General features: G+C 37.4%; 7 protein-coding genes across 10 annotated transcripts in view; 5 read left to right on the top strand and 2 right to left on the bottom strand.

Annotated features, from left to right (window-relative positions):
- The first annotated feature begins 14,200 nt into the window (after nucleotides 1-14,200).
- On the top strand, nucleotides 14,201-16,808 carry hs3st1 (heparan sulfate (glucosamine) 3-O-sulfotransferase 1). Its single transcript, XM_059346340.1, has 2 exons — nucleotides 14,201-14,405; nucleotides 15,135-16,808. Exon 2 carries the CDS (start codon nucleotides 15,280-15,282, stop codon nucleotides 16,192-16,194), a length of 915 nt encoding a protein of 304 aa, XP_059202323.1. The 5' UTR covers nucleotides 14,201-14,405; nucleotides 15,135-15,279; the 3' UTR covers nucleotides 16,195-16,808.
- Nucleotides 16,809-46,722: 29,914 nt separating this feature from the next.
- On the top strand, nucleotides 46,723-69,596 carry LOC131981450 (cytokine-dependent hematopoietic cell linker). Its single transcript, XM_059345719.1, has 17 exons — nucleotides 46,723-46,783; nucleotides 47,404-47,552; nucleotides 61,296-61,449; nucleotides 63,626-63,678; nucleotides 63,763-63,802; nucleotides 65,483-65,533; nucleotides 65,631-65,665; nucleotides 65,775-65,785; nucleotides 65,874-65,957; nucleotides 66,912-66,933; nucleotides 67,139-67,163; nucleotides 67,259-67,348; nucleotides 67,433-67,447; nucleotides 67,526-67,620; nucleotides 68,816-68,893; nucleotides 68,970-69,125; nucleotides 69,210-69,596. Exons 1-17 carry the CDS (start codon nucleotides 46,723-46,725, stop codon nucleotides 69,351-69,353), a joined length of 1,263 nt encoding a protein of 420 aa, XP_059201702.1. The 3' UTR covers nucleotides 69,354-69,596.
- A 699-nt stretch (nucleotides 69,597-70,295) lies between these two features.
- Nucleotides 70,296-76,224, bottom strand: LOC131982062 (zinc finger protein 518B). 2 transcript variants are annotated; one of them, XM_059346624.1, is made up of 2 exons: nucleotides 76,098-76,224; nucleotides 70,296-75,746 (listed from the first exon to the last, which is right to left on the bottom strand). In XM_059346624.1, the coding sequence occupies exon 2, from the start codon at nucleotides 75,640-75,642 to the stop codon at nucleotides 73,291-73,293; it is 2,352 nt and encodes a 783-aa protein (XP_059202607.1). In that variant the 5' UTR covers nucleotides 75,643-75,746; nucleotides 76,098-76,224; the 3' UTR covers nucleotides 70,296-73,290. The 2 variants fall into 2 exon arrangements, with proteins under 2 accessions (XP_059202607.1, XP_059202608.1); XM_059346625.1 differs by lacking the exon at nucleotides 76,098-76,224 and adding an exon at nucleotides 75,873-76,071.
- A 1,943-nt stretch (nucleotides 76,225-78,167) lies between these two features.
- Nucleotides 78,168-92,735, top strand: gsr (glutathione reductase). 2 transcript variants are annotated; one of them, XM_059346864.1, is made up of 13 exons: nucleotides 78,168-78,421; nucleotides 78,820-79,012; nucleotides 80,909-80,935; nucleotides 81,041-81,129; nucleotides 84,984-85,053; nucleotides 85,748-85,895; nucleotides 86,011-86,065; nucleotides 86,146-86,245; nucleotides 86,351-86,605; nucleotides 89,269-89,380; nucleotides 90,704-90,835; nucleotides 90,970-91,103; nucleotides 92,053-92,735. In XM_059346864.1, exons 1-13 carry the CDS (start codon nucleotides 78,360-78,362, stop codon nucleotides 92,200-92,202), a joined length of 1,527 nt encoding a protein of 508 aa, XP_059202847.1. In that variant the 5' UTR covers nucleotides 78,168-78,359; the 3' UTR covers nucleotides 92,203-92,735. The 2 variants fall into 2 exon arrangements, with proteins under 2 accessions (XP_059202847.1, XP_059202848.1); XM_059346865.1 differs by lacking the exon at nucleotides 78,168-78,421 and having other exon boundaries at nucleotides 78,881-79,004.
- Nucleotides 92,736-95,126: 2,391 nt separating this feature from the next.
- On the top strand, nucleotides 95,127-112,273 carry slc30a9 (solute carrier family 30 member 9). The gene is made up of 19 exons (XM_059345864.1): nucleotides 95,127-95,251; nucleotides 95,669-95,815; nucleotides 97,277-97,474; nucleotides 97,604-97,621; nucleotides 97,708-97,755; nucleotides 98,427-98,526; nucleotides 98,777-98,869; nucleotides 99,016-99,098; nucleotides 100,311-100,369; nucleotides 100,733-100,800; nucleotides 102,327-102,485; nucleotides 103,428-103,563; nucleotides 103,647-103,686; nucleotides 103,780-103,851; nucleotides 105,512-105,619; nucleotides 105,869-106,034; nucleotides 108,937-109,066; nucleotides 109,298-109,411; nucleotides 111,524-112,273. The coding sequence occupies exons 2-19, from the start codon at nucleotides 95,710-95,712 to the stop codon at nucleotides 111,566-111,568; spliced, it is 1,743 nt and encodes a 580-aa protein (XP_059201847.1). The 5' UTR covers nucleotides 95,127-95,251; nucleotides 95,669-95,709; the 3' UTR covers nucleotides 111,569-112,273.
- Nucleotides 112,274-119,558: 7,285 nt separating this feature from the next.
- Nucleotides 119,559-130,822, bottom strand: grxcr1a (glutaredoxin and cysteine rich domain containing 1 a). The gene is made up of 4 exons (XM_059345868.1): nucleotides 130,418-130,822; nucleotides 123,336-123,575; nucleotides 123,184-123,249; nucleotides 119,559-119,816 (listed from the first exon to the last, which is right to left on the bottom strand). The coding sequence occupies exons 1-4, from the start codon at nucleotides 130,820-130,822 to the stop codon at nucleotides 119,637-119,639; spliced, it is 891 nt and encodes a 296-aa protein (XP_059201851.1). The 3' UTR covers nucleotides 119,559-119,636.
- Nucleotides 130,823-144,012: 13,190 nt separating this feature from the next.
- The window catches only part of atp8a1 (ATPase phospholipid transporting 8A1), a 223,204-nt gene continuing 223,037 nt past the window's right edge, over nucleotides 144,013-144,179 (top strand). Inside the window, exon 1 of one of the 2 annotated variants that reach the window (XM_059345862.1) lies at nucleotides 144,013-144,179. This exon is cut by the window's right edge and continues 230 nt beyond it. The gene's annotated coding sequence lies outside the window, so the exon portion shown is untranslated. The other variant, XM_059345863.1, reaches the window with a different exon arrangement.

Below are 144,179 nucleotides of genomic sequence, written 5' to 3'. Positions count from 1 at the left end.
TGAATGGTAACGTTTGTTACTTTATGTTGAGGAAGCTGGCAGACACTATTTTCTTCGCTTTTATAGTCATAAAGTTGGCCTGTTAACCCTATTTCAGTAAACTATTGAAAACCTGTCAGCCCAACATTAGTCAGCAAGTTAACTGGTTATTTTCCACTGGGTTTCTTTTAGAATTATATTCAGAAAACTGCCTTGATGCCAAAAAGATCAATGCAACTCTCTTTCACAGATAATCCTGCCAACAGTCAAGTTAGCACAAAATATGCACCTTTGTTTATAGTCAAGTGAGGGGCTAAAAAACATACAACATTTTCAGGATATCTTGTCATTTTAATCAATTTTCAGTTGTTTCCATGACTGGTAAACCAGTCTTTCAATTTCTATGCTTCCCAGAGTTTCCTAGACACAGAGTTTTTCCTCCATCGCTGCATATAGATGCATTTTTAGCACAGATTGCACAGCATCGAACTGAACCTCCCACTCTGGCAGTTCTCACCAAGTGAGCCACTGAGTGAGAACAGTCAGCAAGAAAATACATTGCAATTACCAGACTGAGACCCAAGCCATTAGTACAAAGCAGTGTGAAACAGCTTGATACCATTACTATAAAGTGGAGGAGTTTTAACAAAGCAAGCAAGTCCAAAATACTGGTTCTTTTATTGTGTGAATGCGTGACTTGTCCTGAAGATCAATGCTGGTCAGCACTGTGTTAATTCAACTTCTTTGTTTGTCAGAATAATTGTCAGCACATTACATGTCAACTTTGGCAGCTGCAGAAAGAAATGGATGTAATTCAACATTCAAAGAAAATGACTTATACAACAGAAATCCACTGGATGTGCAGCAGCAGGCAAAGGCATGTCAGCTATGCAGCAGCAGATCATTCAAAATCACAAGAATTCAACAATCATTTCCTGTGAAATGCTGCACAGCCTTGATGACCATCAGTACATACAAGGTACTTCAGCAATATAAAGCATAAACAGGAGCTCAGTAGTTTAGATGTTGAGATGATATTCTACAATGCTTACTGTGTGTGCCTGTTTGAGAGCCAAAAATCATGTTGAGTTTTGCACGGCTGACTTCCAATATTTTCAAAATGCTTTCCCATGCAATGGTGAATGTGGAGAAAATCTCATAAAATAATCACACTGATGTTCAACTCCCAAAGAAAACAAAAACTATCAACTGGAACCATTTTTAATTTGCTTGGAATCATTAATTCAGACAAAATAATTGTTTTTTTTAAAGAACATATGATTGAATTGTTTCACCAAATGCAGTTTTACCCAGTTTCAGAGGGTGTGGCATTATGTTAATACTCCGTAAGTATTGTACGCCTATGTGTTATTACATATTGTCATATTATGGAAAATCAATTGAGAAACTGCTTAGAAAAATACAACCATACAAGAATGTCTCAGAATGTTTTTGGTAAACCCAACTAATTAAATACCAAATGAGGGAATTCATCATATTGATGCAAAATGATGTCACGGTTGACAAACAATATAATGTTTCATGGTATTTATTGTCCTATTGCCCAACATGAAGCTGCCGTTACGGGGATATCATTAAAACAACAGTCATGTCATCTCCAGAGCCAACAGCCTACACAGGATATTATTCAGGCCTCAACACACCCAAACATTGTATTTTACCCATCGACCGTATCAATAATTTTGCCAAATTTGCAATCCAAATGTAACCAGCATGGAAGCATCATTATGCACCTGTCAGATCACAGGACATCAGCTCAGACACAACCACAAATTAAACCACAATAAAAACAAAACAAAAAAGCAAACTAGCAAACCAGCAGACAAAAACAGCCAGCAACCAGGAGCAGACCACCACCACCAGATCAATGAACAGCCAGCAACCAGGAGCAGACCACCACCAGATCAATGAGCAGCCAGCAACCAGGAGCAGGTCACCACCAGGTCAATGAACAGCCAGCAACCAGGAGCAGACCACCACCACCAGGTCAATGAGCAGCCAGCAACCAGGAGCAGGTCACCACCAGGTCAATGAACAGCCAGCAACCAGGAGCAGACCACCACCACCAGATCAATGAACAGCCAGCAACCAGGAGCAGACCACCACCAGATCAATGAACAGCCAGCAACCAGGAGCAGACCACCACCACCAGGTCAATGAACAGCCAGCAACCAGGAGCAGACCACCACCAGGTCAATAAACAGCCAGCAACCAGGAGCAGACCACCACCACCAGGTCAATGAACAGCCAGCAACCAGGAGCAGACCACCACCACCAGGTCAATGAACAGCCAGCAACCAGGAGCAGACCACCACCACCAGGTCAATGAACAGCCAGCAACCAGGAGCAGACCACCACCACCAGGTCAATGAACAGCCAGCAACCAGGAGCAGACCACCACCACCAGGTCAATGAACAGCCAGCAACCAGGAGCAGACCACCACCACCAGATCAATGAGCAGCCATTGGCATGGCAGACATAGTGACAAACAGCTATTAACCCTTTGATGCACAACATGGGTCCAAAATGACCCTTATTCATTCCCCATGTTATTTAATGCTTGCTGTGTTTCTGTGCTCTATCTTTTGATATCAACTTATTTTATGATTGAATATTTCAAGTATTCTTTAAATATCTTGTTTTTGATAACAACAGATCATTATTTACATTTTTCCTCTCATACTTTATGAAGAAAAAAAAGGTTCTGTATTATTACATGGCTAACTACTTGGCTAAGTAGCTTGCTAAGCTAACTACTTAGCCAACTAACTATTGGCTAACTACTTAGCCAATATCAAAATGACCAAAAAAACCCACAAAATTACAAAAAAAATACACAAAATTACCAAAAAGACACAAAATTACCAAAAAAGACACAAAATGATCAAAAAAAAGACACAAAATGACAAAAAGGACACAAAATGACAGAAAAAACTACATTAATTAAAAAAGAAACAAAATGACCAAAAAATACACAGAATTACCAAAAAATTACACAAAATTATTTAAAAAGAGACACAAAATGATCCAAAAAATACACAAAATGACTAAAAAGACACAAAATTACCAAAAACAGACACACAATTATTAAAAAAGACACAAAATTACCAAAAAAAAGTAATTAAAGGGACCTTCCACACACAACACGGTAAAGTGCCATTCATATAAAACTCACATTAAACTTTTATATCAAGGTGGGGGCCACAAAATATCGTCACAAGGGCCGCAATTGGCCCGCGGGCCGCGAGTTTGAGACCCCTGCTTTAGACCCATGTTGTGCATCAAAGGGTTAAACAAAGCTAGCAGAGTAAACATGCTAGGAGGACTGTATGACGTGGAGCTGTGGTGGTCTCAGGTGCGTCTTGCTGGACAGGTAAGAGTCGGTGCAGTACCAGGTAACACTTTCAATCATTGTTCCAGTTTGTGACCAACGGCTAACCTAGCTAATGTGGCTAATGTGGCTAACGCCGGCAGCAAACTTATCGGTAGTGATGAGTTCGGGAAACCGGGATTATTTCCTCCATAAAGCGACGTTAAAACGCTGCTGAAGAGTAATTATTGTTGTTGTAGTCGGTTAAAACGGGGGCGGAGGGTCGGTGGTTTAAATTCCCCGCCTGGCGGTAACGGCCAGTAACGGCGGCAGGTGACCGGCCTGCGGGTTGTCGCGCACCGGAAGCCCCGGTGTTGCATTAATATTCCGCCGACTCCAGCCGACTGTTGTCGGGGCCGGTTCACAGGCTGACCGGGGCTGTGTTATATGGTTACACTGTGAGATGGGAGCATCGGTGGAATAACTAACGAAGTAAAAGTACAAAGGCATTAAAAAATACTTAAAGTACCAAAAGTAATAGTAACTGCAACTATAAACAATAAAAAATAATTATTCCGTTACTTATAGGTAAAACAAAATCTATTTTTATTATGATTTTTTATGCATTAATGTGTAGCCAACATCTCTTTGATATTACAGCAGAAATAGGAATAGTTTAGTCTGCCTGGGTCTGCTCCAGGTGGTGTGCAGTGTGCAGAATTAGGGAGGAAGAATAAATATAGTCAAACAAGGTAGTAACCAAACCATGTCTTTTTTTTCAGACTGCTGCTAATTCAAGTTTAGAAAACATTTATTTGCAAAATGTGCTTTTGCAACACACAGCAATTAAGTAATCATTAACACAGGAAACAGAGTGGAATACACAATAGACGGGTCAATTTATAATGATTATTAGGGCTAGACTGTTTATGTTTGCTTTGAATAAAACTTCCTGCAGCTCAGTCTTTGTTTGCATGAACAGCATTGAACAGAAGGTGTTACCTTCAACAGAGGGAATTTTATCTATATTAAATGAATGAAATACAGTAAATAAAACACATGCCAGTCAGTATTCAGTGGGTTCATCATGGTGCCATATTAAATATGAAAGGGAGCAACCTTTTTATAGTTTTCAGATAGTATGTTGTGGCGTTGTGTGAGAGCCTTTTGTGAGAGAAATATAATGCATTAACATTTGATATAGTGGTGATGTGTTCCACATGTTTCCACATGGAGGGAGTTTACAGCCAGCTCAACATCTGACTCCTGACTCCAACATCTGCTCTGATCAGCAGACAGGTCAGCTCATGTTGTCAGGTATTTACAGTGTAAACTAAAACACCTGTAAACACATTTACACAGTGCCTCGTATCCAATATATACTTACCTTTTCACTAGAATATAATTAGTTTCAGTTTTGTTTTGCAGCGTTTTGTTACTCCAAAGCCATTGTCAAATTCAGTTAGATAATTAAAATTTATAGCAAAAATATTTCTGATGTTGTCTCTGCACAATAAACAAGGTATTATTCTATTTAAAGTGATTTTGTTGCAGCAGGTGGTGTCATCCTGACACCTTTAATTATGACAGCACATTCTCGCAGGTCAAAGATTTTCATTTTAATAAGCAGAGCTGGATATGAAATAGAAAATTATTTCACTGCTTTCAGTATCACCAAATGCCCAGATGCAAGACCTGCTATTTGAATTTTCTTTTGTGTGCGTGTGTGTGATTGGGGAGACTTTTTCAAACGCACCAAAGTGGATTTCCCCCCCCAAAAAAATCACCAAATAGCTGCTAATCCTTCCTTTCAAATGCTTGAAAACTTACTTTTAAATAGAAAAAGCCGGCTGATTCAGACCTCATAGTAAACCTTGGCCTGACTTTGAGAAGAGGGGAAGCATAAGTAGCGGCAAAAAATGAGATGAAAAACATTTTTTAAAAAGGCTCCACTCTCATTCACATACAAACACATCCAAAGCACCCAGCTCCTCTTTCTGAGGTGGAGATAGAGGGAAAGGCTGGTTGCAGGGTAGTAAAATATTTCAGCTGCAGCTGTGTCAGAAGTTTTTCCACTAATCTCCTGAGTTGGGGTTCTTTGAGTGGGAAACTAAATATCTGTGTCTGAGACCTGTCACACAGCGCCGCATCACAGGATGATCAAAACCCCCTTCGGCAAGCTTTCGTATTGTCTGAGAGAAGGGACTTTTGAGAAACGACAGGATGGGGAGGGAAGGGCTTGGCTGGTGGCGGCGGCAGAGGGAGGGCTCGGAGGAAGAGGAGTAAAGAGAGTTGGAAGCAGGGTTAATCCCACACTGTCATTATCCTCACTTCTTAGCCACAGTCGCTGAGCTTTCCCGTAATGAAGGCCATTTCCAAGGATTTGCACCTGGCACAGACGCCAAATTCTGCAGTAATTACCGATACAGACAGATTCCTCTTACCTTTTAGCCTTTCCTGCAGGTTATAAATAGTAATCCCTCGCCGTTCTGCAGGAACCTGCAGAAAATGCAGCATCTTCAGCACTTCAGCTCCTGACTGATAATGATGTTTACTGTTACAGAACAACCGCTTCCTCTCCGCCTTTGTGCATAAATGTCAGCAAACAAAGAGGCTTATTTGTTTCAACTCACTTCATGATCTATTTGTTTAATTGGTAATGATTTGCCCGAGGAGATGAAATAATAACGCAGACGCTCTGTTATCCAATAAATAAAGTAAACCTGGGCGAAGACGGGCTCATCTCCAATCTTTGCATGAAAGCTTTTTCACCTAATTTATTTAGAAACAAAGCGCAGTGACGGGTGGAGTGAAGTGAAAAGCTGTGATTGTGTTTGTTCTAAACGCTTGTCAAACCTAACAAACTATATCTATAGTTTATCAGACAATATTTATGTTGTTAATGTCAAAGAAGTCGTCAGGAAACACTTCTATTCTTTAAAAAAAATATAGTTTACTGCATGTTAGCAGCTCCCTGCATGGTCCATGAGGAAGCATGAGTCATTATGAAACACGTTTCCCATGCAGTCCCACTGCTGCTTTACGTGACTTAGCGTCACTGAGCATGCCCGGGCATGATGATCACCCCTCCTCTTCTCTTCCAGTTTCATCTTACAAAATCCGGGCCTTTACGCATTGTGATGCACGCTCTGATGCATAATGACAACACGGAAATGAAGACATTAAACGTCACACAGAACAGTGGGAACAAGTTCTTGTGCTCACTTTTTTGGCAGTTGGTTCATAAACATGTGCTTTTCTGTCTGCATGCAACTGGTTTGGCATCTTCCTCGAAAGAGCTCATGTGAACTTAATTAACTTTTCCTGGTAAGCCACTGATTTATTCAGTTGCTGTCAACTCCTCCCAATCAGCCAGAGATTCCTGGTTTCAGAGATAGATCTGCCTCTTTCTGTGTACCACAGTGACCACAGTCAGGATATATGAAACTACAAAAAAGCATTTTTGTGGGAAATCCAATGACGCATAATTTATACTAAACTAAAATGTATTTTGAAGATGTGTCCAAATTGAACTCAATCCAAAAAATGTTGCTGTTGAACTTTTCACTGCACGTTGTAAACATCATCAGACAGCGATGGTACTTGTCTTATTACTGCCACTTGGTTGTAACTTATAACTCATCGTATGCAGAGTTTGACGGTTAAAACAAAGTCCTGAGCAGCTGCAGGGTCACCTCGTTGTTGTTTCCTACAAAGAAACAAAGTTTACTGCTCATAGAAACCCAGACAACTTATTCAAAGATCTGTTATCGTTACAAGCTTCAAGTCTGGGAAGAGTCACTGGAGAGTTGCATCAATCTGCTCGGATACAAATGTATTGATGATAACAGGAATCACAAGCTTTTTAAAAATATTGAATCTCATTATAGACTTCAAAAACGTTTAACTCTTAAACATTCCTGGTATAAAATTAAACACAATGTGTTCAGAACAGCTGCCGTGTTCATCTTTCTGAATCAATGTACAATCTTTATATACGAGGGTTTCCATATGCTTCATCTTTGCAAGGTTAATTCAAAGTTTTTATATTCCTGCTACACAACAGCCCACTCCAATACAACAATTCCAATAAAGTTGGGATTTGGGTTAAAGGTAAGTAACAGCAGAATGCATCAGAATTCAGTTCACACAAACAGAAGTTTATCAGTTTGAACACTAAATATTCTGTCAACCTCTAGCAAAAAATGACTAATTTCACTGTCAGAATTTGATTAATTTGGTCCAAAAACATTTGGAGAGCCCTGTAATTAACTGTGTGGGCTAGCAGAAGTCTGGTGTGCTGCTACTAGAACTACTGGAGGTGAGCTAGTTTAGTTGGTGACATAGACTCTCGTGTTCACGTGGGATCAGAACTCTGCTCTCCTGTGTTTGTTTGACTCATGCAGGTATAAAAACTCTTTCCTGCCACATGCCATCACACTGTACAATAACAAATAATAGTCTGGTTCATTACATACCATCGTTATGCACTTTATGTGTTCTTTATGCACACTGTTCATTGCACCTTATTGTTTCACGGCACCAACATTTTTATACTGTATATTCATATTTATTCTGCACTGGAATTCTACTCCTTAATACATACTCCTTCTTTAGACACTTTATTTTTACATTACAATTTATTCTATTTTTATTGTATGTTTTATTGTATTTTATTGTCTATCTATCTATCTATCTATCTATCTATCTATCTATCTATCTATCTATCTATCTATCTATCTATCTATCTATCTATCTATCTATCTATCTATCCCCTGCTTTCTGCTTTGCTTTTACATTTGTAATTTCACTTCCCCCTTGGCGTCTCATAATTACTACAGCCACTAGAGGGCGCTGCAACTGAAAACGTACGGGCTCATATTTTAATTTAATGTATTTTATTTGATAGGGACAATGCAGTTAGCATAGATACAGGACATGCATCTGATGTGCTGCATATAGAGATATAATTATAGCTTCAGCTAATGTTCAACTCCCGTCCCTAGTTGGGCTTTTACAACTACATACAAAATCACAATACTATAAAAATCCAATATACAATTACACCATCTACAAAATAGAATAAAATTACAAACAATTACAATATACATTTACCCTGAGAAAAAAATAAATAATAAACCCTGTATAAATATAGCTTAGAGTTTAAAAGCATCATAAATCTATACAACAATAAGGAGAAAAGAAAGAAAAAAAAACATCTTACATACCAATCCAAGGTAACTACTCAAAGAAATATATACAATAATAATACAAAGGGTAAATAAATAAAAAAACATTACAACCCAATCCAAAATAACTACTTAGACTATAAGACTTTAAGAATGGGTACAGCTCTGGTTTGCTTTAAGCCAACACTTAGTGTTTTTTGTGAATGTTTCAGGATTAGTTATTAAATTTTAAATTTAATTTAATTAGTTATTAGTTATATTTAAACATTTAAACAAAAAAAATGTAAAACAAACTAAAAATATCTATATATAAAACTTGATTTCATCTTTCCCTTTTTAGAAACCCGTCAGTGAAAAGGGAATTAGATCTCAAGTGTTGCTGATGTTTTCTTTCACTAATTCTTCTGACAGTTTCCAGTGTTCAGCTTCCTCTATGTTTCCTCTGGGCACTAACACACGCTTCACCTGCCAACTCTTCCAGTAAAAAGAAAGTAAAAGAAAAAAACATTCTCTATTCAGCTTGTTTCTGTTACATTTGAAAACAAGTAAAATAAATCTTCTTCAGAATCTTCCCACAACAAAGAGACTCATTCAATGTTCAGATGTTTTCTCTCTGTTTTGACCTGAGCTAGCTTCATGTTGTGTTATTTTCATTACTAACGCTATTTGCTGTCTTCTTGTGCTACCACCATAAATAATTGCAATAATGATCCATATAGTGAAGCCACTTGAGCAGCAGTGTTAGATTAAACAGCTATAGAGGAGCTGGTTACCTGCAGTGTGAAATCGGTGGCCAGTGACTCACAGCACTTATAATTAAACTAGAAAAATAGGCAAGAAAATACTAAAGCAGTGAGTGGAGAAACAACGCTTGTTGTTCCTCAGGTGTTTAGAATGACAAAGAAGCTGTGAATATATTTTGACTTCATGAATAAAATAAATAATAACCAAATGAGCATTACAAGAAATTTCCGACTCAAGAATATTAATTTGGAGAATAAAAGCCAAACAGCATTACCATTTTTAGCCTGAGGGTGTAGCTGCCCATTTATGGAAAAACTAATAATAAGAAAATAGACAGAAAACAGTAATAAGAGGCGGAAAAACAGCCTAATGTTACAGCAGCTCCAGAGCCTGCAGGACTGTCAGAGCTCTAATCACAGATACTTTACTAAATAGAAATATTTGATGCACAAAGTCCTCTGTGTGTTTCTGTGTAACGATGTGTTAGACAGCGATAAATGTAACTTAAATTTGACCACAGTTCTGTTTTAATTGGAGAAAGTGAGTCATAAATAAGAGATAAACAGCTGTTCTGCAAAATATAGTAGCATTAAACATCTGATTAGGTAAAACACACCAAATCCTTTTGTTTTCTGGTACAGTTTTTCACAAGACAGATTGCTATCAGAGTCGTGGCACACACAGAGCAGGCATATCATTTATTTACCCATAACAATCTGTGTGCCCGTTTGGAATCTGTTAAGTCTGCCAGAGCCAGATAAAACCTGTTTTTTAATGCCGTACGCAGTTGGCACCAGCGCTAAAGAAAAATGTTTTTCTAGCATGCTGATCATGTAGCAACACTGCAAGATCCATCTGCCTTACATCAGACGGGAAAGCCACTTGTTTGGGTGAAACGCTTAATTTGTCTTGAAAGTATTTAATATGAAGGAGTTTTTTAGGACTTTAAAGATGAAACATGCAGTGGCTGTGAGCCCGTTAGAGCACAGGGACTTCTTGTTGTTATTTCATCCTGTTTAGAGCTGAGGGCTGAGGGAAGTCGCTGAGGTGGCGCTCAGGGTATTTATGCTCTGTGAATATGTTCTATTGTCATGTTAATGTGGTCAGACGCCTCTGATGATCCTCAAAGCGGGGTTATATTGTATACCAGCCGGGCCGCTGAATTCACATTTCTCCAGGAGACACGAGGGCAGAATGTGAGGATTACTAAACTGCATCTAAAAATCAATGTGAGGGGGAACTCTGGGCCGTATCAGCATTTATAGTTTGTGCCGTGAATAAATAAATAAATCACATGTGTCTGCTTTCTCTCTAAAGGAAACGATGTGATAGGAAGTGGAGTTGACCTCCTGCTTGTTCACGTAGAGCGCTGCTTTAATGTCCTTCACTGAAATGACCCATGCAGCAGAACATTTAGGCAAACATGAGTAAAATCAGATCCATCCATATTCAATTGCAAAGCCCTTAAGCCTTCCATGCTTTAGGCTTAATAGCAGCATGGGAATATACTTTACACGCAATTACAGCTTGCAAAAATTTACAATTTAAATAGTATTCAGTTGAACATATGATGTTAAGTTTGGCACACCCACAGATGTATCTGTGATGTCACACACAGGTTTCTAAAGGTCCAGTCTCAGCAATTAATGTTGGCAATTTACGTTTCTGCTAACTCCTTTAAGTCTCAACATGTTTTTTTACCACAAATATGTGGAATGAGCATGTATCATCTGTTAAAACCTCTTTCCCAGGATGGGCTAGCCAAAGATGATAACTGGAAGGCCAAATGCACACATCATTCATTTAAAAGGTGACATCTTTTAGTTTCTGAAAATGTGTCTGTTTGGCCGAGAGCTAAACTCAACCTAACCCACATCCGTTTAAAATAACAAAACATTTTTTTTGGTTCTAACCTGACCACAAACCTTACCCATGGCTAGTGTTTTTTAAGAAGTTAAACAAGCTGCTACATGTGACACATTGCTAACAAATGATGATTGCTGTTTTAAAGACTTGGTGAGGTTAGGTAAAGAGATCCAGCCAGCCATGGAGGTTTCTAAAGGTCCAGTCTCAACAATTAATGTTGGTAATATACGTTTGTTTCTGCAAACCACTGATACTTTAAGTCTCAACATTTATTTTTACCGCAATTATGTGGAATGAGCATGTTTCTGAAGCGCTGCGACCTGTTCTCATTGTGACATAACGACCACTGCTTCATCATCTTTTAAAACCTCTTTCCCAGGATGGGCTAGCCAAAGATCATAACTGTAAGGCCAAATGCACACATCATTCATTTAAAAGGTGACATCTTTTAGTTTCTGAAAATGTGTCTGTCTGTTTGGCCTAGAGCTAAAACTCAACCGTTTAAAATAAGAAAACATTTTTTTGGTTCTAACCTGACCACAAACCTTACCCGCCAGTGTTTTGATCATTTGATTTGAACCACGCATGAGACTCTGCTCTTGTTTTTAGTGTTTTATGGTTTGCTTTTATTTATTGTTTTTTAAATTGTCTTTTAAAAAGCAACGAATCTATTTATTTTAGTGTTTATTTCCTGTTTTATTTATGTTATTGTCTCTTGTTCTGTTTGTTTATGTACAGCACTTTGTTGCGGCTGTGGTTGTTTTAAAGTGCTTTACAAATAAAGTTGAGTTGAGTTGAGTTGATGATCTACATGGGTGTTAACATCACATTGCTGTGTCAGCGGAAGAGATCTATATAGGTGTTATATATAGCTGGTTTGCAGAAACATTACTTCTGCTTCTTAAGAGCATAAATTAAGTTTTGTATTTGCAGCTGTGGCCAACAACATCTTAGCATTGCCTGACTCAACCTAACGTCCAGCTAAGTCAAAAACGGGCAGAACGGTGGAGCGTTAGTGAGCTGAGAGCAGTGACATCACCTGTGACATCACCTGTCCGTCACTCAAATCAACTGCGCTCTTAATTATGCATAACTTTAAGCCTTAATATAAATAAAAACAATGCCTTATATCAAAATTCACCCCACGTACAGTTGTAATCAATTGGCTTTAGATAGATAGATAGATAGATAGATAGATAGATAGATAGATAGATAGATAGATGATAGATAGATAGATAGATAGATAGATAGATAGATGATAGATAGATAGATAGATAGATAGATAGATAGATAGATAGATAGATAGATGATAGATAGATAGATAGATAGATAGATAGATAGATAGATAGATGATAGATAGATAGATAGATATATGATAGATAGATAGATAGATATAGATAGATAGATAGATAGATGATAGATAGATGATAGATAGATAGATAGATAGATAGATAGATAGATAGTTAGATAGATATATATAGATAGATAGATAGATAGATAGATAGATAGATAGATAGATAGATAGATAGATAGATAGATAGATAGTTAGATAGATATATAGATAGATAGATAGATAGATAGATAGATGATAGATAGATGATAGATAGATAGATAGATAGATAGATAGATAGATAGATAGACAGACTTTATTTATCCCAAGCTGGGAAATTACAGTGTAGCAGCAGCATTACACACAGAGACAATGACAACACAATAAAATAAAAAGAACAACCTAGGCATACTTCAAGCAATAAAATATAAAAATACAATAAAAATACACCTAAATATAAAGTGTCTAAAGAAGGAGAATAATTCCAGTGCAGAATAAATATGAATATACAGTATAAAAATGTTGGTGCTATGAAACAAATAAGGTGCAATGAACAGTGTGCATAAAGAACACATAAAGTGCATAGACAGTATGTAATGAACCAGACTATTATTTGTTATTGTACAGTGTGATGGCATGTGGAAGGAAAGATTTTTTTTATATCTGTTATATATCTGCTATATCTTTAGAGGCCCAAACTGTTTTTGTACAAGACTGTAAACATGTTCACACGTTTCTACTGTAACGTTGAGCATTTAAACATGGGGGTCTTTGGAGACTGGCTCTCTTTTGGAGCCAGCCTCAAGTGGCCGTTTGAGGAACTGCAGTTATTTCCCTTCATGTTCCAGCCTGAAGGTTGGTGCTGTGTTACAGCATGAGAGTGGACCTACAGTATGTCTTCCTGTTGTGAGACACAAACTGATATTTCACATCAATGATGCACCTTTTACTCATGGACTCTGTGAAGTCACTGAACTTTCTCACACACTGACTGTACCTTCAGAATGTGACTCAGAGGAAATTGCGGAACGCTGCTCTGTATTTACCATCAGAAAATCTGTAGTTTGGATTGGAGCAATATTTTGGACCCTCTGTTGCTGGACGGTCACTGGAAGGAATCTGAATATCTCCAATCATAAGAAATGTTAGAAATGCAGCTCAACAGGTGGTGAGATTGTGCAACTTGGACTGTGTGACTACCCACAGATGCACTTGCACTGTGGACAAAGGCGGAGAAGAATGCCAGGGATGAATAACTCGTCTGTCTCTTTCATTGATTTCCCCTGAAAGCAAAGTGTGAAGGGAGGACTCCTGGAGGCTCCACTGAAAAGCCTTTTTCACTCCAGATCCTGAGAAGGCGCAGCTCTCTATGGGCTACAAATTTCTCTATAGAGCGAGTCAGACTGCTTCATTTGAATATTTTTGGGCTTCTTGGTCAATACTCAGTAATCTGAGCAGTTGCCAAAAGAACTCTGCAAGATTGGATCTGCATGTGAACTACACTATAACTATGACTAATGATGTCACAGTCAGGTTTTATTCTCACCTTTCTCTCTGTCTTTGACCCATTTTATACACATTCATCCATGGAGTGTCACACCTTGATCACCTGATTTACTTCCTCCTTTCATACCTGCAGCATTATCTCTGTCAGATACCACAACATTCATGACAACACCGTGAGTCACGGGGGGGGGGGGGGGGGGAGTGGTCCTGGAGGCGTGATGTAGGCGGAGGCTTCAACAGCTGACACTCTAGACCGGGTCTGGCTCTGGAAACAGAACAGAGGAGCGATCCGGTGAAGTTGTGGCTCCGCGTCAGAGCGAGTTTCTGTCCGCCGGAGGAGACCGAGAGACGGCTCGGAGCTGGACCTTTCCCCGCTGCTGCTGTGGAAGTATCGCTGCTGGAGCTCAGAGCTGCACGACATGAAATCTGTGTCGAGCCTGTAGGATTATAGTTAAAAAGGTAAGAGATCCGCGGGACTTCATGGGCTCTTTTTGGTTAATAATGCGCGCGAGGCAGCGGAGTAGACTCAGATAAATCATAGAGTCTTAATAAAAATACTCCACTAAAACATGAAGCAGGCATAAACATGCCTTTCTCATGTGTGCATATATTCAGTCTCTAGTTTAAATCTCTCTTCGCTTTTTAATTTCCACACCTGCCTCTGTAAATATCTCCGAGCTTCGATAAGGCTTCAGCGTGTATTTATTGGAGTAAATGTTTACAGTATTACATCGCATATTTTATTTTTTTTGTCTGTACATTAGAGAGCAGCAGTTGCAGAGATGCAAACCATAAAACACATTTTATTTTATAAACGTTGTACTTAAAACAAAATACACATTTTTTCCAAGGTAATATGTGTTTTTATGCCACAAATGCATTGAATATGTTGTGTTACAGGTCAATTAAAGACACAGAGGATGTGAAATAAGGAGCAATACTGCACCAATAACTCATTTTTCCTTGTTAAAACATTATTTATGGTTTCTTGACTTACAGGAATGACAGGGTGGAGTTTAAAGTTTAATCACTTCAATCGTCATTAATTATCTCATAAATTGTTCAGCCCTGGAGTCATAAAGCTGTGTGTCTGTGGTGACTGCAGGTATTTTCCAGAGGTGTTGTGTGTCTGTGCCAGATGTTCCCCAGGTATCTTTTTCTAATTGCAGCTGTTTTCTTCCCTTGCAGTTCCTGCTGGCGAAGAAGAGAAGGCAGTTGTTGTTTTTTGGTCTTTTCAATTGGAACATTGTGCTCAGGCAGCTGCTCTTTCAATGTTGGATACAGTTTTGGTGCTTCCGCCAGGCTGAAATCCTCCAGGGTCAGGACCTCCCTCATGGGGGCCGTGCTCTTCGGGCTGCTGCTCTTTGCAGTGCAATCCCCCCCCCTCCCCTGCCGGCCCGTGGCCCACGAGGGGCCTCAGCCTCCCACCTCGCCGCCCGCTGACAACGGGACCGCCAACCACCCCAACGGGACCTTCCAGCAGCTTCCTCAGATTATAATAATCGGCGTGAGGAAGGGGGGGACGCGGGCGCTGATCGAGATGCTCAGCCTGCACCGCGCCGTGGCGGCGGCTCAGAACGAGGTGCACTTCTTCGACTGGGAGAGTCACTTCCAGAAAGGCGTGCCGTGGTACCTGAGCCAGATGCCCTACGCCTCCCCAGACCAGCTGACGGTGGAGAAGACGCCGGCCTACTTCACCTCCAGTAAAGTCCCCAAACGGGTCCACCACATGAACCCTGACATCAAGCTGCTGCTGATCCTCAGAGACCCCACGGAGCGGGTCCTGTCGGACTACACGCAGGTCTTCTACAAGCGCCTCCAGAACCACAAGCGCTACCAGCCCATCGAGTCCATCCTGGTGAAGGACGGCGAGATCAACCTGGGATACAAGGCCATCAGCCGCAGCCTGTACCACGTCCACATGCAGAACTGGCTGCAGTACTTCCCCCTGGAGAGCGTCCACCTGGTGGACGGGGACGAGCTGATCAGGGACCCGTTCCCCGAGATGAAAAAGGTGGAAAAGTTCTTGAAGCTGGAGCCCCAGATAAACTCTTCCAATTTTTACTTCAATAAAACGAAAGGATTCTACTGTTTGAGGGACCACGGGCGAGAGCGCTGTTTACACGACTCAAAGGGCCGCGCTCACCCTCACGTGGCGCCCGCCATCCTGCAGAAACTCTACCAGTTCTTTCACGAACCCAACAAGAAGTTCTTTGAGCTGGTGGGCCGAACATTCAACTGGAAGTGAACGGAGAGTTGCTTGGAGATAATCTTGGGTTTCTCACTAACTATGTAGATGAAGCTAATGTAAAATGAAACTAAATCTATTTTTGTACCAGTACATTTGTTATGGGAATGTGATGGAGCCAAATATCAGGGCAGACTGCAGTTCATGACATGCTCTGTTGGTGCATGTCTTATTTCTTTTTGCTGTCAAACAAACATTTTACGTCTCTGTGTACTGTTAGAAACTACTGTTCAGCTCGTCTGATCATTGATAATGACGTTGATAACGACATCCAGACTTTAGACTGTGCCAGTTAATGTGTTACATCAAGATACTCACCAGGCAGATCAATGTTGCCATTCCTTCATGTTTCGCTTCATATAAAATGACATTATTAACTGCATTTAGAGCTCTGAAGGACCTTTACCTGCTGCTATGATTTCCTCAGTCACTTTCAGGCACAAGCCGTTTTTTTTTTCTTCTTTTTGTTCCTCTGATGTTCCTTAATGTGAGAGTCGGATATATAAATGCTCTGCGAACATCATATATTTGCCGATCATTGCGGTGTAACTGTAAATAGTTTTTTTTCAAAAGGTGAAGAATTAATACCATAATAAAGATGTATTTTATTTTTAGCATGTCTGATGTTTTGTTTTTCTCCCCTTTCTTCTTCTATTTTTATTCATCCATTATGTATCCGTCTGCTGTTGCAGAGTGTCTTCAGATCTTAACAAGCGAAGACGATGACTCAAGTCCTGATTTCACTTCGTTTACAGCCGTGTGTGTGTGTGTGTGTGTGTGTGTGTGTGTGTGTGTGTGTGTGTGTGTGTGTGTGTGTTTAGGCTGCACCCATCTCTCACAATGAATGCATTTGCATTTATGAACGTGATGTTCTGAAGAATTACGTGCAATCTGTCGCTACATAAATCAACAGCGCACCTTTCTGCAACTTCCTGTTTGGTCACACTGTCGGATGAGTACACCATCATGTTGTGGTACAAATGAAATGAAGAGTTATGTTGCTGAGAAGCAGTTTATTTTTTATCCTCCAACTATTCATGCTTGTTTTATTTATCAGGGGTTTTTTGCACATATTCAGAGTAACTTTCAGTATGATAAATGAGGATAAGGGAAGTGAGAGTGGGCACATAGGTAAACTCCGATTCGAGCACAATCCGAAGCATGAGAAATCAAAAGATGAAGTTGTTTATGCCCAAGGGTGCGATCTTCTTACTCTTTTTTTGAGAGAGGCAAGAGAGGGATTATTTATTCAAATCTTATTGCTACTTTGAAAACATCAGCAGCCCCGTCTCAAAGACATTAAGCTCCAAAAAACCTACAGTAGCTGTTTCATATTTGAATGTGGCCTAGATTTACTCAGGGGCTTACTGGGAATCTGCAGACAGGATGTTAACCTCATTGCCCCTTAAATGCACACCAAAGCAATATTTCTCTCTTTGTGTCGCTCTTATTTCTTTTTGCCCTCAGAGAGCAGGAACACCAGTCTGCATTTAACATGTGTTTATTATAGTGATAGTGTTGAGTAACACTGTCAACCACTATCAGCAGGTTTGACTGCAGGCGGAGACACAGTAAACAGAAAGTGAGGGTGTGTGTGTGTGTATTATCAGACAGCTGTTTGCATCATGTGCAGCGATAACACACGATGGCATGTTCTGCTTCTTGTGGCTCTTTGAAGGCGTCAGGTCTCCAGATGGTCCTTTAGAGCAGACACATCTGGAGGAGTTTGCAGGAATGCAGTTTTTCTTTACTTCAAATCAGGAGTAGAGCAGGTAGAGTAGATGTCGTGTTGCTGGTACGGAGCGAGGGCTGATGCAATTTCCAGATAAACCTGTTTTCACCTCAGCACCTCAGACCGCAAACTCACTTACTTACAAACAAGAAGGTGAAAACATGTTGTAAATCCTTTAGCACGAGTGCTGGGATGTGCATTTCCAACAGTATATTTCTGAGGTATTTCTACATTCTCTGCAGCTTTCTACACAGGACTGTAGGGGTCATAACTCTGTTGTCTATAAGTTGTTAGCAGATGCACCAAAGAGACAACTCTCCTTTTATCTTCTCACGTCGTTTCATTTGATGTTTCAGGTCCCAAATCGTCCAATATTTCCCTGGAAAAGTGCAGCTTGAGTAGCAGACTCCTCAGGTCAGCACCTGTTTTGTCTTTTGTCACATCAATTGCAAGGTTAGCAGCAGAAAAACACTCACGACCACTGAGCTGACGGACTTTATTCAAATGTCACAGCCTGTGACATTTGAATAAAGTCCTATGTAAATGTAAAATGTAAAATCAAATAAAAACAGCCCCTGTGACTCACAGGGGCTGTTTTTATTTTACATTTGGTTGATAATAGTTCTTTACTTCTACTCATGAGATAATATTGAATTTCTACTTGTAATAAAGTGTATTTATTTTTTGAAGTGAAGTTGTATGAGGCACTTATTCATAGTCAGAGTGTTATCTATAGTAGATGCCTCCAGTCTGGAGAAACAGGCAGGAGAACCACTGCTGAAGCTCAGCAAAGTGCTGCTGTGGATATATTTTAGCCGCCCCATCAGTTGAAGTGTACGCTATATTTTAAATATTTTCACCACTTTACCTTGCTGTCAGACAGCCTTTCACATGGTGAACTAACAACTTTATCTTTGCACTTCAGATCCTCCAGACTCCAGAGACAAAAACAGTAATTTACCTTCCAGAACATCTGGATGGTTAGAACCAGAACTAACTGTTTAAATCACCAAAGAAAATGAAACAAACAGTGTAGTGAAGGTAAAGAGGTGTATATTCTAAATATAGCATACACTTATACTGATGTTAATGATTGTTGGCCTATTTTTTAAAAATTTTTGTTGTTATTTATCTTGATTTATTCCTTGTTACTGTCTCCCCCAACCCCCAGGTTAACTTGTAAATGTTTCAATTTTTTAATATTTTGTTTCCATTCAAGTATTTATAATCCCTTGTTGTTTTAATATTTTATATTTCAACACTGCGGTCTGTGAGGAATGTCATTTGGATCATCTATATGTCCTGTACATAATAAATCTGACTCAGACTTCTATAAAGAACATGAATAGTTCTTCCAGCGCTGCAGGTTGATCCTCTGACAGACTTTGTCTGTGTCCAGTTTGGTGCTTGACAGGTCGTGTACAGTTTGTTTTCAAGCTTTTTTGTTTGTTTAAAAGATGCAGAAACCTGCAGTGGCTGGAAAGAACACTGGTAAAAATGAATAAAACAGAAAAGTTGCGGGACATAAAACCAAACTGAAAACTGATGATGCTAAAAAAAGCCCTGAGAGGAAGTGTAGAACTGTAGAGTGGGGCAGTAATTCTCTCAACCTCCTTCACTTCTTCATGGTCATTTGAGCCATTGTTGATATAAAAATATTGATTACAGTAGCTTTTAGAAGATGGAGGATAAAGACGTTCTTCAGCTACTATAAACCTTCAGCTGTTGTTGCTGCAGCTGCTTGTAAATGAAGCTTTCCGGATCCTTTCTGCTGCTCTTCCTTTCTGCAAGGACACACCATCTCTGCTCTCTGTTTCTGTTTCTGTCTCTCTGTCTGTCTCTCTCTGCTCTACTTCCACACTACTCCACATCACAGTAGCATCTATTAAGAGTTCATGAACGCCCCATTAGTCTAGTCAGCTGTGCAGCCCTCGAAAGTTTTACACTCACAGATTTCCCTTAACATCACCTAATTAATCTCAGCCACATAATTAATTTGCCTCCTCGCCCCACATGCAGTAAGAGCGGTAAACCGGCTACAGCCAGGATTAATGGCGTCGCCCCCCCCCCCCCCCCCCTCCTCCTCCTTCTCCTTCAGCTGGAACACGACGTGGTGAGGAACTTTGTGGACTGACTTGGTGTCGGCTTGCCCCCCCACCTCTCTGCCAGCCCACACTGGTTGTTCTTGAAGCTGTTTCCCTTCAAACCACAATCAGCCAATCTGGGTTTTTCAAAGGCTGATGTGATCCGATGGAGCAGTCACCAGGCTGCAGCTGCTTTAATTGGAATAGATTGTTGGTCCACTCAATGTGTGAAGCCCGGCAGAAATAACACATGCACCCACTCTGTGCATGTCTCCTTCTTTTGCATATAAACACAGAAATAGGATTGCATGCACACCAGCTACAGAGCTAAGTATAACAATTTCCTTCTGCAATATTTACCCGGTGATATTTTAATAAGTTCCTGCTGTTCTGTTTCCAAAATCCTCAACAACTCTTCTAACCATCTGAAGAGAAAAACAATCTGTCCACTGCAGGATAAAGATGATTTGTTAACTTGTTTCTCAAGTTGTATCTTTAATTCCAAACAAACCCAGCTGGAAATGATGGTCATGTCAGTAATATTTGTATATATTAAGTTTTTTTCCTGTATTTAGCAATTCTTAATGTTTTGTAAGAGTTAAACAGAAGCAGCAAGGATATATGTCATTCACAGCTATGCGGATTAAGAAATACCGTCTGTTTTATCATGCAGCAAACTGAGACATTTTATATCCAGATGGTTAGTTCAATCAGGAGAGAACAAATACTTTTAATGTGCAGAAAAGGATGAGAATGGGAATCATCTTTGGTGATTACATCACAGCGGGTGACAAGGCAATTTTTATTTATTTATTACTTATCAAAAATAACATTGAACAAATACTAATAAATTATTCATGAATAAAATGACCTGGGCAGGTGAAAGGTCATCATGTGATGTTTAGATGGTGAGTTTCATACGTGTGACTGATTTTCATCTTATTTTTATTTTATTAGTATTAAACAGCATCAAATTCAAATTGTGCATCAGTTGTTTTTAGTTGATGTTGACTCAGCAGACAGCTGATCTCTGCATGTTCTGGTCTGCTCGTCGCTCTGAGGACTGAAGGACGTTGAAGTTGTGTTGCATATTATATATTATATTATATAGTCATTAGCTGTGTTTGATACATTCATTGACATTTTCTTGATGTGGATGTGACTTTTAAATCTGCATATGCTTTTTGTTTTTTAGTATTCAATAGGCTTCTGATCTGTACCTTTACATATATAAGAGAATACATAAGAAACGTGTGTAAGTTGTGTCTTTGCAGTGGAGGATTATATCTATTATATATATATATTATATCTAAGTACATTTACTCAAGTTATGTACTTCAGTAGAATTTTGAGGAAATAATGCTAAAACTTTGCATTTTATGAAACTTTATGCTTCTACTTTCAGAGACAAATACTGTACTTTACACTCATTTACTACATTTAGTTTCCAGCTTTAGTTACTTTTCAAGTCAAGATTTAACATAAACAACATGTGATCAATACAAAATGAGTACGCATATTATCAATCAATATCAATATCAATGAAACCACAAAACCGTTAAAGTTAAATACTGATTACATAAATGCATCAAAAAATATGCCAATAATATGTATAGAATATATATATAACAATCTGAGTAAGGCCGTTCTGCATAAAGAGTACTTTTACTTTTGATACTTATAAGTATATTTATGATGCTGGTACTTTTACTTGTAGTGGAGTGATTTCACAGTGTCTCATTAGTACTTTTACTTCAGTAAAGGATCTGAATACTTTTTTTCCACCACTGTGTCTATGATATATGCATCATGTGATTCACCATCTTACATTTTACTGATTGACTGTTCGGTATTTTTTCCGAATATTCCACCAAAACAGAATAATTAAAATCTTGAGCTGATTGATGAGCTGTCTGATTGTCTGATTTGTGTCCTAAACCTTGTCACAGCTCTAAATAACAAAACAATGAAAAGAATAGTTGACAGCATTTTATTGCATTTGCAGGAAGCTCTTGTCCATGTTGACATGAGCTCCAACCCAAATAAAGCTTCTTTATGAAGCAGGTAACCTTTTAAACAAGGACGAACCAGGTAAAGATTCTGAGAAACCGGTTCATCTTATCTGTAACCTTGACGAGCACCTTTGACTAAACCAGACAAAAGTGAATCGAATAATCCATCATTTAATCGAGCGGTTTCCGTCCATTTAATTCAACGTTAAAAGGCAAAATGACCTTGTTGCAAGCAGCTTTGGTCCTGTCTGCTTTTTACCATTAAGAGGTATATTCATAAAAACATCTAAAAGCCTTTTGACTCCTCAGATTAAAGGTGTGTCTGTTAATGAATGGAAGGTAATGAAAGGTGTCCATTCATTACCATTTAAATACAAACTGGAATAAAGGAGTCATACAGGAAGGAACCATACCATTTACTGTGGGATAAACTTATTCTGAAAGGTAGATCGCACCTTTATCTCAACATTCAACAGAACAAATAGACTTCCATAGTGTTTGTGTTCGTTCTTGGTTCATGGAGCTGTGAACCAGCTGAATGTTGAGCTTTAGAGACGGAACGGCTGTCAAGTGTTGCACTTGAACTTGTTATATTTGATTGAATTAATGGATCTTTGACGACAGACTGAGGTTCTTATTTCTAGCTGGATGTTTATGGCTGAACCAGCATCTGAGCTGGACTTAGCTAATTAAGCTAACGTAGCATTGGTTGGCTGGTTGGTTGAAAACTCTTCCTGACTTGTCTCAAACTGTCTCAAGCTGACTTGTTTTATCATGAGAATTTCTTGTATTATGCTACTGTCTTACTTATCTTTTTTTTGTTCATTCTGCCTTTATTTAACCCACTGGGAGTGAAATCTCGACATGGCCAAGATATCAGCCATCCAAAATACTCATACAACACTATCCTGATATGATTTTACTGAAATATCACACAACTTTTCTGGCCGAGACACTTGACTGGCTGACTGACCACACCAAGTCACTGGAACATTGTCTTGCATTGCTCTTGTGTAGTTCTTTTTTTCTTTTCTTTTTTACTCCTGTAAAAAAATGCTAATTGTAAATACCATTTTATTTGATTTATGTATTACTCTGTGTATCTCATTTGTGTCTTCGTGCTGCTTCAACAGGCCTGAATTGACCCTCTGGTATCTTATCTTTGACTTGGAAAGAAAACAAAGAATCATGAGGCAAAGTTGAAAAACACAAGATAAGGAAAGATTATTTTATTGTCTTAAAGGGTTGTGGAAGAAAACTGTGGTGGACTGTTATGAAGACAAATGACAGTTTTCAAAGCCCTGCCTCTATAACTGTTGCTATGCCTCTTGTAGCTGTAACCTTTCATTTCAGAATTACACCTAAAATTCTAAGAAATTTTAACTTGCTAGCTAACTGCTAGCTCCATGAGTTGTTTAAACAATGAAATCTCACGCTGACATTTTAATGTTAACAGCTGACAGTTTCAAGAATCTTCAAAAAGAGGTTGTGAAACTCAAGTTATTAGCTACAAACATGTTTCTAAAGACTAAAGCTGGAGCTACGATCCGGTTCGCAAAAATCTGATTAGATGTGATTTGTGACTGTTCAGACTTCAAAGAGCCTCCAGTTCCAATCTGGATCATGGGATAAAAATCTGATTTTGGCTGCAATCTGAACTATATATGTATATATATATATATATAACAGCCATATACACCACCTTCACCTTCTCCTCAAAGCTTTTCACAAACTGCATCATGATCAATGAGGCTTATTGTTGATAAAGCTTTTAAACCATTTACTGGATATATCCAAAGTCTTTTTTTCATCCAGTTGCTCTTCAGAGATTCTGGAGTATAATTTGTTGAGATAACCTTGTGATCCGAGTCCTTCAGCTGTCAAAAAATGTGAAGGATTTTGGGACCCTTCCCATTTCCCCTCAGCATAAAAACACAAAGTGAGTCTGGCAGCAGATGATGATGTTTCAGTGAATAAATTGAATCACATAAATGAAATACCACAGCTTATGACTCAAAGTTATGATTCTCTCCGGGGCGATCACAAAAATCATCAATTTCCCTCCCTGCTCATGATATCTATGAGCCTTTTCATTTAGCTGCTCGACATCGCTACAAATAATGTTTAAGATATTAGATTAAAAAAAATATGGTTCTACCTCAGAGTGAGCCGCATCCTCGATCCTGGTTCCCCTTTCAGAGCTAATGGGACGTAAACACATGTCATTAGTAGAAGGCTAAAGGAGGAGAGCCTTGTGATGTATGGGTCTTATTCTCATCATTCCTTCATCTCGGCCCAGGTTACATGTGCTGCCACTGGGCCAGCCAGTCATAGCTCTGCTCTGTTATCACTCATTTCCTGGCATGGTCTCCCCTGGCAGAGGAATAAGCCTCCATGGCCAATGATAACTCCCACTGCTAAGAGACACCTCTGCATGGGTGAAGCATGACTGGGCCCACAGATAGCCTCGCTCCCTCTGTGACTGTGTGTGTTTGACAGCATGCTGGCTTCATGACTGGCTTTATGTTTTTCTGCGCTCATGTGCTTCTCAATACACGTGGAAATCTTCAAAGTCAAGCACATGATGACACAAAACAACTAAAAAATGAAGCAAAACGACAAACTGGTCACACAACAACCGGAAAGAGACACAAAAGGCTTCAAAGAAACAAAAAGGAATTAAAACAACCACAAAAATACACAATGTCCATGCAAGCACAGGCAGCAGTAAACCTTATGGATTTTCATAGAAAGCAGGATTTCAAACCATCAGGCTGCAGGAACTCCCTAAAGAGAGAAAAACAGAGAAAAGCTCTAAATGTGTTGTTACTACGGTCCTGTTGGACGTCACCCACTCGGCTCATTTGGACACATTTTATTATAGTTATATTGAACTGTTACTCTGCTGGTAAGAAAATATTCTGTAGCTGTAACTTTTCAATTTCAGAATTACACCTAAAATTCTAAGAAATGTTGATCAAGTAGCTCTATGATGTCAGACGCAGACATGGCAGCCTTTTTACTTCTAGACCATTGATTATGAAGCTGAAATGTTAACTTGCTAGCTAACTGCTAGCTCCATGAGTTGTTTAAACAATGTAATCTCACGCTGACATTTTAATGTTAACAGCTGACAGTTTCAAGAATCTTCAAAAAGAGGTTGTGAAACTCAAGTTATTAGCTACAAACATGTTTCTAAAGACTAAAGCTGAAGCTACGATCCGGTTCGCAAAAATCTGATTAGATGTGATTTGTGACTGTTCAGACTTCAAAGAGCCATCCAGTTCCAATCTGGATCATGGGATAAAAATCTGGTTTTGGCTGCAGTCTGAACGCGGCCATATACAACTTCACCATGCAAGCACAGGCAGCAGTAAACCATATGGATTTTCATAGAAAGCAGGATTTCAAAACATCAGGCTGCAGGAAGTCCCTAAAGAGAGAAAAACAGAGAAAAGCTCTAAATGTGTTGTTACTACGGTCCTGTTGGACGTCACCCACTCGGCTCATTTGGACACATTTTATTATATTTATATTGAACTGTTACTCTGCTGGTAGGAAAATATTCTCCCTCTCGCCCAAAACACGTAGTAACACTGGTTGGTTCTCTGTGTACATTCTTCATATGGTTCAAATCAAAGCTCAACGTCAAGCTAGATCACTGGAGTATCACGTTACAACATAACGGAGTTTTTGTGTGTATGTGTGGTTTCTGTTGATTAAAGGAGTAGAGCTGCTGCTTATTGAAACCATGTGTTGGCTCGTCCCCTGGTACTGGTGTCCTGCTCCAGGTCAACAGGAACAAAACACGTACTAATGATATTCTAATCAAACTGTGGCTTCTTTCTAAGGGTTGTTGACAGAGAAGGGACCAGAGAGGTGGTCCAGGTCCCCCCAGGTCCCCTTAACAGGGTCAGACATAATACTAGATAGAGATAATACTAGACAGTTGGCATGTTAGAGCCTCCATGTAAGGCTGTTAACATTTCTTGTTAGAAAGTCAAACGAACACAGACTAAAGACGAAAATCAAGCACATAATGACACAAAACAACTAAAAAATGAAGCAAAACGACAAACTAGTCACACAACAACCTCAAAGAGACACAAAACAACCACAATATGACACAAAAAGGCTTCAAAGAAACAAAAATACACAAAACGAACACAATAGGAGCAAAAGTGAACAGCAACAAAGTAACCACAAGACACAAACAATCATGAAATGGCAAAAAACAACCAAAGATACACATAACGACCAGAAACTGACACAGAGAGAAAAATGACTACAGACACCCAAAACTAACCAGAAGGAAAAAAAGACACAAAACAACCATAATAAATACAGAAAAAGATAATAAAGAAAATAAAAACGAGCACAAAGCAGAGGGCTTTCACATGTCCATGTCAGTTTTATAACTGTTGAGGCTCATTGAAGTAACAGATTATTTTTAGAAACAGAACCTATTTACTGATATTATTTCATATTGTAATATTTAAATATGTTTGTGTTTTGACATTCATCTCATGCACCAATAAAAACTGATAACAGCCATTTATTGGACTGAAACCATTTGAAACGGGTGATTTTTGCCGAGCCGGGACTTTAAGTGTGACTTTTATTGTGTGAATCCATTTTCCAAATGTTCCTTTCTAGTCTAAAGAGTTCAGCCAGGCCTCGGATGTGGAGCCTGAAGTTCAGAGGGAGATTACAGAAACAGTTGAATGCATCAAATAAAAGTTGATTTACAGATAATGCCTGATTTGATTTGACATTCAGTACACTCCAGTTATTCCTCCATATAATCTGCTCATAACAGGCCAGCAGCACTCATCACAGGAGCTGAATCACACCTCACTCTTTCTATACTCTTTGTTTTTTCACAAACGTATCTCATGTTCCCAAATGTCAACAGAAGGAAATAGAAAACAGGCGGTAAGTGTGCTTGCTGCGTAAAGACAAAATTACATTCAATCAGCGTGCCCAGGGAGGGAGATTTCCTTCTGCCTGGTGCCAAGTTCTGCAAATAAAGAGAGGAAAATCAATCGGCTGTTTCATGATTGACCAAATCTCTTCACCCGCCAGTCTTGAATCCAATGACCTGCATGGCTGATATATGGCTTCTCACCTGCAGAATGATAATGCAATCTCTCCACTAATTGAAACGTGGACATTTAAAGTCCTCTCTCATTCCACGGAGCTGTTTTTTAGTTTTTCTGACATTTTGTTGGTTTTATACTCTTATAAAGTGAAACAAGATTTTTACACTTGAGCTCTTCCGTTTCATTCAGGCTGGATTAAATATTCAAGGCAACATTCAAAGTCTGAAGCTTGTTTTTTAACAGACAAATCTTCTGGAAAAGCTTTTTTAGTTAAACTAACAAAGTGACTTTGGTCCAGACTGTAATATCTCTACAACCCAGAAGATGAATCCAATGATTCTGTTGATCCACTGACTCCACCATGAGATATTATGATATATTATCAGTTTGGTGATCAGCTGAAGTCACTATTTTAACATGCAGCTCTACTGGATTACGACCAAATACCTGCAAATATTAGCATGCAAACAAGATAAAACAATATTAAATGTAGTGATTATTAAACTGCAAAGAAAGGTCAACATTATAAATACATTATGGCTCAGATCAGATATAGTGTGTCTTATATCTTACACCTCTGTTTCTCCCTTTTCACACCTTTGCTCACACAGCAGTAGGTGATATAATAAAATCTCACATTATAGTTTTTTTTTTGGTTTCAGTACTGTATTACAACACCAATCCTTGACTAACTACACCTGATATCATAAGAAAACACACCACTAATCAAGGACATCCACACCTAACACAATGCTCTGCACTTTATATATTTATATAATTACAGTATTGTTTTAATGCATACAATGGCACTAAATTGATGTTACAGTGAATGAATGACATGAATGTACTAAGTGCTGAGAGAATGAGAATGTATCTTTTCTATTTACTATTTATTGAGATGAGATGATAAGAATGTATCTTGTTATTTACTATTTATTATGCTTTTTTTATGAGTCCAGTACCTGAGTGCATTGAATTCCGTTGTATTTCTGTGCAATGACAAATAAAAATCTAATCTAATCACTTTGTATCTCAACTTTTAATTGGTTAGTTTGCTATTAGCTTTTATAGTTTCCCAGATGTGGATAACACTGTAATTAGAAAAACAGCACATTTGTATTTAAATGAAATAAGAATATAGTCAATATGAGAATGCTATTGATGAAATGAGAGTGTGACTCATCAGCCTGCTCTGCTGCTTCAGCTGCAGGCCTGACACACACACACACACACACAGAGATCTCCCCACCAGCAGACATGAAACATCACATCGTCTTTGTTGTGCCTGTTGTAAGTCGGGAATTTTGACCCGGCACGCTTGTCCTCATAAATTCAGAATCGCAAATCAACCAGAGGGATTTAATCAGATATTTTCAACCGCTGACCTTGGTCACAGAACATAAAGGCGGCGCGTCAACAGCATGAATACAGAATGTCTCTCGGAGCGAGAAGCATACGCAGCATCTGTGCAGGATCTTCCACATCACAGAATCTCTCTATTTCTTACATTCCCTGTGAAGTCAGAGCAGGAATATACAACAGCAGTGAAACCTTGGCTCGCCGTCCTTCAATCTGCAGATCAAACGCACTTACCAACAATCCCGAGGAGCCTCACAGAACACTTTCTCACACATCTGTCAACGTTTTCAGGTGCTCCCCCGCCTCCTGGTTCCCCAACAAGAACAAGTTGGAGCATTAAAAGTCCCCCAGAGAGGCTGAATGGAGAAAAGAGGCAGAGAGGACATTGATCTGGTTGTGTAACACGCTGCAGTCTCACATAGGTCAATGAAATTCCATCAGCTTTTTCCCCTTTTGGTCAATATCCATCTGAGGAGGCTCTGCAGACATTGTCTTCCCTTTGCCCTCAGCCACTTGAGTTTATCTTCAGCTGGCTGCTCTCAGTGAGAGGACAGCAGCAGATTGCAACAGGAGAGGTTAAGGAAAGAAAAAACACTTGATGAGCATTACATGCTCCATAGAAAATAAGACTGCAGGCAGTGTCTTTTCTCTGGTGGTTATAACCAGTTTTATGGTAGAAATATCTCCTCTAATAACTGTTTCTACATTTAAGGACTCTGAGAAATCTGAAAAACAACGATGATCACTGTTCTAAAAGACTAATAAAGCCTTTAGCTGGTGTTGAGGTGAACAGAGGAAGCTGACACCTCCTCACTTCTTTACATGTGGTTATTGTTGCTCCCTCTAGTGGTTTCTGGAGTCCCTTTGGACTTAAAGATAAATATATGTCAATGATCATATACTTTATACTTTCTTGTATTTGCAGTGGAAGATCAGATAATATACTTGAGCAGAATGATCAGAATGAATATAACAGGAGTTAAAGCATGCAGAATGCTCTGTGTAGGCTGATTGGTCATCTGCTCGCACAGATTTTCTCGATGGGTTTATTTTGGGCCGACACAACAGTTTTTTTTCTTTTTGTTTTCTTTTGTCATTGAACAGGTAGCTGTTAAATCATTACATCACTCTGGGCTGGCCCAATCACATATCTAAACCCGTCCCCGAGGCTCAGTAGCTCCATTATGCAGCGTGTCTGCAAATAAAGACTTTTTGATGGTTTTTATTTTCCCTTTTAGTCTGATACAGTTCTTGGGGCTTCAAGGCTTCAGTGATAATTACCTGTGAATAGCTAAAGCTTTAGCTGGACTGGGGCGAGGCTGGGGAAAGGGATGGTTTCAGTAGCTGATCACAGTCCAGTTAGCTTACTTATTTACAAACCAACAAAGTCTGAAAGTCTCTCTGTTTGGTGTGAGAAAGAAATAAAACTGTGTCACAGCCGGAAAACCTGGGACCAGGTTTAGTCCTTTCTCTTCAAAAGTCCTCCAGTTTCCTTCTTGCTGTGATAGTCTGGCTCTTTAATTATGATCATTTAACGCCCACTTTGTTAAGGTAAACCTGTTCAACTCATAAATTGCAAAGTACTAGTGAGTCAATCACCTGGCAGCAACTCGATGCATGTAGACATGATGAAGACGATGCTGAAGATCAAAACGAGCATCAGAATGAGGAAGAACGCTGATCTAAGTGACTTTGAACGTGTCATGGTTGTTGGATACAGATTGGCTGGTTTGAGTATTTTAAAAACTGCTGATCTACTGAGATTTTCACACTCAGCCGTCTCCAGGGTTTACAGAGAACGGTCCAGAAATATCCGTCAGCAGCAGCAGCTCTCTGGGCCAGGAGGGCCTTGTTCATGACAGAGGTCAGGGGAGAATCACCAGACTGGTGAAATGAAAGAAAGGCAACAGGAATTCATGTAACCAGGCATTACAACTGAATTATGCAGAGAAGCATCTCTGAAAGAATAACACTAGAACCTTGAAGCAGACGGTTACAGCAGCAGAATACCAGGAGACACGCTGGCTCCAACACCGGACAATAGGAGGACAGGAAAACATTGTCTGGTCAGATTGAATCAATCATTCAATCAATAATTCAATCAATCATTCAATCAATGCCATCCACTCCTTCACCTTCAGTCCCCTGGCTGAACAGCAGCATCACACCATGTTAATGCTGAAGGTGGTGAAGGTGAAGTAATATTAACTACATGCATCATGTTTTATATTTAAAAGCTTTATGTTTTGTTTATAAAATCTTAATCTGAACAAACTTATGTGTGACATAAATGTAGTAAAAAACACAATATTTACCTCTTAAGTGTAGCGGAAAGGGAAAGACTTCAGTAGAAGAACCTCAAAATCAAACCTACACTGTACAGTGTTTGGTTACTTTCAATTAATGTTTTAGATTTCAGTGTTAGTTAGTTAGTTAGTTAGTTAGTTAGTTAGAAAAACAACTGGCCGGATATTCACTAAACTTGGTGACAGAATGTATCGTGAGCCAAAGAAGAACACATTCAGTTTTTAAAGAAACTGAATGAGGAGGCGGATACGTTAATTATTTTTTTCACTTTCATAAAGATTAGTGGAGAGCTCTCAGAATGCTCTTATAGTTTGAAAATGATTTGGAAGTGTCATGTCAAACTTAATGAGCTACATATTAAACCTGTTCATCTCTTTGTTTATTGGATAATTAATACCATCAAACAAAGAGACGTAGCATTTTATTTCCAGTCAGCAGGATTGGGTTCTAATCTCCAGCCTCCATTTTGAAGGCGGTTCTCATAGTTCAACTTGGAGTCAATGAGTCTGTTTTGCATATTACCGTGGCAACCGCCTTTTTTATCATTGGGTTCAGAATTTCCTTAATAGTAGTTTCATTCTAACCAGACATTTGGTATGGAAATGTGACTCCTCCCTGCTTTGACTAAATCAGGCTCTCAGCAGAAAGGATTTAGTTTCTAACTCAAAAAACAAGAGCAGCATTAACATATCAAGGAGATGGAGAAGGATATTCTAAACATCTTCCCAGTGGACGTCTGACAATAGATGCCTGCTTTTATTGGGAGTTTTAGTAAAGGATTTTAATTGTAATGTGATGTTTTAAGTTTCTGTAAGTCACTTTTTGGTGTGACATAAATTCAGTTTCTTATTTTTATGGCACAAACTCTAATTATCTGTCTTCACCATTTCCCTGTTCAAAGAAAAAAGACACAAGCAGATCGTCACCCTGCAGAAAGCAGATTGGAACGCTTCACCATGTGGCTGCATGCAAAAGATGTTTACACTCCATCTCTGAATGAAACCTGGCTGAATGATAACTGGCATGAACAGACGCTCAGAAAACTCAGTGTCATATTTACATTAATGCTGTCAAAGGAGGTCACTGTGGCTTCTCCAAGGATTTTTCTTTTTTTTTTTGAGGCGCAGATGACAAGAAGTGTGTGTGAGCTGCTGGTGTGTGATAGCAGTGTGTGTGTGAGCTGCTGGTGTGTGATAGCAGTGTGTGTGTGTGAGCTGCTGGTGTGTGATAGCAGTGTGTGTGTGAGCTGCTGGTGTGTGATAGCAGTGTGTGTGTGTGAGCTGCTGGTGTGTGATAGCAGTGTGTGTGTGAGCTGCTGGTGTGTGATAGCAGTGTGTGTGTGTGTGTGAGCTGCTGGTGTGTGATAGCAGTGTGTGTGTGTGTGAGCTGCTGGTGTGTGATAGCAGTGTGTGTGTGTGTGTGAGCTGCTGGTGTGTGATAGCAGTGTGTGGGGGCTCCAGGGGTGCATTAGCCGCTGTCTGGCGTCTGAGAGGGTGAAGGGGAAGTGGGAGAGAGGCTTAATGTCTGTCGACTTCTATTTCCCTCTTAATTTCACACACTGTTGAGTCAGCCTATTGACTGACTGCTTATGGTGATGCTGGCGGTCCACCAACACTGCAGAGGAGGCAGAGCAGAGAACTCCTCCTCACTGCTCCATTTCACCATGTAGGACCTCCACTTATTTAATAAGGCCTCTTCTCATTCACCCGTGTGTGTGTGTGTAACCTGCCTCCTACATGGGAGTGTGTGTGTGTGTGTGTGTGTGTGTGTGGTGCACTTATCAGCTTGTAGCTGTGGGCGTCCCCGTAAGACCGGGTCCTGCTCCGTCTCTCTGTGTGAGACCAGAAGAGAAGAGTGATCCTACATGCACTCTGAAGGCTCTTAGCACCTTTGTGTCCCATGTGTGCTCAGCCTTCAAATCAATATTCTTTTACTCTCTTTTTCCCTCAAGTTCCCCAAACTTTTTACATTTCACACAGAAAGTGACCACTGGAGAAAAAACAAGAACACAGAGCATGAAGGAAACTATCTTCTAAAAAGCTTCATAATCTAAAAGTAATAACCTTCCACGTCTCCCATCTCAGCCTGTCTATGGCTGCAGGATTACGGGTCCAGCATAGCTGCAGTGCATCATTAGTCAAAGGGAAATTCCAGTTCTTTTCAACCTGGGTCTTTTTCCCATAATTGTCCAATCTGATTCTTTCTACTCACCACCTTCATTGTGAAACACAACAGGTAAGTTACTTTGAAACTGAAAGTAAACAAAGAAATCGACCCCCAGGATTAGCTATTGCAGCCAAACGTGTTGGGAACAATGTAAAGAGAAACCTGTTAACTTTAGCTCCTTTAACTGTGGTTGGCTATCAGGTGGAACATTACTCACTATTGAGAATTTCCCCAAACCACGACTGTCTGTGTGCATAAGGTTAGTAAGAGTGATACTAACCAATAAAACAACGACAGGAGTACAAAGTACAAGGAATTTATCTGGTCTGGAAACATTAACTTGCCTGGTTAATTAGCTCACCAGGTACAGTTCTTCTCAGGAACACATCAATAACTAACTACATTATCTCGCTCACATCATCATCTTGGCAGTGAGTCCTCAGAACTCCTGACTGATCCAAAAGAGGAGCAACGAGGTGGATCGAGGGTCAGCTGAGGAGCCACCTGTCCCTCAGAGGAGACATGCCCTTAATTATGTATCATTTCAAGCCTTAATATAAATTAAATGGGTGAGTTATAAGAAGATTCAGCCCTGCGCAGTTGTCCTGAAGCGGGAAATTAGATACAAAAACCACACATGTTTTTTTTGTCCCAGACTGTAAACATGTTTATTGCTGCTGTAAAGTTGACCATATTAATATGGGAGTCAATGAGGTTTAACTCAGTTTTGCAGCCAGCCCCATGTGGCTAGTTCCGGCAGCTATTCTCAACCTTGGGGTCGGGACCCCAGTTGGGGTCGCGAGATGATTTCTGGGGGTCGCCAAATCATTTTGGAAGTCAGCTCTGTCTCCACTGTGTTAAAGTGTTCATGTGTTCATGTGTTTTAGTCTTTTTGGTCATTTAATGTCTTTTGTTTGTTTGTAATTTTGTGTATTTTTGGTAATTTTGTGTATTTTTTGGTTATTTTGTGTCCTATTTTGGTTATTTTGTGTCTTATTTTGATAATTTTGTGTCTTTTTTGGTCATTTTGTTTCTTTTTTGGTCATTTTGTGTCTTTTTTTTGGTCATTTTGTGTCTTATTTTGATAATTTTGTGTCTTTTTTGGTCATTTTGTGTCTTTTTTTTGGTCATTTTGTGTCTTTTTTGGTCAATTTCAAGTGAGCGGGGGTCGCGGACAACATGCATGTTAAATTGGGGGTCGCAACTCAAAAAGGTTGAGAACTACTGAGTTAAGGGGCTGCAGTTTTGGATTCACTTTTCAGCCCCAGAGCTTGCAGATTGAACTTGTCAACAAAGGTTGTAGAAAGAGACAGAGATACCAGACTGCTTGGAATAACAAACAAGTAAGCTAGGCAGCCAACAAATGATGTTTTTTTTGATGAAAAGTCCCAACCATTCAACTTGATGTCAGTTCAGGGTTGATTTAAAACAGTCAATAGCGTATTGAGCCATCTTCACACCATAAAATGCTTTTTTTTTCTCTTTACATTTTAGATATGTCAATATTAACAGCAACATTGACGTGTTTCATGACAGTGCAGTTATATAAACATGTTTGAGAATGCATTTCACTTGAATCAAATGACCAGGTGTGTTGGTTTTATTATTTTTCTTGTTTTGTTCGAAGATGATGACAAACAAACCATCTTTGATTTGCTTCTACATTTCAAACATGTAAACAAACAAACATCTGCAGATAAACAGAACAGAACTTGTTTGGTTGGTTGACAAGAAGTCTTGAAAATAGATTCCAAAGCAGCTAGCTACTAAATAAATAAATACTAAAAACTATTCCAAGGGGCTAATTTCTGTATTTACTTGTTGTCTGAGTCAAGAGGAAGTGGGAAGTATTTGACTATATTCATATATTCATGTGGAACTGAAGTTTATAATGGAAGCTTTAGGAGGCTTAAGATGCTTCCCCAGATAAATGTTGTTTTGCCAGACTTGAGTTCCCCAATCTCAATATGACAATAAGAGGTGGGTTGAAAAACACCACAATTTCCTATAAGTAAAGTAAAGTATTGTCTCTGTAGATGTCAACAAACAGAAATTAGATGCAATCCAGGTCACCACGGAGCCGTAATGTTTCAAAAATTGGATTCCTTGAAAGCTGTGAATCTTATCTCCTTCAATCTGCAAGCTAATCTTTTCTCAAATCACAGGAAAGTTGCTTGAACAATTCTTGGGGAGGAAGATTCAATAAAACAGCTCAGACAGTAAATCAGGTCTGTCTGCAGCGGAGCAGCAATGGATACCGAAATTGGTCTTCTTTTCTAGGTCACAGGAATGAATAAGGTAAATCACCAACTTGTAATCTGGCTGCTGTCACCTTGTTCCACCACTAAAGGCTTCTTATCGGCGGCGACAGTGCCGGAGCCATTTTGTTTGCAGGGTGTAAATAACGTTACACTGGTCATGAAGCGAGATAAGGCGTTTCATGAAATGTGAGCCACCTTAACAGATTTTGACAGGTAGCTGATATTCCATGGAGTTAATTTGGTCGGAGGGAGGAGGACAACGTAGGAAATGAGATAGAGGAAAATGTGCAGAAGCTGTGAGATATCAGGGAGAATGGAGCGTTTTCCCTGATGATGAGGAGGGTGTCATTGATATTGTGGCTGTGTGAACAGCAGTGCTTCATTACTTTTTCTCACATGGTAATATGTGTAATTTAACAAGACTATCATCGTCTGAATTGAAGCAAGAAGAAGAGAATGTTTCTCACATGTCTGGAGGTAGAGTTCCCTCGGCAGCACATTCCTGTTTGTCCACTGCCCCTCCTCATAATAAACCCCTGGTGTTACATTCTGTGAAGGAAGCTTCTAGCAATAGGCTTCTCTAACAGCAGAGAGAGCCACGTCTGCCCCCGTGATTTGTTATTCAGTGAACCGCATCTCTGGAGAAATGGATTTACTGTGTGCCCTCTGCAGAGGGATGAAGGTCGGCCTCTACCTTGGAGATGCCATTTGCAGCGCGATGCAATTGTTAATACGCAGCTTTGAGAAAAGCGGGCAGAAAAACATTCATACCCATTTGGAATTCCAGTGATGGAGAGAGATGAAAAGAGAAGGGTGGAGGGATTAGGAGGGCAGAGGCAGGCTGCTGGTTTCTTTCTCTCGGAGCAGAGCTCCTCTGTTCCTCACAACCTTCTGCTGCTAAAGAAATATTACAACTGGAGCTGCAGTCAACCTGCACACATTCCTGTTAGCACGCATAGCTCGCTGGAAAATATTCACCTTTGACTCCTGAGAATGTGTGAGGCCTCACAGGGAGAGTTTGATTTGACACCTGGCAGCGAGCCAGCTGTATCTGCATGCATCGTACACATGGCACGCCCTGTTGTTGAACGGTGAATATGAATGAGATGTTCCTGAGGAACCTGGTCTCACAGGAATCCGTGGAATAGCCACGGAATCACTCAAATTTCCGTGAAACTGACACGGATTTGGCTACAATGCAAGTTAATGCCAGTCATATCCCGTGGCTATTCCATGGATATTTGTTCCTATTGGTTTGTTCCAAGTCACGTGACTTTCAAGGTCCCGGCGGTCAGAACAAAAAACATGGCGGACAGTTCTCTCATTTTTAGTGAAAAAAATCAATATTTTGACTTAGTTTCTGCATAAAAATGGATTTTGATCACATTTCTAGTGAGAAATATATGTTTTATTTTCTAAATATTCACTCAGTAAATGTACATAATCACTTTTTATGTTGGAATAGCGACTTCATTAACTTGCATTATAGCGAAATCCGTGTCAGTTTCACGGAAATTTGAGTGATTCCGTGGCTATTCCACGGATTCCTGTGAGACCAGGTTGTCCTGAGGCATTACAGCAAGAGCTGGACATTTTGGAAAAGCCCAATCTCATTACTACTCATTACTATATCAGATCCTGACACTGTCAGGGCCATATTCTTTAACGTCACTATGAGACGTTTCCATTCATTCCAGTTTTAACCATCTACAACAATTGACGCTTTGAGTTATGGATTTAACAGAAAGAGCCAGAATGTCCATTTCAGGTGGGAGGAGAGGTTGATGGGGTTTTGACCCAGGAGACCCGAGGGTCAATGTTGTTATTTAGTTTTACCCTAACCTTAGTCTAGTGGTTTTATTGCCTTGAGTTAAAAGTTTTATGTGAACATGAAAGGTTATTTTGAAAAGCCACTATCCATATAACATATATATATATATATATATATATATATATATATATGCAAAAACCAAATGAAACCATATAACATATAACATATATATATATATATATATATATATATATATATATATATATATATATGCAAAAACCAAATGAAACCATATAACATATAACATATATATATATATATATATATATATATATATATATATATATATATATATGCCAAAACCAAATGAAACCAGCTCCCATACTCATCTGGCCAAATGTTATTTTTAAGAATCTACATTAATATAAAGCCTTTAGAAGCAGACTGAGCCTAGACAGCATTACTTAAGCTTATAGCTTACTTAAGCTATAAAAGAGAATACTCCCATGTCTATTAACATCAGTTGTAAACAGCAGGAGCACGTCACAGTTCAGGAGGATTAATAAACTGTCTTTAAATGCACCTGCAGCGACTGCATCAACACATTGTTTTCCAGCTGCAGCCACACTTCATTTTCAAACTGTATCGTCTGCTAAATAATCAATGACCAGGGCCAAGGTCAACCCATTTAGTCATGTGACATCTGAAAGCATCTTTTTCTTGTTGGTCCACCTGTAAATGCTGCCTTATCAACACAAACTAGGCAAAAATGCAACACTGTTAAAATGTAGTCCCTGATTTGCATCAGAACAAACAAACTACAGGTGTGAAAAAGCCTTTAATCTGTACAACTGCATCATATTTGTTCAACATCATATTATTGTGTCGTCATTTAGAAAATAATGAGTTACTAAGCAGGCAGAGAAGACTCAATATGTACTCCAGGATAAGTCACAACAAGTACAAATGCAAATGTACCATAATGTTCTGCTGGAAACGCAGGTTTAGATCAACTCCACTGTCACTAAAAGCAAAGTCCCTCTAGGGTAAACATGCATTTGCAACTTTTTAAGTATATATATATATGTAACTACTTTTGCAGGAAAAATATTTTAATGCAATAATTCATTTTATATATTAGAGACCTTTGTTGTGACACTATTGTGCTTTGTTGCAGCTCCAGGAGGGGGAAGCACTGCTTATAGAGGGAACTACTGAGTGTAAATTTAATTCTCTCGTAAAAAAGCAAATCAGCTTATTTACCAAAAAGTTGAACTTTTCCTTAAAGTAAAGTTTTTTTTGTCTACAATACAAGCAGAAATAAGAAGAGAACACTGATGTCTCAGTTTGATGTAATAATTTCATGGCCTTGCTCAGAGCTGTTTCCAATATGTAGGACAGAGTTTTGCATGGAAAACTTCACGACGCTGTCAGCTTCAAACCGTTTCTTCAGCTTGTCATGTGCAAGTGAAGCCATTGTAGCAATGCCAATGTTTTTTATATGATTGCTGCACAGTTGCTGTACTTTTTCTTTCAGTCCCAAGAGGGACTGTCTGGGAACTCATGATTATTATTAATCCAGTAGAGATGGAAGGTGCAGGGTTTCTCAAATTGTATGAATAAGCTATTTATTCGACAAAGAAACATCAGTTTAATTTGAGCCTTTCTGCATTTACCAAAACAAATATAAAAACATCCAGTTCTGTGTGAGACGTGACATGGATTACTCTCTGAGAGACGGTCTCTGTGGAGCACAGAGCTTCTCCTCACTCCTTTTCTGTTCTGGTCCATAAATTTTCCTCCTCCTCCTTTCTTTACTGAAGTATTTCCCTGGAGGAAAAGGTGGCTTAAAGGTATATTCTGATCGATCTCATTGTTTGCTGCCCTCCAGGCATTACCTCTCCTCAGTGACAGAAACTATTCTCTCCATACTGTATGTGACCAAAATAGCTTGAAGACATTCATAAATCAAACTGGATGCTTGGTAAACTTTTATATAACCTGTTACATTATCTACTGAGACTGAGTTTTGCTTGTCCAGTATGAATGCTATATCAATTTACTTCATTTCAATATAAAAGAATAGTTCATTAATTTGTGTTATATAATTAATATGCTATAAACATGGGTAGCAAAAAGACTGCATAGCTTGTCTAAAAGAAAAAATATCTGCTTACCAGCAAAGTGTAACCACAACTTGTCATTTTTACTCTTACAACAATAAATAATTATAACAAGCTTAATCAACGAGCAGAGGTGTTGGCAGATGGATTTTTTTTTTTAGGTCTTTACATTTAATCTTGCTGAGGTTTATATCATTTATTTTTTCTGCTATATGCTGCCCTATTCATTGATTATTTTGCACAGAAACAATTGTTATTTGAAAGTATCCAGAATATATAAGTATGCAGATACAACCCCAGTTCCAAAGAAGTTGGGACACTGTGTAAAATGTAAATGACTGTTAAACACTCAGGTTTATATTTACAAAACCCACCTACCTGAGTAGTTTAGGGGTAGAAGAAGAGTTATATTAGGAATTAACCAAAAAACATGAAGACTATAACATGTTTGAGGCTTAATTTGAAAGGTAACATCGTCTTGTTTCTGCAGCTTCTTTAGCTAAAACACAACTGAAGCTACATTAGTTCAAGATGTTGAGAAGTGAGATTTATTCTCTTTGTACAGTTTTCAACGAAATACATGAAATTATTAGGAAATGATCTCATCGTGTTATTGTGTTTTAGTCAAAGTCCCAACTCTTTGGGTATTGGGGTTAGTCTATAATGTCATAACTGATGTTTCTTTTTCTCTCAGTGTGTTATTTATCTGAAATATATTGGTTACATATTGGGTTTATATTTGTTTATATGTTGTGTCCTGTACTCATGTGTGGGCAAAATGTTTAGCATGACATTGAAATAAAAATGAACTCATGAGCCAAAAAATGACCTCTGAGAGGAACATCTCTTTAAGTCACTGAAAGGTGTTCGACCTCTCTGGGATGAAAGAAATACCTGCACAAACTTCTTTAGATAGTTAAATGCTGGCAGTGACTGTTGAATAAGGATTCATGGTCAGTGACCTCGTAACATAATGAGACGGTCAGTCGCAGCGTTTCTCGTCCTCAGCTGGTAAATTGGACCACAAGAGGCTTTGATGAACGGAGTCACTGTAACACTGCAACCTTTTCAATTTAGAAGCAGCAGACCTGAAATACCAAACCTGCCTCAAAATCTCTCTGAGGCCGGCGCGTGTGTGTGTGTGTGTGTGTGTGTGTGTGTGTGTGTGTGAAGCCTCATCTGGCCATAGCAGACAGGTTCAAAGATGTTCTCTATACTTAAAGGTGAAAGAATCTCACAGCTGCTCCGTTTCAAACACGATTCACAAAGTTTGCTGGCAAAACTCTCTAAATAAAACTACTTTTTATTTTTTGTACTGGATCACCTGGGACCATTATTGTTTTATTAACACATCAAGAAACAAATGAAATACAGAATTACTATTTAGATTGTTTTAACTACAGACATGATTCAATTTATTTTGTCTTTTTTTGCACAAATGTGCAGTTAAAATGTCTGTAGATTTTACAGAAATACGTCCTGTAGTTGTATTTTCCTGCCTTGACTTTCTCACAGTGTCTTCTTTATGACCAGATTAGATAATTCCAGCTCAAACTCTAATAATAAAATCATGCAGAATACATTTACTGAGTAAACCAGGGAAATTAAAGATGTGTGATTACTGGCACCCCCAAGTGGTGACTGAAAAAAGAAAACATCTGATTGACTATATAAGGGGACATGACATCTACCTGTACACTTTATATAACTGTAGTACTGTAATAAGCTATATGAGCTAACTGTAGTACTTTTATAAGCTATATGAGCTAACTATAGTACTGTTATAAGCTATATGAGCTAACTATAGTACTGTTATAAGCTATATGAGCTAACTATAGTACTGTTATAAGTTATATGAGCTAACTATAGTACTGTTATAAGTTAAGGAAGTTACACGGTGGTCACAGAGTTTCTACACGGAGTTTCTAAAATGTTTCCAACATGTTATCAAGTTATCTTTGGTACACATGGTGTCACGTTTCCTCCGAGACATCCTCTGTGATCTATAACAGTCTTACTACACATTTAGCATGACAAGCATGAAGAAAAGCAGGAAATAAACAGACAGGATGAGAAGACGTTTGATCACAGCACTGCTCTCAACAACAGCCTCCACCACATGTTACAGAAGAAAACCACAGCTCGGATAATTAAATATAGATACTTTCATACTGTTGCTGCACTTCTATGAAAATGCTCATTTGAACTAAATAAAGCTGATTTTATTTAACAAACAGGAAAGTGATGTTGCTCTCTGTGTTTTACAAACTGGTTCTGGAAGTAAATAGTTTAAATATCTTAAGAGGAGACCTCATTAGTCAGTATTATTTATTTTGGTTATGGTTTTATTTGAGTATTTTTAACTTTTATTTTGTATTTATTTACCTTAACTTTAGTTTGACTGTTGTTATTTTAGCATTTCTGTCTGCCCAAAAGAGGAAAAGCTTTGTGTGGTTTCTTCCTTTTTTTCTTTGTAACGGCTCTGTTTGGGGAGTTTTTCTTTATCTGAGCCAGGATGAAGAGTGTGACAACCTTCACTCTTACAGACAGTTGACTGGATAAATTGTGTGTTTTGATGTACATTGTGACCTCAGACTGAGATTTTGGATTATATAAATAAAACTGATTTTACTTGGCTAGACTGGTTACTACACTGTAAAAATGTCTGTAGATTTTATGGTGAAAAACTGCTAAACCATGACAGTAAAAGACCGTAAAATGATAAATGTGTTAATTCAGTTTCAGTAAGAATGAAACACCTTAAATGTATATATCAGCCAAAACAGTATTTATTTATTTTTTTTACAGTTTTTTAATAAATTACTCAACTGTATAATACACTGGCACTGTGTGTGTAACAAAAATATACTGTAATATATATACAAGTATCACTGTAATTTTCGAATTTATCTTTATTCTGTAAAATATACTTTTTCTCACTGTTAAATGTACTAAACACCATATCTCTAACAAAAATAGTTTCTTTTGGTGGAAAAACTTTTTATTTATACGGTAAAAATTGGAATAAAATGGCAATCTTAAATGTGAAATCAACAGTGCCAATATCTTTTTACTGTAATATTAAAAAAAGTTCTACCATATTGATTACGGTAAAGTTCTGGCAACTACAGCTGCCGGTTTTTTACCGTAAAAACAACAGGGTTTTTTTACAGTGTACTAAGGTTAAAAAAAGTCATACAGGTTTAAGAATAGGGTTTGAAAAAAAAAAGGGAAACATGACCTGGAAACTGAAGGTTGAACTTCTTGTTGGTAGCATTAAATCTGCTCATTCTCAGCTCATAGTTTGCATGGACGGCACATTTCCTGTTAGCAGCAGAGTTAAATGTTATTCCCTAATTGCAGCTGTGGATGTGACAGTCTGCAGAGGATCTCCTGATGGTTTTCTCACTCTGGGACGCTGGGATCAAGTCATTACAGCCATCACAGAGTCAATTAGCTCCCATTCTCTGCCCCGCCGTGTCCTTTAAACCACTTGAACCTCATGAGCCGGGCGTAGCGCGCTGAGATCCTCAGATTATATGAATGGAGCGGCCGCCTGGCTCAGACAGTCGGCAATGAGGATGAAATAGGCTGCAGCTGCTGGAGTTAATGGGGATGGATAGTGTCTGGGTGATGTAGAGCCGTTTACTGGAGGCCGCCGCCCGACGAGGACCTGAACTGTGAGCTGCTGAACTCCAGCAGCTCAGGGAGACTGATGCCTGCTCTCCCCACAGACTATTACACATTTACACATGTGACCGGAGCAGAGGGGGCCCGGAGACTCAGGACCAGGATCCAGTGGTCGGGACGCTCCAGTAATTAGACTGGACCGTGCTGCTGCACATCCATTATTCCTGCTCCACTGTTGCTCATTTGGAAGTGCTAGAGAAATGCCTTGCTCCAGCTCACTCTAGTGTGTGTGTGTGTGTGTGTGTGTGTGTGTGTGTGTGTGTTCTTGTACTTCCTACATAGTGAGGACCGGAACACGTTTTTAACCAACAGAGTGAGGACATTTTTGCAAAGTGAGGACATTTCGGCCGGTCCTCACTTCTTTAAAGGCTTTTTTGAGATTTCAGACTTTGTTTTAAGGGTTAAAGGTTACATGATAATGATAATTAACTGAAACTGTATTGTGTGGTTACAAAACTAACTTAAATTATAGTGAAAATGTTGTTCATTTTTGTCTTAGTCAACTTTTTTTCATACATAATCAAGATGGATAAGACAAAGGCAAAATTTACTGTGACCTCTTTTAATCTCCCACCCAACAAATACCCCATTACAAAAAACTAAAACTACTAAAAGCTAAACAAAAACTAAAGCATTAAAAAAAAATACTAAACTAAAACTAGCAAACTCACTCTAAAAACTCATTAAAACTAACTGAATTTGAAAACAAAAAAATCACAACAAAATTAAAACTAAAACTAATGAAAAATCCAAAACTATTATAACCTTGCAAGGGAATTCATTGTTCCAATGAGGGTGCTCACAAAGATAGAAGTACAAGAATGTGTGTGTGTGTGTGTGTGTGTGTGTGTGTGTGTGTGTGTGTGTGTGTGTGTGTGTGTGTGTGTTCCTGACTTATACCACCTTTGGGGACACATTTCAGACAAAAGACCAGTTAATTGTGGATGGCTTGACCAACTGGGGACTGAGACTGTTGGTGTCAGTGGTTCAGGTTCAGTTCAGGTTCAGTCCTGCATGGATACCATATTATATATATATATATATATATATATATATATATATATATATATATATATATATATATATATATATATATATATATATATCATATGAGAGCTGATTAAAGAGTTTTTGCCCTTTAACTAACTAATGTAATTTGACCAGAGGGGAACATTCATGTGGCTGCTCTAGTTTCTGAAAAGTTTTAGTTGAAGCTATAACTAATTTTGGCTTAAATCTCTATTTCAGGATAAATTATGTTGTTGAATGTTGTAATGTATTTGTACTGCAGTGCAACGGCCTGACCACACAAGCAGTTAGAGTTCAAGGACACTTTAATGTCAAAATGAGAAGCCAAGAATGAAATTGTTGTTATGATATCTTGTGATATATGACACCGTTTGTGTTGAATGTGAAACCAAATGTGAAACCAAACTAAAGCACTCCTGTTTGTAAATCTAAATTTTGATTTCATGTGGGACACAAACAACAGTCTCTTGAGTGAAAGTCCTAAAGTCCTGTGGTTTTTGCCTTCATTATTGGTACTGTACCATGTACTATGTATATATATATATATATATATATATATATATACACCATGTGACTTCGTACTTTGCTCCTGTTATTCATTGCAATAATAACTAAAGTTCAACAAATGTCAATATGTGAGGTCACAAGCTGCACCTCCCGGTTCAAGATTATGTGGATTATAAACGAATTAGAGTTAATTACTTGTGTAAGTATAAGTATGAACAGTGAATAAAAACAGCCTGGAATTATATATTATATATATAAAACACTCAAAATGTATTTGTTGTTAGGTTGCATGGGAGTTTCTAAGACTATAATTGTAACTACAGCCCTGTCCAGAATTACATCCACTAGTTACCTTCCAAATAATTGTTGATAACAAATAGAATATTATTATTAAATTAGGAACAGACTAATGTGTGCTATTCATTAAATCACAGAAATGAGAGCAGACAACTTGGAAGAAAAGTATTCTACACTGTAAATGTCAAAAGTCAAAATAGCTTTCATATAAAGAGCAGAAGAGCCAGACAAATGTCAACTTTTTGGGGCTCATAAACATGATTCAATAAACTGCAGATGCTTTGTAAATTTCAGTGGATTTATAAGCGATAATAGTGTGTTGACTTGTTTCATTTGAAGAGAAACACATGCTGATGGTATCTGTGTTCACCACAGCAGGCTGAGTGTAGACTGTGTGCCAGGTGCACCACATTAATCGGAAATGAATACACCAGCTACGATTCTTGGAAGAATTAGCAGTTGGACTGTTTGTTGCACTGATGCATGTTTAATACAGAATTATCAGGAAATGATATCGAGATGTTTTTGTGTTTTTTTCTTTATTTCAGATTACTTCCATGTGGAAAAGGTTGCCCTTTTGTCAAGAACACAATAGGCAGAACAAGAACAATTACAGTGAAAAAAAGAGAAAATTAAATTAATAGACAGTGAGCTACAAGTCCAGAGCGACGAGGCGTTCTTCAAAACTTCAGGCAAGTCATTTAAACGGGACAGAGAGAAACGGTGTTTAGGATTTAATATCCCAGTCCGTCAGTGCTGTTAGTGTTTCAAACACACACCTTCACACTGTAAAAGAAAACAGCATGATTTGAAGCAGAGGACACGACTTATAAATGTGATTAAATTACTATCAACTCTCTGAAGACCTGAATCATTTCATTGTAACTGCAGGTGGCTATTAGTGCTAATCTTGGTGAACTGGAAGGTTTTTGCAGTGAGGCTCGTTTGCAGGAAAGGGGAAGTATTCACCTCATTTAAATACATGCAGATAGCAGAGAAGCAGTGAGACACTATCTGCTTGGCATCACAGTCAGAGGACCTACTGTAGGTCTAACTAAAGCAGTTCACACTTTGAAGGAACTTTGAGAATAACCGTTTGTTTTTTGCTTATTTGTGTTGATTCGGCTGCCACAAAAAGCTGTGCAATCCTTTTAGGATAATCAGTATTGTTATACATGTAGATGGAAGTCTTTCATTGGAAAAACATATTGTTTCCGCTGTCATAGGGACAGATACAAAAAATCTTTCCTTCCACATGCCATCACACTGTACAATAACAAATAATAGCCTGGTTCATTACATACTGTCTATGCACTTTATGTGTTCTTTATGCACACTGTTCATTGCACCTTATTTGTTTCATAGCACCAACATATTTATACTGTATATTCATAGTTATTCTGCACTGGAATTCTATTCTACTACTTAATACATACTCCTTCTTTAGACACTTTATATTTTATTGTATTTTATTGTATTTTTATATTTTATTGCTTGAAGTATGCCTAGGTTGTTCTTTTTATTTAATTGTGTTGTTATTGTCTCTGTGTGTAATGCTGCTGCTACACTGTAATTTCCCAGCTTGGGATAAATAAAGTCTATCTATCTATCTATCTATCTATCTATCTATCTATCTATCTATCTATCTATCTATCTACCTATCTATCTATCTATCTATCTATCTATCTATCTATCTATCTATCTATCTATCTATCTATCTATCTATCTATCTATCTATCTATCTACTGCATTTTTGAATCACATCACATCGGCATGTCAGTGTTTTACACATTGGCAGATTACTAGAACATTAGTCTACTATCTTGCTTTATTGGCTTGAAGAAGATGTAGATGATGTGAATGTGTTGTGATGGGGTGAAGCTCCACAGCTAGCTGCTAACAATCAGAGCTCAGCTCATTAGCCCTGGCTCCTTCACTCAGACACACATCTTCCAGGGATCCTCACCACAGCAGGGGGAATGACTGGGATAAATAAGGAATAATCAAGGAATGGTTCTGGCTGAGAGTTGACCTGAATACGGGGCTCCGTGCCGTCATGGAGGCTCTGCCAACACTGCTAGCAGTATAATGAATGGAGCTGTGGCACGGGCTGAGAGGAGCTACTGTACCATCACACTAATGCTGCCTGGTGAGGAGGAGGAGGACTCTCTTTTGTGGTTCATACAGAAACATGTTTCACTAACTTCTGCATGCTGTGCTACTACCCACAGTCTATATTTGGAGCAGCATCATTTGCCAGACAAACAATATGAATTTTGGTTTTTATAAAGCCATGAATAAAACAGTGAGTGAGGAGGCAGTGGTGGCTGATTGCAGAGGACTGGTTCTCAAAAATAACACATCCTCCTCCCAACATTTACACTCACAGCTCTCTGGATCTCTCTGCAGCTAACATGAAAGACATCTGGTTCACAGAGACGCAGAACAATGTTGGCGTAGCGGAGAAGAAAACATTGTGAGTGTGACCCTTCGAACTGCAGCACATAGAAACACAGAGCAGGAAATGCAAGCTTTTCACCCTTCATTTTGCAATTATAATGAACATTTTGATGATTAAATACAGTCAAATGGCAAATGAGTCATTCCTTGATGAGCTGAAAGTGTTGTGATGCAGCTAAAAATCACTTTATATGCTTCCTCTATAATGTGTTAACCAGTTCACAAAGCCTTGACACATTGCTGCAGTATCAGATCAGGTATCTTCCTTCATGAGGGTAATATTTCATGTACAGGACATTCGTTTTCTAGTCAACTTCAGCGCTGAGCCGCCGCCGCCGCCGCTCCCCGTCCATCCATCATGTGGTGACCTTCAGCTGGGTGCCCTGGCGGCGGCCCGGGGCACCGGCAGAGTGACTAATGTCGTCTCAGCCGCCACCAAAGGCCCTGATATCCGTCCAGTATTATCCGACCCTGGCGTCTACAGATTCCTATCGCAGCTCCCAGCTTTAATTATTCACGCTGCTGAATCACACTCTCACCAGAGATAGCCAGCGCGGCCAGACTGCCCTCTCCTCTCTCTGATCATATCTATCTATCTGGCTGTATGACACTATCTCATCTTTCTCTTACTGCAGATTAGAGAAGACAACTGCTGGCCAGCCACTGCCCAAGTTTACAGTTTACAGTCCAGCCAAGACAAGAGTGAGTGTGAACAGTGTGGGTCTGCTGAAATACAAAATGACCCACGCTGTTACTGCCATCACTCTTCATATTTACAGGAGTCAAACACTATAAATGCCTTGGATAGAAAAAAAAAGCCTCATATTTGAACCCTTATTAAGACTCGACCCTCTCTTTTAAGGCTGGCTTTTTTACTTGTCAGGATTTATGAACCCTCCTTAAAGTCACTTTTATTTTCATTGATAATATTGACTTCTTTACCAAGAAGAAAACAATCTGTCCTTTACTGCCTTTTCTTGGCTTTTGGTTCTTCTTTAATTGTATCGATTACTTCACAAGTACAGCTCCAAATTGTAAACTTTAAAGCAAAAAAAATGTATCAAATGATAACAATTTAAAATAAATAAATAGATAAAACGTGCAGAAGAGGTATTTTCTGTGTGTTTCAGCCCAGAGTGGTGTCTGTAATCTGTACAGCTCCAGTGTAGTTAGTTATTCTTTGTTTATATTTTTAAGTAGTGCAAGCATGCAAAAATGAGATGGTGAACATGGTGAACATCACACCTACTAGAGATCAGGATGTTAGGATTGTTGCTTGAGACAAAGTTGGAGACATAACTTTGACTAACAGTCAGAATATGAAGCATGTAGTGCTATGAGCTAAATGCATCAACATCCTATCTTGCTCCAAAAGATAATGCTAACATGCTAATGGTATAAAGTTTAAGTTTAAGGTCGTCAGCCTGCAGCTCTTCCATGTGGAGTTCTCATGTTCTCCCCGTGTCAGCGTGGGTTCTCTCTGGGTTCTCCGGCTTCCTCCCACAGTACAAAAACATGCACTTAGGTTAAAATTTGTGACTCTCAATAACCTAGTGTGTGACATGAACATTTCAGTTAGCATGCTAACACTTAGCACGAAACACACAGTATAACAGGGCTAATGGAAATGTTGATTGTTCTGCAGGTGTGTGGTCATATTTATAACTTAAAGTATTGGAGAAATTACAATTTTGACTTCATGGGGGAACTACATGAAATGTCAGGGAAACCACCAAAGACATCTATGTGACCCTAACGATTGTTGAATCATGACCACAATGTGAACCACGTAGAGGAAGGGACATGTCAGTGGACCTCCAGTCTTTAGGATTTACCCTCTGGGAACCATGAACATTTGGACAATTCTTTAAAAGTGTTAGTTGCATGTTAAACACAGAATGAGAAGGACCATTTGTGCAAACATTGTTATCAGTCTATTCAACAGTGATGGACGAACCCAAAGACTGACATTATCATCCACATGCTGCCAGCATTTCTAAGAAAGAAACACGATTATACACTATTAGACAGCATGGTCCCCCAGAGTTTGAGACAAAAGTTCTATGTGGTTCTCTCAAGACAAAAATTAAATGAAAATAAGTTTGTCAAAGTTAATTTGTGAGAGTGAAGTCATTATTTAATAGGAAACCTGACTTTGTGGTTATTCTGTGTAAAGGAGGGCCTCCTGACTCTGAGTACGCCTGCAGCTGGTCTTACATGCTAATCTCACTTGATGTGGTTTATCGTGATCACATGCATCCTTCCTGTGGAGCTGGAATCCAACATCACGACTTTAACTCTGATGCCTGTGAATGCATGAAGCACTATGGTTGTATTAGCTGGTACACATTTAGAAATATTGGTTGCACACACACACCTCACCCATATTCAACCTCTGTGTTCCTCACCCCCCAGGCTGGGACTCTGGATCTGGTTTCTTAGTGACAGGTCCAGGACAGAGGGGGGGGGGGGGGGGGGGGGGGGGTTGGTTTTTTGGCTGCTGGGAGGAGGACGGGGGGGTCTAGGGGGGGGGGGGGGGGCACAGGATGAGCTGCCAGATTGACAGGCCGCTGGGGCCGTCGCTGGGGGCCAAGGTGTAGAGATGTTCGGGGAGTTGGCGTTTGCGGCTCCAAAGATAAGCATCAGTGAGAATATGAGAGGCTAGATGGTAATCTCTGACAGGAAGTCAGGCTATACCATTGCAGAAGAAACCACAGGAGAGAGGCTGACCTTGCTAGCTGCAGCTCTGAGGAGGCCGGGCCTCCGACCCGCTGAGACAGGAAGACCTCGTCATAGTTCTGCTCGCTTTAAAAACAAGGGCAGGTCAGCTCAGCGTTTATGAGCTGATGCAACATCGCTGCAACACGGCAGCGTTAATAAACACAAACTTTAACCTACAGTTTGTTGTGCAACATTTATCCCCGACACTTTCACTGTGCTACATTGGATTTTTAATTGAAACTTAAAAACTGTTTTCAAATAAGGAACCGAAAGATGATAAAAGAACAGAGCTGGTAGTCATATAGATCTGCATCCTTCAAATCACAGATCGTTGTTTGACCAGTTTTTCATATAAAATATATGAAGGAAAACTACATTTCTGGGTGTACAGCGACCTCGATGAAAATAACTCAGCTGCGTGAAAAGATTTGCTCCAGTTATTCAAACTTATTTAGAAGAGAAACAAACTGTATTAACTAAAATCTGTTGTTGACAGACTGACTTCCTGATTCAACTTTAACCTCAGTACAGTTCTACTTTGCAGTGAGGGATTTTAGCAACATTTCAGAACTTCAAAACTCTAAATTAAGTGGTAGCTAGGGGTGGGCGATATGGCCCTAAAATAATATCTCAGGCTATAATATAATAATAATATTTCACGCTATTTTTGCGAAAACGATATTCGTGACGATATTACGAAATACTTAAAAAGATATAGAAAATATGATTTTTTTTTTTAATCTGTATAAATGAATAAAAATCTAAAATGTAGTTTGAAGTGCAAACAATCTCAACAGTTGCCAAATACAAAAAAATTTACTCTTGACTCTTGACTATGAGCAAATAATAAAAATAACCATTTCGGGGTTCCGGGGGCATATTTTCATGACATTTTGTAAAGGAGAATAATTTATTTAAGGCATCTTATTTTGACAGTCTTCTTGTGAGTTCTGTGGTGGATTCTGTTAACACACTGTGCTCTTATTTTGAAAACTGCATGTGTTTAGCGACAGAGACTAAGTAGCTTTTATTGCATTTTTTTTAACCATAAAAAATAAAAAATATGGCACACCCCTAGTGGTAGCTATTCTTAATTTTTACATGGGACACAAACATCAGTCTCCTGGAGGAACATCCTTAGTTTTTTGACCATTCACGCCTACCATCAAACACAAATATGGGTGTTAATAAGCAGCTTGCAGCATCTTTTAGGCTGTATTCTGGTAATCTTTGTTCCCAAAAAGCCGTTCTCTTCCTCGAGGGATCAAAAGTAACCTAAAGTATCTGTGGTGAGTTTGAACATATTGTTTAAGGTCACAGCTTTTGAAGGTGAGGCTTTTAAACAGAATATCAGCCATATAATATATAATATCTTGGCCAAAGCCGCAAGATTTTAAATAAGATGGAGTAATGGCCACCTCTTTACCTCTAACTGCTGTCAGAGCTCCGTATTCACGCTCCAGTAAACCTGCTGCAGCCCATGCAGAAAATATACTTTCAGCATGATTCAGCAGGTTTTTCTGTCTCATTTCAGCTGTTATATAAAAACTATTAATAGCTGGAGCTTAATGCCTCACATTGTCTGAATTTTGTCATATATGGTAACCAGCGTCCCATGTTGCTTTTAAATGTTGTAACTGGACATTAATTTATAAGTGCCGAAGATGTGACCATGTGAAGTTTAGAATGATCAGGGAGAGTTTTCAACCCAGAAGAACCCAGACCTATTTATCCTTGAAGGAAAATTATGGGGGGTATACCACAGACCAAGTGGAACCACATAGAACACATTTATGATGTTTTTAAAAAAAAAATAGTACCCCTAAATATCAAAGATCTGTGATGTGGCATACAACTCCATACAATACAATGGGCGTTTAAGGTATTTATGTTTATAATATTTCTTATTTAAAATAAAAAACTAGACACGTTTTCTGCTTACAGAAACACAAATTTGCCTTTTTCTTTGCATCTCCACAACATTTATCAAAATTGTGACATTAATAGTACTGCTTAACAACAAATTATTTTTAAGATTTGTTTTAAGTAACAAAATAATAATAAATCAATAATAAATAAAAACAAATAACCATCTGCCTTTTTGTTTGCATCTCCATAACATATATCAAAATTGTGACTTTAATTTGTTCAGGAAAAGTCGTCAAAACAAGTTAAATGCAATACAGGACAAACTATTAATGGATTAGAATTGTTAAATGGTTTTAAATTTAGTCTAGTAAAGAAAATATATATTTTTGAAATTAGCTACTTTTTCACATTTCTGTTTCCAGTCACAGCCACATTTTGGAGTAGTCACTTCCTGTTAAAGTCACATGACCACCACACCAGGGTGTTGAGTATACGTCACTTAGAGATTTAATGAGTTAATGTGAAGCATAAAGCTGAATATGGGAGATTCTAGAAGATTTAAAGTGTTTGCTTCACGGGTGTCACCATGGGTTCTTATGGGTTAAAGTGTAACCTTAGTGGCACTTTTCATTTCAAGTTTTATGCTATTAATTGAAAGTTATGGAGTTTAAGCTTGAATAAGATATACTTACAAATTATTATTTGGATCCACTTTCTTGTTTGATATAAAAAAATATCTGATGAAACGAGTAACTGTCACCTTCATTTTGCTTTTAGCAGAACAAATGTTGAAATGTCACAATATTCCTGCTCAGATTAAAAGATATACCTGAAGCAATGGCAGATTGATTTTACCCTGATTTACTGTACAAATAGTCTGCTATAGTCACATAAATATGCTGGTGTGTAAAAAAAAAAGTCTCACATTAGCAGAAGTCACCAACACTACGTGACTAAAGCTACGAGAGGAAACATTATTAAGGCTGTCGATCAAACCGTCAATGACTTTTGATGCAAGAAAAAATTAAAATAACTTTTACAAACAATATATCAAGCAATGTTTCTACAACAAGTCTGATATCCGACCACAGAAGCAGAAGACGAAGGAGCCCTTCAGCCTCTAATGTCTGAGTGGAGACCTCAGGTTATAGGCCAGTTCTTCACCACACAGGAAGTCATTTTGGGTTAGTGCAGTGGGCTGCTGAGCGCGACACTCAGACTCGGAGCAGGTGTTTCTGTCTGTTTCTGTCTGTGTGAAGGAAATAAAAACTGCAGACTATCTTTTTCTCTAACCAAATACATTAACCAGCTAGGCAGGAATTACCAGACACCCACTGAGGCAGGTGTGCTCCTTTTACAAGTCTTCTGAAAAGGTGAGTAACAGCTGGATTTGTGAGTTTGTAGAAAAGTTAAAAAAGGTGATATGTTGTAAAAACAGATGAACGTTTTGAGATATAAAGAAGAGACGAGCTTTGAAATGCACTATTTTCTTCTAGAGTTTAAAATCCTGCTTTGATTAATTTTATATGTGCGAAATGATTAGTTAAAATGATATAAAATGGGCCAATTATGCAAAAAAAAGGTCACTTTAGTTGCACGTTAAACACTTGTGATCATGTGTTAATTCTTAATAATCGCTTTAACATCTTCGCTGCAAAAATTAAATGTCGTGAAAATAAAATACTGTATATTTTACAGCAGATTAGACAAATGCACCAATCTGCTACTAAATAAAACTATATGAATACATAAGCCACAAAACAAACCAGCAGAGGATTTATTTAGCACAGAAATATTTATGTCAACACCAAGGAGAATATTAGCAGCAGCAGTGAGGAACATTTTTTGACAAACACTTCAGCGTTTGTCCTGGTTTGATCCTGTTGATATTGTTTCTGTGCTCAGCTCTTCTGGCTCTCTGCAGCTGAGACTTTCTGATGCCCGTGGCAAAGCCAGGTCACAAATCCTTAAGTAGTCGGCTGGTTTCAGTTGCCACAAATCCTCTGCACCCAATCTCCATGGGGCAGAAGTTTATTTTCCAGACTAACTGCTCAACCTCAGATGCTGGCTCCAAGTATCTAATCTGCTTCTCTTTCATACGTCTCATCCAACACCACTTCCCGTGAACCAGTAAGCTCTGAGAGCAGACAGAGTGTTGGACCACACTGACAGATCCACTAGTGGGTCTGATTCTCCCTGTGGGGACGCTGAGCTGGGAGCCTGTAATGTCTCCTGGCGTTCTCACAATCCCCGGGCCTCGCTAAAGGTCCCAACTTCTATTCTGGTAGATTTCCTTCCTGCTTCCTGTTTTGTTTTCCTTCACAGCCAAAAGCATTGAAAGATAAAAACCTGTCTGTCAATGAGTGATTGATTGATTGATTGATTGATTGATTGATTGATTGGACCCTGAGTCTCTTGTCCTCTTGTTGCCTCTCTCCCCGGAAACATGATTTTAAAATTGATCATGTGTCACAAAAAGCTGAAATGTTAGATAAATGGAAGAAACACGACAAAGACACATGAATCAGTCTTGGTTTTCTTTCTGCCTTTCAGATTTCTGATAAAAATAAAGTTGTTCCTCAATCTGTGATATTCCTGACACACTGGAGCAGTAAGTGTGGCTACTATTAGGCTGAAAAATGTATACATTTATTTTTACTTCCTTATTTCATTTTATCTTTTTAAATGTAATATAGAATAGAATAGAATAGAATAGGTCTTTATTTGTCATTGTCACATGTACAACGAAAGTCAAAGTGCTCTCCAGTAAGTGCAACATTTAAGAGTCTATAAAAATATGAATATAAAAAGAGAAATATGTACAATTCAAAATACCTTTTTGTTTAGACAAACACATAAACACACCCAGACATACATGCATAGTCGCACATATAATATATGCATATATATTGTTGAAATTGTAGCCAAACATCCAAACAGTGTATTTAGTTGATAATGTGAGGGCGGTTTATAGCTGCAGTCACTTCCGTGTGATGTCTTTCTGGCTCGCAACCAAAAGAACTTTATTAAGTTATTCTTCCTCCGTCCTGAGTTGTTCCAGGATTTTGACCAGGTGCAATGTGAAAAAGCCATTATTACACCAAAAAAAATCCTTATTTCTTAGGTAATCTCTTGCTTGTCTGATGGACCAGAGAGCAGCAGGAAGTGGTCTCAGCACGCTGTCTCCAGCATCCATCCTGTCCCTGAGACCCCACTGTATAGATTTCAATTTCAAAGTCACAAAATATCATATTATGTTCATACAGCAGAATTCCCGCCAGGATCTTGAGTTGGTAGTCCGAGTCTGACCTTCCCAAAAGTAATTCCTGATTCCCAAAAGTAATTTCTGTTTGACCTGGACAGTAGAATGATTCTGAGTTAGCTACAGGAGTTTTCTAATTAATTATATATTCTTTTTTTTTTTTTTAAGTATTTTATTTCAGTTTTATACATGTAATGTGTACGAATATAAACATATAAACATGTAATATACCAACAGTATAGAGACATAACAAAGCCCCCCAATCTAACAAAAAAAAAAAAAAGTCAGTGTTCAAGGTCAATACAAACGATTACATCAGGGGTCTCAAACTCGCGGCCCGCGGGCCAATTGTGGCCCTCGTGACGATATTTTGTGGCCCTCACCTTGATATGAAGGTTTAATGTGAGTTTTATATGAATTGTACTTTACTGTGTTGTGTGTGGAAGGTCCCTTTATTGCACAAGCTGGAGGTTTGTTTCACTTGTTTCTATGACGACGTTAACAAAAAGAAAGGCAGCTGCTACCGGACCGTTTATTATCTGCCGTGTTGTTGTTATCGGAAGAAATGAAATTGTTATGTTAAGTAATTTTGTGTCTTTTTCCAATAATTTTGTGTCTTTTTTAGTAATTTTGTGTATTTTTGGGGTAATTTTGCGTCTTTTTTTGGTAATTGTGTCTTTTTTTGGTAATTTTGTGTCTTTTTTAAGTAATTTAGTTTTACCTTTTTTGGTCATTTTGATACTGCCTCCAGTGACCCCAGGTCATTTGAGTTTGAGACCTCTGACCTAGACAGTAGAATGATTCTGAGTTAGCTATAGGAGTTTTGTAATTAATTCTATATTCTTTTTTTTTTTATATATATATATATTTTATTTTCAGTTTTATGCATGTAATGTGTACAAATATAAACATATAAACATATAATATACCAACAGTATAGAGACATAACAAAGCCCCCCAATCTAACAAAAAAAAAAAAAAAGTCAGTGTTCAAGATCAATACAAACGATTACATGAAGCACTTGGTGTAAGAGATGTACCGATATGGTCTAAATATGGCTGCCAAATTTTCAGATTTTTTCCAGAGGGATGCAACTATTCATCTCAACAGACCACCTATCAATAAGAATCCAATCCAATCCCCTTTATTTATATAGCACAATTTTAGCAAACACAAGGTTTCCAAAGTGCTGCACAAACAATAAATACATAACACAATACAAAGAGATGTAGTAAACAATAGATCAGTAAGATGCAATAAGATAAAATACATTAAAAATGGGATAAAAATAAATAAAATAAAATGTAAAAAGAAGAGGGGAGTCAGATTTCCATGATGCTGCCACACATAGAGCAACTTTAATTTAATTATATATTCCTGATAAAGGATGTTTGTTGTCTTTTGGATTATATAATAACCATGTTGGGTTCACTATATCCTTCTTTCTAGTGAATGTTAAACTTTAAGTCAGATCAACAGACTGTCAGAACAGCGAGGGGCCAGAAAGCTCCGGCTAGTTTTATATAAAGACCTCGTTCTTCTGCTCTTCTGAGTGTTAATGTTAAGGAAGAAAAGTCGGAGGACAAATGGTGTTGGAAGCCCACATCCTTTAACAGAATACCAAACTAATGAGGTTTTTCATTTTTGTTTCAGTCCCTGGTTAGCTGAGAGAGAGAGGGAGCAGCCATGACTCTGCTGTGATAATGGTGAGTTATAGCGTCCCCACGGTTCCACATGAACGTTCCCAGGAGAACCTCTGGGAGCTGGAGCCCCCCGAGTAATTACCTTTTAGCACAGAAATGAGCAAAGAGAGGGATTCTGCTCTGTCATTGTTAGTGCACAGCAAAAAACAACTCACAGCAGGCCAGGATTATGATTAATAACTATTATTTTCTGTTGCATTTGAAGTTAAATTACGTGGTAATATTTTAATTTATTTAGTTGTACTGATCAATACAAAAATCACCTATAAAATACACAAAAGCTTATTAGATTAATTATATTTTAATGCCATTTGAGGGAGTTATCTGAAGACATCAATCAACATTTGTGTCTTTTAAACATTTAATTAAAGTAGTTGTTTTTCATTTCAAAGAAATTATCCAAATTCATATTTATTGTGATTATTTATACCTCAACCCCAATTCCAAAAAAATGGGACACTGTGTATATAAAACTGAATGTGATTTATTTGTACATCCTTTGGGAAATATTTTCATTTAATACTGTGCAAACAAATTAGCTATTATTTTTTTGTAAACACAATTTGATCAATTCTGTTTTTTTACACAGTGGCTTGTATGGAATAGCATTGATAGAATTAATGAAACACTCTTAATCTATACACACACTTTTTAACAGATTTTGTTAGTTATGATGTAGTTTCTCTACATAGTTGGCTCATGTTTTTTTTATTTTTTTGTTATAAATGTATCACAGAGCAACAGAACAAGGTGCAAAATGTTCTCTTTGATATCACTTTTCTGCCTTTAGGCTCCTCACATCAACTTCTCAAAATCACATCAACTCCTTTGAGATCTTCACTCTCTGTCTTTAACAAGGATCATGCTAATCAGAAATGAAAATTTAAAGCCATGAATGCAGAAATGCCAGCAAGGCAGAGTCTGTAACCAAGCAGTAACTATCACCTGCATGAAATATGAAGACAGCTTCCCTTTTGGTCGCTTCGATCCCTCTAGTCATCTCAAGTCTTCTTCCATCTGAAGCCTCTTTATACAGAGATGAGTTAGACATTTTCAGCTCACTGGACCAGAATGTGCTAACAATGTGAGTCAACCAGGGCTGAGGAATATTTCTGTGTTTTAATAGATTGACCTAAAAGCTAACACAGTAAACTTAAATTGCCGATAATTATCTTTAACTCTATAAAGCCTGACCCATGAAATAATTGCCAGAAAATTATATTTTTTTTAAACTTGAGCATTTATTGAACCTGCTGACAAATTAAAAAAATATCAATTTGCATATATGAATTCTAATTTGTATCATATTTGATACATCAGGTCCTTTTGTGCAATTTGTTGCTCACAGTTTGTTTTTCTTGAACTTACAAAAGCATAAAACCGAACATTTTTATCCTATTAAGACTTTCCTTTTAACATTTAATTCAAATATGCAAGAAAACAATTATTTATCTGCTGATATGAAGTTTTCACCCAGCAATGAACCTGTATCATTTTTGCTACATCTGGTATTTTTGTGCAATTTGTTGCTCAGTTTGTTTGTTTTTAATCTCCAACACATGTATACATCAGGTTTTTCAGGAAAAAAATATATCAGACTGATGATGTAGAGGTCTCAACAACTTGTGTATCAAATGTGATACACTTGACTTTATAGGGTTAAAAGAACTATTATTATAATCAGCCACCAGTTATTCCCATTTATTCCCATTTGATGAGTCAAAATCATGCTGTAAAACTGGAGACATTGTTGAGCTAATTGGTAGCTTGAGTCAACCTTGTTCAGCCATTTCTTGCAGCATAAAAACCTGAACTTGTGCTTTATTTAGAAGAATTTCCCACCATTTGTGCACATAGCAAACATGTCACATGAATCACTGTCTTTCTGAGTAAACTCTGTGGATTCATCATGAAGCATAGAAACAATGGAGCCTGTTCTTCCTTAGGAAAGCCTTTCATAGTGGCAGAGCACCTGCTGGACTAAACCATCAATTTCCTCTCAGGAGAAGCCACCGTGTGCTCTCCTTTTCATTGCAAAAGAAACTCCTCTGATGTGAAGCTCATTGCTTTTTAAACTGGCCGAGAGAAGCTGTTTGATTGGCTGATTGATGCATCCAGTGATAACAGATTCATGGTCTCACACATTTATTCAGCTTCGCCGCAGCTGCACAGAAATACCCGGTCACAATGCACTTTGCGTCATGTTCCATTAATTAATAGAAATAGACTATATTTATTATGTAACACTTTGTCACACAGTGTCACTTCTTTCTGAGACTGGCTATAAATGTGCGCCTGTTAGTGTCTGTGTGAGTGTAAAAAGTGAAACTTTAAAAAGGAAATCCCTTGGAGACAAGCAGTGGGTTATGTTGCAACACCTCATTATAGCTTCCTGTGCTTATCGTGTTGTAGCTGCTAAAGGATCTAACACCAGCTGTCAGCTCAGAATATATTACGTTATGTTATAGTATATAATGAGCAAGCTGCAAGGGGGATTGTAGGTTTAATGATTTCATTGTTTTCAATGCAAATTAAAATATTTGTTTCCATTAAATGAATGAATGCAGAGTGAGATTATAATCAGAAGCAGCGTTTCTTTCTTCTCTCTAATCTTAGTGACACAAACACAGTTTCTAAGATCTCAGCGTTATAAGATGAATGAATGAATGAATGAATGCTTTATTTCGGTTACAAAAAACAACAACAACAACAAAAACAAACAAAACAAAGACAACAAAATAAAATCATGGGTAACACTTTCTATGAAGACTACATCTATAGTGCATTATGAGTGCATTCATAGTGAATTATAATGCTCATTATAATCAATCATAATGCATTATGACTGCATTCATAAACACATATAAAGCTTCATGATGCACTATATCAACAGTTATAAATATAGCTTATAATGACTTATAAATCCAAGTGTCTTATGAGTGCTCTTGACTGGTTATAAACTACAGGCTGACTGATGAGGCTTATAATACATTACAACTACTCATACCCCTCTATACACACACCTCAACAATCAGTTGTTATAAGGACTCATAGGATGCCATAAGTATAAATAAATGATCAATGTATGCTTTAAGTAAAGTGAGGTTCATATAGACGCATCTATAATGCATTATAGCTAATCATGATGTTTCATTGTTGGCGTTAAGTAAAGTGTAACACATTTTCATGCATTTAAAAGAAGCTATGCTGCATCATAAGTCATTATTTATACTTATGGCATCCTATGAGTCCTTATAACAATTGATTGTTGAGGTGTGTGTATAGAGGGGTATGAGTAGTTATAATGTATTATAAGCCTCATCAGTCAGCCTGTAGTTTATAACCAGTCAAGAGCACTCATAAGACACTTGGATTTATAAGTCATTATAAGCTATATTTATAACTGTTGATATAGTGCATCATGAAGCTTTTTATGTGTTTATGAGTGCAGTCATAATGCATTATGATTGATTATAATGAGCATTATAATTCACTATGAATGCGCTCATAATGCACTATAGATGTAGTCTTCATAGAAAGTGTTACCAAATCATGTTTTTTACAAAAGAATCCATCAGACAGCAACCGGAAAAGGAACAGGCTGAAGCCACTAAAGGCTGATTTTAGCCTCTCCTGTACCATCTACATGCATATACATTACATTATATACATTACATTATATACATTATATACATGACATTATATACATTACATTATATACATTATATACATGACATTATATACATTACATTATATACATTACATTAACTGAGTAATTCACATTGTTACAAAACACATGATACCTTAAACTGAAAAATCAAATTCAATCAAATTTCATTGTAACCCTTGATCATTTTAGATTCTAAAGCATGGGTCTCAAACTCGCGGCCCGCGGGCCAATTGTGGCCCTCGTGACGATATTTTGTGGCCCCCACCTTGATATGAAAGTTTAATGTGAGTTTTATATGAATGGCACTTTACTGTGTTGTGTGTGGAAGGTCCCTTTAATTACTTTTTAAAATAATTTTGTGTCTCTTTTGGTAATTTTTAGTCTTTTTTTGGTCATTTTGTTTCTTCTTTTAATAATTCTGTGTCTTTTTTTGGTAATTTTTTGTCTATTTTTGGTCATTTTGTTTCTTCTTTTAATATTTGTTTGTCTTTTTTTGGTCATTTTTTTTCTTCTTTAAGTAATTTATTTTTTTCTGCCATTTTGTGTCTTTTTTTGGTCATTTTGTGTCTTTTTTTTATAATTTTGTGTCTTTTTTTGTAATTTTGTGTCTTTAAAAAAACGTAATTTTGTGTTTTTTCAGTCATTTTGTGTCTTTTTTTGTAATTTTGTGTCTTTTTTGGTCGTTTTGTTTTGTTTTGGTCATTTTGTGTCTTTTTTAAGTAATTCAGTTTTTTTTGGTCATTTTGATATTGCCTCCAGCGGCCCCGAGGTAATTTGAGTTTGAGACCCCTGTTCTAAAGTCTTCTTGAAAACTAACATAGAGTTACACATCTTTATTTCATCATTTAGTCCATTAATCCATAATTTTACACCCAAAACTGACACACATGTGTATTTGAGATTAGTTCTGACTTTCTGAGTTTCAAACAAAAAAGATGAAGATGATATTTGTCTTTTATACACTTCTCTCCACAGGATAGAAACAGGACAGGCAGGAACAGAAACCAGAGATGTGGAAGCTACAACAACGTGGCAGAGCCGGAGTACGATGTGGTGGATGACCAGGAGGAAATGATGCATGTTCGAATATTTCCTGCTAGACCCATAAACGATGAGAGAGAGTATGCAGGTAGAGAGACAATCACTCTTCATTCAGATTCACACTGATCTTATTTTATACTGCTTTCATTTCCACTTTAGGTTACTTAGTCAAGTCAAAGTTTATTTATAGACATGTAAAAACAACCTCAGTGGACCAAAGTGCTGTACAGTTATTAAAATAGAATAAATCATACACATATACACTACTGGTCAAAAGTTTTAGAACAGCCCAATTTTTCCAGTTTTTTATTGAAATTCAAGCAGTTCAAGTCAAATGAACAGCTTGAAAGGGTCCAAAGGTAAGTGGTGAACTGCCAGAGGTAAATAAAAAAAGGTAAGCTTAACCAAAACTGAAAAATAATGTACATTTCAGAATTATACAAGTAGGCCTTTTTCAGGGAACAAGAAATGGGTTAACAACTTAACTCTATGGAGTCTTGGGCTATTTTGTCCATTTTTGAATAATTTTCATGCCTTTGTAAGTCATTTTGTGTCTTTTTTTGTCATTTTGTGTCTTTTTTTAGTCATTTTGTGTCTTTTTTTTAGTCCTTTAGTCCAACATAAAATGTGATTTTGAATCTTTTTTTTACTTTCAAAACACTATCATGCTCAGTAAAGAATTTTAAATGTTGCAAATGTGCATTAATTTCAGAGTACACTGAGACATTAAACTGCATCATTTTCAATTAAATTCTGGAAAAGTTGGTGTGTTCTAAAACTTTTGACCAGTAGTGTAGGTATAAATAAAAACAATGAAAACAATAAAAATACTAAAAACAGTAAAACAATAAAATACAATAGAATGAAATAGTAATAAAAGCTCAATCCAAAACAGAGTTAGAGATTTAAAAAAAAGACAAATAAAAGGGTAAAAAAGTAAAAAAAGAAAGCCAAGGATTCTTGCCTAGCTGCGACTGACCGCCAAGGAGAATAAATAGGTTTTTTTTTTGGTTTTTTTTCATATATATCTTTATTGGGTTGTCAGGACATAATACATATTCAATCAGAAAAGGTACAATTCACCCATTTTTCCCCCTTTTAGAACAACCCCCCGCCCCCCGAACCAGAGAGTTACATTCACATAAAATAAGCAAAAAACAATAAATAGTAATGATAATGAGAAAATACAACTCTCTCCCCCTCAAAGAAAAACAGGAGGGGTGAACAGTAGCCAAATAAACAATAACAAAAAACGAAAAATAAAAATAAAAATATACATATAAACATACATACATACATACATAAATAAATAGGTTTTTAATAATGTTTTAAACTAGATTTAAGCGTGGATTCAGTTTCATTTAATCCTTACAAATGTCTAGTTTAAGTTTTGTTTTTTAAGCTTGTTTACAGTAATTGTACAACAATAACCACAAACATGGCGTCGTGGTCGCTCCGTGGGCTGAGACTCAGACGGAGGAACGTCTGTAGGAGGAATCTGACCTTTAGTTTCTGTAGTTTCTGTCAGCTGCTCATCTCAATAATTCCACTTGCCTTAAATGTGCAAAAATACAGCACAGAAAATGTATAAATAGTTCATAAACTTGTACCCAAAAACACTAAGAGTTCACCATGAGTGCTAAATTTAAACCTAAATAAGTTTGAATACAATAAAAGTGAGTTTGTTTCAGAGAATAGAACCAGTGAATATAATCAGATTGAAGCTGTATGAACACCAGAATAACTGTGAGAGAATGAAAGCGAGTGTATCTGAGAGGAGCCACGCTGATCTGCCAGTGTGTCTCCAGGGCCATCTGTTGGCTGAGCAGCCTGCAGGAGATCACAGTGATCCAGAGCTGGAGGAGAGAGGAGAGAGGAGGCATGTAGTGAGCTGGAGGAGGAGAGAGAGAGGAGGCATGTAGTGAGCTGGAGGAGGAGAGAGGAGAGAGGAGGCATGTAGTGATAGACTCCTCTCCTCTCCTGCAGGCTGAGGCCCACAGCTAGACGCCTCACAGCTGCACGTCCACAACTTTATCCTCAATGTGGCTTTTAAATGTGTTCACACTTGGAGTGTTCCCCTCTGTAATCAATACAGTCTGCTGCTGCAGAGCACTGCTGGGACCAGCAGCCACCCCGTTTACTGCAATGAGAGAAACTCATGGAGCGTTTAAACTGTTCACTAACACTGAAACTGCTGAAACTACTGGAACTACTGTTATTACTGAGGCTGATAGAGTTTCATCACAACTTCTTTTGCTTTCAAGACAGGGATCTTCCACGCTCGGCGTCGGCCCACAGCCTCTCCTCCTGCTGCTCTGTAAGCTTTCTCTTGTGTTTCCTTTACATTTATGCTGCATTACAACTGTGCTGCTGCTGTAAATGTCTCTCTCCTCTCCATCAGGGCGTCTCCACCCCCCCGAGAGAAACCCCACCTCCTTTAGGTAATATGACAAAACTATCCATAATGTGTTTTGGTAACATTTTACAATAACCATCATTTATAGATGGGAAACAGATAGTTAATTAATGTTTAATCATCATTTATAAACCGTATAAAGGCCATTTAGAATGGTGAATAGAAAATGTAATAATGTTAAACTATAATTTATAAATGCCAAATAGATTACTTTACCATAATCAAACATAATTATTAGTTTATTAATAGCTTTACAGTTGTTATGACATTTTTAACACCATATTAAGTATGTAAATTATTTAAAAATGTTTCTTATACCTTTTAAGAAATTGCTTGAAAACATTTAAAGATTAAATATGTATTGAATTTTGTAAATGGTTAATAATAATTGGTTTATAAACCATCTATAAACATCACTTAGATGGTTATTGTAAAGTGTTACCTGTGTTTTTTATGATTGTGGTTAAGACATTCTGTGGAAGAGAAAAAGGCTCAAAACAATAAAGAAATAACATTCTTCTTCTTACAGTTGATGAGTAAAATAAATCAGCTACAAAACACAGTTGAAGACTTCATTCACTGCTGCTACAGCCTGATACCTGATTAGCTTATAGTTGCTAATATTAGTTAGCATTGGCAACCTTTAGAAAGAAATTGCCGTGTAACGTCAGTATACTGACTCTGTGACTTTTTTCTACTTGCTGCTCATCAAACGTTACACAACCTGCATTATTCAATATTTAACATTAAATTTAAATCTTTCATAAAAATGTCCATGTTGCATAAAATACTGAAAACACAGAAAGCAGACACAAGACCAGCTCTGCAGACCTTATAGCCTCATTAAGTTAGTTAGTTAGTTAGTTAGTTAGGTTCTTTATTGTCCCCAAAGGGATAATTGTTCTCACACAGTCGGGTTTTTCTCAGGACAGCAAACATTTAAGCAGATTGCTGATAAATCCCTGAACACTACAACAGGCAGGCAGTTAGCTTAGCAGCTGGCTAGTGACCCGAGGCCAGTTAGAGATCCAGATTCAGCCTCAGATTTCGGTACCTGCACACTTTTTAGAAATGCTTTTTAAAGATATACGGTGCAGAAAGTGTCACTGACTGTAAACACTACATTCAAAGTTGGCTCTCTTCCCATCTCTAGACCTTCAACAGTGCATACTGAGCCATCATGAAACCCAGATTCCCTCTTATTTTGGCTGCTGTGTCCACTATTATAGCTTTTACTGCATGTGTTGTTTGGCTTATTTATATACAGTCTATGGTGTTTAGTCCCCATGCAGGCCAAACACCCGGTGCCCAAAGGCCGACCCCCACAAACAACCTGAACACAGCAGAAAATAAAGAGCAATCAGAGAATACAGCCAGAGAGCAGGATCTCAGACATTGCCACACACTTGTGGTGATTGACAGGGATTACTCTTGTATTTCAGGGAATCTATAATGAACATTTTTAAAAATCATTTCATTTTAATTATTTTTTCTTTAGGTATTTCAGCTCCTGTCCTCTATAGATTTAGGAACATATAATACAGCTGATTGTTTAAAGTAACTACAGCCTTAAAGTTGACTTAAAAGTGTCAACTTTCCCTCTAAAATTGAGAACCAGAACCTGAAAATGGGACTTAAGACCACCACCTCAGTAAATGTGTAGTATATATAATGACTTTTTTGCATTCTGTGTTTTTTAATGCAGGGCCTGCAATAAATAGAGACCTGAAGCCAGGCAGGAGAAAGACTAGATTAGGTAAGGCAACTTACAGGAGTTTACTTTCAACACCTTTTTCTTCAGAAGCATCCTACATAAACATGTGTTCCTCTTAATAATAATATAAATCTTCCAGTTAGGAGGGTCGCACCTGCGCCGCCAGCAGACCAGGTAAACACCTGAACCACATATATACTGTTGGCTCTGTCTTTGTGGCAATAAACTGTTTTGATTGGAACTTGTACTAGGTAATGATTTCTCTCTTTTTCTAATATCACAGCGGTCAAACAGGTAATTTGCACAACTACTATTCATGTTATTCATTGTAGGTTTAACTGGGTTACAGATGGACTTTTATCTAAAGTCTTTGTCCTTCCAGGCGCTCTCCAACGCCGCCGCCGCCGGTCTCAGAGTTAGTGAACCAGCTGTCTGGACTGGTCCTCCGAGAACCCTGCAGGAGAGAGTGAGACATGTTTTATTGCTTTAGCAGGACAGGAAGCAGCTAAACACACCAGCATCTCTTTTATTCTGACCCCATGTGACCCTTTTCTCTGTGTGAAAGGAGTTTACAGTTTGTACAGTGAAGCAGTGGCGCCATCTGCTGGTTATAAAGATAATTACAGAACAGACAGAACATGCTAGAGGCTTTCTGTGATGTAGATAGATAGATAGATAGATAGATAGATAGATAGATAGATAGATAGATAGATAGTTAGATAGATAGATAGTTAGATAGATAGATAGATAGATAGATAGATAGATAGATAGATAGTTAGATAGATAGATAGATAGATAGATAGATAGATAGATAGATAGATAGATAGATAGATAGACTTTATTTATCCCAAGCTGGGAAATGACAGTGTAGCAGCAGCATTACACACAGAGACAATAACAACACAATTAAATAAAAAGAACAACCTAGGCATACTTCAAGCAATAAAATATAAAAATACAATAAAATATAATAAAAAATAAAGTGTCTAAAGAAGGAGTATGTATTACGGAGTAGAATAGAATTCCAGAGCAGTAGCATTTTGTCTTTGTTTTGTCATTTTATGTTTAAATCCAAAAGTTGATGGAGAACTTTCAAACTAAAGAACCATTACATCTACCTCTCCTCTGAAATATGTATAACCCATCTAAAGACCAACCTGTTTTTGGCCACTTTGGCTTTTATTTGTTAGTATTTTATTTTGCGGTTTGTGTAATGTTCTTGTGTGATTTTTTGTTGTTGTTGTTAATATTCCATGATTTTATTCGCTTATTTCTGTCCATTCTTATTTGAAATTTCCTTAATTTTCCATGCAATGATTCATGTTTTATTTCATCTAATTGTAAAGCATCTGTAGTTTTTAAATGTGCTCTATAAATATAAATAAATGTGACTTGACTAATTCCCCCTTTTTCATTTCAGTGGACATAGAGCAGCTAAAAAAGTAAGTAGTCAAAAATGCAACCGATCAGATTTCAGAATCAGAATTAAACAATTTTAGTCATGCTATTTTCATTTTACATTTGTAAAACATATATTTTATTCTACCAATAACACAAAACAACCAGATTTGTAATCTGACTAGAATGGACTCTTAATCCATCCTGCCATGTTGATTTTTAATTAACTCCTTTTAATATTTCTCACAGACAGAATTCAATTCACCTACCAAAGGTAAGAACTAAAGGAGCGTGAAAGGAACATTTAATACAAAGTATCTTCACTGTTATAATGTTGTATATAATGTAATAATGTTGTATGTATTTCAGGTCTCCAGAGTGCTGACATTATCGCTTCATCAGCTCAGAACAATCTAAGACATTCTCTGGATCTGGAAACTCATTCTTTAGAAACAAGGTGTGCCTTTCACTTTTCAGTTCTTTCAGGATAATTAAGCTCATGTTCAGTCACTTTTGAATAACTCTTTCTTCTTTTATTTAGAGCACAACAAAGTCTAGGTAAGTCCTGTTACAGAACATCAGTATTATTACACATTGTTTGATTAAATGAGTAAACGTTAATGAATCTCCTTAAAGAAAGGGTGCCGTCGAAGCGTCATCACCATGAGTGGCCTCAAACTAAGGAGGACTTTGACCAACACGACTTTATTCCGATGGAGAAACCTCAACAGGTAAACTGACTACTACCTGCTAATAAATACTCTTTAGAATATTTTACTTTTTCTTTTACTCGATTACTAATTTGACATTTGTAGATACTTGTAACTTTGCAGATTCAAATTATGAATACAAACATAAAATAAACTAATAAATGATGATATCTTATTATAGATTACACTTCCCAACATTATATAAAATAACTGAAATGTGCCTAATGTTTACCAGCTGCAACATTAAAGTGCTGTACACGTAATATATATAAATCTGAAATAGACCATTGTGCATAATGAGTACATTAACTTTTGGTCCAGTAATTATATTGTGAATCTGTTTTAAGAATCATTGTGAACTTGTCTGTAAAAAGGTTTCAAAATCGTTGGGCATTATAAAAAGGGTTAAACACCATTTGAAAAAGAGCACACTTCTAACATTGTATTACAGTTTAATTTATCCTTATCTTCACATATCTTACTGTAATATAATTTGGGCGAGCACTTACCATTCTTATTTACAGGCAATTCATAGATTTCAGAAATCCTTTGTAAGACTTGCCACTAACTCTTCTTATTTAGCCCATAAACTAAACCATTATTTAAACAATTGCAACTACTTACAATTTATGAGGTCAATAAGTATCAAACAGGCGTTCTTATGTATAAAGTCATTTGCCTTCCTGCATCTTTACCTAACTTTTTTCATAGTTACTTTGAGTTTAATTCTCATTATCATGTACATCTTACAAGAAGAAAGAATGATTTACATATTCCTTTCTGTAGGAACTCTGTTGCCAAATTCTCATTAGTTTATCAAGGTGTTAGACATAAAACATCTAACAGAATCATGTTCCTCTTTAAATACTTTTAAGACCAAGCTCAAAAAATCCCTATAGATGTTCTACACCTTTGTATTTGTTTTGTTTAAATTTTGTTTGTATTGTTTTATTTATTTAGTATTTAGTATAGTTACTGATAGGTTTAAGAGGGAGGGTGGCGTATAAGCCCTTTGGGCTTTTTGATCTTTCCTGCATTTTCTTTTACTGTTTCTTATACTGTTATTTCTTAACGATTGTATGTTTTTTAAGTGCAAACAACAACAAAAAATGTTTTTTTTTAAATCTAATCTTGCAGGACTTTTGCGTGTAACATAATATTTTTGCACTGTACTATTGCAATAAGCTCTATAATAGTTCTTAATAATATTTTGCAGACCTACTGTGAGGAGGACTGGTATGTTGGAGCCTGTAGTCGAGCAGATGCTGAGCACGCCTTACACCTGGTCAACAAGGTACTGGACCCCCTTTAATATCACATTAACAGAAAAGATCTGAATGTGTCTAAACTTATTGTGTTAATCCCACCAGGACGGAGCTTTCCTGGTGCGAGACTGCTCCGTCAACACCAACAGCGAGCCGCTGGTCCTGGCTGTGTACCATGAGAAGAAGGTTTATAATGTAAAGATTCGATTCTTCGAGAGCACCAGTAAGTTCGCTCTGGGGACAGGACAACGCTCTAATGATGTAAGTGGACCAATTAAAAAAAACACATTCAACAAGCTCTGTCTGGATTCTATTTACTGAAGTTCACGTTTTATTCCTCCTCAGATGTTTAACACGGTTGCAGACATCATCAAGTTTCACTCCTTATTCCCGATAATACTGATCAGTGGGAGAAACATCAGATGCCCAGAGAACTGTGTGCTGACGTGTCCCGTAACCAGGAGAGATGTTGACCAGCTGCTGGAATAACAAGAAACCGTTCCAGATAGAATAATCTGATCAATCCCATCTGACTGTAACAGAAATATTCTCTGAAGCCCCTTTGCTTGTCTCAATAAATAACTCACTTTTGTCTAAATCTGTAACCAAACTTATTGTCAATAGGAATGTATCTGTTGATTTTTCCTTCTTTTCCATGTTTCAGCAGTTTGAAACTCAAAAATAGTCACTTTGAAAATACAAAACATAGAGAAGCAGCACACTCTGGTGGAAACCTGGTAGCAGATTATATATAATATTTGTCATCTTTGCTTTAAAACTTTACCAAAATAACCGTTTTCTGTAAGCATGTCCGAATTGTGAGAATAAGGCTTCTGGATTATATACCTATATATATATATATACTTTATACATATATAAAGTAGTCACCATCAGTGGTAGAAAGAATTTTTCTTAAATACAGTTTTGAGGTACTTGTACTTTACTTGAGAATTTTCTTATTTCACTACCACATTTTGTTGGCAATTATAATTCTTTTCACATTTATTTTTTGATAACTTTAGTAAATAGATACTTTACAGATTCAGAATATTAACACAAAATAGAAAATACTAATAGAATATGATGAATTATTTTTGGACAGTTTTACCGGCTGTCATTTTATTATGATGTAAACATTAATGCAGGTTTCTGAAATGGGATGTATAACCGAGTACTTTTACTTTACATATTTTGATGCTAATATTTTCATACCACCTTTGTTCTGGTGATAATTATCCTGAATTAAAAATCTATTAGTTAATTTGGTGTTTATAAACACTGTATTCTGATTGTTTTCTGCCTGACAAAAGATCATTTTCAAAAATTAATTAGGAATGTTTGAAGTCCATTTAGCTGTTTTGGTTTACAGTTTTGTGATAAACATAAAAAATCTTTATGCAATGTTGAACAAAAGAATACATCCAGGCCATCCAGATTCTGATCGTGTTTTTAATAGAAAAAAGAGAAGTTACATAGTTATTATAAAAGCATGGAACACGATAATGCACATTGAGAATGTAGTAAAACCAAGGACAGCTTTAGCAGTAACATGGGTAATTCTAACACAAATGAGTGAATGAAAGGCAAAGCAAAAACACCCTTAAACAACTTTAAAATAATTATATATATATATATTTATAACAAACAATACAGCACGGCAGCTTCAGACTGCAGTGTTAAGAATGTAAAGCACGATAAAACAGCTTTTTGTGGAAGCTGTGGAATGTTTTTAACCATTCCCTACACAGTATGAACACCAGTTAATATCACATTTTATATTTATAGCTATTTACACAATAAAATCTGTTGAAGGATCAAAAACATATATACACAAAAATAACTGGGCAACCGAAACCTATAAATGGATCATAGGTCTAGCACCTCATACATCATGGTTACATTATAAACAAGAACAGACAGGTGCTTAACAAGAGAAACACACCTGAACAGAATCAGGTAAGAAGACTTTGTGACCCTTTGATTGGTTTTGAAAAATATACAAGGTTTAGCAGAAGTTTTCCCAGAATCCCCATAGTCACTCAGTATATGTACATGAGATAAAATGCAAGTATGTGTCTTTCTGGTACATTAATCAGGCTGCTTTCAGAGAGGCTACACATGGTGTTGTGATATTAAAAAGATGAAATAAAACATGGCTAGATGACTTTAACACTTTCCTCTGGGACGGCTCCCTAAAATAAGTTAATCACAAAATACATTTCATCAATTACAAACTATGTTTTTGTGAAAACAAACACTTAATGCGGTAATCATGTTCATTTTAATAATAATAATTCTCATGTTGAGGATGCCATGAGACTCTAAAATGAGACTATTAGGAATAACCAATAATAAAATTGGAGCTTTGAGCTCTGGTCACACAGACACAAAGTGATCGGGACACTCAGGCACTACTGTCAACTGGTAAAGTCAAAAACATTAAGTTTATCATAGACGATTGGCAGCAAAGTGGTAAATACTGGTGAGAAACTGGGGCACATTTCAAGTTTACAATACAACTGACATTTCATTTCACACAGCACATAAAGGACAAATATGTTGTCCGTTTCTCTGCAACAGCCCATGATTTACAAAAGTGATAAAAAAAGAACAAAAAGTAGTGTGTATGCCCAGCTTCCATCATTTACACTTTTCATTGGTCCAGTTCATGAATTTACCAGTGACTGCTGACCATTCCCAAATGTACGACTATGCAAAGAGTGCCTGAATGCACCACTCGGCTACTGACCCATACGGAGTGCTGTTGTTTGAAATTTGGAGGCATTTTACATCACAATTACACTTTTCTTGCCCCCTTGATTGTGTTTTATGAGGCACAGAACTTAAAACCGGGCACAGATTTGGCTCAGATATATCTGACATTGAGCTGCACTATGACTCTGAAACTTTGACTCTTTGGATGCAGGAGCAGCAGAAACGTCTTTACAAGCAGCCAGCATCACAACAACTGGAGAAAGGGGCTCGCTGCTGAAGGGAAACATGTTTTAGGCTTGTAAGTGTTCTCTGGGGGGAAAATGTCCTTGCCTCTGAACATTAGAAAGAGAAAAATAGGGATTTATACTTCAATAAGACAATTTAAAATTGTATACATTTTGTGTAAACTATTGCATGTGAGGTTTCACCCACATTAAATTAAACCTTCAAATATGTCACAAGCCAAATATTTTAATTTTACTTAAAGATTTTCATTTAATATATAATTTAAGTCACTATCTATCACACAATCCTTGCACATACAGTATCAGGCCGACTACCAACTGGCTGTCTGTCTGTCGAGACATTCTAGCAAAAATAAAAATAAAAATAAAAATAAGAAGCGACACCGACTCAGCAGTCGACGTTCCACAAGAGAAGTTAATGCAAAAGACTCTACGATGGGTGAGAAATAAATAAGAGAGTGATGGCTACAGACAAATCAAAGTGAAAAATAAAACCACACAACTTGTCGCCATAAGTTCCACCAAACATTTTCCCTCCTGTAGTGAAAAATACATTTTAACATGCGTTTCTGTTAACGGTTGTTGATTTATGCCAAATGTGTGTCAAATGAATCAGTATCTCAGCAATATTACATCAAAGTACATGTCTTTTTGATTGGAGACATGACATGTATGTTTGAGTATCAGTGGGTAGAAACACTAACATTCATAATATCTGTGGTTTACAATACATAACCAAGGTTTTCACGTCCAAATCAAAGAGTCTGAGGTGTGTTTCAGGGCGGCTTTGGTCAATCTCTGCATGTGTGGAACAACGTCGGCTCTCTGGAGCTCCGTATTCTGGTCAATAACTAGTCAGCGGTCAGATTAAATGTGCAGATATTGTGTTAAATGCCTCTTGAAACTGTACGCCCCCAAATATTAAATTTCACTGGGAAATATGTTACAGTATATTAGTTAAAGACACTCTTATTTAGTCTCACAGGGACTTTAATATTGGAAGCCGCGCAAGTTCTTTATATTCATGATACTGTTTATTTCTTACCATAAGGTCTGATTATCTCAGGTTACTGCATCTAATTCAGATTAAAAGGAGCCAGATGAACTTAAAAAAAAGACTGATGCTAACGGGTAAAACAACAACTACCATCAGTGTCTCTATTAAATTAACAGCATGCATTCAAGCCTCAACTCTCCTGATCTACTGCTTCCTCAGACTTTAGTTCTTTAACATCTAAGTATCTCTGACTGCAGTCTCCTGCAGCAGATGGTCTCCTCCCATCCCATACCATGAATATTCCATATCCCATGCCTATATTAACAACATACATATAACACAATGTTCAGTGATAATCAGACGCCTCATGCTCTCAGAAAGAACACAACTGCCTCATATTTTTCTTTTTTTTTAGGTCTTCCTATTGTAATACTAGTTATGTACACCACTGATATAATGTTTGATAGATTCATGGAAAGACCCCCACCGTGCAGCCCATCACCTCATACTTCTGCCCCATCACTTTGCTCAGCCTCATTTTTAAGATTTGGCACTTTGGGGCCACGTCAGAAGCTGCTGTGTCAGCTAAAGTGTCTGCTGAGGCTCTCTGGACGCTGGCCCGGGGCTTGGGGTGGTTCAGGACCACCACGGGCTGGTTGGGGCTCGGCCGCTTCACCAGCTGGTCCTGTTTTAGTGGCATGGGGTAAATAACGGTACAGTCACTGGGACTGCCCACAGGTCCCTGAGTCTTATATTTGGATATTCTGAGCTTCAGTCCCTTCTTGGTTTTTTTCCACACCCCTACTTGAACCCTTTTCAGAGAGACAGTCAGGAACTTTGAAGAGATGTCTTGGTCACTTTTAGACACCTGCTGCTGGAGCTCAGGTGTGTTTACCTGTGTGGGAACAGATTTATTATCTGCTGGAGGCTTTACAGCAGGAGTGTGGCTGCATTTCTTATCGTCTCTGGGCGTCGTGCTGCTGTGTTCCTTCTTGACGTGGATCAGAGCAGGCGGGTGCTGCACCACCTTATCCTGCTGCTCCACTTTAACAGACTCACTGCTTCGCTCCGTCAGTGAACCGTTGCACATGTTGGAGCTCTGTTTGGTTGCCACCTGAGCAGAGAAGCCCACTGTCTGCACCTGCTTCACCTGCTTCACCTGCTCGCCGCTGTTTGTTAAATCCACCTTTGCACAAGAGCTGCTGCTTTTATCCATCACGATGCCCCGCAGAGCCATGACCAGCGGCTGCATGGAGCCCTGGACGTCTTCTGGTTGTTGACTCAATGAAAACACAGAAGAGATGACGGGGAACCCCTCGGGCTCCGCCACTTCTCCTTCTCCAGCTCCAGCCCGGTCACAGAACCGGGCTTCCTGGGTCCAAGCTGAGAGTTTAGAGTTTGTGCGCTTGGAGGGCAGCAGTGATTTGACCGGCATTGAAAAAGATGGACTTGCATTATTCTTGCAAACCAAAACTTTTTGCGGCCTCATCTTTAATTTTGAAGGAGATTTTGTTTGGCCCACTTCTCCAGGTTCCAGCTTCACCGGTGCAGAAACATCTCGAGGAAGGATTTTAACTTCCCCGACCCTCCTGGCTGGGTTTACACTCCTCCTCTCATCCGTCACTCTCTGGGAAACGCTCGCCATCATGTTTTCTGGATGCATGCTGTTATGCAAGCCGTTGATACTCCTGCTGGAAATGACAGAGGGCATCGGTGCAGCGAGGTTCACCGCTTCCCTCTGAGACACTTTGATCCCACTGTTTACCTCCCTCACAGGATGGAGAGTGCTTTTGGGAATCTTGTTGGGAATGACTGTGTGGCATTCCAAGTTGATTATTTCTTGTGAAGTTCTTTTCAATCCAGTTTTTTCTCTGCTTACTTGACTAGGGATGTTCTTGGAAATATTTATAATTGGTACAGCAGCCGGTCGCTCCAAATTGACAGTTTTAGTATCAGTGCCTTTCCCGTTGGTGAGGCACATGCCCATACTCGCCGTCTTTACTGCGTGGGGATGACTAATTGAGGTTAAGAAAGGCTTTCCCAGTGCAGAGTTCTGACTGACTGTTGTCCTTGTGTCTTTTATCACAGACTCGTTCTCTTGCTGGGAGACCAGCCTCAGCTTCAGCTCCTTCGTCCCGTTAACAGTTTTCACCTCAACCAGTTCGACCAGACACCCAGCAGGGATGGTCACCTCCTCTGGGAGAGAGACCGTCAGAGCCCTGTTGTGCTGAATGAGTCCGCTCAAAGGGGTCAACAGGTCCGCGTTACCATTAGTGGCGTTAGAGAGATTTGTGTCCAGTGTTTTCCCTCTATGTTCCTCTTTCCCCAGCCTGACTGCAGGAGCATTCAGCGAGGGAACCGTCACCCGAACAGTGGGTCGAATTAGTGACGTATCAGCCACGGGCACACTGGAGGATAAGGCACCGGACACAGCAACATGTGGGAGTTTAGTCACGCCAGCCTTAGCAGGTCCTTGACTTAAGCTTTTATTATGCAAACGATCAATGTGCTTGACCAGGCACAGCCTCCTCATGTAGCCCTGGCCACAGTGGGGACAGATGAACGGATACTTGGATTTGTGCTCCTTCATGTGAGCGTTTAGCTCCGACACACTGAAGGACACTTTGTTGCAGTAGAAACAGTCAATCTGAGTCCCGCCATGCTCCATCATGTGCTTCCGGTACTCTGCGGGGTCCGTGCAAGCAAACCCACATTTCTGGCACCCCTTCACGTTAGTAGAGCTCAAAACGCGATCCAGGACCAGGTTGGTGGGGTGCCCGCTGACGGGAGACCGCATGCTGTGGTAGCTGACGGGAATCATGGTGAGGGGAGAGGTCCGCTGGTCATCTGGCACCAGGTCCCGACAATGCAAAAGCCGCAATCATTCAGGGGACTAGGTGAACTAAGCAGCGAGACGTCTTCCCACTGTGGAAACAGAGAAACACAGCAGATGAGAGAGTGAATGAAGCTGCAGACATGAACACAGGCCCGGAGCCCCTCCCCCTCCCCCCCAATCACAGCTGCTTTTAACGCCTTCACATGTTTGTTTACCAGATTCCAGACTGCATTAAACCTCAGAGTGCTCCACCACATTAAAACATGCTGCTGTGGTGTAACAGTTTGGTGCTGCAGCCTGGCTCTCTGTCTCCTCCAGGACACAAGGAAAAGGCCTTTAGGATCCAGGAGAAGAGAAGGGGGGCTGCAGAGACGACGGCCCGCTTTTACACTGTTTCACACTGTTTTACACTGAGTCAAACCCCTCATGACGTCACATACCTGGTAGTAGTGTTGTCTTTTTATCTCCTGTGTGCTGTAAAACAGAATAAATCCCTCCTGTGGACGTGATATTAACGTTTGTCAACGCTGCCAACCGGGCCGCTATGCTTTAGCTTCGCGTTAGCCGCCTGTAGCTTAGCCAGCTAGGACGGCTCCGGAAACGGGGTTTTCGGACATTCAAAATAAGAGTATAGATAGATAGATAGATACTTTATTTATCCCAAGCTGGGAAATTACAGTGTAGCAGCAGCATTACACACAGAGACAATGACAATTAAATAAAAAGAACAACCTAGGCATACTTCAAGCAATAAAATATAAAAATACAATAAAATAAAGTGTCTAAAGAAGGAGTATGTATTAAGGAGTAGAATAGAATTCCAGTGCAGAATAAATATGAATATACAGTATAAAAATGTTGGTGCTATGAAACAAATAAGGTGCAATGAACAGTGTGCATAAAGAACTCATAAAGTGCATAGACAGTATGTAATGAACCAGACTATTATTTGTTATTGTACAGTGTGATGGCATGTGGAAGGAAAGATTACAAATACAAATACACTATCTACTGTAAATTTGAAACCACCTGTATATTGATTTTTATTCAGGGATTTTGACAATTGTGCATGACGTGTTCAGATTCTTTAAAAGTAAATAAAACCCCTGTGTAAATGTTGCCTTTCTAGTAAAAGTCTTACACTGACAATGTTACTTAAAAAGTAGATAGATAGATAGATAGATAGATAGATAGATAGATAGATAGATAGATAGATAGATAGATAGATAGATAGATAGATTACTTTATTCATCCCCGAAGGGAAATTCTGTTGTCACAGCAGTTCGGTATTCAAGTACAATAAAATACAATAGAATAAAATACTGAGGTAGCATAAATAAAAACAATAGAAAAAAACACAGAATAGAACAAGAACAAGGACACTCAAGAAGTTAAATGTAAATGTAAATGTAAGTACTAGGAGTGTAAATCAATATTTTCTCAACTAGGCCTATATGATATTCTATTCCGTTAATTGCTTATATTACATTTTACTTACTTTACTTAAAGTCCTCAAGTGCCCCATGATATGATTATGAGTTGGTTCAATTCAGGGGGCTGTAATATTATAGGCCAATTTAACACAATCATTTTGAATTCATATCAACTCACAAAAAGCAATTTATATATAATTTCAAAATATAAGTACTGAGCTATTTCAAACATTGAAATGAAGGGGGAAATGTTTTGATACATTTAAATATTTTCACTTTGCATTCATAATATTGGATCGTTTACCACAAAAAAGATTTTAGATATTTCAAAACAGATGGATGTACTGTTACATCCCTTATAAGTATAATCAGTAAAAATTTACTTAAAGTCCATATTGTGTAGAGAGACCAAATAATTTGTATTTGTATTTTTAATTATGTCTTAAGACTGAATATATAAATAGACAGATAACTGCAAAAGAGGGCACATCTCATAAATTATCTAAGAATATTCACTGAAGAACTGTACATAATGTTTGAAGAATGTGTACTTCATACCACATAACTTCCACTACATTTGGAAGTATTTTGTACTTTGTAATCCACTACATTTTTAATTTGTGGCATTTTCCCATTGAGTTCTCTTCAATCTGACACACGTTCGCATGCAAATACTTTTGTATTTTTAATGAAGTAAGCTTTTGAATATAGGACTTATGTAAAAAATAAAAAATAATCTTTACTCCGGTGTTTATTTAAATAAAACATCTATGTATATCTTGCTGTTATGAGTGGCGAGTGTGAAGTATTATTTTGAAACTTGCGACCGGAAGTGTGGCTGTATATTGTTTTTCTTTACAGCTGGTAGTTTGGTGATATTCACGAAGACTTCATGCGTAAATCTACTGTAAACCTTTTGATGATTTACGCCAAATTCAAAATCTGCTACAGAAAACACGTAACGCTTTTATTATCCAGCCGTAAATATGACTTCCGACATCACAGTATTATATTTGAAACGCCTCGCTGCAGTTTTATTATTAAATGAAACATGTGAAGCTGTTTAATCAGACAGGCAGCAGGTTTTATCTTGGTTTATATAATATAAATGTGTCGGGTTGACCCAGTGACACAGGAAGTGGTTGAAGCTTTTGTATTTGGTGATAATACAGAGAAAGAGGCCTTCACCACTGAGAGGACACAGCAGGGACATAAACAAGGCTCCGTGGATAAATATCATCATTAAAATGCTCTTAAAGAAATGAGAACATGCTGTTTATAAGAATCTGCAGACTGCTTCCTTCTGTCTCAGCGTCTCTGGCGCGACCAAGGTGAGTTTTACACTATATTTACACCAAATATTCACTTTTTAAAACTGTTTCCATGATGCCTTCTCTATTGCCATGTGTTTATTTGTGTAACTTTCTGATTTGGGGCTTTATTGGTGCGTAATTATCTCTGATTTATTTCCAGCTGTTATTGTAGCGCCTGTTACTGTAGCTCATGTGAGGATCACTATTGTGGAAACACTTTCTGGGATTTACACACCATTGTTGCAATTCATAATGACACAGCAGAGGCTTTCTGTTGACCCTCCCATTGGTGGGAGCACGCCTGCTCCCTGCAGCTTCCTGGTGATGGCACCATTAACCCGGATCACCCGGACCAGAGAAACCTGCAGCAGCTGCTGGTTCCAGCCCTCACACACTCTCTTCTCGTGTTTTCTCAGACCCGGACCCGCAGGAGGAGCAGCAGTGACCCGCCGCGGCATGGCCTCAGACCCGGCAGAGACCCACACCACCACCCGGTTCGACCTGCTGGTGATCGGCGGCGGCTCCGGGGGTCTGGCCGGGGCTCGGAGGGCGTCGGAGCTCGGAGCAGCCACCGCCGTGATCGAGAGCCACAAACTCGGAGGTACCTGCGTGAGTAAAAACTAAAAACCCAAAGAACCAGAGTGTTGTCCCTCCGGGCCACCGTCCCTCTCTCTGCTGGTTACCAGCTGCACTGCGAAGCCTCGGGACTCCTTTTGTGGAGGGTTTAGTGTGTTTGCTGCAACAAACATCAAGCCGGACACACTCACACACTACAGCAGGCTGTAACACACACACACACACACACAGTCTTCATATTTATATTACATTACTTTAGACACACAGTCTTCATATTTATATTACATTACTTTAGACACAAAGTCTTCACTTTTAAACTGAATTACTTTAACCTTGATACTATCCACCGCCTTTCATCTATTCCTCAACTACATACAAATAGACATAAACAGAGATACGGCTTCAATATGAGGAAGTTGCTTAATATATAGTTTGTATTCTTCTTATCACCACTAGTGGATCTAGTGCAGGGATGGGCAACAGGAGGCCCGGGGGCCACATACGGCCCGCACCCTCACTTAAAGTGGCCCTCAAGACATGTATTTGAGCATGAAATGTTAAAAATGCAGTGTAAAAATGCACAAAGTTACTTAAGTTGGTCTGCTGTTCTTGCACTTTATTTACTTCAAACCTTTTGTATTCCTATTTATACTATTATACACGCATTTGAGCATGAAATATGTTAAGTTACTGCACTGTAAACATATTTAACATGTCAGTTTCATCATATCTGGTTAAGTCCTATATGTGGTAGTGTTGATGATAAACTGGCCTCCTGCAGCATTTAGTTGCCCATCGCTGATCTGTTGTCTTTGTTGTTTGTTGCTGTCTTATCATTCTATTTTTTATTTATTTATTTATTGTCTTACTGTACTTGAGTAAAGAAATATCTTATCTTATCCCATTCCATGGCTGTTGTGTTGGAAAGTATTTTTTTTAACATTATTATTGTTATTATTATTATTACGTTTGCCCAGTTTACTTCTCAGTTAATCTCATAGATGGGAAGTTGATGAGAAAATATATTGCTTCACATGTTTCCTAAAACCACATCCTGGTTGCATAACCTCGAGACAGTTAGTCAGAATAACGTCAACTTTTGGTAATAAATGAGGAACAACGCTCGTATGTTACGTAAATTTCTACAGTGGTGTTGTCAGAAAAAGTGAAGTATCAATTCATAAAAATACTGAATATTTTAAACATTTCAATACTCTTTTTGTAGTATCATCAATACATCTATTTATCTGTTTTCTCTCCTCTCTGACAGATGAATGAATTAATAATTAGAAGTTTTAATCTTTGTTAATATTTACTACTGTTATTTTGCTGTTCCCTGCACTAGCCTCATGTTATGGCCTTGTTGTGACTTTTTTTTTTTTTAAATATCAATATTGTGTCCCCTGTGGTGTTACAAATGGTGTAAACATCAATATTTTTCAAGGAATTGTATCAAAGTTAGAAATTCCAGTAGCCTGACAAAATAGATGAGACTTAATTAGGATAATAACCCTTTATGACATGAATTCTACACAAAACTGTACAAAGACAATAAGATATACTTTATGTTCAATCTCATAAACTTTTGTTTTTATAAACATAGTCTATATATATATAAATAATGCATTTTTAGTTACAGTTTAGACAGCTTCCCTTTTTTTTAACAAGATGTTTCACGGATGGTTGAGTCCAGCCAAACTCAACTTCTGAATCTTTTTATTTACATATTTTTGTCAGAAAAAAAACCTTTTATACATGTTTTCCATAATTTATTGGCTTGCTGTTGCTTCGTATCACAATTATATGGTATGATATAATACTGTGTTATTGTTAAACAATGTTTAAAATATTCTTTTTGAACATGCTTGGATGCTATTTCACCAGCGTACTAATTACTCACTACTAATTGTCTGTGTGAATGTTTTTCAGGTGAACGTGGGCTGTGTCCCTAAGAAGGTACAACATCTCTTTCATTATTGTTCAGTCTGGCCCAGTTTAACTCCTCAGAGACTTCATATCTTTGTATAAAATGTCTAATCGTGCTTTGTGCTTTTCTCCCAGGTGATGTGGAACGCAGCCGTTCATGCCGAGTATCTCCACGATCACAGCGACTACGGCTTTGACGTTGGAAACGTTCACTTCAGCTGGGAGTAAGTTACAACATCCCTTAGTGTCTTCTTCTCTGTTTTATGTGAGACAACAATGAGCTCTGTTGAAACCTGACGGAGTTGTTCCAGGAACAATGAGGTGTCTGTTTCCCAGCGTCTCAGCCTGCTCTGGCTCTTGTTGCTTCACTTCAGCCCACTCCATTATATATTATTACTTCAGCTCCTATTATATATCTGAGTAAATAAGGTGCTGAGTCATGGTGAACGTTAGATTATTGTGTGGAGGGAGCGGCTGCATGCTGCAGCAGGAAATATCATACAATCATTAACAGACAGCAGGCGGAAAGGTTCTTTAAGGTCGCCCACAAGATTTATCTTAAAATGTGTCCAGCTTTCAAAGAATTATTTTTTAATACTTTATTGCAAGGCTTCTTACTTTCACAAACATAATGAGTCATTTCGTTTTCTTTACAATATTGTACCTCACATTTTCCCCCTTTTTTTTCAAGGTATATATTCACAAAGTAAATAACAAAAACATAGGGTAAACAGACAAACATATACAAGGCTAACTGGTATTCCCCAAATGAGGATCTCCAAGAAAAGGAATAAACAACAAACTAATGACACACAAAAAAAAAAGATAATAATAAAATAATGAGAAAATAAGCAGTGGTGCGTGTGTGTTCGTGTTCGTGTTGGTGTGGGGACCATTTAGTTCATCTCCTTTAATTTGATTAAATATTTCCACTGTTTTTACCAGCCTTTCTTTACAGTATAACTTATTCCAAATATGTATTTGTTCCCTATTTCTAAAAGTTAGTTTTTCCATCTCTAACCTTTGTTCTGCTGTTAATGCCCATGCTCTTAATTTTGGTGTATTTGATTGTTTCCATGCTTTAGTCACCTGCTTCAGGACGGTTACTCTCAGTAAATTAAAAAAATAAATGTCCTTTGCTCTTATCTTCCCTTTTTAAATAAATACCACTTTCAAAGAATTATTGAAAAAAAGCTAATTAAATAAATATTATAAAATCTAGAGGAAACACTTTTTAACAATTATTTTATTGATATTTTAATCATAATACCATTTCTCAACTTGTACAAACATTTAAAATAAGATAAATTAGTGGAGTTAGTAGATGGATGCAGGTATTTTAATAGCAGATACTGATATTTAATAATATGTTCTGCTGATTTCATGTTGCTGAACTTAAATGAACACTTATTTAACAATGCTACTACCTGAATTTTTTGGTTGAGTAGATCTGCAATTATCATTTCTTTTAAAATAAATGATCAAACTTGGTTAAATTTAAATATAAAAAGCATAACTGTATTCATCAGCAGATGGCTACATCTCATTGTTTTTGAGAGATAACTACATTTTTAAACTTTCATAAATAAGAAATAAGTGACGGTGTTTGTTTAGTGGCCGTCCCTGCTGTCAGCTCTGTGAATAACTCTAATAAATAAATTATCAGCCGCTGCAGATGAGCTCAAAATGACGGTAAACAGCCTGATTAACAGATCTACCACTCAAATCAATAGGAAAGTAATAATAATACAAATTTAGTACTTGAAAAAAATACATTTTCTTGCATTTTCTTTGTAGTTCTCCCTGATTCCAAATAAGTAAGAACATCAATAAACAGAATGAATCAAATGAATTCAGGTTGAACGTTCACAAAAAGGTTTCTCAGTGTGAACATTAACCTGTTAAACCCTCCTCCTCTTCCTCCTGTTGAGAGGAAGAGGAAGAGTTAGTGTTGGACCAAAAAGAAATCTGAGTCGAGGTTTGTAACAGAATAAGTGTAACAGACACACAATACATGATGAGGCTCAATTTATTTAATAAAAGGTCACATCTTCTTTCTGCAGCTGTGTTTGGTTAGCATGTTGGTAAAACACAACCAAAAGAGTTCAAATAAACAAAAAGTTTTGGGTCTAAGTAGTTTAAGTTTATTCTTTTTGAGCAGTTTACAATGATCATATATGTTATAAAGAACTTCTTGGAAAAGTCTAAGTCTCAACCTCTATTCCACAGAAGACATGAATTATTTCCAAGGACAAACAAACTCTTTTCTGTTTATTAACTACTCAAACCTCTCCACCCTCCACAGAAACACTGTGATGTTTGTTCAACATAATGAAATCATTCTTCCAGTCCAAAGTCCTCCAGAGTTTCCTCTGTTGTTCCTCCAGAGTCCTTGGAGGTTTCTCAAAGTGTAGATAACTTCCTCTTCAATATAATGAGACTTTTATTATTTACCTGTGATAAACATTTAACAACATTTACCCAAAGTATCTACATCTTTGGGCACTCCCATAAGCAATGAAAAAAAGTTCCTTTCTCATTTAACAAACACTTTAAAAACTATACAATGCAAATATGTTAACACAGAACATCGTCTCTTCTGGAAGATGTTCTTCTGCATTTTGTGTTTGTGTCTGTCAAATTCCTGTTATGTTAAGCGACTTTGAGTACCTTTTTAAAAGCGCTATAAAAATTGAATTTATTATTATTATTATTATGTTGCCTGAAATTTCAAGCTCATATTAATTTAGTGTTTTGTGCCTTTTAACAAGTCTTTTCCATCCGTCTTCTGCAGCAATGTCTTCATGTGGGTGTTTTAAACATGTACAATCTAATGTAATATTTGCTAACAACACATCTTTTCTATTTAAACCTTTTAAAATGATGTCAAGTGTTTAGACTCTTTATCAGGCATCATAGCTATCGTAGCTTGTGTTGTGTTGCATTGTTGGTATTTTGTCCAACTAGTGTACATACAGCAGCAGGATCTATTTGAATAAATGTAAATTCCATCAGACAGCTGGGATTACCATGAAGTATTTCCATTATACTAGAACTGTTTATATTTCTGTCTCTCCCAGCTGTAACATGAAATGTTTCATCAGTGCCATAAGGTTATTAAGACGTAAGAACTGACAGAAGTGTCATTAAAACACAAGAGTTAATGATCACCCAGAGTATTGTTTACAAATGCATGAACTGTTTTATTTATGGCTGTGAGCTGATGGTTCCCTTTTTGAAACTGGAGATAAGGCTGAAACACTGGTATATTGTGTTGCTGGTTCTCAGGTGTTTTATGTTTTTTAAGACTGAAATCAGGAAGTATGTGGAAAGTTGAAAAGTTCATTTCATCTCACCACTGAACGTTTTTTATTTCAGAATACTTTAATGCCAATGTTTGTATCTGCACATATGTTGTTTGTTGTTTATGTATGTAGTCCAGTCATAAAAGCTACTTTTGTTGGGCAATATATTTTCCTTAAATAACAATATTATTATTGCCATTTAAAGCCCCATTTTATGCCACATATATATGATTATATAAACACATTATAAATAAAATCTAGATTGTCACATGGCACTGCAGGAAGGAGGGCGAATGTGTATTTTATGTATTTATGTATATGGACTTTGGGGCCAACTGTCCCTTTTTAAAGGGGAGCAGATACGGGTTAATAGGGTCATTTTAAATTATAGATTTCACAATGAAACTTCCCAAAACTGAGAAATATTAAGAAAATATTTTTTTGTATTGTATTTTTTGTATACTGAAATGTGTTTAAATTAGCACGAGGCAGTAATAACGCTAACTTTTGGTGAATTCAGGAGAAATCATCAGACGCAAATAAACAAAGTGTTGTCAGATATTCACCTAAATGTGTATTTTGGATGTTTTCTTTCCACTCGTCTGGAAAAAGACAAGCTTTGGAAGCAAAATAACCCCAAATCTCCAGATTGACCCCAGTGTTGCCTTCAGTGTCTTGCCCCATGTGTCCATGACTGAAACATCGGTCTTCCTGGAGTAAATGTGGGGAAAAACAACCTCTTATCTCTGATTTCTCATTTCCTGTGTTTGCAGAGCTCTGAAGGCCAAAAGGGATGCTTACATCAGTCACCTAAACCGCATTTATCGCAACAATCTTGACAAAGTAAGTTCAAGTTTCAGAGTTTTTGTCTTCCATTGATCTACACTACCGGTCAAAAGTTTTAAAGTTTTAGAACAGCCCAATTTTTCCAGTTTTTTATTGAAATTCAAGCAGTTCAAGTCAAATGAACAGCTTGAAAGGGTCCAAAGGTAAGTGGTGAACTGCCAGAGGTAAATAAAAAAAGGTAAGCTTAACCAAAACTGAAAAATAATGTACATTTCAGAATTATACAAGTAGGCCTTTTTCAGGGAACAAGAAATGGGTTAACAACTTAACTCTATGGAGTCTTGGGCTATTTTGTCCATTTTTTAATTCTTTTACTGTCTTTGTAAGTCATTTTGTGTCTTTTGGTGTCTTTTTTGTCATTTTGTGTCTTTTTTGGTCATTTTGTGTCTTTTTTTAGTCCTTTAGTCCAACATAAAATGTGATTTTGAATCTTTTTTTTTTACTTTCAAAACACTATCATGCTCAATAAAGAATTTTAAATGTTGCAAATGTGCATTAATTTCAGAGTAGACTGAGACATTAAACTGCATCATTTTCAATTAAATTCTGGAAAAGTTGGTGTGTTCTAAAACTTTTGACCAGTAGTGTATACTTCCTTCAGCTTAACATCATGTTTTCACTGGATTGTTTTGTTTCTTTTCTAAAGAAGGAAAGAAATGAAGGTAAAATAATAACCTCTGCTCTATTCCAGGCTAAAATCCAAACTATCCAAGGCCATGCCAGGTTCACTAATGATCCTGAGCCCACTGTGGAGGTCAATGGGAGAAAATACACAGCGCCTCACATCCTGATCTCCACCGGAGGGCAGCCCACCGTGCTGAGTGATGCGGAGGTTCCAGGTAGAGCAGCTCTACTGGTGTTTAACACCTTTCAGCCTGAGACTTTTGTTTTATTTAATCTATTAATCAAATAAGACATTTTTTAATAAAATTAGAAAACTCTTGGTAATTTCAGGGGGAAGTCTGGGCATTACCAGTGATGGCTTTTTTGAACTTGAAACTCTGCCAAAGTAAGCTCATTATCTGATCTCTTTATGTCTCCACCATGCTAAAGTGTGTGTGTATCATTAAAAGTTGTGTTTGTGGACAGGCGCAGTGTGATAGTGGGTGCAGGTTATATTGCAGTGGAGATGGCAGGAATCCTTTCCACCCTGGGCTCCAAAACATCCCTCATCATCCGACAGACGGGGGTAAGAAACACACAGAATCACAACCAAAAACCACATTATGATGTTTAAAAGCGTGCAGAGCTGCAGTAATGGATAAACATGTGATCTCTTCTGTTCTCTCTGCAGGTTTTGAGGAACTTTGACAGCTTCATAAGCACAAACTGCACCAAAGAACTGCAGAACTCTGGTGTGGACCTGTGGAAGAACACTCAGGTGAAGTCTGTGTGTAAAACGGAGCGAGGGCTGGAGGTGACGCTGGTCACCAAAGACCCCGAGAAGAAGAACGACGAGGAGCGGATCAGCACCATCCAGGACGTGGACTGTCTCCTCTGGGCCATCGGCAGGCAGCCCAACACGTCTGGACTCAACATCGGAGAGATGGTAACAGTCTGATTATTACCTAAAACATCCAGAGAAACAACACATAACATCCTCCTCAGTGGGGAAATAAGCTGCTCTTACCTGAGAGCATTATGAAACAGCGAACCTGGTCTCACAGGAATCTGTGGAATAGCCACGGAATCACTCAAATTTCCGTGAAACTGACACGGATTTGGCTACAATGCAAGTTAATATTTGTTCCTATTGGTTTGTTCCAAGTCACGTGACTTTCAAGGTCCCGGCGGTCAGAACAAAAAACATGGCGGACAGTTCTCTCATTTTTAGTGAAAAAAATCAATATTTTGACTTAGTTTCTGCATAAAAATGGATTTTGATCACATTTCTAGTGAGAAATATATTTTATTTTCTAAATCTTCACTCAGTGAATGTACATAATCACTTTGTATGTTGGAATAGCCACGGGATATGACTGGCATTAACTTGCATTGTAGCCAAATCCGTGTCAGTTTCACGGAAATTTGAGTGATTCCGTGGCTATTCCACGGATTTTGAGTTAAGCAAATCCGTGGCTATTTCACGGATTCCTGTGAGACCAGGTTGGAAACAGCCTCTGGGCTTCTTACACACTGCTGCTTCTGCCTTGTTTTATTCTTCTTTTGCGTCTTTTGGTGGTCATTTTTGTGTTAATTCTGTTTTTTTGGTCAGTTGGGTTGTTTGGCGTCTCGTTGTATTTGTTATGCAGCTTTTTGTTTGTCTTTGTGGTTGTCTTGTGTTTGCTTTTTTTTTTTTTTTTTAGGTTGTCATCATTTTGTGTCCGTTGGTAGTTGTTTTGTGCCTTTTTTGTGTATTTTTTCTTCTATTTTGGTCGCTTTTCTGGTTGTTTGTCAGCTCTTTGTAATTGTTATGCAGCTTTTTGTGTCTTCGTGGTTATTTTTTGGGTAATTTTGTGTCTTTTTTGTGTTTATTATGGGTCTTTTTTGGTTGTTTTATGTCTTCAGCAGTATTTTTTTGTCTTTTTATAGCCATTTGTGGTCAGTATTGCAGACACTTGAACCTTCAGGTCCCTGTATCTGGTGTCCAGTAATGGTAACATCATTAACAAACATAAGTAACTCAATAAAATGGTAACAGCTGGGGCTGTATTGAATAGTTTGAAGCTTTGAAGCTTTTTTCCTTGTATATTTTTAGATTATTTGTTGAATAGGAGCCCAGTGGGGCTGCGTGGGATTGTTTATAATAATTTAAACATGTTTTTATGGGTCTTGATCTCTGGTGTTCAGCCTTCAAAAACAACATTTGCAGTGCGGTTCAAAAAACAGTTTTCTCTCCAGAGACCAGCTTTATTAACAGGCTGGTGTAATAGCACCATAAATTACATTCATATACACGCAATAACTAACATTCTATTATGGATCGAAGATTATTATAGCAAAAGTTTATGCTGATGAAAGTGATTAGAAATATCCATTAAAAACAGTTGATTTAATTAAAAGAATATGAATAGGTCATAAGTCACTTTATTCAAAGTGAAGATTTTTCTCAAGGATTAAAAAAAAAATGGTTGATGTCATAAAATATAATGAACGATAGTTTAGGCTTCATTCAAAAACCTGCGTAGAATCTATGAATATTTAATAACTGACATTGAGAGCAGCTGTAGTAAATTGTTTGGCTCTGAACAGATTTCTTCACTATCCTCATAGATTAAAGCAGCTCTGCAGATCATTTTAACTATTTTCTTTCTTTACACAGAGCTTTGTGAAAGAACTGAATCCAGTAACACTTTGTTACATGAACTGTTTCCTGATTTAACACATTTTGTATAAAAAAGAGTTTTAAATAAACCAACGGGATCAACTTGAATTAGGGATAATCCTGAAACAAGACTAAACAACAGGCACTTAACAGTCTTTGTTGTGTTGTTATGAGTTTGTTAACTCCGGATTAACAGGCAGATTAATAGCAGATTAAAGAGTCTTTGTTCTATTTAAGGGACTTCAGCGTACAGCTACAACTTATTACATTATATAAAATAAAAATAGATTAATTTGAAGAAATTATAAACATGTATTTAAAATAACATCAATATAATCATACAATAATAATTAACTTATACTACGACTACTATAACTTATAATTAATAAAAATAATAACAAAATAGTAAATGTTGTTTTTAAAAAAAGATTAAAGGCAAAACTTTATAGTCAATAGATCCACATTAAAAAAGGGAACATGAAACTTAAATCCAGTCACACATGTAGGACAGAGAATGACACAGATTCCTCACTATATATGTCCAATTTATGTCCTTCACCTCAGCCTCACGTTTACAATACCTCTTCATTGTCGTTCTTCTTAACAAATTCCGACAAATATTTCACTAATATGAACAAACTGAAGACCAACCAGCCCTTTTTCCCTTCTAAACAGAGTAAAACTGTCTGGAAACAAGCTTCTGTTCTACATTTAATAATCCGAGCCTCCGTAGTAGGATGACTTATTGTTTCTAACTATGAACAGAAACTAAACTTTTCTGCTCTGGTGCTCACTGCTTATTTAAAATGAATCTCACCTCATAATCATCATGCATCCCAGCAGAGCTTTCTAGGGAAACGTGAGAAACACGTCAGTGCAAGAATATGATGTTTAAATTAATTATATAATATAATGATGAGTGTAACAGTGTTTGTGGCTGTCTGCAGGGTGTGGATACAGATGAAAGAGGTCATATCATCGTGGATGAGTTCCAGAACACCAGCAGAGCGGGGATCTACGCTGTGGGGGACGTCTGTGGCAAAGCTCTTCTCACACCTGGTAGGAAGTCACACTAATAACTCCAGTCATTCTCTATACAGCTGTTTATGTCTGCTTGGTCAAAATGTGTGTTTGAAAGCTGATTTTGTTTTCATGCTTTTTTTATTGTCTGGGTTAAAAAGTTCATGGGTGCATTAACAGGAGAGTCTTTAGAAGTTTAGGTCACTTTATTCTAACAGGTGAGGACTTTATTTAGTATCTGCTAGAGCAGTAGTTCTCAACCTTTTTGAGTCGCGACCCCCAATTTAACATGCATGTTGTCCGCGACCCCCACTCACTGAACACAATCTCACACGCACAGTTCACCCAAAAAAGAAACAAAATGACCAAAAAAAGACACAAATTGACTACAAAATGATCAATAAAGACACAAAATGACCAAAAAAGACACAAAATGACCAAAAAAGAAACAAAATGACCCAAAAAAGAAACAAAATTACCAAAAAAAGGAAACAAAATGACCAAAAAAGACACAAATTGACCACAAAATGATAAAAAAAGACACAAAATTACAAAAAAGACACAAAATGACCACAAAATGATCAAAAAAAGACACAAAATGACCAAATAACACACAAAATGACCAAAAAATGATCAAAAAAAGACACAAAATGACCAAAAAAAAAGACATTAAGTGACCTAAAACACATTAACACATGAACACTTTAACACAGTGGAGACAGAGCTGACTTCCAAAATGATTTGGCGACCCCCAGAAATCATCTCGAGACCCCAATTGGGGTCCCGACCCCCAGGTTGAGAATAGCTGTGCTAGAGGATAGACCTGCATGAAATCAAAAGTTCAGTTCTTCATTTAGTCTATAAAATATCTGAAAATAGTCCATCCCAGTTTCCTAAAATCCAAGGTGATGTGTTTGATTGTCTTGTTTTGTCAGTTCAAACCAGAAAGATATTCAGTTTATTATGATTCTGAATGGAGAACGGCAGTAAATTTACATTTTGAGTGGCTGAAAACAACATTTTCTGTCATTTTTATATGAAAAATTACTTGATACAATGAATCAATTACCTAAAAAGTTGACTAATCGACAAATGCTTGCAGCTCTAGTCCCCACTTAGTGACAGCAATCTATTACACATCAACATGTTCATTAAAGTTTTTCTCTGCTCTGTGCACTGTTTCAGTAGGGGAAGTTCTTTTTTTTTTTTATTCATTTGCATTGAGAAATAATGCAACAGTAGCACTGCTTTGAACTTGTTTTTCTGGATTCACATCAAAGTGATTTCTCCCTTGTGGCCACCAAAACTGTTTTATTAGGAAATGAAGTTGCACTCTGAAGTTGTGTTTGTGTGTTGGTGTAGTTGCCATTGCTGCAGGCAGGAAGCTGGCACACAGACTGTTTGAGGGCAAGAAGGACTCCAAGCTGGACTACTCCAGCATCCCCACAGTGGTGTTCAGCCACCCGCCCATCGGCACGGTGGGCCTCACAGAAGGTGAGCAGGAGGCTGATAATAACACTTAGACTGAAGTTAAACTGTCCCGTGTTTGATGCCTGCATGTCCTGTGTTGTTAGTCTTTCTAGTACTCAATAGCACCAGAATACTAATGCTTTATGTGTCTGTCACAGAGGAGGCCATTAAATCAAGAGGGAAGGAGAACGTGAAGATCTACAAGACTTCTTTCACTCCCATGTATCACGCCATCACCAGCAGGAAGAGTCAGTGCATCATGAAGCTGGTGTGTGAAGGCAAGGAGGAGAAGGTGAGAGTCTTCTGGTGTTTACAGCTGGTAACAAATATCCAGGGTTCCTACTGGAAATGATTTCAAGGATTTAAAAGTGCTGAAAACTGCTTGAAATGTAGATTATACAGGAGGACATGTCTGCTTACTGATTGGTGACAAAGATAAAACTGTACTGAGGTAAAGTACTTGAGTAAATGTACTGAGGTAAAGTACTTGAGTAAATGTACTGAGGTAAAGTACTTGAGTAAATGTACTGAGGTAAAGTACTTGAGTAAATGTACTGAGGTAAAGTACTTGAGTAAATGTACTTGGGTACATTTCACCACTTGTGCAGACCTTCTTGTGGTTCCTAACTCTTGGCTTCAAAACAGTGGGTGACCTCCTTCTAAGGCTCAATGGCAAAAGGTGATACTTGAATATGTTGCTTTGGACTATCTGACATGTAGACTGCACAGCAGGGATGATGCTTTTCGTAAAACATGGGAACCCTTTTTGTCATATATTGGTTTGAATATCTCTACCATTCTTGCAAGAGGGTTTGTATCGTAGCTGAGAATGCTCTTCCTTGTAAGTGACACCGTACCGCTTCATTGATATGTTTTTGTTTCTGTTACCTTTCTTTGATCATGTGAATGTATCATGCATGGCAGTGAACACTTGGTTATTTTTACTTGCTTATCCTATTTGTGTAGGATGACTCCTGAATCTCTCGCCTAAATCTGAATTTAAATATGTATGTGAGCCAAATGTATGTTTTTTGTTTTTGTCATGTATGTGTTCCTGTTTTGTCTTTTGAAAATTTAATAAACACATATTTAAAAAAAAAAAAACAGTGGGTGACGTCACATCCACTTCTTTTCTGCAGTTTATTGTAAATATATATATATATATATTCCTCCTAACCCTGACTGGTCCTCTCCTCCTCTCCTCCTCTCCTCCTCTCCTCCTCTCCTCTCCTCCTCCTCAGGTGGTGGGGCTGCACATGCAGGGTCTGGGCTGTGATGAGATGCTGCAGGGTTTTGCTGTGGCCATAAAGATGGGTGCTACCAAAGCAGACTTTGATAAGACCGTGGCCATCCACCCCACCTCGTCCGAGGAGTTCGTCACCATGCGTTAAGCAGAACGCCAGCTCCTCCTCCTCCTCTTCTTCTCTCTACGACTAGCTACAGACCAGCAACAGACCAGCAACAGACCAGCACACCAGGACAGAGTCCTCCTCTGGACCACTCTCGCATCAGCTTGACGACGTGCTTTCTAAAACGACATGCTTCCATTTTCTCTCATTTAAGTGACCTTATTCGTGCGCAGTGTTTTCATCTTTTCTAATTTTTACCTAAATGGACCAAGACAGAGTTATGACCTTAAACTGTACTGTGGGTCTTGATTATTGATTGAATATTCTGGATTCCATTTTAATGATTGTGAAATGGAAGTGATGGATCTGCAGGTATTGTTGTCAAGTGATCGCATGGGAAATCAAAAAGACCTCTCTCCTAGTGTATGTGTTTGATTTGTCAGTCAATTGTCAGATGATTATTAAAAACACTGCTGCTCCTGAAGGCACCTATATTTACTACCAATGCAAGGTCATAACATATATCTACTGTACTGTTCTAAAGATTCAATAAACATGCAGGGTTTTTTTCTTAACTGCTGTGATTCTTTCTCTTCATTTCATGACTAAGAACTTTGTTTTTTTTGTTTCTTTGTGTTGCTACTCCTCCCTATAGAGCCCCTCCCTGTCTGTTTACAATGGACATATGCTGAGCAATGGATGAAGTATTTGTCACAGTTGGACAGAGAGAGCTCACACCTCAAGTCAGAATTTGTGATAACAACATTGCATTTAAGACAAAAAAGCAGAATAATTACCCTAATATTTACTATCCAGATGTTTTGTTTGTGTAGTTCAGTGACACAAACTGTCTAGGTGCATTTATTTCTGTTTGAGACTATTAAATACAAATGTATACATATTTAATACATATTAGTTTGAGTTCATGTGGATTCATAAAAAACAACTGAATAGAAACATAATTTACATGAATGGAAAGATATATTATATATATGCAATAACAATCTACAACAGGGATTCCCAGTGTGGTGCGTGGACCCCTGGGGGTGCGCGAGATGAAAAATGTAATGGCGGTCTGATAATTACACAATTAAAAAAATTTCCCCCACACAATAAAGACGTGTTATTAATGAATTAATAAATACAGGCTATTCAATTTTTGTGTCATTTTTTGTTCATTTTTGGATCTATTTTGGTCATTTTTGCATCTATTTTTGGTTGTTTCTGATCTTATAATGAAGCGTAGAAGAAGTTATCATCTTGTTCTTGTATCATTTTTCCAGCCTGTGTTATGATGACGGGTTGTGTTTTAGCTCCACGCTCATTTAAATTTGCTGCAATTTTTGTTCAGTGCAGCTCAAAATATTATAACATTTTCCCAACTGATCTGCTTTCTGCCTCTGATCCTGAGCCTGTCATCATCCTCCACCTTTAATATGGCTATAAAAACTCTTATTGCATTTTAGTTTTTTTGAAGGTGTGGGGGATTGGGGGTGCATCAACCCAGTTGGGACATAGAAGGGGGTGCACGGCTAAAAAAGTTTGGGAATCGCTGATCTACAACAAAAACACTACAAAAAGAAAAAATCTGAAAAAAAAGATGAATGATATGAGAATCTTGTGCAGCAGAGAATCTTGTGGAGAGGTTGACACAGTTGGGCAACACAGTCCAACTGTATCAACTTCTCCACAAGATCTTCAACCTCAGTCCACAGTTGATGTTGTAGTGGAGTTGAAGCATAAAGTTACATAAAATATGTAAAATACTGAAATGAAGTACCTCAAAATTGTTTTTATTTTAATTTTCAATTATTTTACATTTTCATCAATTAAACCACATAACAGAATATTAAGTTTAATATCTACCCTACCTTGACAGCATTAAAATGCTGATACATAAATGCATTGCTAATAATAAGTACATTTTGATGCTGATACTTTTGTAATTTGCTTAGGTTCGTTTTTGAACACAGGACTAGTACTTTTACTTAAATAAGGGATCTGTACACTTCTTCCACCACTGGGAAATGGATATACTCAAGTAAAGTATTAGTACCTCAACACTGTACTTAAGTACGGTATTATTATTATTATTATTATTATAATTATATTATTATTATAATTATATTATTATTATTATTATTATTATTATTATTATTATTATTCAGATATCTATATTCCACTTCTGGGTACTTATTTTAAGATTTATTTTCTATTAAATTAATATTTGAAAATCTTTCTTTACAGTGTATGACAAGGTTATTATAGTTAACGAAAACTAACGAAATAACGAAAACTAGAATTGAAAAAAGATTTTCGTTAACTGAAATAAAAATAAAAACTAGAGTTTTTTAAAAAATGATAACTAACTGAAACTGTATTGTGTGGTTACAAAACTAACTAAAACTAACTAAAATTATAGTGAAAATGTCCTTAGTTTTAGTTTTTTCATTCATAATTCAGTGTATTTATTTGAACATGCAACACATGGTGAATATGTTTACTGAGACTGGGATGTTTACACTAGAACCAAAATACAAAACACCCAGAACTGTAAGAGTTAATAACCTTATTGGGGCTGAGATGATAAACCAAAGGAAATAAAGGCAAAATTTATTATGACCACTTTGAATCTGGCACCAAACACACACGCCCATTACAAAAAAACACTAAAACTAATAAAAACTCAACTAAAACTAAGCATTTTCAAAAAATAAAAACTAAACTAAAACTAGAAAACTCACTCTAAAAACTAACTAAAACTAACTGAATTTGAAAACAAAAATTCACAACGAAATTAAAACTAAAACTAATGAACAATCCAAAACTATTATAACCTTGGTGTATGATTGAAGTTCTCAGCGGAATGCAGATTTCCGGGGACTTGAATGCAACAGTGAACACATATGACCTTGTTTGCACAGCGGTTTACAAGATCTCGCGAAGCAACGCGGACTCACTTTACTCTCGCGAGAAGACAGCTAACGTCACTAGTGTGTGTGTTTGTAGCAGTTACTGTACCTTTCATCAGTTTGGCCATAGATTCTCAAAATGGACACAGATAATGCAGGACAACCCTCACAATAGAAAGGTACTGGCTTCTTTTATTAAGCGACATAATCTAAATGTATCCACCGCCCAGTTTCGGTTGTTTCTGAGTGAATGAAATGTTACACAGCACTTGTTACTTAACGATGCTAGCCATGATGCTAGCTGGCTAGCTAGCCGTGTTAGCTAAGTTTGTTGCTCAGTAGCCGCCGGGGCTAGCTAGCTAGCTAGCTCCAGCGTTATAGCCGGCCGGCAGAGGCGATATTTACCCAACCAAGTGATTATCAATAACAAACATTTCAGTTAGACACTAATGTCAGCTGAGTTTAACGTGTGAGCGCGTTTATAGCGGTGCTAGCTGGGGGGAAACAGTCAGGTGTTGTTGTTAATCTGTCTGGATTGGGTTAGTGGAGGAGCTAGCAGGGACAGTGACCGGCTAGCTGTCTGTGACTCCACACAGAAAGCTCCTGCACTCCGGTACCGAGCCTTGCTACAGCGAGGATGTTCCCCAGCCTGGCCCACCGACCATGGCACGTCTTCTGCAGGTTCTCGCTGCAGCACAGGGCTCCTCTGTCCCAGCGGCCCCGGAGACCCCAGATCTGCTACGGTGAGGACCCCCAACCTGAGAGAGATAGATGGATAGATGGATAGACAGATAGACAGATAGATAGATGGATAGATAGATAGATGCATAGGTAGATAGATAGATAGAGAGATAGAGAGATAGATAGATAGATAGATGCATGGATAGATGGATAGATAGTTAGATGGATAGATAGATAGATGCATGGATAGATGGATAGATAGATAGATAGATAGATAGATAGATAGATAGATAGATAGATGCATAGATAGGTAGGTAGGTAGGTAGTTAGATAGATAGATAGATGCATGGATAGATGGATAGATGGATAGATAGATAGATAGATAGATAGATAGATAGATAAATGGATAGAGAGATAGATAGAGAGATAGATAGATGCATAGATAGATAGATAGATAGATAGATAGACAGACAGACAGACAGACAGACAGACAGACAGACAGACAGACAGACAGACAGACAGACAGATAGATAGATAGATAGATAGACTTTATTTATCCCAAGCTGGGAAATTACAGTGTAGCAGCAGCATTACACACAGAGACAATGACAACACAATTAAATAAAAAGAACAACCTAGGCATACTTCAAGCAATAAAATATAAAAATACAATAAAATGTAAAGTGTCTAAAGAAGCAGTAGAATAGAATTCCAGTGCAGAATAAATTTGAATATACAGTATAAAACTGTTGGTGCTATGAAACAAATAAGGTGCAATGAACAGTGTGCATAAAGAACACATAAAGTGCATAGACAGTATGTAATGAACCAGACTATTATTTGTTATTGTACAGTCTGATGGCATGTGGCAGGAAAGGAAGGAAAGATGTTTTGTATTAGGGCTTAGGGCTGTTATATATCATATTACTCTGCTTTATCTTGTTCCATAGTTTACTATCGTAACTAAACCATTATTTAAACAATTGCAACTACTTACAATTTATGAGGTCAATAAGTATCAAACAGGGGTTCTTATGTATAAAGTAATTTGCCTTCCTGCATCTTTACCTAACTTTTTCCATAGTTACTTTGAGTTTAATTCTCATTATCATGCACATCTAACAAGAAGAAAGAATGATTTACATATTCCTTTCTGTAGGACCTCTGTTGCTAAATTCTCATTTGTTTATCAAGGTGCAGTGCTGTGGAATGACATAAAACATCTAACAGAATCATGTTCCTCTTTAAATACTTTTAAGACCAAGCTCAAACAATCCCTATAGATGTTTTACACCTTTTATTTGTTTTGTTTGTATTTTGTTTGTATTTTTTTATTTTCATCTAGCTATGTAATTTAAGTAAAGTATAGTTATTTATAGGTTTAAGAGGGAGGGTCGCGTATATAAGCCCTTTGGGCTTTTTGATCTTTCCTGCATTTTCTTTTACTGTTTCTTGTACTGTTATTTCCTAACAATTGTATGTTTTTTAAGTGCAAACAACAATAAATACATTTTGTGACACAGGTTGGCAGACTGGAGGCATACATAACTTGTGGTTCAGCCTTCCAGACTGCCGTGTTGCCTCTCTAGGGCTAGGCAAGGTACAGTATTACTCTACCTCCGGGAACAGTAAAGATGGTCCCCCTAAACCACCATCAGGTGATGCTCCATCAGCAGAAAAGGTCCTGGCTGCTGCTGCTAAAGCCACCCAGGCTTCTCAAGGTGACTAATGTTTCTGAATGCTGCAGAGATTGTTGATGTTGGTCTGTTGTGGCACAGTGTTGTTACTATTTTTTATTTTCTTGTGTCTTGTCTTTTATGTTGTCTTGTTGCATGCCCTGTCAACATAAGCACCAGGAGATGCTCCTGGTAAGTTGAGATGTTGAAAACATCACCTCGAAGAATTTTTCTTGAGCTTACGTCTTTGATTACATTTAAATCTTTGATTCTTGTAGATTTGAAACTGAAGGGGCTGACTAAAGCGGAGACAATTCAAGTGAAAGGTAAGGACCTGCTGCTAGGGTTGCAGCAGTATGCTCATTTCACAGTGTACCAAGGGATGAAAATACCACAAACATATGCTTATCAATAAAATTGTGCCTCTCCTTTCCTTATTGACTGCCTGTTAAATTTGTCAACTTACTAACTGTCAAGGCAGCAGTAGGTCAGCAACTTGCATTTCCTAGAAGGTAAAATTATTTTTGTCAAATAAGTCTGGTTGTTTTAAAGAAAGTATAGATAACAGACTGTCTGACGGCTAGGTAAAAAGATAAAAATATTGTAAACATAGTGTACACTTTTGGTCTCTTCATTTCTTTTAGACAAACGGGAGATATACAGCTTTATTATTTGTCTTATTTCTTTTCAGAAGGGATTTTTACACATACTTCTATTTAAAAAGGTTTAAGTGCCAAGTATAATAAAGCTTTTTCTAGCCATAAAACCCTTCTGTTTTCATTCCCTAAAGTGTCATGTAACAGATAAAATAATAATAAATTGTGTTTTACTGCCAAACCTTGATATTTTCTGAGAAGTTTGTTGTACTGTGAAAATCTCATACTGTTGCAACCCTACTTGCTGCCTTTCTTTATTTACCTTATATTTTTAATATCATCAGACAAATGAATGCAGATAAAACGTGCTTCATTATTTATTTCCCTGTTGTCGTGTGAAGTTCGGGCGGTCCTGAAGAAAAGGGAATATGGAGCCAAGTACACACAGAACAACTTCATCACAGCCGTCAGAGCCATGAATGAATTCTGCCTCAAACCAAGGTAACCCCTGTTCCTCCAACTAACTGTTATGTTTGATTTGATTATTAGAGAAACATTAAACAATATGTCACCATGATAAATCTGAATATATGGCACTGAATGCTGCTCAGTGCTAGCTGAGAGGCTGGAACACCACTAATTCATTTGACTTAATAAGCAAACATGCTGCTGTAATTAGCTCATGTCTAACATAGTTTAGATTTGGTCTTCCTGAATCTTTTTCTGACCCCTTCCCTTAATGTGTCCTCAGTGATCTGGAACAGCTTCGAAAGATCAGAAGACGCAGTCCCCACGACGACACGGAGGCGTTCACTGTCTTCCTGCGATCAGACGTGGAGACCAAGTTAGTTCTGCACCTTTTTTCTTTTGCCCCTCAGGATATTTCTTAATAAAGTCCTACATGTCTTGAAACAAATTATCGCTCAAACCATTTCATGGAAATGTTCTTTAAGTTCTGTTGATTTATTTCACTCTCTCTGTGACTCTCAGGGCGATGGAGGTCTGGGGAAGCCATGAAGCCCTCGCCAGAGAGAGGAATCTCAGGAAAGAAGTGGAGAGAGAGTACCAAGAGAGTATGTTTTTATGTTTCTCTGGCTGGATGTGCATCTTTGAGAACTTTGTGATTAGAGTTCAACATTTTGGGAAATAAGCTATTTCAACTTCTGGGAGAGTAAGATGAAAAGCTTAATATCGCTTTCATAGAATACATAGCAGGTGACATTAGGGCAGTGGTTCCCAAACGTTTTCTGCTGGGCCCCCCTCCTGTAAATGAAAATATTTTCCAGCCACCCATCAACATACTGGAATCTCTCTTTAATGAAGCCAATGAGCAAGAAAGGCCTTGTCATGTTTTAGTTGTTGTGACGTTTGGTGGAGATTCATCATCTGTGGTCGTATGTCTGCTTACATGCAAGTTTCTGTCTGTTTGTCTGATCATCCACAGCTGATCTTGCAGACTGTTGGACCAGTCAGCCCAGTATCTTTTGTTCACATTTAGAACTATACGCTCAGTTACATCTCGTGGTTATAATGATGCCCATTTTAGAGAAATCTCAGGAGCTGCAAGAGATCAACAGACGACACTTTGGCCTTTATTGCAGCTCAAAAACTGACATCCATATAAGAGCTGTATGCTATTTTGAACATCTGCAGATTAATTTCCTACCAGATCAGTTCTTGCCCCCTAAAGTTAATCATAATATGAGATGTCTTCACTGCCATGTTGGATGTCAGGTAGCCGGGGGGATAATTTAGTGAGATTTAGTTTGAGAGAGGAGAGGGGAAGGAGGGCTGTAGTCAATCCAAGAAATGCTTGGTTGACTGAAATTGTACCTGGTTGATGGGTGAAAAAAAGCCACTGCTCATGACCAAGAAATAGTCACAATGTTAGGTGTTTTTTTTTAAAAACGCTACAAAAAACAGATCACAGCATATATACCATGTTAATTATTGAGTTGTAAGGTTGCTTCCAGGCAGATTTTGACACTATTGGACAGGCTGAGTAGCTCTTTCCCTGGTTTCCAGTCTTTATGCTAAGCTAACCTAACAAGCTGTTGGCTTTAGCTTCATATCTAACAGAAAAAAGTGAGAGTGGTAAAATCTTCTCATCTAACTCTCTGCCAGAAAGCCAATAAGCGTTTCCTGAAATGTCGAACTATTCCTTTTCAGTGTTAGAACCCAGATTGTGAACATTTGTAACTAACCTGAATGTTTCTGAGCCGTTTTTCGGATTAATGATTGTGAACATTTTGTTTAATTTGTATCTCTTGTCTGCTTACCTGCAGATATTTTTCGGAATCAACAGTTGTTGAAGGAATACAAAGACTTCTGGGGAAACACAAAGGTGAGCACTTAACTGCAATTTTGCTCAACAATAAGATCAGTTTTCCACCTCTTGTTTTTCTCTGTGAAAGAGAAAGTAACATGGACATCAGGGATGTCTTTGTCTCTGTTCCAGGGGTCACTGCGTCTATCTGTCAGCGTCATTATCTGTTGTCATTCATGCAGTGCTCTCTCTGTAGCTGGTGTTATTTTAACTGTACTGTTCTACACTTCGCTGGTGTCTCTCTACTCTGCTGCCTTGTGTTTCCAGAGGATTCCCACAGTGTTCTTCATGAGACAACATCCACTGTAAACGTCATCACCACAGAGACAACCATGTTTATATTAAATTAAAAAAAATTAACTTTATCTTTCTTCCACAAAGCCTCGATCAGGCCAGAGGGCAACTTTCCTCCAAGGGCCGGGGAAGGTGGTCATGGTCGCTATTTGCATGTAAGTTTTAACTCTCTCTCTCTTGTTTCTTGCTGCTGTGAAGCCATTTTGCACTCAGTGACTTCACTGAGCTGCAGCACACACAGTGGGAGGTGTTGGATTAGAGGAACCTCTAGTCTGTTCCCAGCAGGGTTACTACATACTGTATGTCTGCTGAATATCAGACTGTAACTGAATACTGAAGAAAAATACTGACTACATGTCCACAGTAGGTATTTCACATGAGATCTTTTGTTCTTGAAGAAACCTGCCTGCTCTGTAGAGTTCTGAAAGAGACTAGTAAAGATCTAAAACGTGAACATTTGTGTTAGGATCTTTATTGGAGCTGGTCTCACATGACGTCCTGTCCCAAACTGGATTAGGATGATTGTGTTAGAGGACATGTGCAGTCACATGAACAGCCAAATATTCTCTTAATTTTAAATGCACAAGGACTCACGGGACCCAATTGGTTAAGTGTTGGTCAAGAGATGTCCAGCAGCAGCAAACAAACACTGAAATACTTCTGTGATAAACAGAAGATAGTTGAGTAATGGAAAATGAGTGCAGTCGTATGTTGTTATTCAGTTTAAAGTTTGTTTGTCTATACTTAAAGGGATTGTTTGAGGAACTCATCCATAGCCAGTGTACTGACTACAGTAGATAGTGGCCTCTAGTTTGTATTTTAGCCATCTAAAAAATAAATATTGCCTCTATCGCCTTTGCCTTTTCTCCTGTGCAAATATCACCCCAGTTGCTTAGACAATAAGTTATGTCCTTGAAAATGATGTTCAAAGAAAGGGTCTTCTGTTTTTTGTAGCGATCAATTTGTGTGAAAAGGTACGAAGTGAGTTGAGAAGCTTTTGAACAGGAGAGTATAGGGAACAAACGGCTCTGTGAGCAGGAAGCGGAAAAAGTTTCATTGCTCCTATTATATATCCTCTCTCAGGCTCTGCTTTATGATCTCTACAAGCCACCAGACTCCTTAGACTACAGCAGTGATTTTACCTCACAGAACACAGGAGTTGCTGGTCAACCTCTGCCTCAGTTGGTCAGGTTTTTTTTGTATTATTGTATAATTTTGGTGAATCTGAACTAATCTTAACTAATCTAAACTAACATACTAACCAACTGAGGCAGTGCTACACCAGAAACTCCTGTGTTCTGCGAAGTAAAATGATGTTTCTGTCAGTGGAGTCTGGTGAGTGTATGATCCCCCTACTTCAACTAAAACAGGGCTGTCTGGTGGCAAAGTAAAGCAGTGAAAATATTATGAATGTAGCATACACTTAAACTTACAGTGATTCTTTAGGACAGCTTTTTTTTGTACAGGTGGCTGCTGCCTCTTTCCACAGCATACCTCTAGCTTCTTCTTAGGTAGGTGTGTGCCAACCTCCATCTGCTGTTGGTAATACACTGACTATGGATAAGTCTCTTATGAAACCTCCCTTAAAAAAAACAGAACTATCCCTTTAAATGATCTTCGAGATGATAAATGTTTTAATCCCCTTTGAGTGCTTCATCCACTTGTTTTTCTTTGTCTGCAGCAACGGGCTGAACTTCTTCTTCAAGCTCCTGGCCTGGGTCTACACTGGATCAGCGAGCATGTTCTCAGAGGCCATCCACTCTCTGGCCGACACCTGCAACCAGGCTCTGCTGGCGCTGGGAATCAGCCAGTCGGTCCGCAACCCCGACGCCGGCCACCCGTAAGCACCTTACCTCACTGTACTGGTGAAACAAAAAGATGATGAGTGGAACGTGAGCAGTCAAAAGAGACTGTGTCATTATAACACAAAAGACTAGAAGTATGGGTCAAAGGTGCAGAAGTAACCTTTTATTCTTTTTGAGGCCCCGTTTACACGAGGACGCTCGCGGGTAAAAACAACAAAATATTTTATGGGAAGTGCCTTTCGTTTAGACGGTGACGGCGTTTATGGGGCTTAAAGACGCAAAAATCTGAAACCACCCTCCAAAGTGTAAAAGTGTAATCCTCTCCTCCGTAGCGTGTCGTCTACACTGACAAGACACAAAACTCTGATCTGATCTGCTCACGTCACGTATGTGTTTACGTCACATACATGCTCCAGGACAGGAAATAAAGAAACGTGGGATTATTTCCATGGTGGGACCTTCAAGCTGCTCTGGCAGCTCTAATAAACTTACAGGAGTCTTTCCACCAAATGTCCAGGATATGTACAGATAGTATTAGTGAACAGAGAAGGATCTGGAATTACCTCCATCACATTCTGGATGCAGCGATTGGTGGGAGGAGCCAGACGGCTGTGAACGAGACCTGGGAGATCTAGTGATGGAGGAGAACTTTGTGGAAGGAGTAGCTGATGAAAATGTGTGGCGTGAAAACTTCTGCATGCCCAAAGATGCTCTTATGGCTTTAAGTGATGCCGCCTGGCTGCATACAATCACATTCACACACTTTTGCGTCACCGTATGCAGCAGATTTCCTCCTGAAAACGCTCGTCTAAACGAGGAATAAAAAGTGAAGACGAGACGCCACTTTTGCGTCTTCTGTTCAGACCGTCCTCGTGTGAACGGGGCCTAATGCTCTGTGTGCATATACTTTGTGAAATAATGTTGGTATAAATGTTAAGGGTGTTAGAAGCTAAAAACAGCTGTAATTGCTCCTCCAGGTACGGTTTCTCCAACATGCGCTACATCGCCTCCCTCATCAGCGGCGTCGGCATCTTCATGATGGGGGCCGGCCTCTCCTGGTACCACGGCATCATGGGGCTGCTGCACCCAGAGCCCATTGAGTCCTTGTTATGGGTGAGTCTCTGTGTTGACTCATGTCTAATATGATCTGTAAAGGACAATAATGACCCAAGATGTTTCATGTGTCTGTGTTCCAGGCGTACTGTATCCTGGCAGGCTCGCTGGTGTCTGAAGGAGGTATTTAATCACTCTGATCTCTTGATCTTTGAGGACATTCTGACATGAAGTACGTTTTGTACTGACGCGTCTCTTTTTCTTTGCCTTTCTCAGCCACATTATTAGTAGCCATCAATGAGATAAAGCGGAGCGCCCAACGGACTGGACTCTCTTTTTATGAATATGGTATGTACGACTTAAAGTTATTAAGTGATTATTGTAGCAGAAAATACTTCTTGACTAAAAATAATGAAGCGAGACCTTTCCTTTCATGATCTGACGATCTTTAGTGAAAAATAAAGAAGAGCAAAAAACATAGAGCGTGTGCGTTCATGCCGTGACTCCACAAAACTGACGTAATCACGTACGTTACGTCTGCTCCTAGAGCATCTTGGGAAATGATGTCTTTTTAATGTAACTCCAAATCAATGAAATTAAATGTCTCTTTCTAATCACATATGACACACATGAACTGTTTTTAATAATATTACTGTTAACTTATATTTTAACCTGTATTGACTTATTTATTCTTTTATTCAGTCAAATAAATTCTCAACAATTATGTCTTACACCTGATATTACAATTGGGGCCTGATCGATATGAAATTTTTGGTCCCGATGCTGATTGTGGAGGGGAACAGTCACTGATTATTGTGATATGGAAGAACCATGGTGGGATTTGGATACTGAATTTTGGAGCTGGAATGAAAATAAATACATTTTCCACCAATATGACAATGCAAAGATACACAGAAGGCTGCTTTCTAAACAAATAACTTTATTAAGCTTTTTAATACTTTTGTCTCAAGAGGCTTTACAATCTGAACAACAATCTGCTCCCTCTATTCTTTGAGCCTTGACTTGGATAAGAAACCCCACGGAGACACACTGAGGACCAATCCGTCTGTCTGGACAGTCAGACACACACATGTACAGAATAAATAAAACAAATTCCCCAAAAAGTTGGGACACTTTTTAAATAACAACAGAATGCATCAAAAGTTTCCCAGTTTGGGCACCAGATAACTATGTGATATATCTGCCTTTGTACTGTTTTCAACTGAGGTTGTTGTTGGTTGCAAAGGATTGATTTACAAATCATTGTGTTAGATTTTTGTGAAGTTTTTTACAGCGTTCCAACTTTTATGGAATCAGGCTTGTACATGGAATGTAAATATATATATATATATATATATATATATATATATACATACATACATACATACATACATACATACATACAGTACAGGCCAAAAGTTTGGACACACCTTCTCATTCAATGCGTTTCCTTTATTTTCATGACTATTTACATTGTAGATTCATCAAAACTATGAATGAACACATGTGGAATTATGTACTTAACAAAAAAGTGTGAAATAACTGAAAACATGTCTTATATTCTAGTGAGCAAAGGGTGGTTACTTTGAGGAATCTAAAATACAAGACATGTTTTCAGTTATTTATCACTTTTTTTGTTAAGAACATAATTCCACATGTGTTCATTCATAGTTTTGATGAATCTACAATGTAAATAGTCATGAAAATAAAGAAAAACGCATTGAATGAGAAGGTGTGTCCAAACTTTTGGCCTGTACTGTATATATATAATATTTATATATTTATATGGATTCTGAAATGATCTTACCTCAGGAGTAAAATGAAACATTGTCATCATACACAGACTGGTTCATTCAGGTTGAGTTGATTTGCATATCAGATCAATAATCATGCAATTAAAGATTTTTCTGTATATTACATCTGATATTTTTGAGTTGGTGTGGTGGATACATATTGCTTTAGATGCGTAATGTGTAAATGTGACCTTGTGTTGTGACTCTGTGTGCAGTAATGCAGAGCAGAGACCCCAGCACTAACGTGGTGCTGCTGGAGGACGCTGCTGCTGTGTTAGGAGTCATCATGGCCGCCAGCTGCATGGGCCTCACCTCACTCACAGGTAGACACACACACCTGTTGGGTTATATATCAGTCCTTCCTATTATACTATATCATGCAGGGTTATATTAGAGTTCATATTTAATTGCTTCTTTTTGTATCCTCTGCCTGGACTATGATTTATGATTCTTTGATTGATAAAGTATTATCAGGATAATCTTCTCATGTTTTTAAACTTTGGTCTCAACTGCAGTGTTGGCAATGATCCAGATTCCTAAAGCTTTCCTCTTTTCCTCCGTCCTTGTCCCAGGTAACCCGTACTACGACAGCCTGGGCTCGCTGGGCGTTGGGACTCTGCTGGGCGCCGTCTCAGCCTTCCTCATCTACACCAACACTGAGGCTCTGCTGGGCCGATCCATACAGGCCGAACGGGTCCAGAAGCTCACCGAGTTCCTGGAGAACGACCCTGCAGTCAGGTCAGCTGATTAACTGGCACACACACACACACACACACACACACACACACACACACACACACACACACACACATACACACACACACATACACACACACACATACACATGCACACACCTCCACACGCACACACACACACACACACACACACACACACACACCTCCACATGCACACACACACACACACACACACACACACACACACCTCCACATGCACACATACACACATACACACACACACCTCCACATGCACACATACACACACACACCTCCACATGCACACATACACACACACACACATACGCACACATACACACACACACACATACACACACATACACATGCACACACCTCCACACGCACACACACACACACACACACACACACCTCCACACGCACACACACACACACCTCCACACGCACACACACACACACACCCACCTCCACATGCACACCTCTACACACACACATACACACGCACACACACACACACACCTCTACACGCACACATACACACACACACACACACACCTCTACACGCACACATACACACACACACACACACCTCTACACGCACACATACACACACACACCTCCACACACACACCTCTACACGCACACATACACACGCACACACACACACACACACACACACACACCTCTCCAGCTGCTAACAGGACTCCAGGTCTCAAAGTCGTATCTGGAATCATTTATGTAGTTTCAGTCCCAACTCAAATGCATACGGCACACAGTTTGTTATTTTCTATTTTTGCAGTTCAACTTCAGCTCCTATAATTAGTCTATAATAAATAGTGTAACCAAAGTACCGATACGATACTAAGCCCCCATCGAAACCATCATTTTTAATCCAACCGCCATCACATCATAAAACATGAATTCTATTATTTCAGGCTTTCAATCCAGAGCCCTGGCTTCAGAATTGTATTTTTTACTGATTTCCACCAGACTGAGCCGTTTTCTCCTGGTTTCCCTGTGAGGAAAGACATGCTGTTTCCTGGTTCCCACTAGGATTGTTGCTGCTGTATTATGGAGCTTTGTATCATTAACATAGTTAAGAATGTGAAAAAAGTCCCCCTGGTATTTAGGAGACAGAAAATAATTCTCAATAAGCAACAGTGGCATTTTAACCTCTTCATCTCCAACTCCAGTTTTTAGGGGGAGATAGCAGGTCACACAGACGTGGTGAACGTCTTAACGATTAATTAGAGATGTAGTTCAGCTCTGTGTCATAAATTATAGTTATAGTCAGACATCTGTAATAAACTGAATTTTGGTCAAGTGCCCATTTAAATTTTAAACGTTTAGAGCTCTAGGACTGGGAAAACTATGATGGAAGTACATGAAGTCCATTACCTTGCATACATACGTCTCATATGTTGTTACAGCAATTTTGGGGTTAATATGATTTTATAACAATATATCTAGAAAGGCCATACATCTCTGTAATGCTCCAGGTCTCTATTTTGTTTTTAAAAACATTCTCCCTCTAATGAAATGGCTACTACAGGAATTAACACCATCACACATGAATAAAACTGGGCTCACTGAATCCACAAGAGTCCGGCTTTCTAGTCACACTCAGATTATGCAAAAGTATGTTTAGTGATCTCAGTATGCAAAATAACACATTTGAATGCATGCAAAACTCTGCATGATTCTTGTACCAAACTGCATGGGATTCACCTAAAGTGGACATGTATGTAAAGAGGAGGCTCATGGGTAACAAGAGAACCAATTTTAATTTAATTGGGACCATTTTGAGAATAAGGATGGTAGTTTAGCACTCGCTAAAGCTTCAGACTGAGCCAAGGAACCGTAAAGAGTTGAAGAGGTTACAATTCTAAAAATAAATTAATATTAGGTTGTGATGATGACGATTGACACACTTAACTCCATGATAGAGGAAAATAATGTTAATGTGTATTTTTTTAAGTTTTCTAACAGACATTGTTGTCCTCCTTGACATCAGAGCAGCATATTTAAAGTGAGGCTCACAGGTTAGAGGTGTGCTGATGTTAATGGACAACGTTGAGTCTTTAAATAGATCATCTGGTGTTTACTGCTCTCTGCATGCAACCAGCTGCACACAACACCGTAAACTGATCCACTGTAACTCCTCCGTCACATGAACATGAGAGGAACAGACTTAACTCTCACTGAACATTGTTGTCTTGTTTCACTCTACGTCAATCACATTTCACTATAAACACATTATGTTGTCTTGTTTTTATTTTATGACAAAGTTAAGAGAGTTTTTCTTCCTGTTGAACTTTAATTACACTACCGGTCAAAAGTTTTAGAACACCCCAATTTTTTCATTTTTTTATTGAAATTCAAGCAGTTCAAGTCAAATGAACAGCTTGAAAGGGTCCAAAGGTAAGTGGTGAACTGCCAGAGGTAAATAAAAAAAGGTAAGCTTAACCAAAACTGAAAGATAATGTACATTTCAGAATTATACAAGTAGGCCTTTTTCAGGGAACAAGAAATGGGTTAACAACTTAACTCTATGGAGTCTTGGGCTATTTTGTCCATTTTTGAATTCTTTTCATGTCTTTGTAAGTCATTTTGTGTCTTTTTTTTGGTCATTTTGTGTCTTTTTTTAGTCATTTTGTGTCTTTTGGTGTCTTTTTTGTCATTTTGTGTCTTTTTTTAGTCCTTTAGTCCAACATAAAATGTGATTTTGAATTTTTTTTTTACTTTCAAAACACTATCATGCTCAATAAAGAATTTTAAATGTTGCAAATGTACATTAATTTCAGAGTACACTGAGACATTAAACTGCATCATTTTCAATTAAATTCTGGAAAAGTTGGTGTGTTCTAAAACCTTTGACCAGTAGTGTATGTATATATATATTATGTGTTTATTTTTTTAATGCCCAGAGCCATCCATGACGTGAAGGCGACTGATATGGGACTGAGCAAAGTTCGCTTCAAGGCGGAGGTCGACTTTGATGGTCGCGTGGTGACTCGGTCTTATCTGGAAAAACAAGACATTGACCAAATCCTCAATGTAAGTTTAGTTTTAACATTTCTTTTTTTTTCTTTTTTTTTATACAAATGAGACTTAAAATGATGCAAATGACAAGCTAGAACAACATGTAAACCATACTTTGGTGATACATTTTTACCAATTAATCTTAACATGTCATTAAATATTTTTATATCGCAGCATTTACACGTAAAAAACCTGCCGACCCCAGCTTTAAGCTTTAAGCGTGTGCTTTTCTTTTGCTCCCTGCAGGACATTCAGCAGGTGAAGACCCCCGAGGAGCTGGAGAACTTCATGCTGAAACACGGGGAGAACATCATCGACACGCTGGGGGCCGAAGTGGACCGCCTGGAGAAAGAGCTCAAGGTACGGACATATTCTACTGCAATACAAATACTTTCATTCAGTACAAAATACTTAGAAACTGCAAGGCAGGCATTTATGTTATTATTATTATTATTATTAGTAGTAGTAGTAGTAGTAGTAGTATGTTACAAGCCAGAGCTTGATAATATAATAAACAGATAAATATTTTATGATTTAATATTATTATTATTATTACCAATTGAATCAGTAAAAGAATAATAGAAAACAAAGAAATACCTCATAATATAAAATAAATAAGAAATCAATTTAAAAACCAAGGGGGTGGGGGACAAATATTATAATTATTTGTATTATTATTATTAGTAGTAGTAGTAGTAGTATGTTACACGCCAAAGCTTGATAATATAATAAACAGATAAATATTTTATGATTTATTATTTAATATTATTATTATTACCAATTGAATCAGTAAAAGAATAATAGAAAACAAAGAAATACCTCAAAATATAAAATAAATAAGAAATCAATTAAAAACCAAGGGGGTGGGGGATTTTAACGATGCCTTTTAGTCATAAACATATACATTAATACATTAATCACAGAAAGATATATTTAATGTCCATACAGGACCTCTTGTGTTTTATTTTGGCGCCAGTGTTAAGCGGTTAGAGCGGCCCACCTGTGCAGCTCGCCTCAGGTGTGTGTCATCTGCGTCTCATCTAGAGATTCCAGGTCTCACATACTTTTTCCACATGACAATCAAATTAAAATCATACCAGCAATATGACACATTTCACTATGGTTTGTCCAGAATACGTACCAGGTCTACCTGTTTATCAGGTCTACCTCTGCAAAGGGACCCAGAGAGCTACCTTCTCAAACATCAAACTTTATTAAATGATTATTGAAACATTAAAACATTATTATACATTATACAAACAATATATCACATTGCCAGCCAATTTTAGAAATGATAACTGAGAAAATACAGAATAAATAGCTGAATTAACATCATTACTGTTCAGTTTCAGTCAATTGATGACTATCGATAACAAATGAAAAAATGTACGCCAAGCAATGTTTTGCCGCATTATATAATGTGTAAAAAAAAACGTTTCATAACGGCACATGTCGGAAAGCATATACAGCTTTGTTTTAGTTGTTTTTGCTTGTTCTTTGTTTTTATTGTTTTTATTGTTGGTCTGTCCTGCCATGTACAGCACTTTGTATTAGTTAGTTAACGCTGTCTTAAAGGGCTCTATAAATAAAGTTGATTTGATTTGATACTGATATGGCTTTGACAAGCCAATATCAGCTGAAAATATCAGTCGACTGATAGATCTGCTGGCCTCGAACACATCATACAAGCAGACTTTACACTCATACATGCATAAAAGTGCCTAAATGAACATGCGAGAGACAATAGTTCTATAGACATAAAGATAGTAAAATACAGTTTATTAAAGCAATAAAACCAGGTAGGTAAGTCCTGTTTGTATAATGTTTTTGTTCCAATAATTACGTGTACAGCAGAGGTGTCAAACTCTGAAATACCAAATGACAACCAGAGCTGGCCCGCCGGTATTATACAGCGCAAATAATACTACAAATCCCAGAATGCTCTGCTGGTGTTTTGGCTTGAACACAGTAGATCAGTGTGGAGCAAACTGAGCAACAATTAAAGTTGTCTTTATGCACTTTTTCTTGCTAGTCCAAGGCTTGAATGGCTGCACATTCATTGAAGGATATTATTATTAGTCATTTGGTTTATTATTGTTATTTTATTCTCACATTTATTTTTAGCCTGTGGAAAAAGATTACTGTTAAATTTACATTTAAAGAAGGCCGCATATAAAATAAAGGGACATACGATTTTTATTTAAATTTTATGTAAGAAATGAATGCCATTGATGTGTTTGTTTGTTTTATTTGATATTCGATTTTGCATGTTTGCAATATTAAGTTATATCAAGCTTTGCTTGTTCCATTTCGTTTGAACTTGTTTAGGTACATTTTTTCAATAAATATCAATGTTGGCCCGCGACTTTGTCCAAGTTTTACATTTTGGCCCACTGTGTATTTGAGTTTGACAGCCCTGCTGTAGAGCATAAAGAGATTTATATGTCTGTCTCTGTGTTTGTTGGTCCTCAGCAACGTAACCCAGAGGTTCGTCATGTAGACCTGGAGATCCTTTAACAGCTGACAGCTCTCTGCTGAGGGAACATCCTGCTGGAACTAGAAGAGGAAAAGGTGAAAGGAGGGCCGAGCCCACCTCCCTCTCTGCCTCCACCATCCCTCCATCATCCCCCCACCACCACAATAACAATAACAATAACAAACCTCCATCTGCTCAAGTCTTACTGTAGAAAACTCCACAAGCATAGGAAGCTTCTAGAACTCTACACAGAGCCACTCTGAGACTAAGAACTCTCATTAGTCTGCTTCAATTTAAAAAGAGAGATTTAAGTCTCTGCTGCAGCACACACACACACACACACACACACACACACACACACACACACACACACACACACACACACACACACACCTCTACAACAGTTGAGTCTTGAAGTCACATTCCAGCAGGAATGTGTTTGGATTCAGTTAAATCATGAAAAGCTAAATGTGGGAACAGGACCAGTATATTTCCTAGAGTCGTACGTTAATGTGATGCTTGAACCACAGTGATAGTGTTTCCTTCACTAGGACAACAGGAAACTACATATTCAAACTATGTTTATTTAACAGATAGACAATAATAGATGTTGTTTTTCTTTTCATGTAAAAACTTCAAAGGAACTGAAGATTGCACGATGCTGCCGCAGCTTCTCTATGAAGACACTTTGTGATGATGACTAGGTTTTTATGCAACTTAAAACTAGTAAAAAATACAAATTAAAAGGTGTTATAAAGACTTTTCAATTGAGTGTATGCTAGAGTTAAAGAGTGGTGAAATACTATAACACTTATTCAGCATCAGCTTATGCAAAAAAATAAATATAAGTAAAAAGGGTGTTATCACGTCAGATCAATATATTCCAGTGATATTATGAAGACAAAGTGAAAGTCTAACTAAAAACAGTTAATTTAGCATTTACTGGACGTGTTGATCATTACACAAGGTGAAGACGTTACAGGCAGCGGCTCCTCGCTTTCACTTCACTTCTCTCTGCCAGCTTCACACTCCAGACTCTGATGTTCTCCAGATTAGGAACCTCGTGAGGAACCTCGTGAGGAACCTCGTGAGGAACCTCGTGAGGAACCTTGTGAGGAACCTCGTGAGGAACCTCGTGAGGAACCTCGTGAGGAACCTCGTGAGGAACCTTGTGAGGAACCTCGTGAGGAACCTCGTGAGGAACCTCGTGAGGTTTGGCTGCTGATCAGCACATCAGGTTACTTTTGTGTTGTTATTCTGCAACCAGACAGAACAGGACTGTGAGCAAAACTCTCCACACAGCAATCAAAAATGACATATGAGAGCAAAAATTATCGAAACGGCAATCAAAAAATCTTTTGTTTTTTGCAAATCCAAGAGGAGCTTTCTGTTGATGAAGAAGAGCAACCACAAACCAAAAGTTTTGGCTTCAAAAGCACAACTCTTGTTAACTTGCACAGCAGCTGGAGATTATTGCTGATCACATACTTTTGTTTGCAATTTCAAAAAGTTGGCAATCTCCACTGTAAACAGGAGAGGCAATGATGAAATGTGTTCCACATCTTTTAACGTAGGAATCCAACGCTTTTAGATTTAAAACCTTTGTTACCTTGAAGGCAGCTGGATTCTCCCTAGATCAGGTGAAAATCGGACCATAAGTTTCGCAAATCTATCTCGCCACACGCCAAGAAACACCTGGAGGTTCTGACCATGATGCGTCCTGTGAGGAGCTTTAAAATAGCACCGTCGGCAGCTTCTGAGATGGTTAGCATAGATGCTATAGTAGCAATAATAATATCAGTTCTATTATAAGTGACATCATGGACTACTGGGCCCAGCATGGTGATTTAAATAGCAACACCTACACCTTGGTGTGTGTTTGCATTGGCATTTATGAAGTGCTTAAAAAGTAACAATTCTGATTTCTGTGATGGTGCACAGACTGATATCACCAGTACATATGTAGATGCTTCACATCAACGGATCTAAAGTAGAAGAGAATTAATGCAAACGTTAAAGAATGCACTTTTTTTACTGCCTCTGGAATGCACTGATTTCTGGTAAAAGAATGAATAAGATGATGGTGATTCTTAATGTAGATATTAAAGCAACTGTAGTGTGTTTTGTGCCCATATGATTTGATCAGTTTGGATGAAAATATGAAAATATGATCCATATTTGACTTCTGACATGGTCGGGCCAGTTTGGTAGTCATTGCCTGACACGAATCAGAAATGGAGATTTCTTCCTTTCTTTTCTTTTCTTTTGCTCTCCTCCTGAGTGGTTTGACGTGATGGACAGGTAGTTCATCCAATCACCTGCCAGGTAGTTTGTGTGTGTCGCCCTTTTCCCAAACAGTTTCAAATGAAGACTTCTTCCATGGTCTTACATGGCGTTGGGTTAAATCTTTTGGATTCAAAAGCAAAACTTCTGTATTTGCAAACAAAAGTTTCTGATCCACAGTAAAACATTTATAATCAGAAATATATTTAACTTTCAGTGTTGATGGTTTTGCTCTCAGATCTGATTATTGATTGCATGTTAAAGACAAAAGTAACCTGATAGCAGCAGCCACTGATTGTTCTGATCCAAAGATGAAGAGCTGCAAGTTTCCAGTGTAAATAAGTGACGAAAACAATGTACGAGGCGTCTGGAGCATCTCTCACAGGATCTAGAATCATTCAGGACGTCCCTCTGTACAGTTCAGATTATCAAGTGAATTATCTGCTGCTCTGTGTTTCTGCTGAGTCATCTGTGTGAACAAACAGTGACTGCTCTTTGCTTTTCATTCATTCTGCTCTCGTCAGTCAGTCTCAGCTGCTGCAGGAGGTGGGCCGACTCATTTCATCTGTTGGGAGGGTGCATATATATTTTTGAAGGTGTTAATAGTGTAAAATTTTTCCCGTTGGTTGTAATAATGTTGCCAGTGCTGAAGGAGTTGGAATAAATTTTAAATAATTTATTAAATTATTTTGCTTTCCTTTTCTGTCAGATTTCTTTCAACATTACTTCACATGTAAAGGGCCAGTTCATCATTTTCTCCTCTTACCTGTCGTGCTGTTTATCAGCATAGATTATTGTGGTATGAGTTGCAGAGTGTTGGACATATTCACCATAAAGATGTCTGTCTTCTCTCAAATAGAATGGGCCTATATGGCTCAAAGTGAAAAATTCAACAGCAAAGTCTATTTCAAGAAATCATCACTGTTACGAAAGATAAATCACAGGACCTTTTTATGAGCAGTTTCATGTAGAAACTATAGTAGAAAGAAAATAGTTCCTGCTAGAAGTCATTATCTGTTTCTGTCTTCAACTGTTCAACTATATTATCTGTTTCTGTATTTGGACAGAAGACCTGAAATGTGCGTAGTTTCAAGAATTCAAGGAAGGTTGTGATTACATGAAGGGGAACAAAATGATGAACTCAGAACCGGAGAGGGAGAAAAGATGAAAAGAATAAACACTTGGAATAAAAACAACTATAGCCCTAAAATAAAATTGAGTTGGTTTGAACAAGAAGTAACTTAAAATCAGGCACATTTTTGTATTTTCTCACCTAATATTTATTGGCAATATATATTTCTGCGCCTTCAAAGCATCAAAGGGATTTTATATTGGCATGTCATTAATTATAAAGTATATTTCCAATTCTTTGGATGTAAATCATGATCCCCCCCCTTTTTTATTTTCTTTTTCCTGAATAATAAGGTATGAAAAGAGCTAGCTTTATAGGTAATGGAATGTTTTTGTTTTTGTTTTTATCAACAATAATGTAGACTGATAATATTTTATATTAAACCTTTATTTAATCTAGAGAAATTAAGGGCTAACCCTAGTTTTTATGATGGGAAGTGTTAAATTATTATAATTATTAATAATAATAACACAAGAAATCAAAGAAACAGTAGGTACAATTGTGTTTTTTTATTTTAAAGTGAACTGTCCCTTTGAACATTATGGACACATTGTGGCCAACTCCTCCAGATGTTGGAGGTCCAGTGAATGAAGAGCTGCTGCACATCTGGAACAGTAAGGAGGTTAACCCTAATCAAATGTTTTTGTTTTTGTTTTTATCAACAATAATCTAGGCTGATAATATTTTATAGTAAACCTTTATTTAATCTAGAGAAATTAAGGGCTAACCCTAGTTTCTATGATGGGAAGTGTTAAATTAATAATAATAATAATAATAATAATAATAATAACACAAGAAATCAAAGAAACAGTAGGTGCAATTGTTTTTTTTTTATTTTAAAGTGAACTGTCCCTTTTAACATTATGGACACATTGTTGCCAACTCCTCCAGATGTTGGAGGTCCAGTGAATGAAGAGCTGCTGCACATCTGGAACAGTAAGGAGGTTAACCCTAATCAAATGTTTTTGTTTTTGTTTTTATCAACAATAATCTAGACTGATAATATTTTATAGTAAACCTTTATTTAAGCTAGAGAAATTAAGGGCTAACCCTAGTTTTTTTTATGGGAAGTGTTAAATTATTATTATTATTATTATTATTATTATTAATAATAATAACACAAGAAATCAAAGAAACAGTAGGTACAATTGTATTTTCTTTATTTTAAAGTGAACTGTCCCTTTGAACATTATGGACACATTGTTGCCAACTCCTCCAGATGTTGGAGGTCCAGTGAATGAAGAGCTGCTGCACATCTGGAACAGTAAGGAGGTTAACCCTAATCAAATGTTTTTGTTTTTGTTTTTATCAACAATAATCTAGGCTGATAATATTTTATAGTAAACCTTTATTCAATCTAGAGAAATTGAAGGCTAACCCTAGTTTTTATGATGGGAAGTGTTAAATTATTAATAATAATAATAATAATAATAATAATAACAACACAAGAAATCAAAGAAACAGTAGGTACAATTGTGTTTTTTTATTTTATTTTAAAGTGGACACATTGTTGCCAACTCCTCCAGATGTTGGAGGTCCAGTGAATGAAGAGCTGCTGCTGCACATCTGGAACAGTAAGGAGGTTCTTTTTTTATTATTTTTTCTTACATTTGGAGGCCTGTTTCCTGTTTGAAAGCTCCGCTGGTTGACTGGAATGTAAAGCTGAGTCCATTAGATGGTGCAGTTGTAGGGCTGAGAGAGGAGGGGGGGGGGGGGGGGGGGGGGGGCAGTAGCCTGTACGCTGACGTCAATAAAAACAGTCATTTCCAACCAGTCTGCGCATTGACCGACCGTTCAAAACATTACGCACAGCTCCGCGGCTGGACCCGCTACACTACTCGACTGAAATCATTTTTTTTTCGCCGAGCCGGAGAACGGAGAGACAATGCGGACAGACTCCATTGCAGGTTTTTAAAGAACCATTGAATGTCAAATGTTTGATGTGTGAACATTTTGGGTGTTGCGCGCATATCAGTGTCATGTCTCGTCATACCATCCCCAAGTCACTGTGCCGCCCGCTGCCCATCCTGTCTCCTTCATGTCTCCCCTCCTCAGAGGACAGAAAGGCTCGTTGTGCACGTTCATTTATTAAAAAAAAAAAAAAAAAAAGAAGCAGAAGAAGCCGATCTGGGGCTGATTTGGTTCATTATTATAAAGGAAACCTGCACCGAGACGCGCTCGTCTCGTCTGGAGATCACCAACATCTCCATCACTCTCTCTCATCCATCCGGTTCTTTTATTTTAAACTAAATGCAGCTGTTTTTATAACGATATTCGATGCATCCTCTTTTTTTTTTTCTTCCCTTCCTCTCCAATATTTTCCGTCTCCAGCAGCACACAGATGGGGGCGCAGTAAACCCGCTCAGTGGGGTCTCAGGTTTTCATGCAGCCTCCCCTCCATCAGCACCAGCAGCCTGCGGTTACAGAATCACAAACCATTACTCTGCGCTGCGGAATTGAATTAAAGAAACGAGCATTTTGTGCAGCAGTGTAATCATCAACCATTCCCCATGCAGGAAATCAACCTTTGGGTTTTTTTTGTTTTGTTTCTAACGCGCCGTCTGTCTGTCTGTCTGTCTGTTTTTCTTCTTCTCAATAATCGATCTGGTTGCTGTTTCAATCACAGGTGCAGGAGCATCTAGAACAATCCAGGTAGAGAGAAGGTCTTCATGGCGGATCTTCCTCCTCCTCTTCATCACCACACTGCTCTACGCTTTTAGCCTCTTTACAGTGCTGCCTTGTCTAATCATGTTCAAGCAGCATTGTACAGGGCTATGACAGCATAGAGAGCCGAGCTGCGTTTCTCTGACCCTCTGGATGGCAGCCAGATAATGACATCATCCCTAAAAACACTCAACCGTCGAGGACTTCATGTATGAGGACCGGTGGAAACACAGAGACTTGTCTTTGATTTTCATGCTGATGTCGTCAAACACTGAACTGTGTTGTTGTTTTTTTGTTTGTGACAGAGAAGTGGACCACTTGGAGTTCTCCTTGGTTGAATTATTCAATGCAAACCTAAATCCCATTGCAGCCAATACATTATTGAACCAATTGGTCACATTGCTGCTTCTGGATTTACCTGCTCTGTTACCATAACCATCATTCTTATTGCTCAGAATTCACATTTTCTCATTTAAATTATCATTTAACAATGCTGTTTTTTACCACCTGGGTGAAAAAATGTTCAGTTTCCTGCTCAATAAAAAATATTTTTAATGCAAAAGGCACATTCTGGGGTTTCCTCTGGGGTTTGGACTGTATGTTTGCATTTCAACTGCAATGATTATTTTCATTATGCTCACAATTGCAATTTCCTAAAGCCAAATGTGGCATATTAAAATCTGGGCTGCAACGATTACAATTATTTTCATTATTTATTATTTTATCGATTAATCATTTAGGTGTTATGTTTATAAAATGTCAAAAGGTTGTTTTTTTAAAAAAGTCAATCAATGTTTGTTTCTTTTGTGAACAACTCAAAGATTTTCAGTTTTTTGTCATAGAGAGTAATTAAACCAGGAAATATTTATATTTATGAACTTGGAATCTGAGAATATTAACTTATTTTCTCAAAAAAATATTCAAATTGATCAAATCAATCATCATCAAAATAATTGGCGATTGATTAAATAGTTGATAACTCACTCAATGAATTAAAGAGATAAAATAGACGCATTTTTGCTTAAATTATATTTTTCTTTCATTGAACTTATTGTTCATTCTCTAATGTAGCGTTAGAAATATATAATGTATTATTAAAATAGGGGTTGAATTATGTCTAATTGCCTTGATTTATATGAAAAATGTTCATAAAAATAGTTAGAAGTTGGTTTCTACCTTTTTCTCTCAAAAAATATTTAACAGATGAATCAGTCATATAAACAATAATAATCAATTTAATAGTTAACGACTAATTGATTAATCAATTAATGTTTGCAGCACTTACATTTTTTTATTTTGGCCAGCCAAGTTTCAGATCTTCACTTATATGATTATTTTTATATTTATTATTAGATATAATATATATAATATGATATTATTATTTTATTAATCAACCTGTTGTTTTAGTTCTAATGTAGCAGCAGAAATATGTTATTAAAAAAATGTTTGATTGCCTTGTTTGGATTTAAGTGTGTGTTTTATACTTCCCTATAAACACTCAGCTGCCAGTTTATTAGGTACACTACAACCAAAACTAATTTCTAAAGTTTTGTTGGAGGTTTGAATGATTTTTGGAGCTGAGAGGTTCAGTTTCATGCCCTCTGCTGGCTGCAAGCTGAGCCCTTCACTTTCCCTCTCTGTCCCGAGTCTCCGTTCTCTCTAACTGTCTGATATGGGATTAGTAATGAGAGCATTGTTAATGAAGGAGCCTCCTCACTAATTAAATAACAAACTGAAGTTTACCCGAGGTGAAACTAGTTCACGGCTCCTTGGAGGAGCTCATAAAAAGCTTTTCCATGAGAACTTTATAAAGAGAGAAGCTGCTGTTGATTGCTTGGATCATTAAGAATTAAAAGATTTACCAAACCAACAACACCACATCCACAAATTCACATATTTTATTACAAATTCTGTTACTAACGATGGCCGTGGAGGACGAGTCCTGCCGTGTCTCTGTTCTCTGCCTGTCCCAGTCCAGCTGAAGGTCCTGGTAAAGTCCCAGAGAGGAACGTTTGAGGCTCTTTCCGTCCTCAGCGGCTGCAGCTGACGCAGGGCTGCAGGCCGTTCTCGTTGCAGGAAGTGCACTTGAGGGCTTTGAAGGAATCCGTGAAGCAGTTACGGAACACGGACATCTTGCTGCCATGGCACATTGGGCACGGGACGAAGGCGAAGCCCCCACAGGTCTGGCACGTCTGGGGCAGCTGGACCCTCTGGAGGAAGAATAAGACACCAGAGATCAATACATTCTTCTCTTTAGGAGATACAACCAGTGGCGGTTCTAGACCAATTTTACTGTGGGGGCCAAGGAGGGGCCAGTGTTTAATCAGAGGGACACATTAGCACATGAAAAAATGGCAAAGATGATATTTAAGCATTCAAAATCTTTGAATGTCTTGAAAAAGACACAAAATGACCAAAAAAGACACAAAATGAGAAGACAGAATAACAAAAAAAACCCACAGAAGACATAAAAATGACAAAAAAAAGACACAAAATGATGAAAAAAAGACACAAAATAACTAAAACAGACACAAAAAAGACACATAAATGACACCAATGACAAAAAAGACACAAAATGACTTACAAAGACACGTGAAGACATGTAAAGGATTCAAAAATGGACAAAATAGCCCTGTAAGACTCCAGAGAGTTAAACTATTATACAATGTAACATTCTGGGTTCCTTTTGTGTACAATGAGATATTGTTTGAACAAAAAAAAGGTTAGAATTGTTCCATCGTTCATCGTTATAAATTGATCATTTTATTATTAATTTGACACAGGGGCCACAGCAGGGGCCAAAGGCTTCTTCACAGGGCCAGTGGCCCCTGGAGGCCCCTGCTTAGAACCACCACTGATATCAACATTACAAATAAATGGAATTTGGTTTGAATAACTAACCTAAAAGGAATAATCTGACATTTGCGTTTTTTTTGTTAAGTGTTACAAGACCAATACCACTTGCTACTATGTTAGCTTAGCATAAAGACTCAAACAGGACAGCTCGGCCTGCATTCTAAATTTCATACTTTTTATTTTTATTTTCAGTCTGTTCTCCAGCTGCCCTAACAGAGCAGTATGCAGACAGTAGGGACGCTATTTCAGCATAACATGGTGCGTTCTTGCTCAAATACAGTATATGCTGCAAAGGATTGTGGGTGAGAATATCCTGAACAGCATGCTGACCTGCACACTGCAGATCTGACTGGATGCAGGAGGACAACCTGGGTAGTTTTAGCATACTGTATTTGACATACTATGTATTGGGACATACCTATTCTATTCATGGCATATTAGATAGTGTGGTAGTGGGTATTGGAACACACAGCAGATCAATGCATCTATCTATCTATAAATCTATTCATCTCACTTACAGACTCACAGGTTTTGCAGGACTTTTGCAAGCGTAAACCTTGGAAGTGTGCAAGTTCTGAGGCAATTCATGCAGACCACAAAGACCTCAAGCCGACTCTCTGCAGACTTTCAGAGTTCACCAGTCTTCACTCATTCTTACATTTACACAATTCATTGCATTATGAACGTGATTGCCTTGTTTTTCTTAATTGCTGACTAAAAAACATAGAACTTATTAAGAATGTTTAGCCTGTCCTATTGAAGCTGTGCAGTGTAATGCCAAATTTAGCCTCAGAAAAAAACACAATTAATACATTAGATATTAGATATTATTATATAGATATTAAGTTACAATGTATTTATTTAGTCATAGTTTGCTCCTTATTTGTGTGAATATGAGACCTGTCTCTCAGTGGCTTTTCAGACTTGATGTTAGGACCCTTGAGGAACATACAACTCTCCAAATGTAGAAAAATCCACCAAGCAGCACCTCTAAAACTCACGAATTAACACAATAAATCTAATTTGAATAATCTGCGCAATAAACAAATTGTAAAAAGACAAATTGTGGTTTCATGGACTGTTATGTGCTTAACTATTTCTTTACCAGATTCAGTGGAGACTCCAGACAGTCTCTGCCCCGAGAACTCAAGAAATATCCAGGCACATATCTCTAGTTTACTTCATGTCATTAACGAGGAGCAACCTAGTCACAATAAGTTGTAACTCCATCAGAAGATACTGGGAAGTTCACTGACCATATCTCCAACTTGGTGCTCCAGTGGCACTTTTGCTGCAGGGATACGTCGATATGAAATCCACATCTATCGTCATTAATAAAAAATATTCAGCTATTTAAAAAGGAACTATATAAAATGAGAGTAGGACCAATCTTAACTAAATCCTGGCAAGAAGGATTGCCAGGATTTAGAGGGTTTTTTAGTTTATTTTTTTAATGTGTAACTTTTCCTTTAAAGGTGCAGTATGTGATTCTGGAGAATTACAGTTTTGGTCAACTACCAAACCAAAGCCTCAGTATTTGATGACCTGAGAATGAAACTCAACAATCAACTATCTCCCTGAAGAAATGGCACATTTAATCACACCTTCCACTCCAGATATCAGCTGTTGTTGGCTGCACAGCTCTGGGAATATAAACAGAGAGTAAAGCCACATTGCAGGCCACTTCCTGACTGATTAGTGTATGCATGACCTTTCAGAGCTGCCTATTTTTTTAATAGCCTGCAGTGACTGGAATGCATGACTTAAATGTCATAACACTGCTTTGTATTCTCTCATGAAGACTCGTTGGGACCATTTTACCAACCAAAGCCTGAGAGGAAACGGGCTCAGAGAGGAACAGAAATAGTTCACATGATCTCAGTCTGTAGCAGCGAGCAGAGCGACGGCTCTGTGTTGGTGTGTTTGAACAAATGTGTTGGAGGCAGAATCAATAACACACCCTCTATTATTGATGGTCATTTATTGATGTGCATGCATCTTTTACATTGCTCGTGTTTTATTGATGATCAAGTGGTGAGTGGAAACGAACGCTGCTGTTTGTGTTCGTCTCTGTCACTTTGGTCGAACACACAGCGTTCATCTATTATGACTTAAAATGACCTTATGCTTTAACCCTATAAAGCCAAGTGTATCATATTTGATACACAAGTTTTTGAGATCTCTAAATCATCAGTGTGACTTTTTTTTTTTCTTGAAAAACCTGATGTATACATGTGTTGAAGAAAAAAATATATAAACAGCAGATGTAGCCCAAATAATTTGCAGGTTCCACTGGTGGATCCATCAATGCAGCATGAAAACTTCATATCAGCAGATGTATGATGTTGTGTTATTTGGAAAAAAAATATTTTGTATGTTTGAGAAAAAATGTAAAAGGAAAGTCAAAGTTTAATTGGTTAAAAATATTTTAAGGTTGCACGAAAAGACCCAGTGTATCAAATATGATGCAAATTAGAATTCATACATGCAAATTGATATAGATTTTGTTTTTTTGTTTTTTTGTTAGCAGGTTCAATAAACATAAATAGAATTTTCTGGCAATTGTTTCATGGTTCAGGCTTTATAGGGTTAATATGTTATGTGCTGCACATGAAACACATGATTCATTGAACATCATGTAGACTGATTCACAGGAAAACTCTATTTGACCACCATCACTTATTTATAATGTGATTTCAAATGCAAACACCGAAAACAAACCTCGATTTTTGTCAGAAGATCCTGCAGCTCTCCTGATTCATTCATGCCAAGTATCTTCTCAGCACCCTGCAAAACACAGTTCAATATTTAATGAATGTACAAGATTCTTTTTAAATGTCAGATATTAAAGAGGAGTGGTGATGAGAGCTGACCCCGAGGTAGTGACCATCGATGAACACCACCGGTAGTGACGGAGGCTCTCCCACCCGTCTGCAGCGCTCCTCCAGCTCCTTCCCGTACTCGATGTCCAGCGCGATGTTCTTCTCCAGGAACTTCACCCTGTGGTTCTGGAAGATCTTCCGGACCAGCTCGCAGCGCTCGAAGGTCGTCCTCACCACGCGGAAACTGGTGGTGTAGATCACTATCCGCCCGAACTCCAGAGATAACTCCATCTGAGAGAGAAAAATACAGAATGTTGTTATATTATTACAGTTTTTGCATTGTTTTAATCCATTATGTTCCCGCCATTTTGTCATATCCAATCTATTTATGTTTTAAGATGCTGCCGTGTTGTTGTTAGTTTTGTTTTTTGTTGGTTTTGATTTGTTTTAACGTTTATTCTTTTTTTTCTTGTATATCAAAAAAAGCATATAAAACTATGATTGCTTTGTGTGAAACATGTATTCTAACCCAGTAGTTCTCAACCTTTTTGAGTCGTGACCCCCAATTTAACATGCATGTTGTCCGCGACCCCCACTCACTGAACACAATCTCACACGCACAGTTCAGATCACCCAAAAAAGAAACAAAATGACCAAAAAAGACACAAAATGACCAAAAAAAGACACAAAATGACCAAAAAAACACACAAAATGACAAAAAAAGACACAAAATGACAAAAAAAGGGAAACAAAATGACCAAAAAAGAAACAAAATGACCAAAAAAGACACAAAATGACCAAAAAAGACACAAAATGACTAAAAAAAGACACAAAATTACCAAAAATAGACACAACATAACCAAAAAAAGACACAAAATTACCAAAAAAAGACACAAAATTACCAAAGAAAGAAACAAAATGACCAAAAAAAGACACAAAATGACCAAAAAAGACACAAAATGACCAAAGAAAGAAACAAATTGACCAAAAAAAGACACAAAATGACAAAAAAAAGACACAAAATTACTAAAAAAAGACACAAAATGACCCAAAAAAGACACAAAATTACTAAAAAAAGACACAAAATTGCCAAAAAAGACACAAAATGACAAAAAAAACAACACAAAATGACCAAAAGACTAAAACACATGAACACATGAACACTTAAACACAGTGGAGACAGAGCTGACTTCCAAAATGATTTGGCGACCCCCAGAAATCATCTCGCGACCCCAATTGGGGTCCCGACCCCAAGGTTGAGAATAGCTGTTCTAACCAATGTGAACTTGGCAATAAAAAGAATATAAAAAAAAAAAGTCCATTATGTTCAATTTAATGATGCAGACATCAAACCAAGCCACTCAGCAGCAACATACATTTTTTTGTTCCTCCTATTTATTAAACCTTTAAAAAGCCTCTAACAGTATAATACTCCACCGATTTTACACAATTATATTTCCAGACTTGTGCTCAGTGACAGGAACATTTCTTCATGGTGACACTTTTCTGGTAAATTGCAGTTCACAGTTAGATAATAAATCAACATCAACAACATTTCAAACTGTCTTGGTACCATCGAAAAATTCACCAGCTGAAAATGATGAACTCAAAATAAAAAGGGTTCTTGTTCTAGAAGCATTTTGACTCCAACCAATCCAAAAAGTGAAAGTGAGGAGCATTTATGGGTACAAGTCAGGAACCGGCCTACATTACTTATTTCAAGGGTGCTGAATCCAAAAAAAATGGTTCCCAAGCGAAATTTAGAGTTTTTGACCTTCTAATTTGCATATCAAAATGGCGGCCGTTGGTCATTGGACCATTTCCCCTTAGTTTTTTTGTGAGTAGGCAATCAAAGATGAGGAAATTAAGATCTAGATTCTAGATCTATAGTCTAGAGTCAGAGCAAGGATATAGTGGAGGCTCAGTGGCTTTTTTATGTATATATATATATATATGCAAAATACCAACTTTTAAGGTGAAATTAAGCATTATTTGTGCAATTTTTTTAAGGCCGACATAAATATTCAATCAATATCACTTGTAAATGTTACAGTTGGTATTTTGCATACATATATATACATAAAAAAGACACTGAGCCTCCACTATATTCTTGCTCTGACTCTAGACTATAGATCCAGAAACTTAATTTCCTCATCTTTGATTGCCTACTTACAAAAAAACTAAGGGGAAATGGTCCAATGACTGAGCAAGATGGGCAATTTGGTGGCCATTTGATACAAATTAGAAGGTCAAAAACTCAAAATTTCGCTTGGGAACCATTTTTTTTGGACTCAGCACCCTTCAAATAAGTAAAGTAGGCCGGTTCCTGACTTGTACCCATAAATGCTCCTCACTTTCACTTTTTGGATTGGTTGGAGTCAAAATTCTTCAAGAACAAGAACCCTTTTTATTTTGAGTTCATCATTTTCAGCTGGTGAATTTTTCAATGGTACCAAGACAGTTTGAAATGTTGTTGATGTTGATTTATTATCTAACTAACTTTACCAGAAAAGTGTCACCATGAAGAAATGTTCCTGTCAGTGAGCAAGTCTGGAAATATAATTGTGTAAAATCGGTGGAGTATTATACTGTGAGAGGCTTTTTAAAGGTTTAATAAATAGGAGGAACAAAATAGTAGAGAGATATGTAAGGTAGGCCGGTTCCTGACTTGTACCCATAAATGCTCCTCACTTCTTATAGGAGGCCTTTATTCTGAAATCCGTCTAGACTAAGATATAGAGATTAGAGATATACCTGCTGTCAGACAATATAGAACCGCAACTTACAGGATGTAAATAACCAACATGGCAACACTCCAGAAGGTCACTATTATCACAGAAGCTTCTCAACTCTCTGCTGTATTATTCATTCTAAGATCAGGGCAGAAAAAGTGACAGTGGCACCATCCTGATGATAGTAGGCTGATAGATCAAACTGGTTGTGATGATGGTGAGTACAAATATATATATATAACTGTAACATTAACCCTCTATGGTGCGCATTATGATGCCAGTTAGGAAAAAAAGTTTGGAATGTTTTTTTGTCTTAAAATAGACAACATAAACATAATCCAAATACATTTTATATATATATTTTTTGGAAGTTTTTGGGGTTTGTTGCCCATCGGCAGCATTGTACCATACCGGTGCACAAGTGAAAAAGAAGGTTTTTAAAATGAATTTTAACATCACTTATTTAATAAACATGTGTAAAAGATTCAGTAGCTTCAACAGGATACAATATAAAACATTTTAAATTTAAAAAAGATTGTAAAAGGAACTTTTTTAACTGGTTTCTTGTCTGAATTTTGCCTGTAGGCAACATTGTACCTTTAAACCAACGACCCATTGAAATGAATGTCTTGAACAGTCTAAGTGTATGAAACTATCAAAAATGAAGGTTTATTCACGTATTAGTAGGAAGGATTTTTCAGATGGAAAACGGCCAGAAAATGATATTTTGGGTGATTTTTTTGTGGTGCAAAATGGCAAAGCTGTTTCCTTTGGAAAAGTCTGCAAAAAAGGGTTTCAATATGGCCTCCTGGAGGTCATGTGACAAATTAAAGCATTGCTATTGGTTCCCTATACTCTTCCCTCTATTTTAAAGTGTTGCATGTCTCAAAAACACGCATTGTAGAAATTTGACAGGCCAATAATGGGTATAGTTGCCTGAGGACAACACCATACCATAGAGGGTTAATTCCTGTCCATGTGCACGACCAACACCAACAGACACATGTACACTGTAAAAAATGTTTATAGAAATTACAGTAAAACATTGTCAAATTGCATCAGGAATGGGGCGTAAAATTTAAAATTGTGTATCACCGTAGTAGACACTTTTAATTACCGTAAATCAAGGAATAGCACAATTTTTACTTTTACTGTCATGAACTGTAGGAAACGCACAGTTTTGCTATAAAAATATAACATTTTCATGTAAAGTTAATGGAGATTTGCCATGATGTGTGAATGAATTACACAATTACCTTAAAAATAACGAGAATATTCAGTCTAAATTAGTTTTTGCTGATATTTAAATTTACAGTAGAAAACCCCCTCACTGTATTTTTTACGGTGAAGTTCTGGCAACCACAGCTGCTGGTAATTTACCGTAAATTTAACAATTATTTTTTTACAGTGTAGTCACCATCAGGTGTATCTCCTTAAAGGGAACTCTTTGAAGTTTAATATTAAAAAGTCAGATTTAGCCAAAATAACACCAACATTTTAAGCACAGAGAGTCCAGATTTCCATGTTAAAAATTCTGTCTTGTATTCAGTTCTGTTGCAAATGAAGCAGCTGTCGTGTCAATTGTACTGGGATCTTATTAAACATTTTTATATTTTTAATTGCGTGTCTTCTAAATGATGTACAGTTTTTCAAGGTGACCAAGGATTCAACGACAGGTCGTCCTTAATATGCTCACTAATCTCCTCCAGGCTTTGTGTTTGCGTAGCTGTGTGTTTGGAGATTATCACTTATAATCCATTTGATAAGGTGCCTTATTAGAAAGTGGAAGGTTATGTATTATTTCATCCTCCCAACGAGGCAGTGGTCACCATTTCATTCAACTTGAAAATTCCTAATACTGAAGGTAATCCATCAAAATGAACATGTTGAAAAAAATCAAAAAGTCCTCCAATAAATAAACAATAGTTTGTTTAGGCTATCTATATTTCTATGTCTATATTTCAGGTTATTTAATAACTATATAGTCTATATGAATAACCCAACATATCATCATGAAGGCATTTGCATGATTTACTACGAAAACATTTTCAGTGTAATTCGTATGATATCCTAGCGCTGTTTTCAACAAATTGCTGACATGTAATGACATGTAATGATGCTGCTGTTCCCATATGTCATGGTCCTGGTTTAAACATCACCATCGCTGTTTTAGACACCTTGCTAATGCTGTAAAAATAGTTACATTTAAGCATCCCAGTGTGCAGACTTTGGAGTTGCAAAGTCTGCACAGAATTTACCACACCATCATTAACCCTTTATCAGGCAAAGAACTATATTTGGTAACTTCAGGTAATATTTCCAGAAAAAAATTGCAAATTTACTAGATTAAAGTGGCAAATCTATGCGAAAAAAGTCGCAGATTTACGAGAAAAAAGTGGGAAAAAGCAACTTCTTTTCCCCAGTTTCACCACTTTAAATCTCATAAATATGCACATTTTTTTTCCACAGATATGCCACTTTAATCTCGTAAACTTTTTTCTCAAAATATTATTTTTGCATGTTTTTTTTTACACATTCTGGCTGTATGTAATATCCTCCAATATTCTCTCTAGGGTTGAAATTTGGAATTTGCAAGTATTTCAATGAGTGTTCTATTAAGGGTTAAAGTGGTTAATCTGGGAGAAAAAAGTTGCTTTTTTCCAACTCTTTTCTCGTAAATCTGCGACTTTTTTCACGCAGATTTGCCACTTTAAATCTCTTAAATCTGCGACTTTTTTTCTTGTAGATTTGCCACTTTAATCTAGTAAATTTGCAACTTTTTTTCTCTAAATATTACCTGAAGTTACCAAATATAGTTCTTTGCCTGATATAGGGTTAATATATTGTTCATTGCAATAGAGCACCCACCTCAGACAAGTGAGTGATAAATAGTCAAAAATGTAAACTTTACAGCATGCTTTAAAGGAGTAGTGTTTTGTATTTGGTGGTATCTTGCATTGAAGTTGCAAAACCAGCTAAATACTCCTAGTTAAGTTAGTTAACCCCTCCCTGTCCAAGCATGGAGTAGAACCTACAAGATCTCTCATCTAAACAACAGAATAGGTGGTTTGTCAGTAAACGCCTCATATGAGCGCTTCACAGTACAGAGTGGTCTAAAAATAGTGTACACATCATTATACAAACACGTATAGTTTGCATTTGTAAAAAAAAAAAAAAAAAGGCTGCCGTTTCATTGAATTTAGGTTCCAAAACCACAGATCTACATTTAGGGCAAAAACTGGTAAGGCAGCATGGAAGTAAATACACGTTAATTCCAGAAGTGAAGTAGTTATGATGACGTGACTACTGGAGTTATGTTTAAATCACATCGTTTACTTTTTTGTTCACATGGGCCTCGATCCCATTCTCCTGGCTGAAAGTCCAGAGTTTGTTCTGCACACTGCTCCAAAAATATAATTGTCAACAATGCAATGTTGATAAAACATATGAAAACACCAGATTGTTCCTTTAGGATAACATCAGAATGCAATAAGCATTAAACTTCACCATAAAAAAAAGTAAAAATACATAATCTGGACGTGACGTTATCCAGTTTGTTCAGTTAATACACTTTGACAGAGATAAATCTATCGTTGATATGACACTTTCATCAGCATACGGGCCAAAGAGTTACCTCATAATAACAAACTCTTCCTCCTTCCTGCATGGACACTAGTAGAAAGTGCAGAGAATTCATTAACCTGATTAGTTTCTCTTGAAACACTTAACGAAATGCATCATTAATCTTTAATTGCTGCGTGACCTTGTTCTCTATTGTGAGCTCTTATCCCGCCATGCAGCAGCATGTCGCTTCCTGTAACTAGACTTGAGGACGGAGACGACTGATGGGAACTGATCGATCACAGATTGATCACAGATTATAACAGACAATAAGATGCTTTGGTTTTGGCTGTGGTGCTGGCAGTCGGAGTGGCTGACATTTTCAGTGTGTCAGTGAGTAGGAAACATGGGTATGTGTAGGATTATGTCTAAGTGTATGGGTATACAGGAAATGTATTGGTATGTTTGTGTACATCTATGTGTACTGGTATGGTGTACAGATATGCAAGTGTTGATACATAGAATTGATATCATGAAAATGAGAAATTAGTCTGAAGGAAACAGGTAGTTTTGAGTTTCGATTTTGATTTCTGACCTGTTAATATTGTTTAAAGAAGTGGGCTGGGATTTAACAAGTTTTTACTTCTTCCCACTCCTTTTCAAATATGTTGTGGCATTTTTATAGAGTGCTTGGCGGCCTAATCAGTGCAGGAGTCACTAGGGCTGACTCCTGTTGATGCATTATTATTATTATTGTATTGTTGTTGCATATTTGAAATAAATCATTCAAATAAAAAAAAAATAAAAAAGATGAAACCAGGCCCTGTCAGGTGTACTTACACTGTTGGAAGTGGGAAGGTTCTCAAACAGCGTCTGACCTGCGCTGACTTTGTGCTTGACCCCCCTCACGGTCCCGTTCTTGCTGAGGATGTTGACCCTCTTGGTGGTGAACATCCAGTCCTTGGTGGCTCCAGCGTACATCAGCAGCTCATCAGGCTCATTGCTCTCGCTGTCGTCCAGCTCTGAGCCCAGGTAAGCGTACAGGTGAGCGTCTCCGCTGGTTGAAGGCGTGCTGGCTCGTTCAGCGTCGGAGCTGCTGGTGCAGTCTGAGTCCAGAGAGTCTGCAGGACCCTCGTCCTTGAACATCTCCTTCAGGACCCGGCCGCTGTTCCCCGAAGCCACGCGGAACCTCACCCGCTTCTGTGGCTTCTCCTGTCCGGCCGCCATCATCATCGTCTCCTCCATTAGGAACTCTCTGCCACATTACATGGTGCACCACGCTGCTGTGTCGCTCCTGGCTTCTCATTCAGAGGAGCTCAGACACTCCGTGGATTACTAACCTCGATTAATCCTCCAGTTTGAACAGATCTAAAAACGACTGAGAGCCTGTAAGCTGCCTTACAGTCACACTCACACTGCCGGTAAATAATAAATGCATCTCCGCCATGGCAACCCAGCAAGCTAATCTCAAGTAAAATGATAGTTGTCTTTAAATTATTCATCACAGTTTACACAGTTTTCACCAAAGCTTTGACAGAAGACTTTTAATGGCCTGACTTTGTGTTCTTTAATCAAACAAACATGTCTCCGTCTCCGGATAAGATGACAGCCAAAACACAAACTCCATTTCAAGATTCACTGGCTTTATATCACCATAGTGATTCATTTAAACCTTAAGTAATGATTAACATGTCAGGCTGCAGGAACTCAAATCAGCACACACCTAAATTAAAACAATTTGTTCAGCTAGTCTGCCATTTTGGTTCAGACAAATTGGCTATAGCCTTCTTGATGGATTAATATGAAATATACAGACTTTCATGATTCTTAGATAATAAATCAATGTGTTAATCCCCCAACTTTCCCTTTAAACACCCACAAAACTTACTAACTAACTAACTGATCGCTTTGTCTTCAATGCTAATTAGCAAAATTATACCCTGCTAACATGCTTAATCAGCATATTAGTTTGTTTGAAAATTAAGCTATTTAGAGGGTAAACTAAGCAGTTTAGTGTTAATCTGATGTGTAGTTTAAGTTTGTGAACACTATATTTGCAAAATATCAGCTTCATTATTGCCATTAGCATTGTGAGCATGTTAGCAATGCTGAAGTTACCATTTAGCTCAAAGATTAGCTAAATTATGATGCTAACATGCTAAAATAGCTAGTGTTTTAAAAGTAGACTTCATGTAGGCTCTTTCCACTTTAACCTGAGTTAACAAGTAATTGTCCTGAACATTATAACTTATTTGGCAAGTATTAATATAATATCCATGATCGTTTTGAGTATATTAGCAATGCTGACATGTAATGTGTAGTCTGCTAACATGCTAAACTAGCTAGCATGTTACTTTTTTTTTTTTACATTTAACTAGTTTGTATTTTCATTTAATTTTAATTTACATTTACTTACTACTTTAATCTTAGTTAACATAAAGTATAGTTGACTGAACATATTTGCTAAATCAGTCTGATTATCTTTGTATTGTAAGGATGTTAGCAATGCTAGCATTAAAAGTTGTTTTAGTTTTAGCTGAACATTAACATTAACATTAGTTTAGTCTTCTGAACACAGCTTAGTTACTAAATGTCAATATAATAAGCACGATCATTGTGAGCATATAAGCATTGCTGACTAAAAACACTATTCATAAATTATAGTCTGCTAACATGCTAAACTAGCTAGTGTGTTAAACATGTTCATTTAACTAACTTGTGTTTTAGATAGATAGATAGATAGATAGATGGATTACTTTATTCATCCCCGAAGGGAAATTTGGTTGTCACAGCAGTCCGGTATTCAAGTACAATAAAATACAATAGAATAAGATGCTGAGGTAGCATAAATAAAAACAACAATAGAAAAAAACACAGAATAGAACAAGGACACAAGTTAAAAAAAGCAGATCAGTTGGTAAGTTGGCAAGATGATGGTAATTATAATTATACTGATGATATGATGGCAACAATGCTATGGTGACTAGACGGTATATAATTGTAATAATATTACAGTATATAGTATATAATATGTAATAATAAATAAATAGTAACAATATAAAATAAAATAATTATAAATAATTAAAATAATTAGTATAAATAAATTATTTAATATATTATATATAAATATATAATAATAATAATAATAATAATAATAGTAATAATAATAATAATAATAAATAAGTGTTTTAGAGCAGATGTAACTGTGCATAATCATGTATACAGAATATACTAATACAATTTGTGCAAGCTCTTAAATCTGAACTAAAATTCTACAGGATCTTCATGTGTTCTTTCCTGTCTCTATTCTTCTCTACGTAATGTAAAAAAAATAAAAGGAATGCAGTACGGTAAACTCTACTGTGACATCTTCCAAACACAGAGTCATGAGCTCAGTGGATCCTCCCTGACTAATACTGTGTTACAGCCAGAGTGGGAGTGCAGGTGTTACTGGGTAGAAGACAGCCGGACCGTATAATATGTCACAGAGAAACAATACAGCAGCAGCATGTCCACAGAGACACCTGGACAGTTTTTATGTGTCGCAGGTGATGAAGCAGCTCCCTGGAGAGGTGACACGTCAGCTCTGAGCGGTGACAGCGCCACTCTGTTAGAGCAGCTGTTCCCAACCTGGGGGTCGGGACCCCAATTGGGGTCGCGAGATGATTTCTGGGGGTCGCCAAATCATTTTGGAAGTCAGCTCTGTCTCCACTGTGTTAAAGTGTTCATGTGTTTTAGTCTTTTTGGTCATTTAATGTCTTTTTTTGGTCATTTTGTGCATTTTTTGGTCATTTTGTGTCTTTTTTTGGGCAATTGTGTGTCTTTTTTGGTCATTTTGTTTCTTTTTTGGGGCCATTTTGTTTCTTTTTTGGGTCATTTTGTGTCTTTTTTTGGTAATTTTGTGTCTTTTTTGGTAATTTTGTGTCTTTTTTTCTGGTGAATTTGTGTCTTTTTTGGTCATTTTGTTTCCTTTTTTTGGTCATTTTGTGTCTTTTTTGGTCATTTTGTTTCTTTTTTGGGCCATTTTATTTCTTTTTTTGGGTCATTTTGTGTCTTTTTTTTGTCATTTTGTGTCTTTTTTGGTCAATTTGTGTCTTTTTGTGGTCATTTTTTGTCATTTGGGGGTCAATTTCAGTCCTTTTTTGCTTAATTTTATGTAATTTTTTGGTCATTTTTGTGTCTTGTCAATTTGATTCTTTTTTGGGTAATTTTGTGTCTTTTCTGACTAATCCCAAAGTTTCAAGTTGTTACTTTCCAAGGAGTCTCTGGCTTGAAGCTGACTGTTACACACTCAGGATGTCATCACCTGTTCCTGTCACATCCTCCTTGTCATTAGAGAGAATCCATCTTGGAAAGTAGAAAGTGCCAAACTCAGATTTAGTGCCATCCTGAGCCTGTAGCTGTATTATGAGTCTGTATTATGAGTCTGTATTATGAGTCTGTATTATGAGTCTGCCTCTGGCTCCAACTCTTATTGATCCAAAGTGACCCCAACTCTCCTTTAAACTGCCTTTTATTATAAGGACATGATGAAAGCTATTACAATGGTCTGTAAAGGCTCTTTTTTATATTATTGCTGCTAATCACCAATGCTAGATACCATTAGGGTGTCTAGACTCTGAAATTACTGCCTGAGGAGCTAATCACTTTTATTTTTCCAATCTCATTTTAGGACTTAATTTTATTGAGCTGTTTTTTTTCCTAATGGTCTTTACCCCCGTCTTCAAAAGCCCCGAAAACCTATTTTCTCAATAATCCTCTTACTGTGAATGATGGGGTCCTTCATGAATACACATATTTCTGACCAAGGAAGACGAGTTTGGGTTTTATGGCATGAGAGATTTCTGTCTGTACTTTCTTTTATCTCAGCTCTTAGCAGGTCTAAGGTGGGCTGGGCTCAGTTGTAAAGAGATCATACATTTTTGTCTGATTTTGTAACAGTTTATTTAAAATCTATAACAGTTTTTGGGTTGTTTGCTTATGCTGACATGCAATTAAAGTCCTCAAAAATAGATTTTTTTTGCATGAAAATGCAAAAGATTCTGAGTGCTGATACAGGGTTTTGTAAAATATTATATTGGATTATATTACATTACATTATTTCATATTATATTATATTATATTGTATTATATTATATTATATTATATCATATTATAGTATATTATATTATATTATTTTATATTATATTATATCATATTATATTATATTATATTATATTATATCATATTATATTATATTATATTACATCATATTATATTGTATTATATTATATTATATCATATTATATTATATTATATTATATTATATTATATCATATTATATTATATCATATTATATTATATTATATTATATTATATTATATTATATTATATCATAACATATTATATTATATTATATCATATTATATTATATTATATTATATTATATTATATTATATTATATTACATTATTTCATATTATATTATATTATATTATATTATATTATATTATATTATATTATATTATATTATATTATGCCATCATAGTGTTGGCTGGATTAGAGATCCTACATTCTGAGTTTGGCAGTCAGTCTGTGGATAAAGCTACTTATGTTACTCTGCCTGCCAGTTGAACATACTGTCCTTATACCTTATAAATAGAATAAATCAGTCACGGGCTTTACATATCATTTTCATTTTAATTAGGTTTTATATATATATATATATATATATATATATATATAGACATGGAGGAGCAGTTTCTCAAAAATCCCTCCCCCATACAATTTTCAATTTCAGTTAGAAAAAACCCATCTTCAGCTGTTTTATTTCAGATTAAGACAGATTAATCGTGAATATCACTACATGAATGTAGATAAAATATAGGTGAAAACAAGCCCAGCGTGTTGTTTCGCCTCCTGTAAAGACTGAAAGGACGCTCTTATCTAGAGTTGAGTGAAACACCCACGCCATGTTGAGTCAAGCAGCCATTTTATCTCATTTTAGCACATTTAGACAAGAGAGCAGTGAGATGGTGATAGTGTGTTCAACCTGAAGAGCTTATCTCTCAGCCCTCCTCATCACAAGTGCTAATGTAGCCTCGCCAGCCACCTCGACTGCTATTAAAAAAGCAATTTGAAAAGATTAATACTTTAACGCTCTTTAATTTCGCTGCTGTTCGCCGGCTCGGCTGTGACTGAGTGGAAGGAGTCAAACAGAGCAGCGTGATAAATGGTTTTAATTTTGTGCGGATTGAATAAACAGATGTATTCATAGATTGCCTGCATGATTTGTATGTTAAATTCATATTATGACGGATTTGCAGTCCATTTTTGAGATGTTGCAATAAGGCCAAATCAGACTGATCTCCACATTTATGGCTGGGGAGAAAATGGTTTTTAATCCAACTTTTGCCTCCATGAAATGAGCCTTTGTGCAGGTTTGACATTAATCAACAGAGTTTGGGGGAAATGACTCTCCCACCTCACAGATCTCCGTCCACCAGGGGGCAGAGTGCAATTCAATTACAGCTAAATGTCATGCTGGAAACATTCCCTGAAGAGCTGAAGGCAGAATGAATGTTGGAGCTGCAGGGCTGAAGGCTGCTTCCACCAGTCTGGTTGTTTTTATGTCATTAGAGAAGCAGCAATGATTAATGATAAAATCAATAACACTATTATTTAACCCAAGTGAGAAGGAGCAGGATGGATGTATCCTGGAGAGATTGAGATATCATTTTCAGGCTAAAAATGTGAACTTCTTAGGATTTACAGCCACAAGTGTTTATTTTTGTTGCTTTTTTGAGAATATGAAAGCTGTTTTTCAATCAAAAAGCACTAAACATGAAATATAGTCTCATCCAATCTTCGTTTTTTTTTTTTTTTTTTTTTACAGTTTATGTACTGTCTTGATGCGGTTGTGAGCATAAAAGCCAAATGAATGTGTCCATAAAATACAATATATGCAGGAATAGGACTAGTTAGGTAATGATTTTACTCTTTCATTTTCAGGCTAAAAATTTGAGCTTCTAAGGATTTACAGCCACAAGTGTTGTGGCTGTTTTTTTTGAGAATATGAAAGCTGTTTTTGAATCAAAAAGCACTAAACATGAAATATAGTCTCATCCAATCTTCATTTTTTACAGTTTAACCCATAAGAACCCATGGTGACACCCATGTAACAAACACTTTAAATCTTCTAGAATCTCCCATATTCAGCTTTATGCTTCACATTAACTCATTAAATCCCTAAGCGACGTATATTCAACATCCTGGTGTGGTGGTCATGTGACTTTGACAAGAATGTGGCTGTGACTGGAAACAGAAATGTGTAAAAGTAGCTAATTTTAAAAAGCTTATTTTTTGTTACTAGGCGAAGTTTAAACCCATTTAACTATTGTAATCCGTTAATAGTTGTGTCCTGTATTGCATTTAACTTGTTCTGACCATATTTCTTGCACAAATTAAAGTCACAATTTTGATAAATGTTATGGAGATGCAAAATAAAAAGGTAAATTTGTGTCTCTGTAAGCAGAAAATGTGTCTATTTTTTTCTATTTAAAAATAAGAAATATCATAAACATAAAGACCATAAATGCCCATTGTAATGTTTATGTCTCATCACAGGCAAAAAATTTGAGCTTCTTAAGATTTACAGCCACAAGTGTTCATTTTTTTTGAGAATATGAAAGCTGTTTTTGAATCAAAAAGCACTAAACATGAAATATAGTCTCATCCAATCTTCGTTTTTTACAGTTTAACCCATAAGAACCCATGGTGACACCCATGGAACAAACACTTTAAATCTTCTAGAATCTCCCATATTCAGCTTTATTCTTCACATTAACTCATTAAATCCCTAAGCGACATAGACTCAACATCCTGGTGTGGTGGTCATGTGACTTTGACAAGAATGTGGCTGTGACTGGAAACAGAAATGTGTAAAAGTAGCTAATTTTAAAAAGCTTATTTTTTGTGACAAGGCGAAGTTTAAACCCATTTAACAATTCTAATCCGTTAATAGTTTGTCCTGTATTGCATTTAACTTGTTCTGACCATATTTCTTGCACAAATTAAAGTCATAATTTTGATAAATGTTATGGAGATGCAAAATAAAAAGGTAAATTTGTGTCTCTGTAAGCAGAAAATGTGTCTATTTTTTTCTATTTTAAAATAAGAAATATCATAAACATAAATACCATAAATGCCCATTGTAATGTTTATGTCTCAGGGGTAGAATTTTTTTTAAAAACATCAGAAATGTGTTCAATGTGGTCCACTTATAGAACACATCCTTTAAGGATGACTGGCTCTGGGTTCTTATGGGTTAAGTACTGTCTTGATGCGGTTGTGAGCATAAAATCCAAATAAATGTGTCCATAAAATACAATATATGCATGAATGGGACTAATTTGGTAATGATTTTACTCTCACAAATAATTGTGCTAAATTAGGATAAAATCTTTCAGCACTAAAGAGTCAAGGTGACATTAGGAGAGGTTTCACTATAGTTATTTTTATGTAGCATCGATAAATTAAATAGTTGGTTCTTCATCCTCTATAGTCAACTGGTTACCAGTTTAAAAGCATTTAGGATCCAGTGAAGCTGCTGCAGTGTTTAACTCTTTATCAGGCAAAGAACCATATTTGGTAACTTGAGCTGACATTCTTTTATTTTATTTTTTTAAACTTGACTTAACATCTATAACAGGTCTCCTCATAGAACCATATGGGTTTCTGTGACACTGTGGCATCTGACCAATCAGTAAATCACACAAGATTCAAGCTTTCCTTTATTGTCATTGTATTAAAAAAGTATACAACTAAATTTACGTGTGCTTCTCATATGTAAGGTGCTTTAAAAAAAGACATTCAGACATTACGCTGATGTAATTAGTAGTCTAAAAAGATAATAAATAGTTTAAAGGTAAAAGATAAAGTGGTGATGGATGCAAATTATGTGTTCTTGTCTATTTAGGGGTGCTGTGGGAAAGAGACTATAATAAATATAATAATGATAATAATGACTCAACTGACCTCGATTTGTAATATAAAAATGAAACATTTTGCAAAAAGTCTTCTAATATCCTCCAATAACACTTCAGGGTTGACATTTTCAATTTCCAGGAGTACCTACACTGTAAAAAATGTTTGTAGAAATAACAGTAAAACAATGTCAAATACATCAGAAATAGGGCATAAAATTAAAAATTGTATATCACCGTATTAGACACTTTTAATTACCGTAAATCAAAGAATAGCACAAAACTTTTACTTTTTTCTGTAATAAAGTGGAAGAAACACACAGTTTTGCTGTAAAAATATAACATTTTCATGCAAAAATTATGGAGAAATACCATGATGTGTGAATGAATGACACAATTACCCTGAAAATAACGGGAATATTCAGTCTAAATTACAGTTTTTGCTGATATTTACATTTAAATTTAGAATAGAAAATCCACTCACTGTAATTTTTACGGTGAAGTTCTGGCAAAGGTTATTATAGTTAACGAAAACTAACGAAATAACGAAAACTAGAATTGAAAAAACACTTTCGTTAACTGAAATAAAAATAAAAACTAGAGTTTTTAAAAAAACGATAACTAACTGAAACTGTATTTTGTGGTTACAAAACTAACTAAAACTAACTAAAATTATAGTGAAAATGTCCTTAGTTTTCGTTTTTGTCAACTTTTTTCATTCATAATTCAGTGTTTCTATTTGAACATGCAACACATGGTGAATATGTTTACTGAGACTGGGATGTTTACACTAGAACCAAAATTCAAAACAGTTAATAACCTTATTGGGGCTGAGATGATAAACCAAAGGAAATAAAGGCAAAATTTATTATGACCTATTTGAATCTGGCACCCAACACATAGCCCATTACAAAAAAACTAAAACTAATAAAAACTAAACTAAAACTAGAAAACTCACTCTAAAAACGAACTAAAACTAACTGAATTTGAAAACAAAAATTCACAACGAAATGAAAACTAAAACTAATGAAAAATCCAAAACTATTATAACCTTGAACCACAGCTGCCGGTATTTTACCGTAAATTAAACAGATTTTTTTTTTTACAGTGTATAAAGCTGCATTACTTCCTCCCTCAACAACAGCAAAGTGTTTTCCTGCAGATGTAAAGGGATTCACTAACATCATCATTTACAGGCTGGTTATTCAGACTCGTGTTTGTTCTCTCTGAAGGATGAAGAGAAGGTGAGCAGGGAGTTTAAAGGTGGAGCTGTTTGTAGCTCAGAGGAGGTTCAAAGCTCAGGCTCCTTATCATTTCTGATTGATTGAAGTTATGAGCCAAACTTTACCTCTCTGAACTCTTTTCATGATAAAATCACAAAGCAATGTGAAGCTGCATCTCACTCGCTGTTCCTGCATATTTGCTACTAATTTATAACAAGAGACATGAATGTTGGAACAAAATGTCATGGCAAAATCCATCTAATAGACATTTTACTAGAAAAAGCAACAGCAAAAAAACAAGAAAACACAATGGAGCTTCAGCCTTGAGGAATCACGGGGATCTCTACCAAATTTCATGACAATCCATCCACTATTTATTGAGGCATTTCACCCAAAAAAACAAAAAAAAACTCATCACAGTCAGGAGATCACTGTGATTCATCATCTCGGCATCATGAGTATCTGCAGTGGATCTAATCTCCAATAGTTGTTTCAGTGTTGTGGTTGTTGACCTAAAAGACACAGGCACGGCTTCAAAAGGGTTTGAAACAAACTTAAAATTGCATTTTATTGTAGTTTAAGTCAGTAGTCCTCAACCTTTTGGAGTCATGATCCCCAATTTAACATGCATCACTGAACAGAATCTCACACGCACAGTTCAGATCACCCAAAAAAGAAACAAAATGACCCAAAAAAGGAAACAAAATGACCAAAAAGACACAACATTACCAAAAAAGAAACAAAATCACCAAAAAAACACACAAAATTACTAAAAAAAGACACAAAATCACCAAAAAAGACACAAATTGACCACAAAATGATCAAAAAAAGACACAAAAAAAGACACAAAATGACCAAAAAACACATAAAATGACCAATAAAAGACAATAAATGACCAAAAAGACTAAAACACATGAACACATTAACACAGTGGAGACAGAGCTGACTTCCTAAATGATTTGGCGACCCCCAGAAATCATCTCGCGACCCCAATTGGGGTCCCGACCCCAAGGTTGAGAACAGCTGGTTTAAGTGACTGAAGATGATCTGACTGTTTCATTTGAACTACTGACTAAATAAATAAAGGAAATTGCATTTTTATTGATACATGAAGAAGCTTAAGAGTTAAAAAATGAATTGATTTGAAATTTATATTTTTTTTGCCATTGTTAGACTTTTGAGTCTTGATTCATAAAAACCCACAGATCCTATTTGTTTATTAATTGTCTCCTTTATTATATAGTGTCGCTGTAGATACTATTAGTAAATCTACATTAAATTAATATTAATTAATATAAATGATAGGTCACCAGGACAGCCCATAATGCTTACTTTGAATTATAGCTGGAATAAAGATTTGCTGTGGCTAGTTTGAGTTTTGGACAAATATTGAACTAAAAGGAGCTGATAGTAAAGTCATGTGACTGATGTTTTATGCAGGATCTTTTATTTGCATTTGACTCACAGCCTGCCAACATGTTTATTTACTCTGCAATAGTGAATGAAAGAACAAATGTGTTCAGAGGGAGTATCAGTGACATCTTTTAAGGTCAATCTGATGAAGATAAGAAAATAAACTGATAAAAAAAAACCTACTTATGCTGTTTGTAATTGACAGATTTTGACAGTGGTAGAAATTGTTACGGCTGGTTAAATGACTCATTGTTTGGACTGGATCTGCTGTAAAACACACACACACACACACACACACACACACACACACACACACACACACACATAATCGAAGAGGCAGGCTTCTTGTCACTGTTGCTTAGCAACCGTGGGAGCTACATGAGCCAAATCCCCGTGGTGGCAAGCTGATGTTGAATTAGGTGGAGTGGGGGGAAAGAAAGGGAATCTTTGGGAGAGATGTGTCTCTAGCAGGCAGCACAGGAGGAGGCGGAGATGTTTAGGTGTTTATTTCTTATTTTTGAATCTTTAGTTCATGTGTTAACACGAGATCCTGTGGCTTTTTTCTGGCTGTCGAGAACAGGACTGACAGTAGAAAGAGGAAAATGTGTTTATTCTTATTAGAAACACACAAAAATCTGCATCTGCACTGCTCATACACAGACTGTTTTATGATTTTAAAAAGCATAATCAGATTTTTCCCTAATCCCTACAACAGTAAATACATTTTAATTCTAAAGGCAATATCAAAACAATAGCATCTAAATTCACTCCTAAAGAAGAGTCAAATTGCATGAAAATATGCAAAGAGTCTGGCAGCAATGACTGAGGAATCTCTCTGTGAACATCAGCAGGACATTCAGCTTTATGAGAATAGAGAATAGAGTCAGTGTATCCAAACATGAGACAGAGAGTCTGGATTTCACTGCAGTTCTCTGAGGAAACTGCAGCGGTGCTGCTGCTGTATAAATGCCGTCTCCAGTCTGATTTGCATTTCAACTGCAGTGAGAATGAGAACACACTTTGATTTACTGTACAGCAGGCAGCAGCAGCAGAGACGTGGCATTGTTGCTGCTGCCGTCTTTGTATTTGGCTGAATAACGCTTTCTTTACGGTTTCTATTTTTAGTAAGTGAGGGTCAACGTTAGAGCAGCTTGATGACAGGAGAGTGACACGAGATGAGGGACACAAAGGAAGCTGCAGATAGAGTCAGTCACCCTGGATTAGATCTGAGCTCAGCTGTTCTTGAGACAATAATCACATAATAGCCCAACGACTGATAACATAGTGTCTACTTACAGCTGCTTGATTCCTCTGCTGTGGTTAGTAATGGGCCAGGGTTTAGTTTGGACATGTAGATGAGGTTAGTTTCCCTGTTTTTAATGCTATCAGACTATGTGGAGTAGAGTTATGTAGATAATTGAATAAACTGTAATATAATGTTAGTTATTCTCTGATTCTCTGCAGCCTTCTTGCAAAGGTAATTGGTTAAATTACAGAGAGTCTATCCTGGTAAATAAAGCACTAAAAAGCAATATAATGAAAAGAGTAAAGGAAGAGAGATCCTGCAATGTAGTGTAGATTTAAGCTTTAACCTCCTGCTTATCTTGTATTGATGCAGGCATTGTCTTGCAACATTTTAGCAATTTCATGATCAATTGATTAATTCATCTTTGTTTATCTAAACTTGACAAACATTTACTTCTGACAACGAACCGCTAAAGCTACTCCTCCATCTGGCCTCAGGACAGATGTTAGCAGATGTTAACTCCACGTATCATGACATAATATCACATGTAATCAGATGTAAATGACTCTCTGGGATGCATGTGTTCATGATTGTTTTTCAAATCTCAACTTGCTGTGTTTGTAGTTTGTGTGCCATATTTTGTCACTGGTGGCCCTCTCTATCTAGGAAAAAGTAATCAGTAGTTGTATAAGTTAACATAAATATGAGACAAAATTTAGAAAAATGTGTTATGTATATCAGATTTAATTCCTGTTTGGAAATATAATATATTCACAACTTTCAAAGTAGTGTATTACTTATGTTAGTTAAAAAATGTAGTTAAATTGATACGTCTCTGACAGTCTCTATCAAAACTGAACATTATTATCTTTGTAAAGGCAGAATTAAAGGCAGAGCTGTTGTACTGCATCACACTATATTGTGCAAGTGATATGTTATATTTTGTATTATTTGTGTGTGTGTGTATATATATATATATATATATATATATATATATATACATATATATAATATATATTCTGCCTTTACAAAGATAATAATGTTCAGTTTTGATAGACACTGTCAGAGATGTATCAATTTAACTACATTTCCATGATTGATGAGTTGAGTTATAGTTGTAGTGGAACTCAACTGATATTGAAAAATAATTCATGACAGAGCTAGTTTATATTTGCATTCTAATGCATTAAATCTTGTTTGTTTTAGCATATATTAATGTATGGTCGTTTGTTAAATGAGCTAGGTTACAATTTGCTGGTATTGCAATAATTATGAATACATTCATATTTATAATTTACACCAAACAGGACTAGATAGTGCTGAGACAACTCCCAGCCTGTGTACTATTGTTATGTCTTCAAGCTGGGAACAACATTACTGCAGGGGGGGGGGGGGGCGCCCACACCAACGGCTCATTTTCGGGGCAATTTTAAAAACATACCGGTGTTTTAAATATTATTAACCCTATCGATTAACATCCAGTACTTTGTATTTGATAAATTCTAGTAAAAAAAAATACATTTTTAATGAGTTATTTATTCCCGCCGCAGTGAAATGAGAGTTAAGATGTTCCGGCCCCCCCTCCCGCTGCGGGTGGAGATGGTACGGTCCATACTGTGAAGCGGCTCCGTCCCCCTCCCGTCAGTCCGTGGTTAGCCCGGGTCCTGCCGCACTGACGCCGGTCTAACGGCTCCACAATCACCCGCCGAGAGAACCGGGATGCTGGGGGAACCGTGACGCCGTGGGGCTCCTGGGCAC

This window comes from Centropristis striata, chromosome 12 (genome assembly GCF_030273125.1).
Source record: "Centropristis striata isolate RG_2023a ecotype Rhode Island chromosome 12, C.striata_1.0, whole genome shotgun sequence".
Lineage (NCBI taxonomy): Eukaryota > Metazoa > Chordata > Actinopteri > Perciformes > Serranidae > Centropristis > Centropristis striata.
This window is presented reverse-complemented; position numbering and strand designations above follow the sequence as displayed.

Coding starts and splice junctions, on each gene's coding strand:
- slc30a9 (XM_059345864.1), top strand. CDS start 95,710: ATGTTCCCCAGCCTGGCCCACCGACCATGGCACGTCTTCTGCAGGTTC. Junction 98,870..99,015: donor CGATCAGACGTGGAGACCAA/GTTAGTTCTGCA, acceptor TGTGACTCTCAG/GGCGATGGAGGTCTGGGGAA. Junction 99,099..100,310: donor GGAGAGAGAGTACCAAGAGA/GTATGTTTTTAT, acceptor GCTTACCTGCAG/ATATTTTTCGGAATCAACAG.
- gsr (XM_059346864.1), top strand. CDS start 78,360: ATGCTGTTTATAAGAATCTGCAGACTGCTTCCTTCTGTCTCAGCGTCT. Junction 81,130..84,983: donor AACGTTCACTTCAGCTGGGA/GTAAGTTACAAC, acceptor CTGTGTTTGCAG/AGCTCTGAAGGCCAAAAGGG. Junction 86,246..86,350: donor TCATCATCCGACAGACGGGG/GTAAGAAACACA, acceptor TTCTCTCTGCAG/GTTTTGAGGAACTTTGACAG.
- hs3st1 (XM_059346340.1), top strand. CDS start 15,280: ATGGGGGCCGTGCTCTTCGGGCTGCTGCTCTTTGCAGTGCAATCCCCC.
- grxcr1a (XM_059345868.1), bottom strand. CDS start 130,822: ATGGAGGAGACGATGATGATGGCGGCCGGACAGGAGAAGCCACAGAAG. Junction 123,576..130,417: donor ACCTTCCCACTTCCAACAGT/GTAAGTACACCT, acceptor TTTCTCTCTCAG/ATGGAGTTATCTCTGGAGTT. Junction 119,817..123,183: donor ATCTTCTGACAAAAATCGAG/GTTTGTTTTCGG, acceptor TTCTTCCTCCAG/AGGGTCCAGCTGCCCCAGAC.
- LOC131981450 (XM_059345719.1), top strand. CDS start 46,723: ATGAATGGAGCTGTGGCACGGGCTGAGAGGAGCTACTGTACCATCACA. Junction 63,803..65,482: donor AGAAACCCCACCTCCTTTAG/GTAATATGACAA, acceptor TTTTTAATGCAG/GGCCTGCAATAAATAGAGAC. Junction 68,894..68,969: donor CCTTACACCTGGTCAACAAG/GTACTGGACCCC, acceptor TAATCCCACCAG/GACGGAGCTTTCCTGGTGCG.
- LOC131982062 (XM_059346624.1), bottom strand. CDS start 75,642: ATGATTCCCGTCAGCTACCACAGCATGCGGTCTCCCGTCAGCGGGCAC.